The sequence below is a fragment of the Lissotriton vulgaris genome, chromosome 2_1 (assembly GCF_964263255.1).
Source record: "Lissotriton vulgaris chromosome 2_1, aLisVul1.2, whole genome shotgun sequence".
In the NCBI taxonomy this organism is placed as follows: Eukaryota; Metazoa; Chordata; class Amphibia; order Caudata; family Salamandridae; genus Lissotriton; species Lissotriton vulgaris.
In genome coordinates, this window is record NC_141687.1 from 1,579,509,415 (window position 1) to 1,579,653,593 (window position 144,179).

A 144,179-nucleotide genomic window follows, 5' to 3' on the forward strand; every position below is an offset into this window, starting at 1 on the left:
AAGCTGGGCATGTGTCTATCAGGATGGGATTATCAAAGACTATGGATTTATTGCCACTAATGCTAGCGCACCCACTGAGGCATCACTTAAACGTGCACTACGGATCCCACAAGGCCACAGTGAAGGCCACGCCTACCAGGGTGGGATTAAGATAGGAAGTGCAACGTTTCAGCGCCTGCATTGTGCTTATGACCATGCCGCTGAGGAAGGGATTTTGCATCCTGAAACGCGTCCGGCTGTTATATGGTGAATGAGCTACCCTGACTAAGACTTTATGCAAGCAAGCTGCCATAATGCAAAATAAAGAGACTATTTCCATCTTCTGTGGTCTCCTTCAAAGTGTGGTTCCTGTAGCGATGGATATATATATATATATATATATATTTTGTTTTATCTGTAGTGTTTTTATCTGGGAACCTGAATCAATATTACCATTTTATGCCCTTACACGGCTATAATCAATAAATACCCCTATAATGGCATAAGAAACAGATCCATATTTCAGTAAATCACCCTTGCAGCCCAAGGCATGGCAAAAGCTACTTCCTTAGATTTCTATAAAGCACAACGAGTTGTTTCAACACACCAAGGGCCAGATGTAGGTAGGCATTTACCGGTCGGTAACGGCCGAATTCGGCCGTTACCGACCGGTAAATGCAATTTAAGATGTAGGGCCCTGTATTTTACAGAATCGGTAAATTTACCGATCGGTAAATTTACCGATTCTGTAAAATACCGAATCGGTATTTTTTCCGATTCGGTAAAATTGATATGTAGGTGGGACTCTTCTGAGTCCCACAAGCATTACAGAATCGGTATTTTAGCATCAAATATTATTTGATGGTAAAATACCGATTCTGGTGTGCATGCACATGTGTGCATGCACACCTGTGCCATATGACAGGCAGACCTGCCCTTAGGGCAGGTATGCCTGCCACATGGCCCCCGAAAAATTTTTGGGGGTGCTAGAGGGTGTCAAAGTGACACCCCCTGCACCCTTGTAAGAATCGGTATTTACCGATTCGGTAAATACCGACCGGTAATGCCCCATTCATTCCTATGGGCTTCAAAGCCCATAGGAATGAATGGGGCATTACCGGTCGGTATTTACCGAATCGGTAAATACCGAATTTTACCGATTCGGTAAAAGGGAACATCTGGATTCCCTACATACCAACCCCTCACATTTACCGAATCTTAATTACCGAATTGGTAAAATTCGGTAATTTTCAGTAATTAAGATTCGGTAAATGTTACTTACCTACATCTGGCCCTAAACCTCCAGCAACCTGGGAAATTCCCGCTTGCTTTGTTTTGATTTGTAATAGAACTCCTGCGAGCACTGCAAGAACGGCCAGTTCTTAGTGACATCTTTATTGACGTCTTATGTCCAAACCTTACGTCAAACTCGGCACTTTTCAGGTATAAATATACCAACGCTGCCTTAAGCAAACACACGGTGGTGGTTCTGGAGCAGAGCAGCTAATCTACTTGCAGAGAGCCCAGCAGACGCAGAGAGCCCACGGATGCTGCCCCTCCTCTTGGACACGCTGAGAAAGACGCTGTCTTTTCTCCTGCCGAGAAAATCCAGCTCCGGCGTTTCCAGCCTACCCTCGAGTCCTGTGAGAGAGATACCAGACCTTCTACATTCTATTCCCAAGTTACAGTGCTGACTAAACCCTTAGAGAGAATCCTTGAGTCAGATTCTTGGCAAAACTTACTTAACTCAAACTGCTACTTACTTACTCCTTCCCACGTACTAGGCTTAGGTCAGGTACACCGGGGTAGGCGTATTTTAGAAGCACCAGTTGAGCACGTTAGCCTATGTATATAGGTATATATATTTTATCCATTTTAAAGTGTCTTATGGATAAGAAACCATATCAATGCTTTTACAGTATTATTTCATAATACTCCTTTTACTGTACGTACTTTACTTTACATTAAGTTTTGCAATTGTGGCAATTCATTTCTCTTGCATGAGAAGGAAGACTGCTCAATAAATAATACCTTTTATTGAAAAAGCCCGTCTCTCTATTCTCTGCACTCTGGTGAAACTAAGTATGCACATCTGACTGAGTGAAATAACTGTCTATTGTTTCACACGACTCTAGAGATTGACTCTTATTCTGAGGGAGCAAAGTTGTCATGTTTATGCGGTTGTGGGAAGCTGAATCCCTTCTTGTCTGAGCCACGGAAGCTGATCACTTCCTATTCAGTCAAGAAAGTTTCCAGTGACCTCTGAGCTATCTGGGGCAAACCTAAATTAAGTCTAACATAGTCAGTAGAGACCTAGATGACCTCAGTCCTACGTCTACACTACTGTTAATGTTATTCCAATGCGCAGGGCCTATAGGGAAAATAGGAACTACACTACAATCGTGATACAGTGAAATAGTTTATTTAATATTATTTGAAGCATTTTGTAAGTAAATCTTACTGTCTTGAGAATATAAGAACTGTTTTATTCTATTTTTCCACAGTTTGTGTTTCAGGTAAAGGTTTGTTTTGCATTATTACTGCACTATGGCTACTAGTAGTAGTAGTAATGTAATGCAACCTCTTCCATTTCTTGAATTGCCTGGTAAACCTGTGAAGCATTGGCATGAATGGTTCAGGATTTTTGAAAACTATTTGGAAGCAATTGATGCTAGTAATATGGCTGAGATACCCGCCACCCCCTCTCAACACAATCCCCAAGGATGGGAAGACGGAAACGGTTCTGAACTTTTGGAAGGCGGGAGGGAGTTACCCTCCCGGCCGTATTTATTAAAATATGAAACAAAATTAAAACGTTAAAATAACAGTTTCATATCATGTACAATTTCATTTACACATTACGATGTTCTTGGCTGACCTTAACACATCTCTAATACAAAGGTTCTCCTAGCCGATACTAAACATCCTGCAAATGCATTACTCAAAATTAAAATTGTACATCCTAACATTACGGGCCAACGGCAAGGTCGTAACCGGTATCAGATCCCCAATACCAGAACTCCCCCCTCACTTGTGAGGGGCGGTCGCACAGAGGACTGTACCTCTGTGCTAACTTCCAATTTCCCTTGTCTTAGCGGGGGCCCCCTGTTAACTCGACGCCATCTCAGTGGTCGTCCGAGGACTCGTGTGAGGTGTCTAGAAGGTAGTGTAGACCCCCCTCCCACCCCACACAACTTACCACATCTGCCGTCGCAGATGTCCTGGCCCCGGGAAATTCCCAGGAGGGGCCCTAGCCCCTCCTCCCCAGGGAGGGGCCTATGGCCGCCTTCCCTTTCGGCGTCCCCATCCTTAGAGGGGACCGCCTCCCCATTTGAGGGGCCAATGGCCGCCTCCCCCCGGGCGCTCCCATCCATAATGGGTGACGCCCCACCTCTAGGGATCTTCTAATTCCTGCTCACCGATCATGACCTTACCGCCACAGGCCGGATAGTTGACCGGCTATCCGGACCCCCCACAAAAACTCCTACTTAAAGGTCATGGCTGCAAACTCTTTAACCAAGATACGAGGTCTCCTATGAGTAAAGTATTCCCCACCCGGGACAAATGGACTCCATCCTCTAGATACATATGGTCCCCCCTGATACATCCATGCGGAATAGAATGCAATGTACTTGTACGGAACAATCTACCAAGTTTGTTATTCACCTTCTTCACTGAATGATTTACAGCAGACACGGAATTAGCCCCCCGCCACACCTTCCGTGGAATCATATGGGACCATGCAATCGTGCACCCCGGAACCCTTCTCGCCAACCAACTCACTGTGGATAGTATCAACTCGAGAAGTACTCGTCGACCAGTGGTCACCAAATCATTGCCCCCAAGATGCACTATGATTACAGATGGCGGTGACCTTGTCCGCCCTAACAAACCCTCCATAAAACTTTGGAACTGGTCAATACAGAGCCCGCCCCTTCCGTAGAAGGTCACCCTGTACCCGTATTCCCCAGCCATGTGAATCATGTCACCTGCTTTGAATACGTCTGCGGCACGCCTCACATATGAGTGGCCCACGACCCACACCACTCTTTCCTCAGCCGGTGATCTTTGACCGCTGGTTCCCAGGTGTCGGGTCGACTGCACAGTCCGCCCCGCCTCGTAAGCTCGCGACACTGTAAACCAAACAAAACAAGAAGCGTGAGTGCATGACATAGGCTTCACAACATGTGCAACCGCACATACCTTTTATAACAATTCGAGGACCAACGCCCCAACTGTTTCACTTTTTCCACACTCAGACCCCTGGCTGTAGCCTCTGTAGCAGCCCCTATCCGGAAGGAATGGGTCCCAAACTCGCACGGGTTCAAGCCCGCCGCTGCGATTGCCATCGTTAGCACCCGCTGGAACTGAAACCTAGTCAGTGGGGTGGCGTCGGCGTGCCTCAGCAAGCTTCCCCCTCATGATGCCGCCCTCTGCGCCAAATACTCCTCAACGCATGCTACCGGGCACATGGGAGATCCCGGAATCCGCTGAACCACTACGCTGTCCCCGATCGCTTTCTGATCGGTCTTGGACCTGGCAAATGAGACTACCATTGTCTCCCCCTTAATTTGAATGTGCTCCCGGCACAGACCTCCCCCCGTATCCTGCTTGTTCCTCGCTACCAGCTCGCTTACCCGCATAGCCCCATGGAACGCTAATGCAAAAGCGGTCCGGAATAGCACTGTCTCTGATTGAGATGAACATGTCGCAGGGAGTACGGACAGTAACAGGGCCAACCTTTCCAGACCTATCGGGTGCCTTTCATCCACTCTGCAACCCTCACGGCGTTGCCACCCACGCAGAGCCTTCTGTACCAAGAAAGACGCCGTGGGGTCCTGTATGCCATGGGCCCGTGCCATGAAAGAAATGGCGGCCCGGTGCCTATTGGCCGTAGCCACTGATTTGCCTGCCTGATGTAATGATAACAAAAAGTTCAGGACATACTCCTCTTGGCCCCAAAGCTCCCCCCTAGCTGAACCCAAAAAGGACAAATAAGAACGGAACGCCCCTTCATAAGCCTTCCTTGTCCTGGGTGCTAGACTCTCTCCCACGAGGTCTTGTAGTCCGGGGCACCGAGAGACCAGAGAGCTTCGGGAAATGGTGCCGCCACCGGGTCCGCTGAGGGCAGAAAACCCCAGAAGGCCTGCATACGGGAACGAGAAAGCGCATCAGCTGCCTGATTTAACACCCCTGGCACATGTCTCGCCCTAAAGTGGACGTTTAGTCTCATACACAGCAGGACAATTTCCTTCAACAGTCTCAAGATCCATTTGCAGCGTGCTGCCTGACTATTGATACACTCAACCACGGTCATATTGTCAGACCAGAACACCACAGAGCGATCACGAAACTCCTCAGGCCATGTTTTTAAGGCCACCAGAATAGGGAACAGTTCGAGAAACCCAATGTTACCTGTCAGCCCACTCTCGTGCCACCATACCGGCCAGGTTCGTGCTGACCAATGATTACCCAAGATGGCGCCAAAGCCCACACTCCCTGCCGAGTCAGTCCACAACCCCAGCTCCACGGAGGAGACCGCTGGTTTGTTCCACACGACACGACCGTTGAAATCCGCCAGGAATGCCAACCATATGCGCATGTCCTGGCGGACCTCTGCCGAGAGCCTTGTGCGGTGGTGCCCTTCCTTAAGGCCGACCATGGCTTGAGCAATAGAGCGGGAAAAGGGGCGAGCCATCGGTATCACTCTAAGGGCAAAATTCAGCTGACCCACAGCCTGCTGCAACTGATGCAAATTTACCTTCGTCTCGCTAATACATGTTTCAAGCGATGCCTTAACTTTAGTTACCTTTTCCTTAGGCAAACGGAAGCACCCCTCTTCGGAGTCAAGCTCTATTCCAAGAAACTCGAGCGAAGTTGCCGGGCCCACTGTCTTACCTGGTGCCAATGGCACGCCAAAGCGAGTCATGAGATCACAAAACTCATTCAAAGCCTGTGCACGTTCTATGTCCCCGGCTGCCCCAGAAATAGAAAGTCATCAAGATAATGCATAACATGTGTAAACCCTGTTGTTCTTGTGAACGCCCATTGCAAAAAACTACTGAATTTCTCAAAATACGCACAAGAGATGGAGCAACCCATTGGCATACATTTATCCATGTAATAGCGTCCCTGAAACATGAAACCAAGGAGACGCTGATCATCTGGGTGTACCGGGAGCAACCGGAACGCCGACTCAATGTCTGATTTGGCCATCAGCGCTCCGGGCCCCAGGCGATTCAACATGGCGACAGCCTCATCAAAAGATGCGTACCACACCGAACAAACTCCCGGATCAATCGCATCGTTCACCGAAAGACCCCTTGGAGCTGACAAATTGTGTATCAACCTGAATTCCCCTGGGTCCTTTTTGGGGACCACTCCCAGAGGCGAACAAACAAAATTAGCAACTGGCGGCATGTCATATGGTCCGGCAACCCGACCTCGGGTCACCTCCTTCCCAATCTTTGCTTGTACCACCGCCGTATTCTGCAGAACCGACAGTTGGTTCCTACATTGTGCTTTACCCTGAAAATCCCCCGCCGGGATGCGGAAACCATATGAAAAACCATCTCGCAACACCCCAGCGGAGATATGATCCGGATATTCGTTCAGCCAAGGAATCAGTGCCATGATATCAATCGGGGTAGGGAGAGGCGCCCCTCGGACTATTTCAGACCTGTTTGGCGCCCCCTCTACTTCCCGTATCACCAGTTTTGGCTCTGCACATGGTTTCGGGATGCGAGGACTGCCCGCACCCTGCACATTCATGCCTAAACCTGCAAGATCCCTGCGGCCTAGTACATTTGCCTCTGTTAAAGCTCCAGCAGACCCCTTTTTTACCTGAGTTGCCATTATTCCTTGTGTGCTGATCCTTGCTTGATACCGCCCGAAAGGGCGCCCCAGACGAATGGCGGGAAGACTCAACCATGTTTCCCCCTAAAGATGGCGGCTTCGCCGTGCCTGACTTCTCCATTTTCTGCCAGGAAATGGTTTCGAAACAATCCCACGTCAGGGATGAGTCGTGCTCCTTGGACTTACGAAATATGCTATCATAACAAAACCATTGATTGCCACCATACGTTTCATAAAATTCCATGATACGTGTCTGATACACGGCTAATTCCACCAATAATTCAGGCCTACGTTCCCCCATAATTGCAGTGAACATTCCAAATGCTCTGACCCAATTGCTTATCGATTCATCAACTCTGAAACCGGCCATCTTGGCGCGCCATACACTAGGATGCAGAAACTCTTTTTGATTTTTTACATGCTCAATCTCATAGTGATCGGTCAACAAGGAAAACATGTTCACATATTTATCAGCCCATATCCTTTCTTTTACCTCAATCGGGATATGCTGAACAACTTTTTCCCTCCTTGAAGGTACCGATCCCTCCCCCGCAATCGGCAATGACTGCTTACCTGAACCGGCCACTGTGACCGTAGTTCCTGCCGAACCAACGCCCGATACTGGTTGTTCCACGGGAGTCTGCGGGGAAACAAAAGGACACGGTGCCTTCGCAGCATCTTTCGATTGCCGCAACTGCTTCATTATCGCCCTGGCTTCATCAGCCGTGGCCCCCTCGTTCTCTTTGCCTAACCATGCCGCCAACTGGGCAGCCAGCTCAGGAGGCATATCCTCCCCGTTCACAGGAGTGACTACCACAGGGATCGGTTGAACCACGTTCGGGACCGGAGTCGGGGCCTCGATCGGGGTGACCGGGTGCGTAGGGGGTGCTTCGGGAACCGGGGCCTCCCCACCCGACGCTCCCCTCTTGGCCCTTCTACCTCTCCCGTTAGGGACCACTCCCGGCAATGCTGGTCCGATGACTCTCTTAGGTCCCCCCGCACCATTCATTACCGTCATCTGCTTTTTCATATCTGCCATGTCCTTCATCAGCATACGAAGCATCTGATCGGTCCCGACCCTCTTTCCGACCTTCTTGCTAGGCATCGTCCACGTATACTCCTCAAGGTCCTAGGCCAGGAAGCTCCGAACTCACTGAAAGAAGAAACACAAGATTAAATTCTCAAAAATGGCTCTTCGTTCCGTCTCGAGCTCACGTGCAACGGGGAGGTGCAGCTTCAGAGCACAGGAACAAGAGGATGCTTCCTTGGCTTGTCGCTCCTTTTATCCTTCTTCGGGCGGGCGTGGACCCACCTCCAATCCGCCTCCAGGGCGTGGCTAGCGGTGTTGGTGTCTAGGACAACCCCCTCTTGGGCGGGAAAAGGCGCGCCCCGGCTACGCCGCTTCGGGCATACCAGCCGAGACTCGCCTCCCGCCCAAAATGGCTTCCCGGGGGGATCGGGGTACTCCACCATACGTTCGGGGGGACCGAGTGGTCGCCCCTTTCCAATATTCAGCTTCTCGAAAAAAAGCATTATTGTTTAATCATCTTGGTAGCGCAGGGCAAGAAGTATTTGATAACTTACCCACAGTTCCTGCCCCTGCTGAAGATGAAACTTGGGATGTATTGAAAGAGGCTCTTGCACGAATTAGTAAGCAATATGTCGATGAGCCTTCTGTAATGGTAGAAAGACACAAATTTACGTGTGTTAGCTTCGAAGTGTGTGTTTGGTAATTATCTAGATACAACATTACGAGACCAATTAGTTTTTAATTGTTTTAATAAAAAAGTTCAGGAGCGCATTTTAACCTGTAAAAATCCGTCTCTAGATAAGGTTATGGATATTGCTCTAAGTATTGAGCGCTCAGTGGTCTCTTCAAAAATTGTAGCTGAGAATTCAAACAGTTTTACTAATGATATTTCTAAAATTGCTCTTGTTGATATGAATTCAACGAGTAATGAAGCAAATGTCAATCTAGTCTCACATAAGTATGCAGGCAAGTAAAACACTGATCGTAGAAATAGTGGAAGTTGTTACAGATGTTGATCAAAATTTCATTTAGGAAATGATCCAAATTGCCCTGCCCAAGGCAAGAGATGCAACAATTGTAAAAAAAAATAGGATTTTTTTTTAATGTTTGTCATGCACATAAAACTAAGTTCAGGGTTAGCCAGCTTGATATAGAAAACAACATTTTATCTGAGGCTATCAGCAATGTTGCAATATCCTCTGTTGAAGGTAATGTTTTAGGTAAATTTGAGAAACGTTGTACAGGACCAATGTGTGAAACAAAAATTGGAACTATAGATATAAATGTAATGGCAGACTCTGATCCCCTATTACAATTATTGCTGAGAACACTTTTAACAAGTTTTGGTCTCACAAATTGTTAAAACCTACTAATATTAACCCTAACGCTTTTGGGGATTATGATATTATTATGAAAGGGTACTTTGATGACAGTGTATTGTTTAAAGGTAGAAGAAACATTTACACTAAATCATATGTTGCTGTCAATGGAAGAGATATTTTAGGATGGCAGGGTCAAGCCAAACTGGGGATTATTTTGAGACAAGGACATGTAGAACCTGTTGCACTTGGTGATATGCCACTTTTATCTGCTAGGGATACTCTTGAATGTGATGAGTTTACTAAGAAACTATATGATAAGTTTCCCAATGTCTTTTCTGACAAAATTGGTGTAATCAAAAATTTTGAACACACTATCAAACTAAAAGTAATGCTGTTCCAGTGAAGCAGAAAGTAAGACCTTTACCTCTTTCTGCACAAAAGGATCTCAAGAAGTTACTGAATGAGATCAGATGTGTCACCAGGGAATAATCGAACAGGTAGATTCATCTGAGTGAGTTTCGGCAGCGGTAGTCACACCTAAGAGCTCAGGCGACATACGCTTATCTTCAAATTCGAGGGTCCTAAATGGAAACATATTAGTAGATTGTCATCCCCTACCTAGAATCTAGGAGATGTTGGCCAAAGTGGGTGGAAGTATGTATTTTTCCACGATTGATGTATGCTCTGCGTATCATCAAATACCCCTGCATAAAAGTTTGCAAAATCTCATCACTTTTGTAACACCATTTGGTGTATACATGTATAAACGAATACCATTCGGATTGGCGTCAGCAACTAGCGTTTTTCAACGTTTGATGGATAAAATCTTTGGGGATCAGAGAGGGATACAAGCTTTCCACGACGACATTTTAATACATACTGAGAGTTTAGAGCAACATCTTGTCTTGTTAGAAGAAGTATTAAAGAAATTAGGATCAAATGGCATGACAGTTAATATAAGTAAATGTAAGTTTTTGACTCAAGAAGTTAATTATTTAGGACACAATATTTTATCGGATGGAATAAGGCCTAAAGCAACAATGCTACTGGACCTCATGTACCTAATGATAAAGATTCACCTAGGGCTTTCTTAGGATTGAGTGAATATTATGCACGTTTTGTGCAAGGGTATGCCGTCATTGTCCAGCCCTTGAGAGATTTTTTAAAGAAAAATGCAAAATATGTATGGTCTGAAGAATGGCAGAGAGTCTTTGAAGCTGTAAAGAAACCTATTATCACAGCACCAGCCATTAAACCTTTTACACATGGAGCTAAATGCATTATCACAGTTGATGCAAGTGCAAAAGGTTTAGGAGCAGTTCTCACTCAGATGGAGGATGGCAGAGAATCTACCATAGCTTTTGCGTCACGAACTTTGAGTGTTAGTGAAAACAATTACAGCACTATTGAGCGCGAGGCATTAGCGTGTTCTTAGGTGTCCGAAAAGTTCAGGATGTATATTTGGGGCACTAGCTATGAACTATACACTGACCACAAACCTTTGATTTTTATGTTAGGGAACAGTTGTTCTAACAAAGCGTTATCTAGACTTATACAGATTTTGTCTAAGCTACAGGAGTTTAATTTTGAAATTAAATACATTCCCGGTGGGAAAAATTTAAGAGCTAACTATTTATCTAGGTTGCCGGTCACATCAGAAGATTCAAGTGAGTGTGTTACAACAAAGGAAGATTTGGAGTATGTGTTTACTATTCAAGATATAAATGAACAGTTTAAAATTACAGAAAAAGAGTGGTCACAAGGGTATGATTGCTTGGCTTTGGTGAAAAAGTATTTAGTTACTGGTTGGCCCAATGACAGGGGTATGCCTATCGATATAAGATGCTTTGCTCAGGTTTCGCCAGAGTTATCTTTGGTGAATAATATATTGATGAGGCAAGATTTGCTTATTCCTCCTATAAGTCTTAGTTCAAAAAATATTTCTTTGGCACATGAGGGACACCTAGGAATTTCTGCCACTGTTAAAAGAATAAGACATACTTACTGGTGGCCAGGGATTGATGGTCAAGTAAAGAGCCATGTGAAGACAAGTTCTGAGTGTTTACGTTCAGACAAGCACTGGAAAACGTCAACCAGTCCTCTTATTCCGGTCAAGTGGCCGAATAATGCTTGGGAGATGATTGGTTTAGATTTTACGGGTCCTTTAAGTGTTGTTGGTAATGACAAGTGATTTTTAATTGTGGCAATCGATTATTATTCTAAATGGTTTTATTGCTCATTTGTGTCCAATGCTGATTCAATTTCAGCTGTCTCTTTTCTGAAACGTTTGTTTAATATTGAAGGTAGAGTGAAAGAAATGGTCACTGATAATGGATCTCATTTTGTCTCTGAAGTTTTTACTGATTTTCTCGATAAGCATGAAGTCAAACACATCTGAGTACCATTATATAGTCCTTCCTCTAATGGCTTGGTGGAATGGGCTAATAGATTGATCAAGGAGGCGATTCAAACTGTTGTTGCTAACAATTTGAATGTATTGGATTTTCTACAGTTTAAAGTGTGGAAATATAACATCATGCCTCAAAGCTCCACTGACGTAGCCCCATTTATCTTGTTGAGAGGTAGAAAGCCCATTTCATCGATTACACCAACCTGGCTGGTATGTAAGATTGAGCTTTATCGGAATATTGATTTCCAGAAAGTCAGAGAACATGTTAAAGAGAAACAGGAGACCTATAAAGAGAGTTATGATAGGAAAATGCATTTTAAAGTGGGAACATTGTGTAGCGGTGATTGGGTTTTGATCAAAAAACCTAATAAAATTGCTAAAGGACAGTCAACATTTTCTGAACCCGTTAAAGTTATGAAAACTAACAAAACTGCTGTTTTATTGCAAGGGAAGGGGTGGTGGAATAGCAATGCTTTAGTCAAGGTAACTTCTGAACAAGCAAACATTATTTTACGGAATATTTCTTCTACAAAAGTGTCGGAGAGACAAGATTCGTTTGATCTAGATGGTTTGAAAATGTCTAGTTATAATGATACTTTAGTGGTTCAAGAGCATGACAAAACTTTTGATAGAGGTGATTCATTTGACAGTTTCCCTTCCAGTGCTAGCATAATTCCTGCATCAGAATCTTCATGCATCATTTCTAATGATTGTGGAGTTAATGTCAACAGGTGTAGCACACGAGTAAGGTCAGCCCCTATTTGTTTCAGGGATTATGTGTATTATTGATTTTACTTTTGATTTTATTTGTACATGTGTTTTCTGTTCATTTAAATGATTATATATATATATATATATATATATATATATATATATATATATATATATATATAAGAATTGTTATAAGGGTGATGTGTAATATGCATATAGGTAAGCTATTTAATTGTGTTGGTTTCTTTAAGGAATGTACAAGAACCTTCTTAGCTTTGATGTTCTGTATTAAGAATGTTTTTTCAATAGAATGTAATGTGCATCATTTGAACCCTGGCAGAGCTTGTTAATGGAACTGGTCATGGGTCCTCTGATGAATAAATCTCACTCATCAATTTATTACTTGTACCTGGATTTCTTTTGGATCCCTTACTACAGTATTAAGTCCTGCTTATTTGGATTATCAGGGTTTCTAGATCTTTTCTTGGGCGGCTGCAGGTCACTTTCTGAATCAGAACATTCAATATGATCGGAAATGTTAACCACACAATTATTTTTAGCTTTGGAACTAACTGTACCATTCATATTAACCACTTCAGCAACAGTAGTCGTTTCAGTATCAATGCTGATAATAGCAGGTACTGTAGGCCCCTCAACGCTGTTTGATTTATCTGAAATCATAACCTCTTCCACGTTAGATATTTGCTTTCCAATGGCACCCATTGCACCAGTAGGATAATTCTTTAGTGATAAAGATGGCCCTTCCCCAGTTTTTCCTTGCTTCTTTTTGGGTGGGACACTTACAGTTTTCCGTTTCCCCATAATAGCTTGATTATACAGGGACAGAGTATATCACTATAACAACTAACAACTAGCGCTTAAACCAATAAAGAGATCGCAGTTCATCACGAGTGAGGGAGTCAGCCTTCAAAGGATTTCCCCTTTCAGGCAGCAAACACAGTACCTTCAAGTGAGTATCCAACCGAAGCAACAAAGAGCCATGGCCCAGCCCAGCCTAAGTTCAGGAATCCAAAACAAAATAGCAGCAAAGGAGATCATTGTGTGCAAACTGCAAATATTTTAAAGTGCCTCGTAATTATCAGTATATAAGTTTTGCCGCTACCACAATACCTATCAGTGCCCAAGTCCAAAGTGCAAAGTGCTAAGTTCTGGGTCTAAAGCAGAATAGCAGCAAAGAAGATCGTTGTGTGCAAACTGCAAATATTTTAAAGTGCCTCTGTAAGTATCAAAATACAAGTTTGGCCACTGCCACAGTACCTTTCAATTCCCTGGTCAGGAGTGTCAAAGGGGTGGCCCGGCCTGGTCTCTTCCAGCCTCTGACGGCCCTTGGCCTGTGTCGCGTCCCGTGCTGCGGGAGGCGCACAGCTGTTTTAAGTGCATCTGGGCGCTTTACGATGATGTGGGCGGTACGCGCCACTCGAGGGTGCTGGTAGTTGTGGTCCCCGGGGCCCTGGAACAGCCATCTTGCACAGCGAAGAAAGCCCCGAGAGAGTCCGCCCCGTAGACTTTGCAGCAAGAAGGTCGGCTTCCCGATGAGAACAGGCATTGGCAGAGGTAAAAAAGAGTAGCACTCCTTTTTCCTGGAAGAGTATCCACAGGTCCAGAAGTGTACTGAAGAGGTGGTGTCTAATGTCCTTCTTGTGTACACAGTTATACCTTTAAAGTGGGCTGAAGCTTATAGAGGCATGTCTTTGAAGTGCACTCTCGCCCTTCTGCCCTGACACTGGTTCCAGCCTTTTCAGGGGAAAACAAGTCATAGCCTATTCAGGTGTAAGTGTGGATGAGCCCAGCTCCTCCGTTCCACCCTATCAGTGATGGCCCATCCAGTCACAACTTAGCTCTCATTGTGTGTGGCTGTATAGAAGAAATACACAATGCCCAACTGCCAACTAGACCCAGTCATGAGACAGGCTGCAGGCACCAAATGGCTAGTGGAAAGAAATACAAAGTTTAAAAAAAAATTCTGAATTGTAGTTTAAAATCTGACTTCACCATAAGTTAGGTTTTTAAATTAGGATCCTAGAGACACCAAACATGAACGAGTTATCTCTTCCCACTTGGAAATTAGACTTATAAAATCTAATAAGGAACTCCATTTTATTCTACGGGAGAGATCTGCCTTGCTGAAGTGAAAAACGAATGTAAGAGGTTTTCACTACCAGGATATGGAAAACTTAAAAATACATGTCCAGCTTTTTAAATAGATTGCAACATTCGCGCTGGGCTGTATAGGGCATACCCCAGTGTTGGAGTATATGTATTAAAAAGGAAGGTATGGGCCTGGCAAAGGGCTTATTTTTCCAGGTGGAAGTGACAGTTTAAACTGCACACACAGGCTTTGCAATATCAGGCCTGACACCTGTTTAAAGGGTTACTTAAGTCAGTAGCACAGTTACTGTGCAGGCCTACTAATAACATTTAATTTAAAGGCCTAGGCATAGGAATTGCCACTATACCTGGAATGTATAAGTAGATTAATATGCCAATTTGTTAAAAGCTAATGTTACTACTTTTTAGGGAAGGAGAACAAGCACTTTAGAAGTGGTTAGCAGTGGTTATGTGTGCAAAGTCTTACAGCCAGCAAACATTAATTTAGCAAAAACAGGAGGTCTAAAGCAAAGAAATCAGGAGGAAACCATGCCAAGGATCCCAGGCCCAATAAGGGCCTTCTCAGGAAGCAAAGGGGAAGGCACAGAAACAAGCAGAGCAGTTTCATGAGGAAGAAAAGGCATTTAAGCAATCTTGGGCAAAACCACTGGGTCAGAACAAAGCACCATCTCATCATCAAGAAAAAAAGATATGCAAAAAAGTGTTGGATTAAAAGCCTTTCTCTTGAGCCTATAGGACTAAAGTAATATATTAAGGTATAGAAAGGGGATGAACAAAGGATAAAGATAAAGGATAAAGCTACATGCGAATCATCCCTCCCCAGGCAATTACAAAGATCCCTGAAGCCTTAATAACTATCACATCCTTTATTCCATTGTCCCCATGTTATGATACACCCAGCCTCATAGTCCTTAGAACTAGGAGTATAGCTATCCATGGTGAAGTTGGTTCAAGGATTATTATAGCACAAGATGTGCAGAACCCCAGCATGCCTCGTACTACCTGTAGTTTATTCAAAAGGCCAACTTGGCACCAACATCTCTAGTTAATCTCTAGGAATAGAGAGCACAGCAGGGACTCTCTGGTGTGGGCAATGTGATCGAGCAATTTGTCAGTGTAGAAGAAAAAAATGAAAGAAAGACAATAGAAAAAGAAGGGATTGGAGAGGAAGTAAGAGAAAAAGCAGGAAGAACAAAACATTGTAGGAATTAAAAAGGATGGTAAAGAAAGGGAACACAGAACAGAAAGAGAGAGCAGGAGGGCAGATTCAGTACTGAGATAAAAAGCAGGAGGAAAATGTAGAATGCTAAAGAATAGAAAGCAGCATGCGCTAGAAAGGTGAATGAAAGAGGGAAGAAGAAGGCAGAAAAGGAAAGGGAGTGGGAGGAATACACAATAGTGTGAAAGGTACTAGGGAGAGTAAAAAGGGAAAGACATAAGCCCCAGAGAAACATAGGATATGGGAACAAGTAAAAAGACATATGGATACAAAAAAGGGGATATAAGTAAGACTGGCAAAGAGAAGGAAAGCAAGATGAGCAATAGAGTGAGCGATACGCAAAGAAAAGAAATGGATGTGAAAGCAAAGAGAGACACAGGAGGACGGGAAAATTAGACAGAAGATGGGTAGAAAGAAGGGTAAGACATAGATAGAAGAGATGCGGAGGAAGAGAGAGGAAATGCAGAAAAGTAGATGGGAAAGGAGGGTAAGAGAGTAGAATAGATGACAAAGAAAGGAAGGAAATAAGTATGTGTAGAAAAAGAGAGTGTACAGAGAAACATAGAACTTGCAGGTATATTGTGTGGCTAGGAATTTTTTTTCTCAATGTGTGTATACTCATTCACAGATCCTGCTATTATGGGTTAAACCAGGCAGAAACCACCACTCTAGTCAGGCCAAGGGAGTTACATGCTGAAAATAACCCCTGCTCACCCCCATGGTAGCTTGGCAGGAGCAGTCAGGCTTATCTTAGAGGTGATGTGTAAAGCGTTTGTGCAACACACACACACACAGCAGCAACACACTAGGCACAATACAAAAGAAACTCCACACAAGGTGGAAAATAGCCTTTGTATTACTCATAAACACATGAGATCATAATCACAATTATACACTGTGGCAACTGGCACTAGGCAGTAGTTTACAGGGGATTATATACACGACAGGGCCAATTGAGCCACTGTCAGAACACTTAGAAAGCACAAATAATAGAACAACCAGTAACTACTGGTAAAGGCACCTAGGCCTAAATCGCTTTAGGCATTCCACATTATGCAACAACCTACTAATCAGGGTACAACAGTAATACTCCTGTGGTGTACACCCTACAGAACCACAAAATGATCCCAGGTCCTCTGGCCAACCTTGGGGGCCTGTATGGGCTGTCCCAAATGCCCTTGTCTAAAGTTAGGGCTTGCTAATCACAGGGCCTTCCACTGGTCCTCTGGCTGCCAATGCAACCACAACAAATGCGCATGAATCATAAGGGGGTGGGGGGTGCATCTCACCCCTTCCTCGTCATAAAAATAAGAATGCCCCCATCGTTACAGCTGCCCGCTCTTTCGTGGTGCATTGGCGTCCACAGTGCCTTGAGAGCCCCCCTTTACCGGAGTTCCTCATGCTCAAATCTCAACCCCACTCACTGGGGCTGTTCTCCTTGGTCCTGTACGGAGAGCTCTGCCGATCTGTGCCGAGAGCCCACGAGGCTCTAGTTGAGCCCCTCCTCTCGCTGGGGTGCTACTGTGCACTTAGCACCCACAGCACGCCTCAAGGAGCCCCACTCACCGGGACTCTTCTCACTTTGCCTGTGATGCACGACTTAAGTGGGGATCTTGCGAGGCTCCGGTCCATCTCCTGTGAGCCTGCGAGGCTCAAACTTGAAGCTTACCAATGCAGGGTAGGCTCCCGCCCACCACCAAGCACAACTCTGCCTGATTTCCGCATCGCGCTGTCTCTCCTTCAGCCAGTCGTCAGCTTCCTTTCCCTGGCCCCGCCCACAGTCAGGCAACAGGCACGTGGCTTCTGGGTCACTTGTGGTGGCGGCTCTTATGTGCACCATAATGTGGGGTAGGCTCCTGCTCCACTGCTAGGCAGAAAGGGGGAATTCCCATGCGGGATCCCTCAGAACAACAGGCGTCAAGACCCCTGGGGTACTTCTCATGTGTCGGGGCAGTGTGAGCCAACGCTGCGGGGCACCGGTGCTCCTCTTGCTTCCTGGCACCAGGCAGGCAATCCTGAAGCACTCAAGAGGCACTAAGTCTCAAAGTCCGAGGGGCAGAGCTGGGCGCAGGCAGGCCAGCATGTAGGGACCCTCAGGAAGTAGCAGCTGGGTCCCACAGTGGTTCCTCCTGACCCAGCAGTCCTTCCAGCCCCCAACAGGCACAAGCAAGCACCCAAAACAGCACCCTGAAATGGGGTCAAAGCCCCAATATTTATCCTATGTTTGTCTTTGTTCTACCCTTGCACGGGGCTTGAGGAACCAGTCCCAGCTGGTTCTGGGGGTACTGAAGCACTTTGTTTATAGGCTTCCACCTTCCTTTGTCAGGTTGGGCTCTGTCCTCAGACACAACACAGGGGGGTGGAGTCGGCATTGAGCCAGGCAGGCACAGACTCATTCAGGGTCAGGGGCTACTCTTCCCACTATGCTAAATGTAGATCTGCCTATTCAGCCTTGCACTGACTCACCCTGCTCCTCTGTAGCCACACACCTCACCAGACCCTGTCACTCCAGAGCCAGACATTCAATACACATCAGGCAGGCAAAGACACTTAGCACACAGAAATGCCAACTCCCCGGAAGCTTGTTTCCTTCCCAGTATAAGAATTGGCTTGGTAGTTTGGTTTGCCCTGTTTCCATCATGCACTGGGACAGGAACAGACTAATTTGCATGTAGCCAGGTTCTGAGCTGGGATGGTGCAGTGAGCTAAAAAACGGTGAAGGATCAAGCCCTGATCTTTGGACTGGGTAAGAGTGGTCTGCTTAATTCAGACACTCTGTTCATCACCACCCCCTTTTCTGAATCATTTTGTCCACCATAAGCGTGGAAGGGTATACTCAGATGTGAGTCCCTTGCTCATTGCACCATCAGGATTCAAGCAAGCCGGGCCGACGGCGGCTGAAATGCCAGAAACCGGTCCCCGGAAGCTTGTTTCCTTCCCAGTATAAGAATTGGCTTGGTAGTTTGGTTTGCCCTGTTCCCATCATGCACTGGGACAGGAACAGACTAATTTGCATGTAGCCAGTTTCTGAGCTGGGATGGTGCAGTGAGCTAAAAAAAAGGTGATGGATCAAGCCCTGATCTTTGGACTGGGTAAGAGTGGTCTGCTTAATTCAGACACTCTGTTCATCACCACCCCCTTTTCTGAATAACTTCTAAAAGTGACATATAAAATAGTAATCATAAATCTGCACACACCATTATGCAGCACTTATTATCACTATTCCAAACATTCCAAACTTGACCACACTGCTCCTCTCATATCAGGAATTACTACTGAAACACTTATCAGTGAATCCCCAATGCATTCCAATGAGAGGGCAGCCTCACAGAAGTGAGAAACCAAAATTGCTGTTTGCCACTACCAGGACATGTCACACACTTAAGGTACATGTCCTACCTTATACCTACAATGCATCCTGCCCATATGGCTAGCTAGGGCCTACCTTAGGGGTGACTGACATGCAGTAAAAGGGGGTCGCAGATGTGGGAACCACTTTGCCTGCCACATCACTGTGACAGTAAACTGCAAACATAGGCCCTGCAATGGCAGGGGCCTGAGACAGGTTTGAAAGGCTACTTTGGTGAGTGGCGCAAGCAGCGCAGCAAGCCCACCAGTAGCATTTGATATACTGGCCCTGGGTATCTGAGATACCACTTTACAAGCGACTGACAGGTAAATTAAATATGCCAAACAGGTGTAGACCAATCTTACCATGTTTACCATAGCAGAGCACAAACACTTTACAGTGCCCAGAGTCCTAAACCACCAACACCAGGTCAGAAAAAAGACTAGGAGGAAAGCAAAAAGTTCAGTCCAAGACAGCCTACCATAGTAAATGTTTGCTGTGTGGTGTCTAATGGAGGTAGAGGAAAATTAGACCAATCAGAGCCTGCACTGCTCCGAAGATGCAAGGGAAGCAGGCAAAAAACATGGAAGTCCACTAGGTCCCCTCCGCTCCCCTGGCGAGAGAGTGATACTCCTCTGTGTCAAGCCAAAGCCCATTCTTTTTAAAAAAAATCGTAATAATGTGCCTTGCAGAGAGCTGTGCTAACATAGTATCAGGCCTTAAACTCTCTAATTTGACCTTACAGAACATGATTTTTACATCAAGCACAGGGAGTTGGTATCTTTGATCTTGGATATTGCAGAGTAGCTCTATGAAGGCCACAGCATCATGTTAACACTGGAGTAAGAATACGCAGTGCCATTATTTTGTCTTATAATCGTGCTGCTGAAGGACCAGAAATTCTCCCTTACAATTACAGAAAAAATGGCCAAAAAACATAAATGCCTTTTTCAGATAGTAGCATTTTAACATAAAACGTTGCACTCTCAATCCTTGATTCTACACCGCCTGTATATTTTATGCACCTAACTGCACTCACAACCAGGGGCACAACTACTACTCACCTTTGGGTCATGGGAGCATTTACAGGGGCTAACACTTGGAGCAAGTCAAGCAATGGAGCCAGATCTACCTTTATAGACATAGCCCCTGCACAGTTTAATCATCAATGTTACCTATACCAGGAAAATACAGAGGGACACATTTACAAATAATCGGTTTAGGGCAGCACTGCAAGTAATTTTGCTGTGCTGCCTACTTCAATTCAAAAGGGCAGGAATGCACTGTATTAACAAGATACTGCGCATTCCTGTCTATTCAGCCAGAGTCGCTGCACAATTAGAAGCCATGGGAAGCATGGTGCAAGAGTGTGTATGTTGGTGGCAAGATTGTTTTTGTGCAGGAAGGGATACCTTCCTTCACCAAAACAATCATTGGAGATGTTTTCCTCTTTCTATGTGCGCTGCAGAATGCAGCACACACGGAAAGAGGAAAAACAAGATGAAATAAATGTATTTCACCTTGTTATACCACCCCTAGGGAGGTGTAGAGTTTTAACGCATTTCCAGATATATGCCATGTTGTAAGTCTGGAAATGTATCAAAACCTTTAGGCGTTGTGGGGGAACACTGTTATAGCCCGATTTTTGCCAATAATCAGGTCATGCAAGCACATTCCCCCCTTGGGACCCAAAAAATACTATATTCTACAATATTTACCCAAGGTCGGAAAACATTTTACATGTATACTTTGTCACTTGCTGAGAGGACTTATACAATAACAATTTTCCTGACGACAAGTGCTGGCATGAGGAAATTAGCTGATCCTCTCTGCCACAGAATACTCACCTAAGAAAAACCACATACAACAGGCACAGTACTTCTCACCACAAGGAAAAGAAACAATTGGTAAAGTCTGGGGTGAATTTTATTAGTAATATATGATACACGGTAGGCCAATCTGTACCACTTCTAGCCAACAACTAACTAGCAATTAGGCGATTACTAAACGCAATCAGGAAAACATATGTAGTAATATATGTATATAAATGTATGGAACCAGAAAATAATGTTATAGTAAGCAAGAACAGTAGGAAAATTAGAAATTAGTGGAATACCTCACCAACTGTCTGTTCATCCCGCTCCACTTCGCCAAAGGGGAGTCCGGTTGTTCGGCCGAACTAGGAGACAGTAGTGACACTATACTCCTCGCCACCACAGCTGCACGTCTGCCCTGTGCTGAATTTCCACCAAACAGAACCCGGACACCTCCTTTAGTAGCAGTGGAAACGTAAGACGAAGATCCTGGTGAGCCTTTTCCCATCAGAATCCGCACCGCACCAAGGCCGTAGCTTCAGCTGGCCAGGCATCTGTTATGGCTTCGGAGCAGAGCGAGCACATTCCTCTGACAAGAACCTGTTCTCTCTAGTCAGTAGAGTGTGAAAAACAAGTGAAAAGGAAAACATAACCTCCTCACCTAGTGAAGCTCAGAAAATGGTGACAGCTCAGAAAATGGAGTCACTCGAGCATAAGCCACTATTCACGCAAAAGAACAAAATTAGTATGTGAAGTTATCCGGTAGCCAGAATTAATATGAAGAAGTAGTTTATTTCCAAGAAACAGCTTATATATCCACAGTGCAAGGAAGCATCTCTTCCACTGCCCAACTCCCACATACAGAATGGTAAAAGACATAGAAAACATAACAATTCTGAAAGAGTATTCTAACTGAGAATACTACACACCTTCCACCGTAATAAATAAATAAATAAAAGACAAATTAATTAACAAAATCCCGCAATTTCACAGAAGTATGTTTGATACGAGAACTTTTCCTCAAATTAACCACATTGCTAGGTTCTGCAACAACATTACCCATACTTTATCATTGTCACAAGGTATACAAGGAAAATAATCTTGATCATTGCTTGCACTCATAGAACCAGACACCACAGTATCAGAAGTTGGTAAATCACAACCAAAGGTGTCTAACATGGCAGAATAGTTTTCATAATTATCACAAGACTTGGATGGACAAGATTGAGAAATCACGTTAGAATTTCCCGTTCTGCATACAGAAATACGTCTAAAATTCCAAAACTTACCACCCTCTACTCTTACCGCCTTGCTAAAAACTTCCAACACTTTGCATGGATCAGACCATTTGGCCCACTTAATGCCATAAAAACCACCAAACTTGACACGTACAAAATCTCCCACCTTAACCTTTGAACTATGAGTAGAGATTTGCAGCGAGTTACCTCTCATCTTTTCCTGATACTTCAAAACTTTATCTCTAACCTGAGAAGAATCAAATGAAGAATCACAAGGAATTTTAATTTTCATCCACCAAGTGAAAAGTTTTGATCCAGGTTTTCTACCACGCAACATCTCAAAAGGAGATAAACCAGTAACAGAATTAGGAGGGGTACGGTATGACAACAGAGTCGCACGTAACGCTTTTTCCCACTCCAAACCACTTCTAACTGCTAGTTGAATAGACTCTTTAATAACTCTGTTAAAGCGTTCTATTTGACCATTGGCCTGAGGGTTATAATTGGACACTCTTTTATGTACTATCCCACATCTTTCTAGAAACAAATCAAACTCTCTGCTGATAAACTGAGGACCATTGTCCAAAACTATTTCTGCAGGAATACCCTCCCTACAAAAAACCTCATCTAAAAATTCAATCACTTGTGTTGAACCAATCGTATCAACCACCTTCAACTCAGGCAGACAAATTAAGCGGACCAATAATATCGATCCCAAGTTTTTTCCAAGGACTCATAACAAATTCAATAGGAGAAACATCAACAGCCATAGGTTTGACAGATTTATCACTCTTGGCACAACGATGACATAACCTAACCCATTTGTCAACCATTCCATCAACTCCTGGCCACCAATAGAACTCTCTAATACGTCTTTTAGTGCTGGACATCCCCATATGACATTCATGAGCCATGGAAATAATTTTCTCTCTTAACTTTAATGGGGGAACTATTTTATCACCTCTAGTTACAAAACCATGAAAAAACATAAGTTCATCTTTTATTTTACAAAAAGATGAAAGATCACCAGATAATTTACGTTCTTCAGGCCAACCCAGTTGCATGAATTCTACAATATCAGACAAGTTACTTTCTTCACACATAGATGCCTTCCCCTCAGTTTCGGAAATAACATCAGATAAGACCATGAAATTCTCCCCATTGACATCTTCAATAGAAAACGCTACATCACAATCAAATCCAATATTGGCGATATCAAGGGTGTCCGATAACGGTAATCGAGACATACAGACGGCATGTACATTAAGACAACCATGGACATATTCAACCACACACTGATATTCTTGTAAGTTTGCAGGCAAACGTGCCAAACGAGCAGTCAAGATTCTACCACCACCAACTGCCAGCATATTAATTAATGGCTTGTGATCAGTTCGCAAACGAAATTTGGTACCCCACAAAAATTGTCGAAAGTGTTGCACAGCCAAAGTAAACGCTAACAATTCATTTTCAATGATAGAATAATTATATTCAGCACCCCGAAGAGTTCTCGATGCATATGAAACCACATATTCTTCACCCATGTTCCTTTGCATTAATACAGAGCCTAGACCAACATTGCTAGCATCCACAGACACAATACAATCTTTACCAATTTCAAAAGGTCTTAGGAAAGGAACATTCACAATTTCTTTCTTGAGGAATTCAAAAGCACACTGTTGTTCTTTGTTCAATACAAATTTTAAATTGTTCTTTAGCAAAGATCTAAATGGATGAACTTTGGAGGAATAATCTTGTACAAATTTACTATAAAATTCTGTAAGTCCTAAAAATGAAACAAGTTGTTCCTTTGTTGATGCAGCAGGAGCATTAGAGATACTTTGAGAAGAAATTTCATGACCAAGATATTCCACTTTGCAAGGTCAATGATTTTCCCTGTACACATTGTAACACTCCAAGGGGCATATTACAAAGGGTGTTGATAATGAATTATCGCTCGCTTAGCGGCGATAATTCTATCGCTTTATTAGCAAGCTGTCGCTAACTGATGTTAGCGACAGTTATAGGCGATAGCAAGCGGTTTGGGGCCCGCTTTGCATGTCAGCAATATTTATCGCTAATGACATGCAAAGTGGGCGTTCCCAACCTGTAACCTCGCTATCTCCTATTACCAACACAGGCGTAGCAATGGAAATATTCCCGCTATCGCCAAAATCTAACACCTGCTCTGACCAGTTCTTAGCCATGTTATCCAATGGGAGGTGGATAACATGGCTAAGAGCATTTGGCCGCTAATGAATGAATATCGCTGATTTTTCAGCGATATTCATGCATTTCGCATGATTTTTATCGCTTTTGAGATAAACCTTTATAATAGCAAGGTATCTCAGCGATAAAAATCGTCAGAGCGCGTCGATAAAATTATTGCCGCTAACCCTGCTTAGCGATAATTATCGCTATTTCTTGGTAATATGCCCCCAAATTCTTATCATGGTCTTCATAGTCCTTTCCAAAAATTAGAATGTCATCCTGGAAAGCAATTGCACCAACATACCCGTCCAGGACTTCCTTCATAAATCTTTGGAAGACAGACGCCGCGCTGGCTAAGCCAAATGGCATGCGGCAATACTGAAACATACCTTCAGGTGTGATAAAGGTTGTTAAAAATGTTGATTCCTCATGTAGGACCACTTGGTGATAGGCACTAGCTAGATCTATAGCGGAGAAAACACAAGCACCAGAAAGTGTGGAAATTAGCTCCTGAATATGGGGTAAAGGGTGCCTGTCAATCCACATTTCCTCATTCAAACTGCAAAGGTCCACACACAGACGAAGCTCACCATTACTTTTGAGCGTTAAAAACACTGGCGAAACCCAGGGAGAAGATTCTATGCGTTCAATAATTTTCTTAGATACTAAATCAGACAAAATCTATTTCAATTTCTCACGATTTGCCAATGGTACATTTCTAACTTTATGTCGGATAGGAATTGCACCCTCCTTGAGAATAATTTTTTTTTTAAAAGTTAACAAACTCTCCTAAATTATCCGTAAATATTGAAGGAAACATATTTCTTATTTTCCTCAGGAGGTACAACATAGACAGGTGGAGATGCATTAGGATCAAGCTTAATACCCATTTCTTGCTGATGAGGCCAATCAAGAATGGATACTCCTTTGGTTGCAACGTAAACCTTCCCTCTGGTTGTTCTGTTTTGAACTTTTTTTTTTTGTCCTCATTTCCACCATGGTATAAGAAAGCCATATATAACAAACCATGAGTCAGCTGTCTCAGTATTATAACTGGAAGGGATCTAACGTGAAAGGCGGACCAAGCATCCCTCAGCTGTCTCTGGTTGGTCGCAATCTTGGCTACCATTGGGGGGGTCTACAGCGAGGCCCGGGCCGGGTTATGACCGGATATCTGTGCAAAAAAGATTAGGCACCATAGTAGTGTAATCATTGGACCCGGGGGAAAAAAAAATGAATTTTTATTGTGCCCAAACAAGCATGTGCCAAAAAGCTCTTTTACTTAGATTTCCCGGTCTAGCAAGGTCAATTTGTGCCGTCTGCAGACAAGAGGCCAGCCAGTCTCCATGGGAAGGGGTAAGGGGTCCTTCCACCTCCTACATATCTCCCTCCTTGCTAAAAGGACCGTATAAAACACTAACCTTCTGGCTGCATTCTGCAATCCTATCAAGATCCCAAAAATCACTAACGATACATCAAAAGTGACAGGGTAGCCCAATGACACTGTAAGAGTATTACCTATGGCTTCCCAAAATTTAGCAACCCGAGGACATTCAAAAAACATATGAATGTCTGATGCTGCCTGCAGCCCACACCGTGCACATGCCACTGAATTACCTGTAACAAATTTAGATAGTCTCTGGGGAGAGTAATACGCCCTATGGAGGGTATAGAGATGGTTCCTTCGAAGCTATGAAGGCTATACTATACTTTTTGCGAGCTCACATGAGGTGGACCAAAGCTGTTGCACATCCTGGTCAGTTATTAATGCACCCCACAACTGAGCAGGTAACTTGAACTCCCCATCCGATTCCTCAACTAAAAGTTTATACCATTGTGAGATCTCGCTTTTAGTCGGGCCGATGTTCACTAAATTGGTAATTAATTGACTATACCCTCCAAGGGGGAACCTATTTCTTTTGGATGGTGTACTTTTATAGGTCTGCGTCCAGCTACTTATTTGTAGGTATTTAAACCTTGAAATAGTTGGACCTATCCTATTCTGGAGGTGCTCCCATGAAAACAGGTCCCCTTCATAAAAGAGATCTCCCCATACTTCAAGGCCTGCCTCTTTTAAAGGCATGGCTAGGATATCTTCTAGCCAGGCTGGGCTTTCAGGTAACCCCCAAAGCGGTGTTTTATCGCAAAAGTACCCCTGCTTGATTGAGTTTGTTACCTCACACCACATTTTAGCTAGTCCATAGAGGACCTTCAGTTTAACTTTTTTTTTAAATTTCGGGTTGCCAAATGTAAATAGATAACCCGACTGGCCGAGACCTTCCCCCTCCAACATGGCTGAAAACATTACGCCTACCCCATAGTCTGTAGGCCTTTTTATTAGCATTCGAGTATGAGACAGCTGAAACGCCCAGGCATATATTTTTAAGACTGGGGCAGCTAAGCCCCCCTTCTCCAAACACCTCCTCAGCTTCTTCCAAGCTATTCTAGGTAATTGTTTGTTCCAAATAAAGGAAGTGATTTCTGACTGTAATTTGGATATATGTGTCTGGTCAAAATAAAGGGGAATAGTGTTAAAAAGAAATGAAATTTTAGGCAAGATCAACATTTTAATCAAGTTTACTCTCCCTATCAAAGACAATTGAAGGTGGAACCATGACTGCATTAATCTCCTACATTCTTTAGCGACTGCTGTGAAGTTTACTGTAGCAAGTTTATTAAGATCCTTTATTATATTCAGGCCCAGATAGCGCATTGATTCACCCGCCTGTACTTTCAATGCACTCACATCATCGTTCCAGACCAACATCTCTGTCTTTGATGTGTTAATCTGGTAACCTGATATCCGACCAAACCCCCGGGCCACTTCGAATATTACAGGGAGAGCAGTAGTTACGTCTGATGTGAGGATGAGGAGGTCATCGGCATAAAGGGCCACCTTCCTCTCCCACCCTCTGTGACAAAAAGGTCTGATGGAAATTTATCTCCTCAGTTGTTGCGCAAGAGGTTCGATATAAAAGTCAAACAACAGGGGGGAGAGCGGGCACCCCTGCCGGGTCCCTCTAGTTATTGAAAAGGGGTCTGATAGCTCCCCATTTATCAACAGGCTCGCCACTGGGCTACCATACAGCAGCCGAACCGCCCGGCAAAATTCCTCACCCACACCAAACTTGGCCAAGGCCCCCGACAGGTATACCCAATTGACCCTGTCGAAGGCCTTAGTTGCGTCTAACGTGAGAGCAGTCAAGGGCAAGTTTTGTGCCACTGCTATATCAATTGTGCCTATTAAGTCATACGTCAATTTGTATAACTGTCGCCCCTTTACAAACCCTTTTTGATCTGCATGAAGGACCGATGGAGCTACCAGAGCCAACCTAGAGGCCAATACTGTGGAAAAGATCTTATAGTCCACATTTAGAATTGATATTGGCCTATAGGATTCACAGGCAATCTTAGGTTTCCCAGGTTTCAGAATGAGCGTTATTGATGCACTATCCGATGATGAAGGAGGGGTATATCCTTCCAAGAGAATCTGATTAAAAAGCTTGGTGAGAAAGGGGACTATCTCAGCCTCTAAGCTTCTATAGATTTCTGCAGGTAGCCCATCGGGCCCTGCAGCCTTCCCCTTCTTGCATTTTTTTAGAGCAGCCCTAACCTCTTCTTCAGTGATGGTACTATCCAAGAATCGGGACTGTTCATACGCAAGACAGGGTAGATCCACTTGCCTTAACCACTCCTCGACCTCCTCTGGCCGAGTGCCAATGTCCTCCTTATAGATGGATTCAAAAAACTGCCTGAAGGCCTTCCTGATTTCAACATCTGATGAGGAGTTATTACCCACAGTGATAAGGTCTATGTTGTTCCGGACCTGACCAACTTTGGTTTTCCAGGCAAGTAGTTTGCCTGCACCCTCGCTATACTCAAAATGAGCCAACTTGCTTGCCTCCCATCTCTGCTGTAATCTGAGATTCAGTACTGAACCTAAACTGGCTTTCAAAGTCGCCATTTCCTTTCGTTGACTGTCTATGATGGACTTATCCACCCCAGTACTAGAATCGATGAGACTTTGGAGATTGATAATCCCTTTTTCAATGGTAGAGATTTGCTCCTTATACTGCTTCCATTTATAGGATACTTTCCCTGTTATAAGACCTCTCAGAAATGCTTTAAACAAGTCCCAGATGATCCGCGTGGTCACTGAATCGTTGTTAATTAGGAAAAAGTTATGTGTCTATAAATTGAGGTAAGCCGTATCATCTGGAGAAGAGAGAATTGATCGGTCAAAGGACCATCTAGCGAGCAATCTCTTCGTACCTTGAGCAAGTTCCATTACTACTGCTGAATGATCGGAAAACATAAAATGGTAGATATTCAATAGATCTAACATGCTCAACCAGCCTCAGACTAATTAAAATAAAGTCAATCCTTGATTGGTGCTTATATTTATAGTTCCGGAAAGACACCCCTTGCTGACGACCCGACCTTTCTCTCCATATATCCAGGTAGCCGTATGTTTTCATTGGAGAATGTAGCACGGACCTAGATTTAGATGAAACTAAAGATCGACTATTAGGAGATTTGTCCAACCCAGGGTCCAACACGATGTTAAAGTCGCCAGCAATGATGGTTGGCTCTGGAAAGGAAAGCAGATGAGAAAACATAGCCTCCAATGTAGCCGGATCATCCTGATTAGGGCCGTAGTAGCCCAAGATTGTAATTTGAGAACCTGCTATTACCACAGATGCGATGGACCATCTGCTACCTGGGTCCACCACTTGAGATTTCAGCCTGGCTTTAGCCCCTTTTTAGAAGATTATAGAGACACCTCTGGTGTTAGTGGTCTGGGTAGTAGAAACTGCGAAGTCTATCCATCTATTTCTTTTAATCAAGTCAAGCATTTCTATTTGCGTTAAGTGAGTCTCCTGGAGTATAATGACCTGCGCCTCCGTGTCTCGCAAATATTGCATAATTTTATTTACCCTAGGTTTTGTGCGCAGGCCATTAACATTCTAGGAGAAGTATTTTATATCACCCATCTTTATCATTGAAAACCCACTGAGGAGAGGAACAAACAAATAAGGCTAATCCAATCAATTGTTGCCCAAATTTCTTTCCAAAAAACTTCAAATTCCCTTTCTTTCTAACATATCTTGGTTTACTGAGGACTTTTTTCCTTTTTTCCCACCCCCCACCGCCTGTCCTACCTAAGTGACCCCCCCAAACCCTCCACCCAGCCCCTGGAAAACCCTTGCGATATCTAACCGGAACGATGTCCAGTTGATAGCGCCCCTCCGTGAACTCCCGGAGAAATATGCCCACCATTAAACGTGAAAAAAGATTAAATCAAATAGTAATATTGAATCATTATATTTCCCTTCCTAAACGTTTTGCAATAACAGTACTCTAGCTACAAATATCACCAGAGAAAGAGAGAAGGCCACGACATTTTAGGGCAACTATCGCTACACCTTAGTATTTGAAAGAGTTAAGTAACTCTCTAATCAGCTGTTTAAGCTAGACTTCATATTTTTTTTATTTTTATTTTTACTGCCCATCTGCAACAAGAGTTCATCTGCTGCCTGTACTGACCTGATGTTAGTCATCTTGTTGTTAAACATAATTTTCATGGCAGCTGGGAACGTTAGTTGGGCTGTAGCCCCCAACGCCCTGAAGGCCTCCAGAGGCCTCCCAAATTCCCATTGTTTCTCTAAGGTTATTCTGGAGAGGTCCGACCTTATTAAGAAAGTAAACCCCTTCCCAGCAAGAGATTTCTGCTTAAGCGCCATATTGAGAATTTGCTCTTTCAAAACATATGTGTGAAAGTTAACTAGTATTTTGAGAGGCTTTGATCTCTGGGGGCTGCGTTTAAAGGGATCCCTATGTACTCTTTGGATATCCAATGCTAGATCTTCCAATGACAGCTCAAGCCTCAAGGACTCCTTCAACAAGACTGTAATAAATTGCTTTATGTCAGAGCCCTCTGAACCTTCTGGTCTGTTCAAAATGCGCAGATTCCCCCTCCTTGCATTGTTTTCTAATGTTTCCATTCTTTCACTCAATGCTTGATCCTCTCTAGAGAGCTTCTGGATGTCAACTTTCGCCTGGTCCAAATAAATAGATAGTGATGCTGTTGTCTTTTCGAGGACCCCAGTTCTAATGGTAAGCCCCTCGATTTTATTATCGAGGGACTCACAGTATGCTCTTATTTCGGCTTGATTTGCTTAAGACTCTGCAAAACCCCTTCTTATTTCCACTGTCAGAGCAGAAAACATGGCCATTATAGAAGCTGGAGTTATGTCATCCTTGGCCTCGGATTCGGTCTGATCCGTGGGACTTTCAGTGGGCCCCTCGACTTGGCCCGCAAGACCCCGTCCATCAGTAGATTCTCCTCCTATAGTGCCACTAGCTGCCGTGACAGTCAAATCCATTACCACTAGATCTCCTGAAGGGGTGGCTGGTATCGTTCCCAGCTCTAACTCCACCCGAGCCGAAGAAGACAATGATCCCAGATGCTTTTCCTGGCTCGGCAGACTCTCTTGTGTAGGCTGGGCATCCCCCCCCAACCTCCGAGAGCTAACATACAGGCCTCATGCTCTATAACCTTTACTTCTGCTCCTTCTTGCCCAACAACACCATGCCCAGATAGAGAAGAGACTATGTCTAATGCCTCTGCTGGGGGGGAGGCCTCCACAGATGCCATATCTTGATCCTCTGTAAGATGTAGTATCCTGGGAACAACTTTGAAATACGAGCGTAAGGAGGGAGTAATTTTAGAACCTTTCGCTGATGCAGTAATGGATGTTTTTGATTTTGACTTAATTTTTGAAATGTGTTTAGTGCCTCTGCATTTAACCTCTGTATTTAAATAGGAAGAGGATTTTTTTTCTTCCGTCCTCTCTTGCCGTACCCCTTACTAAGGGTGGTTGGCCCCTTTCCAGATGTGTCAGGGGCAACTACCGTCTCTGATACCCCTACTTGCCCTGACAGTATAACAGAGAGAGGGTCTAATGTATCCAGAACCGCCTTACCTCTCTTTCCTGGAGATTACCCCTCCACTATATCCGCCTCCGATGTTAATAAGTTGGAGTGATCTTGCCTTACCTGAGGGCTTGCATCCCCTGGGGTGCCGCGCAAATTTATATCCGAGGAACCAACGCGGAAAGGCTGCCCCAGGCTCCGCAATACCCTCCCTCTCCTCAGCTCCAGCGCTGCTAACCAGAAACGTAGCTGCAGTGTTTTCCTCTTCTTTCCTGCTGGGTCCTGTGAAGATCTCTGTTGGTTACCGTTTTTGAACTTAATGTCAGCCCACATCAAAGCATCGAGGTCAATTTTATGACCAGAATAGCCACCCGGCAGGACATCAGGTTGTAGTAATTTTGTAGTACTCCCGAATTTGTTAAAAACATTTCTGCCTATAATACTGTGCCAAGCGCACAAATCAATTAGCATAGAAATTTCTTTCCCATTTATCAAAATGTTATCACTGGGAAAACTTTTTCACTTAGTATCACCAACACATAATAGACTGTTAATTTCTGAAACTTTTTCTGAATCCTCACTTTCTTCAAATGACACTATATTTACTTTTTGTGAATATCTGCACATTTTGCTAAAATGACCAGGTTTCTTACATTTAGTACATATTTTATTCCATGCGGGACATCCTTTGTAGCTTCCTACATGGTCAGTACCACTACACCTGTAACAAACCACTTGAGCATTTTTCCCCAAAACTTGTTGTCTTTTCCAAAATTCTCTTTCTTAGTAGGAACAAAGGGAGATTTTCTAGGAATAGAATGGTCTCTTACTATTGCTACTTCAGGAATTATTTCCTTACTTTTAACTACTTGTCCCATGATTTCACTGACCAATATTTCTGATTGTTCAATTCCTTTAGGGAGATGTAGTACAGCCCTTAGAGAAGATTCCATGCCCATCCAAAAACGCTCTTGAATTTTCTTACTTTTAGTCTTCATCATAATCTGATCTCTCAACACTTGTTCAAAATTAAGCGTTTCAAAAGCACACAATCCAGCTAAAGTGCGTAATGCAGCTACATATTCTTCGATAGATTCATCCTCTCTCTGAGCCCAGGAATAAAATGTAAACCTCTCCATGACAGTATTGATCTTCCTGCCAAATCTAATGCTCATTTGTTTAACAGTAACCTCAAAAACATTAATGTCACCAGAACTCTTTATAGGAGGTAGATTTGCTAATTCCTTCAACCCTGCTCCTCCCAGACAATTTCTCAAAAGCGCAAGCTTTCTCTTAGGAGAACAACCATCTTCCTCTAACACATCCACATACGCTAAGAACATTGGGTACCATAGGTCCCATTCCATTTTTGGTTCACCTGCTACTGAAAATGTGGAGGAGTAATAATATTGGACATATTGAATGATACAAATAGAAAGTGACCTTAAATAAATAAATTGCTAAACATTAGTGATGCACTATTAAATAGTCTAGACTTAAATCTAATGTGATACATCTAAATAATACAAAGTAAGATGTTAAAATAACAATTTAAAATAAAAAATGTAGTCACCGATGTCCACGATGTTGAAGTCAGGGTTACTATCCGAAATGTTGATGCACAGTTCGAGTCACAGTTCGAGTCGGCAGATAATACTTGAAACAACTCCAAAATGATGGCTATATAATCCTCTCACCTGATGTTAAAGTTGAGAAGAAAAAAAAAAAAACAAATGTGAATAAAGGAGAAAGCTTCCGACGTGCTTAGGCTGATGTACTGTTATCATACAAAAGAAAGTAAACAGAAAAATCAAATGACCGCTGGACATTTTACGTCACTCGTAATGCGACGTCGTGGTGCAATGTGCTCCTTCGATGATTAAGACGTCATCAGCAGAGAAAGATGAAGAAGAAATGCATTCCAAGCACGCTCTGGAATACAGGTACCAGCTTCAAAAAATGCATGTAACGAAGATACAGAATTATAACTTGATATTGGCCAGTCGATGTTAAATCCTTTAACTGCGGCAGATAATGGTAAAAAAATAAAAAATTAAAGCCGCATACAGTATTTTATCCAGTAATACCGTAGTCCAATTTAATAGCGCTTCAGTCAGAACCAAACACTTGTTATCGCTTTAATCAAAACTAAGCACATGACCGTGACAACCAGGCAAAATCCAATAAATTCGAAGATAAAACATATGGTTGTAAATAATCACCCACTGGTGCAATCAAAGCACAGGCTCATTAAACTGCAGCAGGTGAAATCAACACACAATATCCAATAAAATACCTTAGAGAGAGGAGAACGCTGTCTGGAAAAAAAAACAATCTTCTTATGAGGTTCTTCTTCGGGAATCCCATCCTCGTCGCCAAATTGTGAAGTAATCCGGTAGCCAGAATTAATATGAAGAAGTAGTTTATTTCCAAGAAACAGCTTATACATCTACAGTGCAATGATGCATCGCTACCACTGCCCAACTCCCACATACAGAATGTTAATAGACATAGGAAACATAACAATTCTGATAGAGTATTCTAACTGAGAATACTACAGTATGCAAGGTAGCATACGATCATGCCAAAGCCAATTGCAAGCGCTGTTGTTAAGCAAGATAAAGTCAGAAACAGAAAGGGACATAATCAAACCCTACTTCATAGCTCGTTCTTACTAGGCAGGCCTACACATCACTACATTATGCTAAAATATGCTAAATAAGACTGAGATGGTGATGGGCGACAGTCATTATCAGGCCATCCATCCACATAAATGGCACATTCATTACAAACACCCACTGAAATGTGAAGGGCATACCCTCCCAACACAGTTTGAGCCTACTCAGTGACTTGCAGAATTGCCTCATTTCATGAATACAAAGCAAGGAAAGGTATGCAGGGAGGCTTTCCGTGGACTTGCAAGTATGGCTATGCCCTGGGCGCCACCAGAACTTCACAAAAAGTGACGTTCCGGTGGTGTACAGGGATTGTAAATTAGCCTAAAGTCAGTAATGAATTAATCTAGACACATATAATGTCTCAACAGAAGACTTAAATTGCACCTAGAAATTACTATTAAAGGGACTACACTCTCTTGTGAGATTTAAAAACACTGCAATGAAATCAGTTCTGTTGACAGGAAATTGAGGCAAAGTACTGAAATAGTACATTATAAATACACCTAATAAAAATGGTTTCTGAACAATAACAATATATCAAGGATAACTAAGCATGGGCGAATTTTGCGAATTTGTAATTTGCGAATTTGCGAATTCCCGATCCGCAAAATCAGCGGATTTTTGGATTCGCGGATTTTGCGGATTGTGTGGGTAAAGGCGGGGTGGGAAAACGGTGCACATTGCTAGTGTGAGGGGCAGGGTCAAACGGGCGAGGCTTATATGCGAGTTCATATGCCTCTTGTATGTATAAAAGGACAGGCACGGATCAGAGAAGCTCGTGGTCACAGGAACTGCACAGGGATTGAGCTCGTGAAAGTCAATAATGCAAAGGCCTCCATCAGGCATCATAGCTATTTTTCGACGATAGATATGGGGAGAACGCACACCTGCCCAGCCTTGAAAAACTCACATTTTTGGGGGGGCTGATTAACTTTGCCATCACATCGAAGAGCACCGGGGTCCCTCGAGTGAGCTGTACTTCATAGTGGGTAAAGGCTGGAAAACGGTGCACATCGCTAGTGTGAGGGGCAGGTCCAAACGGCTGAGCCTTATATGCGAGTTAACATGCCTCTTGTGTGCATAAAAGGACAGGCTCGGATCAGAGAAGCTCGTGGTCACAGGAACTGCACAGGGATTGAGCTCGTGAAAGTCAATAATGCAAAGGCCTCCATCAAGCATCATAGCTAATTTTCGACGATAGACATGGGGAGAACGCACACCTGCCCAACCTCGACAAAACTCACATTTTTGTCCTGTAACTACTTTAGGATGGCGCCGGCAAGCTGCCAGCACCATCCTAAAATAGCTTCATCAGGAAGCACAAATAGATAAAATAAAGCAGGTGCTCGAGCACCTGCTTTATTTTATCTATTAGTGCTTCCTGTTGAAGCTAACTTAGTAACTATTTTAGGATGGTGCTGGCAGCTTGCCGGCGCCATCCTAAAATAGTTACAAGTTCAACAGGCTTGAACTTCTGCCCCCTAAATCCGCCGCTCGCGGATTTCGCGGATTTTCAGTAAATTCGCGGGAGTTCGCGGATCGCGGATTTACCGAAAATCTGCGAAATCCGCGAGCGGAACGGATTTTGCGCACATCCTTAAGGATAACCCATGTTTGTAAGAAATTAATTTAAAAAAAAATTATGAGCATTTGTGCATTCAACTTTTAAAGCATTACTACGAAAAATCCTCATAGCAGTTGCTTGAATATACTAAACGAGGAGGAAGGCACTTGTAAGCACGCTATTTAAACAGACTTGTCCTTGGAAATTGAAGAGTAAGGGGCCCATTAGCATGTCGGGCAGATCTTGATCCGCACGACATTTGTGCCTGCCCGCATGCCAATTCCCCCCGCCATAATACTATGGCGTGGTAAGCCCAGCGGACGGAAAGACCATCTGCCGATTTACCCCCAGTAGGCAATCCGCCCGATTGCCTACCAGGCGGAATAGCTGTTAATATGGTGGGGTGTCTGGTAGACACCACCATACATATTAGTATGCATGGGGGGACATGCCTTTCCGTGGTGGCAACGCCGCCACGGAAGGGCAAGAGGTCTTTGACATTGGGGGCCCAGAGCAGGCCCTCAGGGATTCTGGGGGTAGGGGGTGCACATGGGGGTACCTATGGTACACCCTTGCATTTCAATGTACAATGTGGCAGACACCATGTGGTGCCTGTCACGTTGTGCATTGAAAGGCACAACTTGGATTTGTGGCATTGCGGCGGGGAGTGCTTTCAGCACCACACGCCGCAATGTTACAAATGCGGGATGTACCCGGTGCTGATTTCAGCTACCATGCGCTATGCACACCTTAGCACTAGGGTGTGTGCATAAGTGTAGCATAGGTTTTGTACAGGAAGGGTACCCTTCCTGTACAAAATACTATGCAAGGCATGATGCAAAGCTTTTCTCACTTTGCATACATGCTGAACAGTTAAGCACGCATGGAAAGCCGGACAAGCATGGAGAAACTATGGCATTTCTTCTGTTAGCGCGTCCTTTAAAGTGGCTTTAACTTTTGGAGCAAACCCATGTTTGCAAATATTTTTAAATATGGTTTTGCGTCAAAAGGCATTGGTGGTTGCTTGGGAACCTCCATGTACCATCCAAGTAAAGCCCCCTGGGCGCAAATTAACTCAAAGCAGTGATTCACTCTGCTTTGCGCTACCTAAAGGTTGCTTTCCAGCGCAAAGAAAGCAAATAGCAAAAACAACATTTGCGCTGGTTAGCATCACTTTCGTGGCGCTAAACCAGCACAAAAGTTTTAAAATCCCCCCCAAAGTGAGCAATGGAAGTGCTAGGACCAGGCCCGGACTGGCCGTTGAGGGCACCGGGCAATCCCCCGGTGGGCCGCATGGTTGGGGGCCGGTTTTGGGCCCCTGGGGCCGTTTTTGTTACAGGGCCGTTATGCTGCAAAAACGGCCCTGTAACAAAAACGGCCAAAAACCGGCCCTGGCACAGAGCGCGGTCGCACCTCTCCCCCCTCCCCTCTTCCCCCAAAGGGGGGGAGGGGGGCCGGCCGAGCACTTTGCCAAGGCCGGTTCTGGTTCCCAAGCCGGCCCTGGCTAGGACACAGGGGTAGATTCTCAAACATTTTGCACTGGATGAGCGTCACAACCAGCACAAACAGTTTTTTAATCAATTTACTTTCCAGTGTAAAATTTATTTTGCATTGAAAGGTACCCTATAAGTAACGCAAAGCAGTGCAAAGCATTGCTTTGCATTACTTAGCACCAAGAGGGCGATGCATGGGTGTTCCCATGCAACTTCCCATTCCTTTTGACAAAAAAACTATCTCCAAACAATTGAAGAAACGGTTTAGTGCCAAAAGTTAACACCATCTGAAAGGAGGTATTAAGAGGAGAAATATTTTCATTTCTCCTTTCTTTTCCTACTTTGCATGTGTGCTGCACTGTACAGCACACTTAGAAAGTGGGGAAAGTATTTGAAGTTGTCTAGACATAATATCTTGCTCAGAAAATATACTCTTCCTGTACTCAGGCACGCACCTTAGCGCTGTGTGTGTGTCTGGCGCACGGATGCTGAAATCAGCACCAGGGAAAAGGGAGGAGAGAGCCATAACTCTCTGTAGATATGGCGCTCTCCCGCTCCCTTCCTGTCATGGCGTTGAAAGCCTTTTAAAAACATCTGGCCGAGAGTGATGTGTGTTTCCCTCGGTGGTGCTGGAAACAGTTGATTGGTGCTGATCTGTACTTCTCCCCGCAGCCCCTGTCCCACAACGGCCAAAGTTTTACAGGGTGGGCATCAGCATCTCACAAAACTGGGTCTGGTGTTTTCGAGTCTGATCATTTCGGGTCTGGTAGCACAGGACGACTCTGACTACGGCAGGCAGGTATCCCCAGATAATTATACCCCACCACTTGTTATGAGGGCCTTGGGTTTTATTTTTTTATATTTGCTTTATTTCTGTGACATAATTAAAAGAATACTTTCTTTAAAAAGGGAAATATGTAGATTTCTCATATCATTCGAGGGAATAGTAGCATAATGGATTCAAAGTAGTCTAAGCTGGTATTTTAATGATGTCATTAGGAATTTGAATTGAGCTGTCCTCTACATATGATGTTAGCTGCCTGCTAAGTGGTGCCTTCCGTTATATATATGCTAAATGTAAAAGGCCTGAATGGTTGGCCCAAGGCACTTTGAAAGAATTTGATATTTGACTTTGCTAACAAGTCGGGTGTGTACGCGGATAGTTAGATTTTGCTTTACACAGGGTCTCTTGCCATTGGGCAGCTGTGCTTGGTGTGGAAAACCATAGCACAGTTTAAAAAGAAAAGTATAAGCTTGCAAGACACACCCTTGAGCAAACGTGACAGCAGTCTTAATCACAAAAGTAAACTTAAAAATAGCAGTAAATTGCACATACGACTGCCTCAATATGAATGGGCCTAACTTTCCATAGATTGAAAGTTACACACATTCACATGAAATAGACAAACCACTCCTAACTTTTTTAAATCACTACTTTGCATTATGGGATTTATAGTTTACAGATTCAATGTGGATTTGTAAAAGACATCATAGAAACAGATGTTGGCTAAAAAAACGGTACTCCTTTCGAGTGACACTTATTAAGTAGACATATTAACTGTATTTTGAGGCTGGCGCAATCTTTGGAGTCAAAGTAAGTGAACAAACTTGTGGAGATCCTTGATGGCTATGTGTGTGTAATTTTGGAGAACACACGGTAAATTTGCCTCTGTGGTCAAAGCATGAGGCACATTCTTTGTCTGTGTCATGTGGGTGTTATGAGAATCAATCAATCAATCAATCATCACATTTATAAAGCGCACTACTCACCCGGAAGGGTCTCAAGGCGCTGGGGGAGAGGGGTCCGCTGCTGCTCGAAAAGCCAGGTCTTGAGTAGCTTCCTGAAGGTGAGATGGTCCTGGGTTAGCCGAAGGTGGATGGGGAGGGAGTTCCATGTCTTGGCTGCCAGGTAAGAGAAGGATCTTCCTCCGACGGTAGCTCTGCGGATGCGAGGAACGGCGGCGAGTGCAAAGGCTGGTCGACCTTAGCTGCGGGTGGGCGTGTAGAAGGTCAGGCGGTTGTTGAGGTACTTGGGGCCTTGGTCGTGGAGAGCCTTGTGTGCGTGGGTGAGGAGTCTGAACGGGATCCTCTTGCTGACGGAGAGCCAGTGCAGGTCTCTCAGGTGGCCGGAGATGTGGCTGTGTCAGGGGATGTCCAGGATGAGTCGTGCTGAGGCGTTCTGGATGCGTTGGAGTCTTTTCTGGAGTTTGGCTGTGGTTCCGGCGTAGAGGGAGTTTCCATAGTCCAGTCGGCTGGTGAAGAGTGCCTGGGTGACCGTCTTCCTGGTTTCGGTGGGGATCCATCGGAAGTTATTTTGGAGCGTGCGCAGGGTGTTGAAGCACGATGATGAGACGGCGTTGACTTGTCTGGTCATCGAGAGGGAGGAGTCCAGGATGAAGCCCAGGTTATGTGCATGGGCCGTTGGCTTGGGTGGGGTGCCCAGGGCCGGAAGCCACCAGGAGTTGTCCCAGGCGGAGGGCGATGACCCCAGGATGAAGACTTCCGTCTTGTCTGAGTTCAGTTTCAGGCGGCTGTTCGTCATCCACTCGGCGACGTCTCTCATACCTTTGTGAAGGCTGGTTCTGGCGGTGGCTGGGTCGTTGGTGAGGGAGAGGATCAGCTGGGTGTCATCGGCGTAGGACATGATGTTGAGGTTGTGTTGGCGTGCGATGGCTGCGGGGGGCTCATGTAGACATTGAAGAGGGTGGGGCTGAGTGATGATCCCTGTGGTACGCCGCAGATGACTTCTGTGGCCTCAGATATGAACGGGGGGAGGCAGACTCTCTGGGGTCTTCCGGCGAGGAACGAGATGATCCTCTCCAGTGCCTTCCCTTAGATTCCGATGTTGCTGAGGCGTTGCACTAGGGTGCGGTGGCAGACAGTGTCGAACGCTGCGGAGAGGTCCAGCAGGATGAGGGCCGCTGTTTCCCCGTTGTCGAGCAGGGACCTGATGTCGTCAGTGGCTGCGATGAGGGCGGTCTCGGTGCTGTGGTTGGCTCAGAGGCCGGACTGTGAGTGGTCGAGGGATCCATTTGTCTCGAGGAAGGAGTCCAGATGTCTGTTGACGGTCTTCTCGATGACTTTGGCCGGAAAAGGGAGGAGCGAGATGGGCCGGAAGTTCTTTAGGTCGGTGGGGTCCGCTGTTGGTTTTTTCAGGAGGGCGCTGAGCTCGGCGTGCTTCCAGCTTTCCGGGAAGGTGGCGGTGTTGAAGGAGGCGTTGATGACATCCCGGAGTTGGGGTGCGATGATGGAGTCGGCCTTGTTGAAGACGTGGTAGGGGCAGGAGTCGGCTGGGGATCCGGAGTGGGTGGTGTTCATCGTGCAGGTGGTGTCTTCGGTGCTGACCGGAGTCCAGGTGCAGAAGGTGGTGGTGGGGGGCGTTGGTTCGGTGGTTGAGTGCGTGGTTGGTGCGCCGAAGCTGTTGTGTATTTTGGCGATCTTGCGGTGGAAGAACGAGGCGAGTGAGTCGCAGAGGTCTTGCGAGGGAGCGATGTCGTTGTTTCCGGCGCTGGGGTTGGAGAGCTCTTTGACGATGCTGAAGAGTTCCTTGCTGTTGTGGACGTTGTTGTCCAGTCATTCTTTGAATGCTGTCTTCTTGGTGGTGCGGATCAGCTGGTGGTGTTTGCAGGTGGTGTGCTTCAGGGCAGTCATGTTGTCTGTGGTCTGGCCGCTGTGCCAGGCTTTCTCGAGGGTGCAGCAGTTCTTCTTGGAGTCCTTAAGTTTGTCGGTGAACCAAGAGGCTTTATTGCTGCAGTGTCCGCTGGGAGGGGTCTTCAGTGGTGCGAAGTCGTCTGCGCAGTTGGTGATCCACTGTGTGAGGTTGTTGGCTGCTTCTTTGGGGTCTGTTGTGCTGGCGGGCGGGTTCTGGCTGAGGGAGGTGGTGAGCTGGTCGGCGGTGATCTTGTTACAGTTCCTGTGAGGAATCTGTTGCGGGTGGTGGTGGGCCGTGGTTCTTCTGAAGCTGAAGTGGACGCAGCTGTGGTCAGTTCAATGAAGTCCAGTGGAATGGCTGAAGGAGATGTACTTGCTGGAGGAGAAGACTAGGTCAAGCGTGTGGCTGGTGTAGTGGGTGGGGTTGTTCACCAGTTACTTGAGTCCGAGGGTGGCAAGGTTGTCCAGCAGGGTGGTGGTGTTGTTGTCCTTGTTGTTCTCCAGGTGGAAGTTAAGGTCCCCTAGGAGGATGTAGTCAACGGAGGGGAGGGCCTGCGGGCTGACGAAGTCTGTGATGTCTTCGCTGAATTGTGTGCGTGGTCCCGGGGGTCTGTAGATGAGGGTGCCTCTGAGGGTGGTCTTGGGGTCGGTGTGTATCTGGAAGTGGAGGTGTTCGGTGGCGGTGAAAGTGTCGTCTGAGCTGGTCGTGATGCAGATGGTGTTCTTCTGTATGATGGCGATGCCTCCTCCCGTCTGGTTGACGCAGTCCCTCTGGGTGATCTTGTATCCGTCTGGGATGACGACGGCGATGTCGGGCGCTGAGGAGGCGTTCATCCAGATTTCAGTGAGGAAGGCGACGTTTGGTGATGTTGTGTCGAGCAGGTTCCAGAGCTCGATGCCGTGTCTGTGGACGGAGCGGGTGTTGAGCAGGATGCACTTGAGGTAGTTGCTGCTGGTGCTTGGCTTGGCGGGTGCGGTGCAAGTCCGGAGGCAGGTGAACTTGCAGGCTTGGCAGGTGAAGGGTCCGTGTGTGTGTTTCGGGGTGGCTCGGTAGCAGGCAGGGTTCCGTCCGGCATAGAGAGCGTGGAGGGTTGCGGCGTCGTAGGTTTGACGGGTGCGCTGGCATCAGCAAGGACCAGGGGTTCTGGCGCTGGGCGCGGTCCAGGCGCAAACGGGCGCAGATGGGCTTGCCTTTGTCGCGCCTTCGGCACACAATCGGCGCACCCGCTGCGCGTGACCACTGCGCATTACCGCAGTCTCCATTTAAGGCGAAGTGGGAGGGAGGAGAAGCTGGGAGGCGGGAGCGGGGAGGACACAGAAAGAAAACAAAGCACACAATCAGAGGCACAGGAGGGAAAAAAATGGAGATACAGACCAAAACCAAAGCACACAATCAGAGGCACAGGAGGGCAAAAACTGAGTCACGAGCAGCAACGAGGGGGCACAGATCGCCTACAGCAGGAGGGCCGTGCGGCGTGGGGGTGTCCTGAGGTCAGGTCACACTCACCTGCGCCCCGCGGTCTCCATTTAAGGCCAAGTGGGAGGGAGGAGCAGCTGGGAGACGAGAGCGGGAAGGACACAGAAAGAAAAGGGGGCGGGCCGCGATGTCACGGTGGCGGAAAGCGGGGAGTGCAGGGGGGGTCACACCAGGGGAGCAACGTGCAAGAGAATCAGAGATACAGTCTAAAAGCAAAGCACACAATCAGAGGCACAGGAAGGAAAAAAACGGAGATACAGTCCAAAACCAAAGCACACAATCAGAGGCACAGGAGGGCAAAAACGGAGTCACGAGCAGCAACGAGGGGGCACAGATCGCCTACAGCAGGAGGGCAGTGCGGTGTGGGGGTGTCCTGAGGTCAGGCCACCTGCAAAATATGTTGAATGACTTCCTTGTTGAACACTGATCTCTGTTCATTTTTCTAATTTAAAAGAGTTGCCCTTGCCTTAAATCAGCTTGTCATCTGCACATGTTTCCTTCTGAGGTTTTGCATTAGTATGCACCTCTGGTAGAACCACATTTGCATAAGTTTGATGACGACTTGGAGACTTTTAACTTCACCATACTCACCATGCATGTGTTCTTTTGTGGTCGCAAATCTGTCATGCACATCCTTCTGTGTATTGAAAGTGATATTTTACACAAAGAGAGGGACAAGGGGCCAGTTTTGAGAGGTCCAGCGTATAGGCCCAAGAGGCAGTTTCACAAGACAAGGTTACGAAGTTCTCTAGTAGAGTGAGATTAATGCAAACAATGGTGTGATGCTGAAGGGTCCACAGGGTGTGAAATAAGGAGAAGGAGTTCTCCTTTTTGCAACTAGGGCTCTCACACACCCAGCAAGCTAGGTGTGATGCTTCATCATTTGAGCCTGCCTCTCGTCAGGTCGGCGCTGCAATACCTGACGGGCACCCGGAACCGGGCTCTTTTCGGGGATCTTTTGTTCCTGCCGGTCGGTGCATTGGAGGTGAGAGGCCAAGTGTGTGTAGTAGAAGGAGAGGTAGTGAAAATTTAAATAGGGCAGTTAGTCCTCACTGAACTTTTATTATGAAGGTAAACTGCCTAGTTAAAATAATAACAAAGAGAGGACCCTAACCTAGTCGTTAGGTGTCTAATGGTAGGGGTTCTACTCTCTGGTGATCAACATGTTCCGTGTCATCGTCGTCATTAAAGATCAGGACACTTCATCAGGATCAGAGTTAAGCTATCTACACTAGGTAGTATGTGTGTAGCTACATGCCCTTGTACTGCAGTGGCCGGCGGGTTATTTACCCGGGTTGGTTCATTGAAAGTGATATCCTGCATGTCTGATTTTGGCAGATGTATGTTCCTTTGATTTATGCTCATCCCTACTTATCTGGACATTGTGAGAAATCAGGAGCTGGTAGCAGAGTCCCACCCACGTTTTGTCCCCAATTTTGACTACTGTTTACTGGTTATCTAACTCTGATTGTGCCCTGAGCTACGCTAAGCAGACCCAGGGCCTGTGCTCTGTTTAAAAGTACATGGTTAGGTATATTTACAATTGCCAATGGCAGGCCTCTTTAAGTCACCAGTATATATAAGGCGGGCGGGATTCAATCTACCTATAAGTCCCTAGTATAGAATAGGGGAGGGAGATTTAGAGGCCCAGTAGATTTCCTGCACTAGAGTGTGCACTGCTGATTTGCCTGCTGTCATTTTAAAAGCCAGCCCTGCATTGCAGGCTCCTTTTAAATTGTAATTATTAGCAAATTTGACTTTGGAATTAAAGGTGGTTACATTGTCTCAAATTATCTTTTTTTACATATATATCACCCCTAAGGACTCCCCTAGGTGCCCTTGGGGTATCGTGCCCTGTAACGATGTTAGTAGGGACATTATAACATATGTTTTATTAGCTGTCGTGAGGCTAACTGTTAATTCTGTTTTACCCATTGTAGTATACAGCTCTATAGGCTAACATTGAGATATTTTATTTAAGAATACATATTGACAGGAGCCACCAAAAATATACATCAAGGTATCTAATTAACAGTTAAGATACATCCAACAAGTTGCCCCTGTTAGATTTGTAGTAACTATTGCAGAAAATAAGTTATTAAACATTATTTTCTGCGAACCAAAATCCAGCTTCCCAGCTGCCTTTCCCTGATTAGCCAGTCTTTCTCAGGCTGAGACAGAGCTGCTTAATGAGGTGTAAAGTGTTCTGTCAGAGTAGACAATGGATTTCCTTTGGGTAGAGAACTTTAGCTGCAGAAGCAGGAGGCAGGAAGAGGGTGGGGGATCAAACTGGTCAACAAATGACAGTTTGGGACCAGCACAGGCTGACCCCAACATCCTGCACCCCCAGCCACACAGGGGCCTCAGTAGTTTGATTAGTCAGGGGGTTGGAAGGGGTATGTTAGTGCATTTAAGCCACAGCAATAATTCCCTTAACCAGATCTAGCCACAAAGGAGAGGCTTTCTCCATGTTGGATTTCGAGAGAATAGTGCTTTCAGGGACAAGAACATGCCACGCTTTGGAGGAAGTCCGCATACATCTGGATGGCACCCTTCAACCCATTGGTCAGGGGTGGCCCCCTCCATGACACCCAAAATTGTAAATAAATATGGCAGAGATGAATTGTAACTCAAATCTCCTGCCTGAAACAACAAGGAGAAGAAGGACTGCCCTGCTGGAACCCTGGCCTGCACACCAAAGGACTGCACCTGCTGTACAATTGGAACTACAGCACTAAGGACATTGCCTTGCTTCAAGTAGGATCAAGGAGTGGACTCTCTGTGAGCTACAGGTTAACTGAGCCCAACTGTATCATCTCCACCAAGACAGTAGACTTTTAAGGATTTTGCAAGGTGTACTGTGGGAATGGTAGTCTCAACATCCCTAAGATCATCTCAGAGATTCTAAGCCCCTGGATTGCTGTTGTGGATACTTTGAACCCTCAAGGAGACCTTCTGGAAGAAGATCCAGAAGTTTCGAGAAGTTTGGTGAACTTATTGAAAAAAGCTCCGTAAGGTGACCAACTAAATGCAGGGAGCCAAGCCAGCTACCTTCAACCGCATTCCAGCCTGGACTTCCAAGATTTAAAGCCCACTACGTCAACGTGACTCCTCCCTGAAGAGGAGCCTCGCTCGACATCAAGAGAAAAAGATCCAGAAAAATGAGCAAAGGCATAAATTTGGCTGGGGTCTTCCGCTTAGTGTATCCGTGGACAGCTCCATTGCCGTCGGCCTCGCAGTCAGCCTCAAACTTTGATGTTGTCCCAGTCAAGCACGACTAGATGTCCCAATTTGGCGCATTAGGTTTTTAAACACTAGAAAGTGTGTATTCTTTAGAAATTCATATCTCCAGTTCCCTACATGGTATTTTGTTTATTTTGGTGTCATTTTAATCATAAAAATATTTCCTATTTTTATAATAATGGCATTTGATTCATATTGTGTCTTACTTATTTGATATATTGGTGTTGTTAAATCATTTACATGTCTGTCTCCTAAGTTAAGCCTGCCTGCTGATTGCCAGCTACCAAGTGTTGAGCAAGGGAATAATTTAGTGAGACCGTAACTGAACGTTTTATTGTGTTTGCAGCCTTATTACTAGTAGCAGGTCCTTACTAATCACTACTAATGAACCACTTTCTAACAGTATTCAAGTAACCTAAAGACATTAATTTCAGAAAACAAACAAGGGAGATTGGCAATCAAATGAAGAAGGCCTTTGAAATATACTTAAAAATATATAGTGCAGATACCAACTAAAGCTTTTTTATTCCAAAATAACAAAATTCTTCAATGTCATGGACATCTCTACCAATTTCAAAGTCTCACAAATCTCCCATCGTTGTTGCAATTTGCTTTCACCACTCTGCTATACACACAAGGTAACATTGGCCACCAAAGAAAATGTATGGATTCAGATGCAGCTACTCACCTTAGCTCCATCACTCACTCACTGCGGATATAAAAGATACATTTAATGCCTCCCTTAGATCTTGAGTCAGCTAAATGTAAATGTTTTTGTACTTGTATAGCGCACAGCTACCTGCAGTGGGTTTCCTGGTGCTTGTACAAATACCACAAGGGAACCCTTCCTGGCTTTCCCAGTGAAGTGTCCACTCCTGGGGACCCCCATGGTGCAGACCAGGCATCCCTCATGTTGTGGAGACTAAACAAGCTATTGCCCAGAGTTGCAGCGTGGGACCCATGATCAGAATAGGCACTGGGACCCATGATCAGAATAGGCACTGAGGAGAGAATATCCGGTCAGGGGAATTAATGAGCCCGAGACCCACCGAGGCAGGAATTGAACCCTGGTCCTGGGCCAGAGCTCTGCATCGAGGTCTGCCTGTTCTAACCATTGAGCCACACTTCTCCAGCTATACTGCTCTTCTGAAAAAGACATTAGCATATTCACAGTTCCTGGCAAATTGCATTGAAAACCTCTCCACTATAGTAATATAAAGGAAACAGATGTTGTAATACAGTTATGGGGAGAGGAGTTGGCCCCACGGCTAGGGCTTTCAAACTCAAATCTGGAGAGCTGGGTTTGAGTCTGTGCAAGGACACGCATCATCTTGTGATTCTGGGCAAATCACTTAATCTCCCCGTTCCTAACAAAAATGAATGTGACCTTAGGTAACTCAACTGATGCTTGTGTAAAGTCCTCAGATACCATCGGTCAAGTTTGCCTATATAAAATTCTATAAAATGGATAATGTCACTCTGTATAAGCCTGACTATACTGTGACAATATCTTACAAGAAAATGTTATATTGTTTATTTTCCTGTTTGGCTAAGTGTCACTTTTACGAAATTAGGAGCCAGCATGGTTAGAGTAGAAAGACTGCTTGAATTTACTTGCTACTTTTTTTTGGTGCTCATGAGGTTCCTCTTCTAATTTCTCTTGTGTAGCCTGGAGCATTATGTCATGAAAGTTCAAATCAGCAGTTAAGCAAATTTGCGTTTATGTTTGTGTCTTTGTACAATGTCCAAACATGTTTCAAACCATATTTAAAGTCAATGTCATGTAGATGCAATAAAGATATTGTGCTATTGCCACCTTTTTCCTATGCAAGACAAACAATAAGTATTAACTAGACACAGTATAGTCTGTTCTCCCTTGAGTAGTTGGCTTATGTCAAGCTTTGGATCTATATCGAACTTCGCTTGCAGCTTGAGTAAAAAAAGTTGCTTGGTATGCATTTATTAATGATGTTTTTGGACAGAATAACAACGTTTTTAAAACAGAATGTCAGGAGTTTTCTTTTCATCCCTGCAGGAGATCCTATTCAGCATTCTGACTGTTCCATTCCCTATGGGAGAATGTCAGGTTAATTTAAATGTGTCCTGAATCTCAAAGCAGAATCTAAGAAAGCTTTTTATGTAGGATATCCATAGTTTGCATTGTGCAAGATTTCATTTTTATCCTCCTTTAAGGAAGCAGATCACTGTGTGGCTTGAATCCCTAAAAACGGTTTAATATACAGAAACATCACACTTTCAATAAACTAAAAAAGAGATTACAGAATTTTTGACAGCGCAATATCTACAGTCAAAATAATTCTTTAGATTTCATTGCAATAGTTGGGAGAAGACTGGAAAGGCATGTCCAGCAAGTATGCTGTTACACTAATATCGAATGCCTTATATTTTCTTTTTATCTTGCTTTGTGATTTACTGTTTTCAGATAATGTCGCAGCATTTGTGCAGATTGTGAGAAATTAGGCTGTTGATTTAGGGGGTGGGGGTGAAACGCAGCTCAGGCAATAGCAAGATCCTTGTTAGGGTGAACCACAAAAAGTCACTAAAGTAACTTGTGCTTTATCCTCTAGTATCTTGGCACAAAAGCAGTTAGGTTTATTTTAGAGACAACCTGTAAAACGATTTATTTAGTACTTAAACAGTAATAAAGTGAGAACACAAAACCGAGAAAAATCCCTGTTGGACTTCGGCCTTTCTGCAAGATCATCCCCAAACATTTTGGCTTAACCCTTATCTTTTCTGAATCAATTTTGCTGGTTTGTAGTACTTTGCTCACTTTACCACTGCTAACCAGAGCTAATGTGCGTTTGATCTCTCCTAAAATCATGGTAGAATTGGGTTTAAATCCAATTGGCATATTTGATTTACTTGAAATTCCCTAATAAGGCGGCTCTACCCGTGCCCAGGGCCTGGAAATTAAATATTACTAGTGGGCCTACAGCACTGATTGTACCACCTGTTTAAGTTACCCTTTAAACATTTTTCAGACCTATCATTGCAGCCTGCGTGGACAGTTTTTAAATTTGCTCATGTGGAACTGGCAAAATAAATCTTTTTGACAGGCCCAAACTTTCCTTTTCAATACATACAAGTCACCCCTAGGGTAGGCCCTGGACTGGTCAGGAGGCAGGGTACAGTGGAGTTAAAAAGCTGAACATATCCTTTTAGGTTTTACATGTCCTGGTAGTGAAACACTGCAGAGCCTACCTCTCCTATAGGATAATATTGAAGTTCCCTTATTATATTTAATAAGCTGTAATTTCCAAATGGGAGCAGGTTACAAGTTCATGATTGGTGTCTTTGGAATTGGCAAAGTTTGTGCAACAATGATTCTTCCTTTTGTCCACATAGTCTGCAGTCAGTGGTCGACCATGTTTGCTTCCATACTGGTGTATGTTCTTTTAAGGTGGAGGTGCCCAGCCGTAGATTTAGAAGAGTCTTTTGGGCGGCCATGGATATATGGTTGACTAAATAAGGTTTAGGCTCCATTTTCCCATACGTGGCCAGCACCATCCACCCGTGATTTTTGTTCGCTATTGCTGCTTTATCTAATAGCCATGATCTTTGCTTAGCGGCTCCGTTGGTCACTTTTTTAAAAGCCGCGAAGGTTTGGTTTGTATTCCATGCCTTTTCCAGATTGAGTTCTGACAGGGCGTTCGCGCATACTGTGTTCCAGTCATTTTTTGAATTTCTCTGGTGCTTCATCTCCGTCCAACACAAACCCATGAGCGTGTCTTCTTGCGCTGCTCTTAGTTTCCAACATATTTTTAAAATAGCCGCTTGTCTGACTTGGTGTTGATTTGTTAGGCCGAATTCCAGGCGGATCTGCGATTGAGATACGAACCTCGGGATGTGAAAAATATGTTTGAACAGCTCTGACTGTTGCGTGTTCAAGAGGTTTGCATCCTTGCACCTGTACAATTCCGACCCGTAAGTTAGAGATGGTAGAAACTTGGCGGCTATTACCTTCAACAAGTGCGAGTTGGAGGGGCAATTCAATTGTGTTTTCAGTAGGTTTAGTGCAAAACGTAATTTGTTTGCCTGAGCCTTTCTGTACAATTGGTGGTCATGCAGAGTCCATCTGGAGTCGACCACTATGCCCAGATATTTGTACGAGGCAGATTACTCTATGGTGTTGCCCGCAAGGTGCCATTTGAAGCGTTTCTTCCCTGATCGCAGGGCAAAACAGACGAGGCCCTGTACGCAGATGTAATCGTGTAGCTTTGTGATGGAGCGTTGGAGGCCCATCGGGGTCTGACTACACAGTACGATGTCATCTGCATACTGTATGCTCCTGATTTTATGCTGGGCTAGCTTTGGTGGGTCGCTTTCTGTCTCTGCGATGCTCGTGTCCAGGTCCGCTGTGAAGATGTTAAACAGCTTTGGTGCCAGTACACAACCTTGCTTGAGGCCAACATGGGTGGGTATTTTTCTGGTTATTCTTCCTCCGTTCCCTAATTTTATTCTCTTTATAATAGAGAGTTTGTGGTGCCTGGAATGGCCATCACTGGCAGAATCGGGGTGGGCGGAGCTGAGCACAGCCCTACTTACTCTTAAATGGGATATGTCCTGCATTTCCTCTGTAATTAGTCACAAGCTAGGAGAGGGAAGGCCTGATGCCAGAAGACTTAAACGTGAATTAGTAGAAGCTTCTCCCTCCTTCCGGAGAACATGCCCAGGCTCTAATTCCCTGACTCACAGAGGAAGGGCTCCAGGTATAAATATTGAATGCCAGACCTCAGCTTTTCATTGCACTTCTAGATCTATGGATCCTCTGTCAGGAAGAAGGACTGCTTTGCCCGCTGAAAGGACTGCCACTCTGCTGAATCATTGCTCTGAAGGACTGCTACTCTGCTGTGCTGCTTGCGGCCTGCTGCCCTCTTGCCTGGCTGACACACACTGGAACTGTATCTGTTGAACCCAGAACCACAGAGTAACTTCAATGGTTGTTGGCTGGCTTCCTGAGTTGAGGCTCAGGGACAGAAAGTTGCAACAGCCTCCACCCCTACACCTGGACTCTGCCATCAGTGAGTCTACCCTGCCAAGTGGTGTCAACGCAGACCTAGACCCTTGGAAGTGAGCCTCTGTTAATTAGCCTCTGTGAATACAGTGAAACTGACGCAAGACCTCGGCTGCGCGGCACAACCCCAAGCAGAACTGACACCTCGCTGCTGCCATGTGGGTGTCTACTATTGCAAAAAAACACATCTTATCACATCGCATTCCACCGCCTCATCAGAGCCACCACTGAATGACAAATCCTCAGCACTGGCCTCCCATAACTGACAATAATGCTGTAGTCTGTTTTGCAGCCTCACAGCTCCTCAGAAAATACATATTACAGCAACTGCCAATAGCAACCTTGACGCCAGCTTTTTTTAATTTAATTTTAATTTAATTTTTTCATTTTCAATGTAGCTTAAAAAACATTTTATATTACTTCTTTAGAAATTTACATAAAAGGCATATAGAGATCGAAATACAAACCATACATCAAAATATAGGCATGATAAATCCTTAAAATGTGCTCACAAATATTACATTAATGACAGATCTTGTATCTAAATGTGCCTTATCAGTGTCCTCACCTACCTCTAAAAAAGATTTTTTCTAATCTTTCCATATTCTATTCAATCTAATTACAGAGTCCACCCTTCTTGCGTATAGAGTTTCCTGCTTAAAGGTTGTATGCATTTTGTTTAACCTCTGGGAGATTATTGGTATTATAAGTAATTGCTTCCCCATGAAAAAATGTCTTGATAGCACCCCAAACTTCAAAAAACCTAGTGTTCACCTACCCTCCTTGAACCCTTCCTCTCTACACCCATGGATCCCCTCAATTTTGGAGCCACCCCTGTATAGGGCCCCCCGAGTGGCCCCTCCCTCCGCCCAGGTGACCCTGATGCCCTCCCTCCTGCCCCAAGTGACCCCACCCTCCTTCCTACATTGGGGTGCTGTGATATGGAACCCAATGTGGTGATCTGATGGCTGGCGATCTAAGAAAAGAGGGGAAAAAAGAAAGAAGAGAGAGCAAAACGGGAGAAGAGGGGAGAACATAACCCTGTGCCTCTTCAGCTGATTGGAATATGTGAACTCTCCCCTTATGAAAGACCTTCAATTTAGACATGTCTGAAAATATTTTAAACTAGAAATTGTCACTTGTTTGATACCCTTGATCACGTATTGCGCATGCTAGAATATTTTCCTTTATTCTAAAATCCCCAAAGTTAACAATGATCGCTCTCAGATATTTAATGTTTGGCTATTGTACTTCTGGGACGCAATGCGCATGTATGAACGTACAATTAGTCCCCTGGGCAGTACCTTACGGGCAAACATACTTGGTAACCAGATCTGTGATAACTTACTCCATTGATTGCCCCTTCTCGTAGCCTTCCAGAATCACTGCAATTCGTAAGTTACATCTTCGGGCTCAATTTTCTGCATTATCTACCTTAAATTGAAGACTTGCTACCTCAGTTTGTAATTTAATTACTTGATCCGCTTGTCGGGTGGCGCTATCTTCCAGATCATATATGCATTGTTTAAGTTCCGAGACTCGAGATGTAAGCTGCTGAACATGAGATTGTATTGAGTTCAGTTGCCATTCCGTCCTTTTTTGAGCTTCTTCTTGGGAGAGTTTCATATTTTTTAACTCTGTTAAAAACCGGTAAAGAAGAGTTTGTGTAGAATCTTCTGTTGTAGTTAAGTTCCTTGAATTTAGTGGCGTTGAGGCTGATTGCTGAGTGACTGGATCCTGAGACAAAGTCTTGTCTGGAGTTACGGTTACAGCTTCTATTGCTGAGGTCAATAAGGAAGCGAAACAAAAGGGGATGATGGACAGAGTGTTTGAGGAAATCAAACACTCACCCCCAGTCAACTGATCTGGGTTTAATCCGTCACCATTCTTTAGCTCACTCAGCCACCCCAGTTCAGACATGGCCATATGCAAATCAGTCTGACCCTGTGCCTCATGGGAACAGTCCAGCCCGAACTGCCAAGCCATGTTTTCCCTGGACCGGAAACAAGCATCCTGGGACCGCTTTCGGATTCATAATCCTCATCAGCCAGGCTATCTTGAATCCAGTGACCAAGTGAGCAAGGGACTCACGTCTGAGCATACCCTGCCAACTTAGGGCGAACAAAGCGAAACAAAAGGGGATGATGGACGAGTGTGAGTGTTTGATTGGTTCAGATGCTCCGTCCGTCACCACCCTCTTTTGTACCACTTTATTCGCCATAAGTTTGGCAGGGTATGCTCAGACGTGAGTCCCTTGCTCACTTTGCCACTGGATTCAAGCAAGCCTGGCAGAAGACGGCTGTAATGCCAGAAACTGGTCCTAGGAAGCTTGAATCTGGTCCAGGGAAGGCATGGCTTGGCAGTTCGGGCTGGACTGTTCCCATGAGGCACAAGGTCAGACTGATTTGCATATGGCCATGTCTGAACTGGGGTGGCAGAGTGGGCTAAAGAATGGTGATGGATCAAACCCAGATCTGTTGCCTGGGTATGAGTGTTTGATTGGTTCAGATGCTCCGTCCGTCACCACCCCCTTTTGTACCGAGGTAAAAAAGGAAGAGTCCAAGAATCGGGCACTACCCACATGCTGTATAGCGGGAATCGGGCACTACCCACATGCTGTATAGCGAGGGTTTTAATGGGTTTAGATAAAATAAAGCTTTTTTAGAATAGTCTGTGCCTTTGCATTTGAACCCAAAGAAAGCTGGCAGGGTATATGCTGTTTGTCCACTAAGAGTCCCTCTGTTGATAACACAGGTGTTACCAGTGAGGGTGTATCTTGGCATTATAGAGAAACTGGATTTGCTGGGCTAAGGAGAGTCTTATCAGTATTATTGAGATCTTCTTATGGCTGTGTTGTTAATGGGGGCCACATTGCGAATTGATCTTCTGTACCCCTGAAGTACATTAATACTTTGCTGAATATCGAGCTTCTGTTGAGTACCCATACCTTCTAGGCTTAACAGACCTACAGGCTTATTGGATGAGTCTTTTCTAGAGCTTCTGCTGAACAGCCAGTCTTCAGAGGTGGAAGAGGTGGGCTATTACTCTTACGATATGTTCTCGTGACCTTTACAGAGTTTGCCATCAGACGAGGTTTTACAGTAGGATCTCAAGAGATTAATTATTCCTTTAATCTTATGTCTGTTTCCTTGTGACCGAGCCAGGTATAGAAAAGTTTATAAGCAACGCACGAGCCACACCCAACCCAGTTAGGCCACTTTTGCACCCTATCCCTTGCCAAAAATATCTGTCTCTGATGGGGAGTCTTAATGCTCCTTTCATTCTCAGTCCATATCAGCCCCATATGAATGTTATTGAAGCCTTAATATGAATATATCATAGTTTTTCAGAAAATACAGCAAATTAAAAATAACGTATGGGCCCATGACCTATTCTGTGATTCTGTAATTCAGTTCACGTTTCAATAGTCTCACTTGGAGCCCTTGTCACCCTGCGCAGATTGCTCCTTGTCTCACCTCTTGGCTGCAGCTTCAATAGGAAAAGGGACCAAGAGCTGCATCCTGTTCTCCCTTTATGATCATCCCAGCGGAAAGCATTGTAGCTATCATGAGTCCGCTGCCAACGTATAAAATGAGTCTCCAGTAAAGGCTCCTTTAGCTTATAATATGAGCCCTTCATGTATCTCCTCCCGAGCATACTCTCCACAGCTTCAGCCTCCAACACCCAGTGTTGACTTTCCACTGCAGGGGAAAATTACCATCAGGAGAGAAAATGCGATGGACGCTCAAGTCTCATCTTTATGACTATACGGGTGTCCCGCTGCAGGCATCCTGACCCCTGAATGCCCAAAATTGCTTGGGGTTACGACACCCAGACTCCACTTCCTCTCCAAACCAAATGATGCCGCCAGCTCCTCAGCCCCGGCCACCTTCAGTAACTCAGCATGACAGGAGCTCCCGGGCCCCTCCCCCCTCGATGCCAGCTTGACATAGCAATCCATTATTGACAGGATCCTCGATAACAACACATGACCTCGCATTGCAACTTCAACTGCACAACACATCTTTGACACTGACCCTCGCAATCTTCTGCAAACCAGGATTTAAGGTACACTTGTTCAGCAGGCCTACCAGCCTACCTGGTCCTTGTAGTTGGCCCACACTCCATCGTGGTAAGCCAGAACTTGATAATTTGATGCGGTCCAGCACAATCAGATATCCACAGTTGGTGATTTGCACATTTAGGCACTATTGTTATGGAAAACTTTAAATTGCATATCTCTGGTTCTACTGATTCGATTTTTGTCATTTTGGTCTTGTTTCATTTAAAAATAACTGCACAATTTGTCTAACCTGGGATTCTTTTTGTATGGTGTTTTTCACTTTATTGCTATGTAGAAATGATGCACAAATTCTGTACACCTTGCCTCTAAGTTAGGCCGACTGCTCCACGCCAAGCTATCTGAGGGTTGATCACAGGTTAATTTAGGGTTAGCTTGTGCCTCACTCTCACAAGGATTGCGGTTGCTGCTTCAGTAGAGTTTCATGCCAGTCAAACTGTAACCCTATTTCTCACAATCCCACACTAAATTAGAAAAATGTTGTAAATTTCAATAAACAATAAACATTAAATCAGTAGAATTGGAGATATGCTATATTAAATGTTATTAGGTAAGTATAGTGTTTAAAAGCACCACATTGGTTATCTGATTGTGCTAGACTGGAGGAAGTTACAAATTCAGGCATTTGGACCATGGGGTAGTTACAGGGACCAGGTTAGTCCCCTGAAAAAGCTATCTTCTCAAAGTCCAATGAGAGGAGACCAGTTTGAGGTGCAGGAGGCAGCAGAAGCAGGAAGAGCATCACAGACGGTTGTTGCTGTGGCATAATAAACAGGCTGGTGGTCGAGGACTGTTGACGTTGTAGCATGAAGATCCTGTCGAGAGGGTACTAAAGAGTGGGTATGATGGTCCTAATTTTATATCTGGGCCACCTTTGAAGTGGAAGAATCTCCTGTAGTTTCCTCATCCTCCTCCACTCCCTTGAAATGTCTGGAATTTCCAGCCTCCCTGACCTTGTCCATGGATGCCTGACATCACAATAGGCCAGTGCTAAGTTCTTTGTGTATAAGTTGAGGCAGCGTCTTTGATGTGCAAAGGGGGCTGTGCACAGCTCTGCCCTTCACATCAGGGCAAGATCGTGCCCAAACCTAGTCCATCTTTTGTGTGGTTGTATGGGAGGATGTAGAATTTTTGAATGAAGAATCATATACAAGTTGAAGAAAATAGTTTATTCTGTTTAAATGCATGTCTACATAGATCAGCTGTAAGCAGGAAAACTGACCAACTGCAGAGACACTACATTCCATTACAACAGCCAAATAGAATATACAATCACAACATATTCAAAAGGTTACAAGGCATTAAAGGAATACATAGCATTACAAGAAAACACACTTACCAGAAGTAAAATAAATTATAGAGCATACTACACATCTTCCCCTTTAACAAGAGGAAAAACAACTAAATTGACTAATAAAAACTAATAAAATATAAAATCATAAAACTTTACAGGGCTCTTAACTGACCTACCAAAAGAAGATTTTTTACCAGGAGGAAAAACATTGTTATCCAAAATTTCAGTATCATTGTTGACAATGTCACTATCAATAACACAGTCATTATCAGTAGCATTTGAAGGTAAATCATGAAGAGATTTATCACTTCCTTCATTGTCAAACTACCCAAAATGACTACGAGATTTTGAAACTGGAACAAAATCAAAATCATTGAACATATGCATATCGCTTGGATGTGCTGACGCTAAATGACTCATGTGCTATTTTCCCCCATTATATAATGTTACAGAATTATGATGAATTTTTGCAATTCTTTTTGGAGCGCTAAATTTGCTATGACCCTTTGGAATTTTCTTAGCACTTTTAATACAAACCCATTGAGCAAACTTCAAACTAACAGGTTTCAAACCATGTTTGATATCATGATAGACTTTATTCTTGATTTGTGAAGAAGTAAGATTTGATCTAATTTCACTCATATCACAAAAGGACATTGTATTTCTTTTCATCCAACTAGAATTAGTCTTAGATAATGGAATTCTAAATCTCATAAGAGAAAATGGGCCTATTCCTAAAAAAGGATGAAGCGTTACTCTATAAGTAGGCATGGGCGGAAAATCCGTTCCGCTCGCGGATTTTGCGGATTTTCGGGAAATCCGCAATCCGCGAGATTTGCGAATCTCCCGCAAAATCCGCAAATCCGCGAGCAGGGGATTTTGCTCGCACTGCTCGCACTGTTCGCGTGAGTTCGCGTGAGTTCGCGCCCCGCGAATAAGTGCAAAATTGCAGATATACGATCTTAGCAAAACTGAAAGTAACTACTTACCAGGTTCAAAAGTTCAGGCTCATCATTTGTAGCCATTTCCTGTAGTGCTTCCTAAGGGGCCCCTCCAGAGTTCAGTTGCCAGTTGAAACTATTATGTGACCCTGCTCTGAACCTCAGAATAGTTACACATATGCCACAAAGTACCTGAATTACAGCTAAGGGAGACAAGCAGGAGCCAGGCTGGAAGTTAAAATCCATTAATCAGCCCCTAATTCATTATTGTCAGTTGGGGCAGGGCAGGTGTTGTAACTAATTTTGCAACAATGAAAGCACTTAGCAAGTGCAAAAGATCACTAATCAGGGCGCACTAAGGAAGCAGGTGCCAGCTAAAAAAATATTCTGTGACACATTAATCAGCCCCAAATTAATTCAGGTCACTTGAGGCAGGGAAGGTGTGCTTTGCTTTGCCGAAAATAATGTACACTGGACAACCAGAGGGTGTGGTGATGAAACAGAGGGTGGCATGGGTGGGCCAGAGGGTGGCATGAGTAGTCAGAGAGTGGCAGTGGTGACAGAGAGTGGCAGTGATGAAGAAGAGTGTCCCAAACAGGCTGGACACGTAGAAACAACAAGTTCGCGAAACTTGCGACCCGACAGGTAAGTTCGCAATTTGCGAAAGTGTACAAAACCCTCGCGAACTGGCAGAAACACGGGCGAACACAAAAAAAAAAATCCGCAAATTCGCGGGAATTCGCGGATTTTGCGGATTGCGAATCCGCAAATCCGCAAAATTCGCGAACGCGAGATCCGCAAAATTCGCTCATGCTTATCTATAAGCCCACAACATTTTTTTGAATTCACTTTCCCAAGAAAGTTTAGATTTGACACATAATAGTAAAATATTTTTGATGCTCTATTAAGCCTTTCCATAGTACCATTGCATGAAGGATGATAAAGTGGCGTCAACTTATGTTTGATACCATTAGAAGTAAGAAAGGTTTGCATTTCTTTAGACTCAAACTGTACACCATTGTCTGTTAAAATGGATGATGGACACCCTCCTTGTATAAAATTGTGTCCAAAAAATCTATTACATTAGTGGTGTTTACTTTGTTAACAATTTTCAATTCAAACCATTTAGAAAATAAATCAACAAGGACAATGATCTACTTTAAAATATTGTCAAACCAGTTAACAGAACCCATGTCAATAGCTAAGTCTTCCCAGGTAAGATTCGGAGAAATAACTTCACCTAACGGTGGATTGAAAGTTTTTTTTTTGATTTGTCAGATAGCTCACAATTTATTCAAGATCTGGCAACTTTTTCAATGTTATTATTCATTCCTGGCCATCTATATTGATCCCTAACTCTAGATTTGGAGCGAGAAATGCCAGGATGACCTTCATGGGATAAATGTATAATTTGATTTCTCAAGGTCACAGAAGGAAATATTTTGTCTCCTCTAATGAGAAAATGATCAGAAATTGGTTCATCTCTGACCTCCCAAAAACCTCTCAATTCATCATTAAGGTGTTTTTTTACAAATATTACTACAGCCATTTATCACTTTAGACTTTACATCACACAAAACATTGTCCTTAAAATCAGCTTTTAACCATTGTTCCTGAGAAATACTATTAATAAATGTGTCATTAGAAATAACATTCGCAACGGAAAAATCATTCCAAGAACTTCGATCAAATTCTATAATAGGTAAGGAAAACCTACTCAAAAAAATATGCGATCACATTTTTAGCTCCTGGAACATAACGGATTTCAAAGAAGAAATCTTACAAGCGCATGGATAGTCTTGGGTTCCTGGTAGTAGCTTTATTAGGACCGTCTGTAGTGAGTAATTTAGTAAGCGAGGAGTTCAGTACTATGGCCCTTGGTATCTTGAACAGGTCTCCGCTTGACCCGTTTTCCTTAAAAATTTGGAAAGAGTTTGAGGAAGAGCTTTTTCCCACACTCCGTCTGGTTTGCAAAGAGCCAGTTTCTACATGAGTGGTTCCACATCAGTGGAAACAAGCTGTGGTGACTCCACTGTTAAAAAAGCCCTCTCTCGACCCTGAGTGCTTGAAGAATTTTAGCTCTTCTGCCCTATTCAGCCAAAATCGTTTAGCGGTTGGTTGCTGGCACACTCTCCAGGCATTTAGAACAGCATAAACTCCTGGAGGAAGTTCAGTTTGGCTTCCGGCCAGCCCACGGAACCGAAACGGCCTTGGTGACTGTGTTGGATGAGCTTCGTTGGCGGGCAGACAGGGGTCAGGCAGGTGTGTTGATCCTGCTTGACCTGTCTGCCGTCTTCGACACGGTGAACCATGGGACCCTGCTGAGTAGGCTGAGAGAGGTGGGAGTTACAGATAGTGCCTTTAGGTGGTTTCAGTCCTTTTTTCAGGGCAGGCAGCAAGCTGTGTCCCTCCCTCCTTACCAATCCGCCTTTTTCTATCATCTCTCACGGGGTTCCTCAGGGCTCGGCAATTAGTCCGATTTTATTTAACATCTACATGACGCCCCTGATTACGGTCATCAAAGAATGTAACATTGAGGTCGTTAATTATGCTGATGACACGCAGCTGATTCTCTCTTTGGAGGGAGATTAATCAACTTCTCTGGAAGCATTTCACAACTGCCTACGAGATACGGCATGCTGGTTGAAGGCTAATTCCCTGCAATTTAATGCAGGTAAAACGGAGGTGCTATACTGAGCAAGGGTCAGGGTTTAATCTGGCCTACCCAGCAACTTCTGGCCTTCTGACTTCTTTCCATCGGTTCAGCTAGTAAAGGCGGTTCGGAACCTGGGCATCATGTTTAACAGCAATCTCACCTTGGAAGCGCAGGTTTCGAAAATAGTGGCAGGTTGCCTGGCCCTTATTAGATTGCTCAGGAAAATTCTTCCTCTGCTGCCTTCGGTAGTTCGGGCTGAAATGGTGCTTTGCACCGTGCTCAGAAGGCTGGACTATTGCAATTCTTTGTTGCTGGAGTCCCCAAATTATCTTATGGACAGACTTCAAAGAATCCAGTTGACCACGGCCAACTTAGCCCTGGGTTGGCCTAGAAGGTCTTCCTCCTCTAAGGCTTTGGCTCAGCTGCACTGGCTCCCTTTGAGACAGAGGGTCCAGTTTAAGTCTCTCTGTCTGGTGTTCAAAGCCCTCCAAGGGTTGGGACCTGCTCTTTTGCAAAGGAAGTTTGCGTGGCATGTGCCGGCTCGTAACCTTTGTTCCTCCTCGGCCAGACTGGTGAGGATACCAAGGTTTAAGAAAGCCACTGCAGGTGGCAGATCATTTAGGGTGGCTGCGGCGAAACTGTGGAATGCTCTCCCGCTCGAGTTCAGACAAACCACTGACCTCTTATCGTTTAGGAGGACATTAAAAACCTGGCTATTCCAAAAGTCGTAGATTGTTATCAGTCTTGATCCACCCTCTGCCATGAGTCTGACAGCGCCAGGATGCCTGCTAGGTGATAGTGCGCTTTAGAAGTCAAATAAATTAATAACATTAATAAATAAGCAGTTTGTGATCAGTTCTTACACAAAAAGTTTTACCCCAGATGAACTTTCTAAAATGCTCCAATCCCCAAACTACAGCTAAGTGATTATTGTCTGAAATTTGAGATAAAACAGCTCCAAGACCCTTGGAACTTGCATCAGTAGTAACCAATGTTTGAGCACACGGATCAAAACCATGGAGATTAGGTGCATGACAAATAGCCTTTTTAATCATGAGAAAATCTTGCTGACACTCTTCTGCCCAAATGAAAGGAACTTTATTTTTCAAAAGATTCCTCATGGAATGAGTCTTTTCTGAAAAATGATGTACGAATTTTGAATATAATTCAGCTAAACCCCAAAATGTTCTTAAGTCATCTTTGGATTTGGGAGCAGGAGCATCTAAGATAGCTCTTACTAATTTAGTCTTGGGTCTTTTCAGCAGTAAGACATTTGTCATTTAGGATACTTAAAACTTTCCTTAATCTAGAATCATGTTGATGCAAAATTTTTCCCATAATAAGTATTGCTTTTATTATCTTTATATGTAATTCTTTCCTTGTTAAGCGCTCTGATACCCACGGGTCTTGTCCGCGCTATACAAAACACTATAAATAAATAAATAAATAAATAAATAAATAAATAAATAAATAAATAAGAATATCATCTTGGAAGAAAATTATTCCTTGCATATCTCCAAAAACTTGTGACATAAGACGTTGTAATACTGCAGCTGCAGATGCCAATCCAAATGGCATGCGGCGAAAACAAAAACAACCAAAAGGAGTGCAAAAAGCCATCAGATCACAACTAGAATAATGTAAGGAGATCTGGTGATACGCTGAAGATAAATCCAGTGTTGAAAAATACTTGGCATCCCGAGTTAATGACAACATTTAGTTGATTCTTGGTAGGGGATATTGATCAACAATTATATTGTCATTGAGGCTTCTTAAATCAACACACAAGCACATTTTTTCCATTGGTTCGCCTAGCTACAACCAATGGAGAAATCTACTTAGCAGCTCAAATTGGTTCAATGAAGCCATTTTCTTGTAATTTTAACAATTCACACTTAACTTCATTTTTAACAATGACTGGTTTGTTGTGCACCTTATGTATTTTCGGAATAGCATTACTTTTTAATCAAATACGACAAGAGGAACCTTTCAAATTACCAATCTTACCCTAGAATACACCTGGAAATTCTTTAAGGGCCCAATTTTTTGTGTCCTCACCTTCACAAGCAACAGGAACTTGTTCCGGACTATTGGTATCCAAGATAATATGCAAAGATCTTTGATCTTCCCACCCCAATACAGAGGGACCATCTGAAGCAACATACAATTTGCATACAGCAGTGGGGTTTTTGAATTCAAACACTAATGAGCAATAACCTAACATATCAATTTTGTCACCTGTAAAACTTTCTGGGAGTACATCAGTAGGCTCTAAGTGTGGTCCCAAATCAGTAATCAATTCTTTTTCCCATACACTTTTAGTTATAATAGTGGAAGGAGAGCCCAAATCTGCTGCAACCTGTAAAGGAATCCCACCAAACTTTACAATACACAAAGGTTTACTCTTTTCATTTTCATCAATATTTAAAACAATATTGCATTGCTTAGTTTCTTTACGGTCAGAATTAGAATTGTGCGAGTCAGAGTCGTAGTCCGATGAATCTGTATCAGTAATATACAATTGTGGACGCGGAAGACTTCTTTTTGCAGACTTTAAGTCTATCCTGAATAGTTTTATTTTTTGTACAAACAACAACTTGGCCCTTAATAAGTTCATCATGTAAAGCTCCAAACTTGCAATGAACTGCAAGTAATTTCAATTGTGAAACATATTTCTCCACAGATTCATGTTGAGGTTGCTTCCCTTTAAAAAAGGCACGTCTTGTAACTCCTATACATACTGTAGGTGAATAATGTTCAGTTAAGTCTAAAATAGCTGCTTTAAAAATGTCAAAATCACCTGACCTCTCAGGTTTTTGCATTTGATTATATACTCTTCAACCTTCAGGGCCAAGACTGTGTAGTAGCATCCTTTTTTTTCAGGAGATAAAATACCAACATTGTCTTCTAAAGTAGCAATATAATTTAAAAAATATTCTTTCCTCTCAGCCCATTTGATGATTGGTCCACCAGGCACAGTCAAATACTCTTTGGGAGTACTAAAATTACAATTAATACAGGACGATGCATTTGACATGTTTGAAGAAGTAGAGGCTGAAGTATCAGTAGTGGAGGTGTTGGTTGTAGAAGTATTAGTATTCATGGTAAACTTCAAACTATTGATAAGAAATACTGTGTAAAATAAATATGAACTTACTTGAAATGTAATTGCAATTGTTGCTGTAGTAGAAGAATAAAACAAACTGTTACTAAAATCTATATGTGCTCGGTAATTGAACAATAAAGAGTGGCAGATGAAGAGAAAAAATCCAAGATGGCGGCACGTTTTCCGCGTAAGGTTACGTTGCATGACGTAAGAGATCACGATCGTCAAGTAGAAATCTGCACGAACGTGTAAGACATGTCTGAACACATCTGTTACTAGGGAAACGATGCTATGCGCCAGAAATGTTCCGCTTGCAATAATGGCAACGTCTGTAACTAAGGATGCGTTGCTATGTACAAAAGAGTATTGCGCGTGCAGTACTCGAGGAAACTGCAGTCAGCAACGGGAGAGAGTTAAAAAACAAACATCGACAGTGAGTAAAAACAGATAATAAAAATGATCTTACTCATACGATTCCGATGTAAATTTCAACGTTGAGTCCTGTACAAATTTTGCCAGGTCTGTAACGCTCAGATAGCGGTATTTTGTAATCTCTGTAATGCTCACATATGCAGTATTTTGTCAGCTCTGTTACTCTCAGATAAGCGGTAGTGAAAAGAGAGTCGGGTATAGGTTAACCACTCAATCCCAACACCTTCCGCTTAATGTTGATGTCAATTGCCAGGATGAACTTGAAGAAAGTGGCACTTCAAATTAGTTCAAACTCCTGAACGATGACGAAAACAAATTCCCGTAGTGAAGAAACAACCCACATTTTTTTTGAAAAATGAGTAAAAAAAAATCCCAATCTTGAATAAAGAATCATATTCAGGTTAAAGAAAATAGTTTATTCCTTTTAAATGCAGGTGTAGATAGATCAGCTGTCAGCAGGAAAATTGACCAACTGCAGAGACACTACATTCCATTACAACAACCAAATAGAATATAAAATCACAACATATTCAAAAGGTTACAAGGCATTAAAGGAATACATAGCATTAAAATAAAATACACTTACCAGATATAAAATAAATTATAGAGTATACTACAGAGGAATAGAAAAAGGCAAACAGCCAACTACACCTAGTCATGTGACCCAGGAAACCCAGGATTTTAAATTACAATCCCTTAGACACTAAACTGGACATTTCTATCCATAATAAGGAAGCCCAATGTTATCCTGTGAGAGAAGTATGCCTCAAAGTAGTGAAGAATTAATTTGCGAGCTTTTCACTACCAGGACATGTAAAACTTAATAGTACATGTCGATCTTTTGAAATACAATTCACCCTGCCCTAACGGCTCTTCATAGCCTAAATTAGAGGTGGTTTATAAGCAATTATGGTAATTTTTAGTCCTGGCAAGGGTTGTTTTTACAAGGTCGAATTGGCATTTTACAACTGCAACAAAAGGGTTACTTAAGTGGGTAGCACAATAAGGCTGCAAGACCATTAGCAGCATTTCATTTACCAGCCCTGGATATACAATTTACCACTTTAATCTGGATTTATAAGTAAATTGATATGCCAATCTGGAGTACATTTTTTTTTAAATAGCATGTTGGAGGGACTGAGCACAAGCACTTTAGCACTGGTTAACACAGAGTCATCAGGTCAACAACAAAAATAAGTCAGAAAAACAGGAGGAGAAAAGGCAAAATGTCCACCCTAAGGCTGACAAGTCTAACACAGATTGTTTCTTGTGCATTATGCTTCAAGGAAGAGTAAGACGATATGCTTGTTAAGTGTGAGCACAGCAGACACTCGAGTGGCTCTTCTGTGCAACACTTGCTAATAGTCTTTCCTAAGAAAAGTGAAAGTGGTTGCAGATCTGCATCATTAACTTGTTAATCCATATCTTTCATATGGTCTTCTTGGACTGAAACCACTGTCAACACAATCGAAAACTGGGTTCTCAACATTAAAACCTGTTGTAAGTTTCAGGCTTTGAGAGCACGCAGAAGGTAAAGAAAGATTATTAATATGGAAGCTCAGTATCATGATTTTGAATCCCAACAAAAAAAACTATCTGGTACCGGCCACATGTGGTGGGTCTCTACACACTAAGAATGGGCATCAACAGACACTGATGGATGAGCTGAAGTTGATGTGGCTTGCAACTCAGAGACAAATCTATCAATTTATTTAGTTTTTATTTATTTATTTGTATTCTATAGAGCACTCTATAAGCTGGAGAGCTTTCTAGCGCTATTGACTTTAACCAGGGAAAATCAACTGCATTTATTTAACTGCATCTACACCGAGAATGGAAAAAGCCATGTTTTGGGCTGTGTCTGAAATATATGGGGAAACAAAGCAAATAAGTCATTACACCTCTTGTGACCAAATGTTTCTAGACGAGATCCTATTGTACAATTGGCTGACAACAGTGGTTCGGTGACTAGGGGAGACTGAGATATAGCGCAGACGTTGGTGTCGTACTTTTCTGACAGCAGAGCTGACCGTGGATTCACAAGCCGGTTTCATTGTGGATTTCCCAATGAGGAGCCTGATACAGAGTAAGAGTTCCATAATGGGAAGATCGCTGAAAGAGGAGCTGACAGAAGTCTTGTGCCAACTACAATCCATCAAACTCCAGACTGCAGTTAGCCCAAAGTAGAATTCTTTAAACACATCATGCATCAAAACTGTAGACCCATTCCCAGAAGTGGTGATGGAATTCTATGCTATGGCAGGCTACCAACTGACTAGCTATCAGCTGAGACAATTTTTATTCATAAAGCAGGCCTCCTCCCTGACTATTGCTCATCTTATTGCCTAAAATCCATTCTCAATATTGAATTTAAAATGGTAGTAAAAGCCCTGGCCAATCATTTATCCAAAGTGATCTACTCCCTATTCTGACTGGATTAATCTGGATTTATGCTACAGCATGCCACAAAACATATTGGGCACTTTATTATGCCCTTTTGTCTGGTGAATGGATTAAAAGCAGCAGCCTGGGATGTCTGGATAGCTTAAAGAATAGTGGTGAGTTTGCTGGATGGGGAGATGGACTTGTCTCCCTCGGGGGGACCAGGCAGCCCGCTGGCGGGTCTAGTAGTTCATTGATCTATGAGGGTTTGTGATGTGGCGGAGCAGGTGGGCCTACCTTTACTCATCTCAGGTCATCCAGCCCCCACAACTGTCGGGCTGCTTGCCACAAGATTATAGGAGCAGGAGCAACCGGCTCATGAGAGGTGGCATTTGTTCTTCTTGGTAGATAAGGGGTGTAGACAGAGAGTAGGTTAGTAGCAAGCTATTGCTGAAGGGCATGCTACATAAGTGCCAGGAGCCTACAGTGCAAGGCAGATCACAGGAGCGTGGACCTCAAAAGTCACCTAGGGATGGGGACAAGCTGCAGGATAAGGTAACAATCAGGGCAGAGGTAAGTGGACCTAGTCAGGTCGGTAGGGTACTATGGTGGTTGCAGAAATGGCTGAGAAGGGAGAACCAAGATACCCACACCTTGTGAGGTAAGAACTCAGTACATCGCACATAGCAGGATTATGGAGTAAAAACCCTTACTAAGCAGTGCAGCCAGGTGTGAGATAAGCCACTCAAGGTCCAGAGATCCTCAGGAGCTAGGAATACATAACTGTGCAGGTCCCAGTCTTTGCGTCATCCCCGGTCACTTCTCCCATCAGGGCTGGGGACAGGAGAGCAGCCCTCAGGAAAGACACAGCAATGGCAGGGTCGGGGGGCCAGTTAAATGGTGAAGCTCAGTCAGGTGCAGCGGAGCCATGTTCCCCCAATTTGCCCACACTCAGCATCAGTGGAGGCAAGCGATTGAAGCAGACAATCAGGGTGAGGTGGTTCAACCCCTGTCTGGGTGCAAGGCGCCACCGTCAGAGGGTGGGAGCAACAGGGATTCAGAAACAGCAGATGGCCAAAGCCCCCAATCACCACCAGACAAGAGGATAGCCCTGCAAGCGGTGCCTGGAGGGCGCTATGTAGTGCTGTAGATTTAGGCAGGTGAGTCCTCAAGAACTATGGGCCAACCACTCCCCACTGATCATCCTTGATTGTAGGCCGCAGGACCGGCAGGATGCCCACAAGCAGTGTCCTCTATGGGACAAGTTCGGGACACAACAGCAGGTGACCACAACCGGGCCTGAGCAGCAACACCGGGTCTGGGTAGGTCAGCGGCCATGAAACCAGTGGTTAGGCTGTTGCCCAGATACATAAGGAGTAAAGCTGTGGCCTTCCATCAACAGCCGTTGTAACAGGCCCTGTTTCCCCGGCAGGCACCAGGTTGACTTTCAGGGGACTCTTGTGGACAGGTATGTTCCCATCCCATTACACAAGTCAGGGAGTCACCTTGCATTGCTTGATGGTGGTTAAGATTGTGGATATCCCATGGATTAGAGGGGTTCAGACTGGAGCCGAGCTAAGAAGCAGCCACCATGATGGGCTTCCAAGTCAGAACCTTGTGAGACCCTATTTAGCGAGCAGCTAACCATTAGTCATGGTCTGCTGCATTTAGCGATATTTCTTAGCACAAAATGTATCCTCTCATCCATTTCCGATGCATGGGTACATTTAGCGGTAAGAAAATAGTGTTAAATTCAGGGAGCAATTTGGGCGAAAATCTTACTCAAAGAGAACATTTAGTGAGCACAAGGCTATATGTGTTCTGATGCATTTTACTCTATTTCTTAAGATGCAACCTTCATCTCATTTTGGATGTGAGAGGGCATATTTGCGCTAATAAATAGCACTAAAATCAGAATTACTCATCTCACATAATTCTCATACCCTCACAAAATTCCTAGGGAATCCAACATGATTAAACTACACGTAAATATGTGCGTTACAACCACCTGTATATAAATTCACCTCTGAGGGTGGGGTGGCAGCTGCTGAAATCAGGTCTTTTTATGAAGCCATCCATTTAAGGGTTCTCAATGAATGGTAATATGATACACAGGATGGCCAGGCCCTTGTATATGAAAAGTAGGTAATGCAGGGTGTGCACATATTACATTCATTCTTTGGCGGGCGATTAATCCTTCCCTTCCCGAGGCCAACCAATGGTTATTCAATATCCAGAGGTACATAAGCAGAGAGAAGGGCTGGGCACAGAGGTTAACGACAGAAACATCATAGCTAGTCAGAAAACTGAGCTATGTTGCAGAACTGAGGGTATTCAAACAGTGTGCTTCTATAGGAATCTCCTGTGAGAGGAATGTGAGGTAGGGTTCAGTAAGGAAACAATTTGGTAACCTACAAGAAGAATCTTATCCCTAATGGAGTCAATTTGTCTGCTACCCTCAGCTCCACAATGGGCTGGAAGAAATCCCTGACTTCAGGCCACTGGGGCTAAACTATTCATATATGAGCTGAAGTATCATAAAATAACAATTATCTATTGGTCCCTAGCTAGTAAAAACCCAGGCTCCTTTGATCGACTATGTCAGGCCTGGGAACTAGAGTCTAGAGTGAGGAGCAGGCAACCCCACAACAACCTACCACTCCATCACAGCATCAGTTAATCCAAATAAAATACCTACATAATAACTTAGCTGTCATGGTACAGGTTGTAGAAGTCTGGCATGAAAACCTTACTGATGTGAGAGGCAGTTCACATACTGGAGACCTCATGCACACATTATGGAGTTACAAAGTAATTACTTTCTGGGAGGAGATACCTTTCTCTTTAAGCACGGTGATAAGCTGGAAACTGCCTGTTGACCCCAAAATGACCATTTTATATATGAAAGTACACTTGGACTCAAATAGATACAAGATGGACTTCCTATGTCTTCTCAGTGCGAAAGGAGACATCGATCAGCTGTGGAGGAAGGCAAAAGCTCCTACACAGAAAGATGGAAAAAATGACTTAACAAATACATGAGCCTTAAGAAACCTATTTACTTAGCTAAAGGGTGCCCACAAAACCATAATAAACCTTGGAAGCATTGGAAACAATTTAAGGAGATTACTTCAGATCCAAGTGGGTCTCGGTCATGGTGGGCTGATGCGGATGTCTGTATATGCAACAATACAAAGTAGAAAAATCATAAATGTAGTTGTGTTTGCTGATGTACAGGGCTTCTGGATTTCATACTGATCACTGTCAGAGGTGCTATCATGGTGTAATGCTCTCAGTTTTTTGGGGGTTGTCTCTCATTTTCATTTTTGCTATACAATCAAATCAAACTAAAAAAAGTGTGTGTAAGGAGTCTTTTTGAAAGATTTTGGTGCTGAGAAGCAAAAAGGTTTCTGGAACTAGGGGCCATTTCTCCATGTTACACCTCCCCTGGGAGGCTTACGGTTTTGGCTCTTTCCCAGGTTTACGTGATTGAGTAAAACTGGGGTAGCCTCAAAACCAATGGATGTTGTATGGCAAACCCCACCACCATGCCCATGGAATACTTCTCTGGCACAGAGTAAGGCAAGGCAGCGACCTGCAATTCCTTGCAAAGTGGCTTTGTGAGGCCTCATAGATATGGGTGAGGGGTCTGCGCTGCTGGTGCGTCAGAAAAGGTGACGCTCTGGCGGCGCAAGTCTCTAATAAATAAGCCCCCCGAACTTCCGATCCTCCAGATGTGAATGTTTGAATCTAAAGGGTCCTGTGAACATAAAGGTAATCTCGCTGCATGGGAAAACATGCGTTGCTGGAAAGAACAGAGCAGCCCTCTGTTGCTCTTTTGAGCTTCAATAACTATGCCAAGAGTGCTGACTGCTGTGGATTTCCCGCTAAGGTGCCTGAAGAGTGTGAGCACATTCTTAGGGCCTCATTTATGAGGCCGTGAGTCACTTTTACGCCACCGATGCGTCACTTTATGTGACGCACCAGCAGCGTAAAAAATGTGCCTTGTTGCACCATATTTACAAAGTGACGCATCTAGGTAGATGCGTCACTTTGTAAACCCCTGCGCTACATTATACCTACGCCAGGTATAAATTTATGCAGGGGGGCGTTCTTACGCAAGAAAGGGTCATAGAAGTGATGCAGTGAAATGTATAAAATTTCACTGCGCCACTTCTAGGACACAAATGGGTAAATGTGTTACCCCTGCCTCGCAGCAGGCGTAAGACTGATGCAAGCCCATTCACATGGGGCTTGTCCCATGTAAAAGGACACATTGCTTGAGTTGTGTCACTTTTCTGACATACTCCAGCAATGCGTCACTTTTGCGCCATACAGTTACATCAAAAATACTGACGTATCTGCAACTCCTTGCGCCATGATGCGTCATACTGTGAATATGAAGCATCATTGGTGTAGCAAGGAGGGCGCATTGAAAAGTGATGCATCGCTGTTTTCATGCAGCGATGCCTCACTTTTCATGAATTAGGCCCTTAATATTTTGGAGCTTTCTAAAAATAGCCCCATCCCATGAGCAGTGTGCATTACGTCCAGGGTACTCACTGGGTTCTCGCAATTCAGGTCTATTGAAGCATCGCAGTATTTTGCTGCTAACCACCTGATAAGTACTTACATAAAATGCTCTTCTGTATTTTGTATTTTGGACAAAATGTTGTTTTGCTTCCGCTTTATTGCTATCCATTTTTATTACCTACTTATTTTGGTCAAATACTTTTGTTTCCTATAGATTTTAAAGCATTGAGACTCTGCATTGAATTTTCTGTTTTGTAAAATGATCTTCACTTTCTTTAATTCTTAGCTGTACCCTAGCTTGTGCTGTTATGCTTAAGAAAGCACACATTTTCTCTAAGGTTGAAGGTCTCAGAGTAGGAGGCAAGGACTTTTGCTCAAATATGCAGCAGAGCATAGTACATCTGTTAGAATCTCAAATGCCTTCAAAACTGTTAAATATGAATGATGGAAAGAAAATGTTTATTATCATTCATTTTAAGGTTTAACCAGAAAAAAATGAAAACTATGAGGAATGTTGGGAAGAGCAATCTGAATGTGTTTACGTCTGATGGTGGCTGGACTGTTTCTAATGTTTAATTAAAGCAACAAGAGGTGATGGGCGGAATGCTTGTATATGTCTCATCAAATTCCTCCCATTGCCAATGTTGTGACAGATGTCTCTTCATTTTTGGTGGCTCTGCATACATTTTGAACTCAGCATCTTCTTGAATTTGGCAGGAAAAGCAGCATGTTGAAAGAGGAGCATCTTGAAGACGAGATTGTGATTTATAAGCTACTTTCTGACAATGGCAATTCGTTTCCCTTTTTGACCAAAAATAGTACTATTTCAAAACAGCTGCTGGAAGAGTTCGACATCTGGCAGTATGCTGCTGCGAAGCTGTCGTGGTAGTTTCTTCGTCAGCACTTAAGCAGCTGACTTAAACTTATGTGACAAATTCACAGCAGCCATAAGCCCATTTCAATCAATAACGCCAATTCATCACTGATTACAATTAAGAATGTGCTTTTTTAGCTTACAGGATGTTAATTTGATTTGGGAACTAACAGGGGAAGATGCACAGTGCCGACTAAATAAGACATCAGCTGAGACGTGTAACCTAAATGAGCTCTGACACTGAAGAAACAGATTTACCAAATTTATTGTAGCATTATCTCATTGCATATCACATGGCACTAGGCGCCAGTTAAGGATACAAAAATAGAAGCACATTAAATAATATAGCACTATGTAAATAAACTAAGTGGCTCCTCAAGTTTAGCATTCTCAATTCTCAACAACACAGAAGAAAATGCTTAGCATACTACTTGGAAAAAGTGCCTGCATTCATCGGATACTTCATTGAAGTTTTGCGAAGTTACCAGACCATGTCACACACTGCAATAAAATGTTTTGAGTTATTTTCAACCCAATATAAGTAATTAACCTCTAAGACCCCATTCCAAACAGGTACACCTTTGACTTTGGCCTCGATAAAAGTGGCCCGTTAAATTGCAATTACATGTGCTGCAGTATTTATCACACTGTTAGAAATTGGGGGTCTCTAGTTGGCAGTGGTATGCACCCTGCCCAAGTAGAGACACTTCTTTCCTTATAGTCAGGGTAAGGGATTACACAGCTAAAATAACCATTGTTCATCCGCTTGGAAGCTTGGCGTGAGCAGTCAGGCTTATCTCAGAGGCATTGTGTAAAGCATTTTTGCATAAACACACAGTAACGCAGTGAAAATACTACAAATAGACGCCACACCAGTTTTGGAAAACAACCAATCTTTATCTATATAAAACAAGACCAAAATAATAAAAACCCAACCTACATAGAAAAGATATCCCTTTTATAAGGTTCAAGATAGTTTGAAAACTATGGATGCATTACTTTTGGCACAAAGTGCCTGGGATGCATAAAAATCAAAGACGAAAACAGGCACAGGGGAGGTGAGGTGAGGTGCCGGAAAAGCAAAGCAATGCATCGGTTCCTTACTCACAGGGAAGGTGATGCATAGGTTCCTTGCTCCGGGGAAGGTGATGCGTTGTTTCCTTACTGCTAGGCAGGGGAGGTGATGCATTGGTTCCAAACTGTGAGAGGAGGCGATTTGTTGTTGTTTTTACTGCGAGAGGAGGTGATGCGTCACTTTCTTACTGCATGGCGAGGTGATGCGTTGTTTCTCCAGACACATGGCCTCAGTTCCTTACTGAAGCTCAGCATCAATGTACACTTGGCGCACAGGTGAATTGCATGAAGACTCCAGGCACACTGGGGTCGATGCGGCTGCGGCAAATCAGGCAGTGGATAGAGTAGATGAGGGTCTGCATAGGAGTTGGAGCGGGTGTCTACGATGTTGGAGACATTGTGCTCGGGACTTGGGCTGCTGCGGTCTTGGAGTCTAGGGAAGGAGCTGTGCAGATTCTTCTGCTGCACGGTGGCAATGCATTGTTTTACAACCAAACAGCAAGCTAGCAACGGCAAAAACAGGCACAGAAGACCAGTGCATGGATTTTCTTTCTTTCTTGCAGCAGAAGGCACCTCAAGGGCCCAGAACTGGAATTGACACGATCTGACAGGTCAGAACTCCCAGTCGAGGTTTGGGCCTGTCAAATCAATACACTTGTCAGGTTGACATGGCAGTTTAAAAACTGCTCTTACAGACACTGAAGAGGCAGGCTAAAGACATAGTTTCAGGGCTACCCATGTGGGTCTGACAATCAGTCCTGTAGGCCCATTAGTAGCATTTTATTTACGGGCGCTGGCATACACAGTGCACTTTACTAGGGCCTTACCTGTAAAGCAAATATGCCAATCATGGATAATCAATCATAATCACAATTTATACAGGGAGCACTTGCACTTTAGCACTGATCAGCAGTGATGAAGTGCCCAGAGATTTTAAAAAACAGCGAAAATGAAGTCCAGCATTTATTTCGTCAAAAGTACAGGAGGGAGAAGAAAAAAGACCGGGGAAACAATGCCAAGGATGCCAGTGTCTAACATGTGCTCCCTACAGCTAAAAGTAAGGAGAATTACTCAACCTCCTGGGAGTACTCATCATAAAGGTAGAAAACCTAGACATGCCATCAGCATTAACGTGTTCGGTACCAGGGCGGTGATCCGCTATAAAGTCAATACCATGTAGGAAGATGGACCACCTCAACAGTTTTGGGTTCTCACCCCTCCTCGTATCAGCGATCTGAGGATCCTGCTGTCTGTCTGAACCTGGAACTGATTCCCAAGCAAGTAAGGTTTTCGCTTCTTCAGTGCCCAGACCACAGAAAAACCTTCCCTTTCAATTGCACTTCACCTCTGTTCCTGGGAAAGTAGCCTCGTGCTAATGAAGGCTACAGGTTCGTCCAGGCCCTCCTCATTTAGCTTCAAGAGTACCACCCCTGCACTATGCTCTGAAGCATCTGTCTGCATGACTAATTCCTTAGAGTAGTCTGCTTCCTTGAGTATGGTAGCAGTGCTCAGAGCTGTCTTCAGGGCATTAAACGTGGTCTAGCAAGCATCAGTCCAGATCACTTTCCTGGTTTCCTGGATGTCAGCTTGGTCAAGGGGGACAAATGATGCCATAGCCCTTGACAAATGTCCTGTAGTACTTGTGAGACCTAAAAAGGCTCTCAACTCTGTCTGAGTATTGGGGACCCCAAGGCAGAATGGTGTCGATCTTAGGAGCCTTACATTTCCCTCCACACTTGCAACTTGCCTGGGTTGCAGGGGCCCCACCTGGCCGCTTCCTACAAGGTGCTCCAAGTACACCACAGAGCCTTGCCCCTATCTGGCCCTTAGTGGCCTTGATAGTGAGGACTGCCTTCTGCAGGGCCTTCAAACCTTTCGAGAAGTGATGCAAGTGATCCTCCTAGCTGGATATGAATACTGCAGTGTCATCCAGATAGACAACACTGAAATCCTCCTGTTCAGCCAAGACCTGGTAGTCCAAGCTCTGAAAAGTGGAAGGGGTGTCCTTCAACCTGAAAGGCATAACTCAGAGCTGGAAGTGCCCTCCCAGCATTGAGAACCCTGACCTCTCTTTGGCCCCTGCCAGTAACCAGACGTTAAGTCCAATGTACTGAGGAACTTGGCAACTCCCAGCCGATCTATGAGCTGATAAGCCCTCTAGATGGGGTGCACATAAGTCTTGGTGACGGGATTGTGCCCACAGTAGTCCACACAGAGCCATGATTCAGGAGTGGCACCGGGCGCAGCAGCCTTTAGCACTAAGACCCCTAGGCTGGCCCAAGGACTGCTGAAGAGCTCTGCCACCCCTGATGCTAGGATCTTTGAAACCTCTTCATTGATGTTGGCTGTGATCTTGTCAGTTTACCAGTAGATTTTGTGTTTGACAGGTAGAATATCCCCACCATCCACATTGTCGGTACTCCAATGGGTGACTCCTGGCTCAAGGAAAACAGAGAGGCAACCTGTCCCAGCACCTGGCGACAGCCATTCTGTTGTGCAAGGATCAGTGTAGGGGAGAGATTCATGCCCACTATAGACCCACAGTACAGAAACCGCCCTCCTCGCCGCAACAGACGTCATCCGCACCTTACTGGACAAAGGAGAAACAGTAGCCCTCATCCTCCTCGACCTATCAGCGGCGTTCGACACAGTCTCCCACCGCACCCTAATACGCAGACTCTACGATGCAGGAATCCAGGACAAGGCCCTCGACTGGATCTGCTCCTTCCTCTCCGGCAGGACGCAGCGGGTCAGACTCCCCCCTTTCCTCTCGGACCCCACACCGATCACCTGCGGAGTCCCCCAGGGCTCCTCCCTCAGCCCGACGCTCTTCAACGTCTACATGGTTCCACTTGCCCCCATCGTCAGAACCTACGGACTCAACATCGTGTCATATGCAGACGACACCCAGCTCATCCTCTCCCTATCCAACGAGCCCAACACCGCCAGACGCAACTTTCGAGAAGGCATGGAAGCCGTCGCCAAATGGATGAAAAACAGCTGCCTTCAACTAAACACCAACAAAACAGAAGTACTCAATATGGGCCCAAACCCCGACGCCTGGAGCGACACCTGGTGGCTCACCGCCCTCGGAAACCCGCCAACCCCCACAGACCACGCATGCAACCTGGGAATCATCCTGGACTCCGAGCTCAAAATGGACCGCCAGATCAACTCTGTCTCATATTCCTGCTTCCATACCCTCCGCCTCCTTCGTAAGACCTTCAAATGGATCCACCTTCGAACACCGAAAGACAGTCACTCACGCCCTGGTCACCAGCAGACTCGACTACGGCAATGCACTCTACGCCGGAATAAACAAAAACCTCATCCGCAAGCTACAGAACATCCAGAACGCCGCTGCAAGACTGGTCCTCAACCTGCCAAAACACTGCCACATCTCCCAGCACCTGCGCACACTCCACTGGCTCCCCGTCGAGGCGAGAATCACCTTTAAGATGCTCACCCACGCACACAAGGCCCTCCACGGCACCGGACCAGCATACCTGAACAGCCGACTCAAATTCCACGCACCCCAAAGGACCCTACGATCAGCCCAGCTTTCCTACGCCGTGGTCCCCCGCACCAGAAAGACCAGATCGGGAGGCCGCTCCTTCTCCTTCCTCGAGGCCAAAGCATGGAATGCCCTTCCGCTCCACCTCAGACAGACAACATCGCTCCCCATATTTGCAAGAAACCTCAAAACCTGGCTCTTCGACAGACCCCTCCTTGATGGAATGGAACCTGCACCCCCCCATCCTCCCGCCCCCCTACCCCTAGCGCCTTGAGACCCTTACGGGTGAGTAGTCGCGCTTTAACAAACTCCTGATTGATTGATTGACCCATCCTGCTCCCTGGCAAACAAGAGGTCAGGAAGAGTTTTTCTCTCTTCTTCCATCTTATCATCTGTAGCCAAGAGCATGTGGTCTGTTTTCTGAAGGCCAGCATGTGGCTTAACATGTCTTTTGGGGACTTCCTTGCAGCCTTCTCCCAGCCTTCCTTCACCAGACTAAGAGTACCATTCACATGGTGCCTGTGCAGCAACTCAAAGGGGCTAAAGCCAAACCCCTTTTACGGTACCTCCCTGTAAGCAAAGAAAAGGCATGGACAAAGGACATCCCACTTACGCCTCATGGAGTCTGACAGACCCCCAATCATGCCCTTCAGAATAAGGTGGAACCTTTTAACCAACCCATTACCTTGATGGTGGCAAGGAGTGGTGAATTTGAAGTTCACCCCACAATCCTCCCACGTGGTCTTCATGTATGTGGACAGGAAGTTCATCCTCCGGTCAGATACCACCTCCTTTGGAAAACCAACTCAGGTTAACATCCCCAACAATGCCCAGCCCACAACAGGCGCTGTCCTTTTCCTCAGAAGGAAAGCTTCCGGGTACAGGGTGGTATGGGCTACCAGGACCAGGATGTACCTGTTGTCCATGGCTGACTTGGGGGCCAGAGGCCCCACAATGTTGATGCCCACATGCTCAAAGGGGTGCTCAAGACAGGGAAAGAATGGAGGGAGTCTTACATCTCCCTCCACTCTTGCAACTTGCCTGGCAAGTTTGGCAAGACGTATAATGCGCATCAGAGTGTATTCACATTTGGGACCAAAATAAGAGGTTGGTAACCCTTTCAAAGGGCTTGTCCTGCCCCTAATGTCCTTCAAAAGTCACATCATGAGACATACCCAGAATGAAGACTTAGATGCACTGGGGTGCAACCAGCACAAGGGCTGCGCCAGGCTCAGTAACTTTAGGCTCACTATACAAGAGACCATTCTCCCAGTAGTCCAATGTGATCCACACTCCTTGCCAGCAGCCTGCAGCTGCAAACCCTCAAGTGTAGAGCATGTTTTTTGCTCCACACAGATCTCGTCACTGGAAGGACCCACTTCTTGCTGCCAATGAGTCAGCTCAGGCAAGTCTCTCAGTTCTGCCTGATGCTCCCCTGTAGGTTCCGGGGGGTCCACTTAAAGATCAGCCGTCTCCTGTGCTGTGGAAACGTCTGGGCGGGTTTCCTGTGCTCCCTAACCCCCTCTTGGTGGCAGGCACCTGGGCCTCTCTTTCAGTATCCAGGTTCTTCTGATCACCCTTGTCCGGTTGCCATGGTTCGAGTGGTCATGTATGCCCACTCAGGCAGTCCCACTATCTCCAAGTGTGACCTATGTTCCACCTCATCCAAGGGGAATTCTCCAGGTCATTACCTACCAGACAATCACAGTCAGGGATGTACTCACAGCTACCCCCAAGGAACCTGGGACCCACCCATTGTTGTCCACTGCAACTACTTGGTGAAACACATTAGGGACCACCTGCTCTCCAGACACCAGGTGACACCTGATAGTAGTCTCGCTGGCTCTTGTGTCTCTCAGAGCCTATACCCTCTGTGCATTGATGGTCTCCCACTGGTTGTACCTCTTAGTGTTCTCAGGCACAACAATTGTTTAGACCATCTCACTGTCCCCTAGTGAGACATGGGTCATCTCAGCTGGCTCCTACCCTTCTCATGGAACCAACTCCTTCCCAAGTGCTACATTGGCTAACACCCTTGACTGCTCACCGGAGGGTGGCTTGGTCCACTTGAGGCACTTGGGATCCCCTTTCATGTGACCCACCAGGATCACACGTATAACACCTTCGGGGTCCCCTCTCTGCCATCTTCCATTTAGAGATCCATGGTTTCTTATCACCTGGGGGGCCAGAATCCTTACCCTGGGAACTACATTGGGGCCCTTTAGAGAACTCCCTTTGTTTACCCTTGCAACCCTACTCTTCTGCTGGGGACCCTGTCCACCATTGGCAGAGTTTCCCTCATACTTCTTGTGTACCCCAGTGCTCATTCAGCAATCTACTTCCTGAGCAAGTTTCCTAAGGTCAGGCAGCTAGCTATCACTCAGGTCCTGGTGCAGCTGTGGAAAACAAAGACTATACAAGTTCTCTCATGCAATTAAATTGTAGAGCCTGCATATTCTGTTACCTTACTGCATGCACCCAACTATCCAGTGCTCCGCAAAAAGAATTACACATTCACGCCAAGTTTGGTAATCAGACTTCTTTTATGTCCTAAACTTTACCTTGTACTGCTGTGGGGTGACACCATATCTAGTGAACAGTGCATCCATCATGGTAGAGAAGGCGAGACTCTGGACTGGCCCTGAGGCTGTCTAAGTATCACTCCCCTCTACCATACAGTGCTTTCAAAGACCCACTCTCCAGTGTATGTCAGGGACCTGGTCCATGTGGGGAACTAACTCATGCCCCAGAAACCACCTGTGTATATCATCCTCCCTTCTGTAATCCTTCAAGAAATCTTTGGTAATGTGCTCCATATCCTCAGACTGCACAGGATATGCATTGTGACCATTTGAGCTGGAATCTATATGCTTGGCCTTGATGTCCAGTTCCTTCAAATTTAGCTCATGATCCAAAATCCTGCTTTCATTTTCCAATCTGAGCTTCTAAAGCTCCAGCACATGCTCTCAGCCCTTTGTCAGTCTTACAGCTCCCCTGGAGACAAACCCTTTGAAAAGATTCTGCCGCCTGCCCTCCAGGGCACCTCCCCTCTAGGCAAGTCCAAAGCCAACAATACATCCTGCTGTAGATTTGGCTCCACAGCCTCTACCATCCGATCCTCTGAATGCCCACTGGAATTCCTATCTGCTTCGCATACCCTCAGTGCCTTTTGCAGCTCTTCTTTCCTGGTTAGGCCTTTCATTGAGATTTTACAATTCTGTAGATGATTTTCAATTGCTGCACACTGTAGGTTATCAACATATCTTCCTCAAAAACCACCTCCAAGAAAACAATTGAAGATGCTCCAGACCTAGGCATGATTATGTGGAAAGTTCAAAGAGTTACAGAAAAAACACAAAAAGGTAGAAGACTAAAAGAAAAACAGTATTGGGTCACATAGTGGTCTGCAATATGGTAGTAGTGTACATCAATCACTGTATGTCAGGCATAAATGCAAGTTCCATCCTTACCACTGACCACAATCTTAGAAATGGGGTCTCTAGTTGGCCGTGGCTTGCACCCGGCCCAAGTAGGAACCCTTCCTCTTAGTCAGGATAAGGGGATTATACCGCTGAAATAACCGCTGCTCATCCCCTTGGTAGCTTGGCACGAGCAGTCAGGCTTATCTCAGAGGTAGGCCCACAGAATGGGCAAAGCAGGAAAATGCCCACTTCAAACTGGCAACTTGAAACAACCAATTTGAAAACTAACTTCACAAAAATATGCATTTTTATATTCTGAGTTCAGGGAAGCCAAACTCCACATCTCTAGATCTTTCCAATTGAAAATACACTTGTAAAGGGTTACAAGGCAGCTCCAATTATAAACTATGGTAGACAGTCCTTGCAAAAGTGAAATGGAAATGTGCTGCATTTCAATATCAGGACTTTTAAAACACACTTGTACACATCCTACCTTTCACATACACTGCACCTTACCCATCGGGCTACCTTAGGCTTACCTTCCCTAGTTTAAAAACTGCACTTACAAGCACTGCAGTGGCAGGCCTAGGACGCATTTGTTGGGCTACACCTGGGTGGCACAATTATTACTGCAGGCCCACCTGTAGCATTTGATTTATGGGCGCTAGAAGGTTGGCTTTGGTTGACCTGAGTTATCGGTTAGGCTTATATCTCTTGAAAGCCGACCTGAGGAAATCATGTCCTGAGTTATGCAGTCCTTTGTGGGCCAGGCATAGGGCCTTAAACTTAGCCCGGCTGCTCATGGTAAGGCAGTGCAGCTTGCAAAGTCCCTTACTATGTTATGCTATGTTAATTTGGTATTTATAAAACGTGCAGCTACTCCCAGGAGTGTCCCGGCGCTTAGCAATAAATACCACATAACAGAAACAAAAAGTCTCCCAAGGCAGAGACAATGAAAACCGAATTATAGTTGAAAGAGCCATGTTTTCAAATTTTTCCCAAAGGTGAAAAGGTCTTGGATCTGTCTAAGAGACAGGGGAAGGCAATTCCACAGGTGATAGGCCAGCACTTGAAAAGATCTGCCTCCAACCTGGGAGAGTGAACATTTAGGAACAGGAAACAGAAGCAGAGCCTAGGATCTTAAAGTATGTTGGGGAATGTAGTGGGGAAATCTTTGTCCAAGATAAGGAGCTCCAATCTGATGAAAAGCTTTAAACACCAAAATCATAGCTTTAAAATGGATTCTCTTCTGGACCAGAAGTCAGTGCAAAGAAGACAGGAGAGGAGACATATGAGTCCTGGGACCTACCAGAAAAATGGCCCTTGCAGCCATATTCTAGATCACCTGCAATCGAGCAAGTAGATAGCCAGGTAGTCCAAGGTACAGAGAATGGTACTAATGGAATTCTTGCTGCAGCATTTCGGACTAGTTGTAATGGACTCATATGTTTTTCTAAATCAGTTAGATAAAGAATATTACAATAGTCCAGCCTAGGAAGTACAAGCAGGGTTATTAAAGTTTTTCTGTGTCTGTCAGAATAAAAGGAAGATTTTTTTTATCATTTTAATGATATAATAAGCTGCAAAAGTGACTGATGATATTTGCGCTTATTTTCAGTTTGTCATCAATGATGATTTCCAAATTCTTAACTTTAGTCACAGGGCGAGGTGGTTGTGGCAAATTATCAGGCCACCAATTGGTGGACCAGGCTGGGGAGGGATTGCGAAACACTATAATCTCTGTTTTCCCTGCATTAAGCTTAAGGTAGTGCCTCATCCAGCCACTGATTGCCTTGATGCAGTTATAGCATTTTAAAGGGCCTGATGAGTTATTGTGAGCAGCAGCAATTATTAGCTGGGTATTGTCTGCATAAGAGGTTACCTCCAAATTAAAGCTTCTTATAAGTGGTGCCAATTTTGCTATGTAATTATTAAGAAGCGTGGGACTAAGGGACGACCCCTGTGGAACTCCACAAGGCAATTTGTTGGGTAGGGAGTTAACATTCCCTAATGCTACTGCTTGAGATATGTCACTGAGAAAGGAGGAATGAAACTCCAGGGCGACCTCCTTGACTCCCTTTTCCTTTGGGCAATCAGTGAGAGTGGTATGATCAACAGTATTGAAGGCAGCCAATAAATCAGGTAAAATCATCACTGCTGAGCCTCCACTATCGACTGCCTTTCTTACTTCCTCCGTTGCCTTGACCAGGGCGGTTTCTGTGCTGTGCTGTGCCCTGGTCGGAAGCCGTACTGGGAGGATTCCAGGAGCTGATTGTCGAAGATGTATTTAGACAGTTACAGATTCATTATTTTGTCACAACTTTTAGCAGGGAGATGTAATCGAGCGATGGGACGATAGTTAGCCATGTCGTCTACTTTTAGGTTGGACTTTTTTAAGGGAGAAAGGATGGAAGCTTGTTTCCACGCTGAAGGGAATGTCCTGGATGCGAACATTGTATTAAAGATCTGAGATAGATTCCTATGCAGATGATCTATTAAAATTAGAAGAGTGTCAACTTCTTCTGGTAGCCAATATATATGACCCCACCAGGGATGAAACACTATTTACCTAATAAATCCAGGTCCAATGGAGGCAATGGAGGCCAAGTGATTGTGGTAGGCGACTTTTTGGGGTCCCTGTGACAGTTGATCATGTTGGGCAATTCCTTAATCTAAATTATGAAAGCCATCTTAGTCCGTGCATAGGACTTGGGAGTAGCAGACTTCTGGCATAAAGCAGCTCTTGTTTAAACAAGAAAAGAGTGTCCGAAAAAACACAGCTAAGGTACAATAGGAGCAGGAAAAACATGAGTATATGACCCCTCTTGGATCACTATAGAAAGCCCTCACTCACCACCCTGGCTGTAGACATGCTTCATCATAGTGCCCCACTGGAGAGGCCGAGTGCCTCCCCAGTGTGCTTCGACGCCAGATCTACTGCGGAGCAGGTTTTGTGAAATAGACGTGACGTGATTGATTTAAGGAGGTGATAGTGATGGTTAAAAAATGTCTTCAGTGTCTCAAAAAATATCTTTTATTACTTGATCACTTGGACAGGTTAAAATGGTGTAGGAAAATGGTCCAAATAAATTGTTTGGTTATTTCCAGTATTTTAATAATCAGTCAACATGTTTCTGCCTTGAAACAGTGTGAATTTACCAGGCATTCATCAGGACAAAAGTGAACTAAACCCTGGCGGTATGAGCACTCTAAGGCCCACCCTAATCTAGGGACGTGAAAGTGAAAATCGCATGTAAAAATTGCATGAAGAAGGAGGGAACTCCTCCTAGGGTCTTCCCAATTAGGAGACCTCACAGTTGGTGTATATGCACCTGTAAGGAAAAAAGAGGAAAGAGACATACACATAGGAGACAGAACAAACAGTTACAATTTGCTATGCTCATAGGTATTGCAACACTGCTCCAGTTGTAGTGAGAGGATAGTGGATGGCGATATAACTGTATTGTTAACACCATACTATGTCCCAGTATGCACTATACTTAGGGGTTCCGTGGACTACAGGTGGTTCTGAGAATTATAGTAGCCCCTGCTTGGATGCCAGCATGTGTAAAATATAGGATCAATAGACCTCAATGGCTAGTGACCCCACCTGTAAAAAACACATAGAAGTCAGGGATAAAATGTCTCACTTGAATGGTGAGTCAATTGCACACCATGGATCTCAGGAGGGGGGTGGTAGCGTAATTGGCACACCCTAAGGGAAGAAAGCAACATATTCCAAAGAATTAAATACAAAGAAGTTTGGGCGCTCTACTTAGCTCAATCACGTAAGCTCAGGAGGAGCTGTGGATGCAGATGCACAACTTACGCCCTTTTTGAAAAAGAACAAAGATGGGTTTACAGACTGTTGTCTGGCATAAAGGGTAAAACACTGTTACAAATTAAAAAAGTCAAGATGCATCATGTTAAACAATGGGACACTTTCACTGGTTAGGATTTGGGATTATATGTAGACTTTTTTCGGTCACAACCCAGTATGCACTATAGTGGTCTATGTAATGGTATGTAAGAGCTATTGTTAAAAAGTGGTACAGTCTCGCTGACACCCATTGCCTATCTCTGTCCTTTCAGGCACAGTTTTTTTTGCTTTTCTCTGCATATTTTCAGGAAGCATTTCTTCGCTGACACGCTCATCACAATTCACTACACTGTTACAGAGTGTTATCACAGGGGATGGTGGGCCATTTAGTCTTGAATTAACAATACCTAGACGTGTTACTTTCTTTCTCAACGCATTGGAACACTTTTCCTGTTGTGTTCAGGTTGCCCAGACACTGATGTACAATTCATCCCCCCAAATTACATTTTTGGGACTACCACTCGGAGCATCCAGATTTTACTTCCTGTTTCATTAGCCAGTGCATATTTTGGTTTGTGTCAGCACTACACCACTGTGTCAATATGTATGGCCGACCAGCACAAATTTGCTTACCTACCTTACATAGTGCAACGTATCTCTGAGAAAAGGGCTTGGGGTCAACCTAGTATCATGTAAGCGCATTGCTATTTATGTATTAAGTTTGCTGTTAGTATTTAACTCAGCTTCAATTCTAGTGTTTAGTCAAATGCAAACTGTATGTTCTTCTCCTCATTTTCGAGAAACACCAGGTGATCCACCAGTAGCCTGGAAACAAGGGTATGAAGCATTTGAAACATATATAGGTGCCACTGCAGCTCAACGCTTTCAGCAATAAAGTTAAATATATCCTTTTCTGCACTTGCAAGGCTTTGAGGGGAGGGTTATTTTGAAACATTTACCTGATGTTGAAGTAGTAGTAGTAGTAGTGAAAATATAGCTAGTCACAAATGTATTCAGAACATCAAAAAGAAACCTTCTGGTCCTAAACAACTGTACACAAACTATTTATGTAGTTCTTCTTTAATCATTAGACAGAATCGGTTTGAATGAAAGTGTCAGATAGGTTACGATTCATTCTGGGCCTTAATCTACAGTGCATTGCCATATTTGAGCAACGTCATATAATATTATCTAATGATATTGCAGAACCAATTGAGCGTCTAAAAACGTAAATACCTGTAAAGCACGAGTAGTAGATGATCTCGAAGCTAAACTCTCCAAAATTATGCCACAGCAAATATTTTCCCCATTAGCAGCACCTGATGTTTTTGTGCCTGATCTTCTCCTAAATCTTGACAAGAAGCATCTATTGTTCGGCCATATAATATAGTGCAAGGACAATCCTCTACTTTTGACTACAGCCCAGTATTTCTCTTTAATACTGACAGTAAATTTAGCAGGGTGTCCGTGAGGAAATATAAATTTTATGGTCAAGTTGTGTTCCCTAGCGAGTACCCCACCGTCTCCATGTACGAGTTAAAGTGCATGTAACTTCCCTCCTGTGTCAGCTATGAAGACGCAAATACATTTGCGTCCAACGTTAACATGTCCTCTTTCAGACCCACCATGAATGGGTTGAGTGGTCCGTTCCTAAGTATGCTATGCCAACGTCTTTTTGTAGTGTACTCCTACGTTTTTCAGCTCTGGCTGAAGTAGGCCCTGAATCTCTGCCACCGAACCTCTTTTCTGGCTTCTGACTCCGAGAATCTCTGCCCAGGCAGCCCCTGTACTCGTGAACTCTGACTTACTTTCAGCGCGGCCCCTCGCGCTCGGCTCAGCCTGCTGCCTGCCAAGATTGACTATAACCTTCGAGTTATCTGTTTCCCTCCCCGAAAATACATTCCTGCCTGCTAGCTCCAGTAAACATCCTTCCTCAGCTGCAGGGCCAAAGGGCCGACCTGTCTCTATGCAACTAATTCAAGTAATTCATAGCTTCTGTTGCCATGCTCCCCTGGAAGGCCCCGTGCCCCACGCTTCTCATACAGACATTCAGGCGCTTATACATGCACTCACAGTCAGTATAGAATAGCTTCTGCCCCAGAGACCTTTCCGCCCAGATAGCTTAGTTCCTAAACATCAGATATCAGATATGATAGAAGCACAAGTTGATCTGACATGCCAGACTTCTGTCTCTTTCCGTCAGTGCAAATGTCAAGTCCCCAGCACCCTCCGACTCCATGTCATGCACACGTCATGCAGCTGCGCGCGCATCCAAGTTTCCGATTTCTGCTGACATTGCAACATTTTCTGTTAGTGCCACCCCTATGGTGACAACTACCTGTGACGTTTCTAGAACACACCTCTAGTTCACGCCTCTTGATTACGCACATGTACCACGTGTATACTGTTATCTTGTCTTCTCTCTGCTGTTACGCCTTCTATACTGTTTCCAATGATGCAAAATAAGTATATAAGCTATGTACTGTTAATAAAATGTAGCGCGCTCTATCCCTTCTGACACCCTGTGTGGTGTTCGGAACATGATAATTTGGTCTTGACCATTCCTTTTTAAGGAATAAAACCCCTAAGAACTCTAACACCACGGACTCTGTTTTCTTTCATTTCCGATTGAGTTATTATTGATTAAGTACTTACCTGCATAGAAATTAAGAGTAAATTATTTATTTACATCATTTTGGCGCCCGAATAGGGACCCCTCCCCCACCTCACGCGCCGGTTGGTGCGTTGCAACCTATGTCCCCTGCCGTCAGTTAGCCGGAACATACGCGTATCGGCAGGATTTCCTGCATCTCCCTCTGACCCACGGAGGTGACGAAGACTGCGATCAGTACCCAGACGAGGCGGTGAGGAGTGCGGAGGATCCCGACCAGAGCCTAGCCGAAAGAAGCAAGGTCCGAGGTGTCAAGAGGCCCACCAGGTTTCCGAAGTTTTCCGAAGTTTTCCGAAGTTTTCCGAAGTATCGAGTCGAGTCCAGTCGAGTTTTCCGAGGCCTTCTGTTTCCGTGCTTCCCGGTGAGTACCGTTGCTGGGTCGTATCTAGAAGGGTTTGGGTACACAAGTCCGGTCTGCACTGTTTTTAGGCAGTGTATCTGTACTGTTTAGCAGTATATCTAGTATTCCGAATCTCTGAATTTTTGCACTGTTATACCAGTGTATCTGTACTGTTGAGCAGTACATCCAGTATAGTGGGGTAGTCATCTATGTCTTAAATGTTTTTTTTTTGTGATTAATGTCGTGGTATGAATGTGATTGTTTTTTTCTTGTGCATTATTGTGTTTTCTTGTATAACTAGTTACATTCAGAATTAAGTATCAAGGATTGCGCATTTCAGTATCAAGTAAGCAGAATGCCGTTTTTCAACAAGTTAAAGCAGATAGGAACTAGGAAAGGGATGCTAGAGGAAGAAATTCCTATCCCTCCTAGGGACACTCCAGGCAATTTTATGTATAATAAGCATGGCATAGATGCCATATTGTATCTAGAATTATGGACCGATTATACAAAACACCTAGACGAGAGACACAGATGGCCAGTTAATGGAACATGGGATGCCGAGTGCATCATGAAGGTAGAAGAGGCATTACGGAAAAAGAAAGCCAGACAGTCTCAGAAAGATGCCATAGAATTTTGGCGTAAGGAATCACATAAACGTGCTGAAAGAGCACTTCGTAGAGAAGACAGACTTAGAGAATCAGAAAAAGCTCGAGAAAACGAACTAGTTATTGAAGGAATCCGAGTAAAATCAGAACAAATAGATCGCATCCGAAATAGCCAAGTAAACGGCATGTATCTTATGGCCGAGGGTACACCTGACGCCATTTCAGAAATACCGAAAAATTTGCCGTCGCCATTAGTTCCAACTAAAGTAATGCATAAGACTACTAAAGACATATTCCTAAATTCCTACCTAGAAGATGTAGCTCCAGCTTACACCAATCTGCCTGTTCGTGCCCTGCCTACCGACAGGAACGGGGGCGGCACCCCGCCCCCAGATCATGCCTCGCCAGTACCACAACAGACTTCTCCTGTCCCGCCAGCCCCGCCGCTTCCCGTACTCAAAACTGACCTACCGAAACCACGTTTGCCTGATCCACCTAAACGACAAGTTCAAGTTCAGATACAGACTCCACAGGGAGGTAATGCACAAGCTTCCGCTTCAGGAGGTGCGACCGCGGGTCCTCAGACCCCGCCACCAACTCACAGATTCAATCTCAGAGGTATGCAGAGTCCTCTTACGTACAGGTCTCCCCACTCCTCTAATTCATCCCGCCTTGACGCATTAAAAGAAAACATGTCAGTTTGCAGATATGATCCAGTACCCGGAAAAGACGATTTAATGATATTGGCATCATTACGGTTAAGATCTGCTACTGATAACTTGCTATGCTATGTAGGAATGAAGGAGCGTCTACATAGAATATATGAGTTTGTTCAGACAGGGAAAGACCCCGACAGTATTAAGGATGCCATGGAGAAACAGAAAGTTGACATGCAAGCACTGATACTACGATTTTTCATAAATTGTCTGATAAGAGAACGAGACAGGCCCGGAACAGATCAGAGTGAATTAGATGCATTGAACAAGTGGGGTCAAAATATAGCTGAAGGAAAACACGACAAGGGGACTTGCATAGCCTCTATGTACAGGAAGATTAGGAAAGCAGTGATAGCAGTACACGAGAAAGAGAAAGAAGAGGCTTCCTCCGAGGAGGAAGAAGAACAGGAAGAATCCGAAAGAAATGTAGGCACCATAGCATATGTAGGTAAGGGAACTTACCTTAGGAAGAGTATCCGTCCAGAGAGCAAGAGAGTTTTCTTCTCTGCCTTGACAAATCCGAATTCTGCTGAGCATCAGTTTCAGGAAACTGATAAAAGGCTTCGAGATCGAGTTGGGTACCATGTACTCAATTCTATGGATGAACAAGAACTAGCCCGATCAGCTGTATCATGGGCCGAAAATGCAGACATATATAATGATGACACAGTGGCACAGACATTTCTGAACCTCTCCCCCGACGAACAGAAATTAGCAGGTGTATACATGATTCAGCACCTTCTTATCAAATACAGAAAACATTACTCTGATCCCGGTCCCTTACATGAAACACTAGAAGCACTACTGATGGATAGATGGAGAGGCTTAAGTACCAAATTAATTCAAATAATTCTAGAACAACGACATAGATATGATACCTTTGTAAGTTCTGAATATGTTCCTGTCCCACCTCTAGAAAGGAAAATGTACCACATGCAATGCGGGGGTAGTATTGAAAGTCAGAACCCCTTACGAGAAGTACACCCTGTTATGGGTGAGGATAAAACCTTGAAACGCGTGTATGTACACACGCCTCTGACTAAATTAGAACTGTTAGAAATGAAGAAACTAGTACCATGTCATGATAAAGACCCTGCAGGTTTTCATAGAGAGCTTAAAGACATGTTACTAATGGGGGATTACACGTATGATGATATCATGAAGATGTTAAAGGTACTATTACCCACGGGTATTTTCGAGAAATTAAAGGAAAAGGAATGGGAGGTGGGAGACACAAAGATTGCCTGGGCAGAAATAGAGGACGAAGAAAAGAAACGGGTCCCAGGGTTAGGCCTCGGGGACAAAACTAAAGCGTTACCAGGTTTGATAGTACAGGTCCTGCCCAGATTATTGACAACTAGAAAGGAGGATTGGGATGCCATCTCGTCCTGTAAACAGAAACATGATGAAGATACTAGTGACTTCTATTCAAGATTTGAGAAATGTTTCATTATTAATAGTGGCCTCCAGCCAAGTAGCGAGTCGTACCCGCATCTTTTTGTATCAAAGTTAGTCGAGAATTCCCTACCGTTAGTTAAAAACCGTGTATACAAGGTTGAGAGTACATGGCAAGCAAATACGCCATCACAGATGTTACAAATGTTACAATATCATCAGAACAGAATCAGAGAAGAACAAGATCAGGAACAAAAACGCATGAAAGACACAAAGATGAAAATGTTAGTAGCCCAGACGGTCCCATCCGACGGTCACAGAAAGGGTACGACCCAGACCAGTCACACTGCAGCTCCCGTTAAAGGGACATGCAATTATTGCAAGCAGCCAGGTCACTACGTACACGAATGCCCAGTCCTGAAACATAACATAGCGACAGGTAAAACTAAGGAAAGACCGCATCCGCCTAGACAAGACCATAACCAGCATCAGTCTTCACAGAATACACAGAGTACACAGCCTATGCATGCTTCCTCGACTCCAGCACAGACCGTAGCAGTACCACAGCCACAGCCCATTGCTGCAACTCAGCAAGTTTCACAGCAGATGTACCAGTATGCCCAGTCCGCTTACCCCGAATATTCACGATATACATGAAACAGCCTAGAGAGGGAAGGTGGCTTGCCTCTTATTGAGATTCCTGTAGATCAAGAAGGTCCTTATGTACACAGTCAAGTATTGGGAAAAGACAGAAAGTTTTTAATTGACACAGGGGCAAGTCGCACTACAATCAGTCATGATGAAGTTCCAGGGGCACCCCTCTCAGGCTCACAGAATGTTTCCCTGGGTTTTTCAGGACAGCCTATTGTAAATGAGGTATCAGAACCAGTTCCCCTGGCTGTGGGTCCATTATCACGTGTTACAGACCTGTTACTGACGAAATCATGTCCGGAAAATCTGTTAGGAATTAAAACATTGAAGGCTCTAGGAGCTATAATATGCTGTTCCCCGGAGGGGGTTAGACTCTTTCTGCGGGATTTCAAGGGTCATTATGTTTTGCGAGAATTCGATGTCAGATTGAACAATGTACCAAATTACTTGTGGGCAAAAGGCCCAACTGATGTAGGCTGCATGCATATCACACCATACCGTGTTACACTCAAAACAGGTGTTGTATTACCCCGAATCAGACAATACAAGTTACCACCCGATGCTGTAGTGGCTTTACTGAAAATCATTGACGAGCTCATTGCCCAAGGAGTGGTCGTCGAGACCGACTCCAATATCTGTAATTCACCCATCATTCCGATTCTTAAACGTACAGATCCCAATGCACCGCCAGTATATCGGCTGGTGATTGATCTTCGAGAATTAAATAAATGCATTATTCCACAGTATCCTGTGGTCCCCGATATCTCATCCCTATTGACTGCCATTGATTCAGAAGCAACGTTCTTTACTGTAATTGATCTCAAGAACGCCTTCTTCAGTGTGCCTATTGATCCAGAGAGCCAATATCTCTTCGGATTCAGTTTAAATGGACGCAGTTTCAAATTTTCGCGCGCACCTCAAGGATTCACAGAAAGCCCCAGCATCTATAGTCAAGCACTGAAAAGACAACTAGATTGCATTCAAATGCCAGTTAACACCGCTTTACTGCAATACGTCGATGATCTGCTGATCACCGCACGAAGTGAGCCCGAATGTGAAGAAGCATCATTGACAGTTTTACATTTCCTGGCCGACAAGGGGCACAAGGTGTCTCCTTCGAAGCTACAATTCTGTGTTCAGCAAGTTGTGTACTTGGGTCACTTGCTGTCCAAAGTGGGGAGACAGCTCACTCCCGATCGCATTCAGTTAATTGTAAATATGCCGCAACCCCAGACACAAAAGGAAGTGCGGGCCTTCATAGGCCTCACCTCGTACTGCAGACAATGGATTCCCCAGTATGCATTTCTAGCTAAACCACTCATTCAGTTAACGACACAGGAGGCAGCAACTTCGACTGCCCTCCCTTGGACTCAGGAACACACACAAGCTTTTGAAGAATTAAAGAAAGCCTTATGTCAAGCACCAGTTTTAGCGACACCATGTTACAGCAAACCGTTTACACTTTTCGTTACAGAACGTGATGGTACAGCGTTGTCTGTCCTCACCCAAGATCAAGCAGGTTCACATAAGCCTTGCGCTTATTTTTCAAGTACATTGGATTCAGTAGCCCAGGCATTCCCTGCGTGCTTAAAGTCTGTAGCAGCAACAGCGTTAGCAATCCGACAGAGTGATTCAATTGTTTTAGGTCATCAGTTAACAGTCCAAGTACCACATTCTGTAGAGGTTTTGTTAAACAGAACCCAGACTCAACACTTGACTATAGCACGACTAACAGGTTATGAATTAACACTATTCCAGCCACACATAGAAATCAGACGCTGCAGCATCCTGAACCCCGCAACACTGTTACCAACAGTTATGACGGATCCAGCCCCACATGATTGTATAGAAATCATTAATGCAGTAACAAAGCCTAGACGAGATTTAACAGATGTTCCATTGACAAATCCAGACCTGACACTTTATGTGGACGGTTCATGCATGAGAACAAGTACAGGAGAATTAGTGGCCGCGTATGCCGTGACCACTGAAACTGAAGTTAAAGAAACACATCGTATTGACACACTGTCTGCTCAAGCAGCAGAGCTCATCGCTCTGACCCGAGCTTGTATTCTAGCCAAAAACAGAAATGTTAACATATACACAGATTCACGTTATGCATTCGGAGTTGTACACGACTTCGGAGTCCTCTGGCAAGAACGAGGTTTTCTGACCTCTCATGGGGCCAAGATTCAACACGGTCCCCTCATTCAAGCACTGTTAGAAGCAATACATTTGCCTTCGGGCATATCAGTCATGAAGTGTAAAGCACATACTAAAGTTACAGATTCTGTGTCCCAGGGTAACGACCTGGCAGACCAGACAGCAAAACATACAGCACTGACTCACACCCAGATTACTGATGTGACAAAGACAATAGTACCGACAAAGTGTATGACAGTTAGAGATCCCGCCCTAGACGTAATTGATATCCAGACACATGCTACTCCAGATGAAATAAAGAAATGGACTGAACTAGGAGGGATTCAGACAGATCAAGGTTGGATAACGAAGGAAAAATCTATATGGTTTCTCCCTGACTCAATGGTTCAAGTCATGATTAATACAGCACATAGCCCGGCACATCTAGGAGAGAAAGCGATGTTAGACAGTCTACAGAATCTCTGGTACAACAAACACTTACGAGCAGCAGCAAAACAGAAAGTGCGTACTTGCATGATCTGTTGTCAGTTCAATCCAGGTAAAAGCGTCCCTGTAGAGCAAGGTGGATTTCATCCTCCCGATCACCCTTTTGAAGTCCTCCAGATGGATTATATCCAGATGGACCGCTGTCGAGGTTTTAAAATATGTTCTCGTAGTTGTCTGTGCTCTGTCCCGCTGGACCGAAGCATACCCAGTATCAGATTACACTGCTCCGACCACTGCCAAGCAGCTGGTTCGTGAATTCTTCCCACGATACGGCTTGCCTCGTGTCGTATACTCAGATAACGGTCAGCCATTCTCATCTGCATTAATGAAAGAAGTTTCCCTACTGCTAGGATACCAGTGGAAGTTCCATTGTGTCCGACATCCCGAAGCAGCAGGCCTTGTAGAAAGGCATAATCAGACACTAAAATTACGTCTTGCAAAGATTTGTCAGGAGAAAGGGGTCGACTGGATAGTCGCCCTGCCCGTGGCACTATTCTACATGAGAATGGTCGCCCACTTGAGATCAGGGCTATCCCCGTACGAAGTGGTCTTTGGCAGACCACCGAATATGTGGGGGACGCCCATTCCGAAGAAAATCACTGATGTTGATTGCAATATGTTGACAGATTACCTTGCCTCCTTGATGTCTGCACTCCAATCATGTCGTTCACAGGTTGCCGCAGCTTTCCCTGACAACACTGATGTAAAGCCGCACAAGGTCCGTCCTGGGGATCTGGTACTCGTCCGGAATTTCGACCGGAAAAGTCAGCTGGAGCCCCGCTGGAAGTCCCCGAAGACCGTTCTTCTCACCACGAGGACCGCCGTGAAGATAGAGGGGAGAAAGGGGTGGGTCCACACGAGTCACATCAAGCTTTGCAATGAACTAAAAAACAAACTAAAACAGGACTCTGACTCGTCCACCCCCACTAAAGACTGTATAAAGCAAAGTGACTTTACCGTTACCGAACGAGAAAAGACTCCCCAAGAACAATATCGTATGAAACTCCGATCTAGCAAGTCAGACAGTTTAATTGTTTAAGTCCTCCCCTAGGTGAATCGGTTAAATAGTTTCTGACATGTATCCCCTAGATCGAGATAGAGAGAGAGAGAGAGAAGCAAAGAAACGTACATACTGCAAATCACTGCGTAGTCACTGTATAGTGACGTTGTTAATAATGTTTTTCTTAAGTGTTCTAATTATTATTGCCAGCATTCTGCTACCCATGTATTGGCCTATTTTCAGGCGTGAACAATCTGCTTACAATGTCTCTGCTGAACACACTTTTAGTGAATTACCTGCACATGAACTCTCTTACAGACTTGCGCTGCGCAATAACACATTCATTAGTATGTTACACCACTCCCATCAGACAAATAATGCTACAGACTGCTGGATATGTGGCCGACTCCCTCCCTACCAGAATTACAAGGGAGCTCTGCCCCTCTTTCCGTACCCGTTCACTCACAATGGCTCCTGTGGTGCATGGTTTAAAATAATTAATTCCTTAGATCCTGATATTGCTGTTTTCGATGGAGGCTGGGTTTGGGGAAACTTGAACTCAGTTCTGTTAGATGTCTGTTACCCTGACAAGGAGGGACTCCCTACTCGAATAGGAACTGATCTAGAAAATGAAGTATATGGATTAGGTAACTACACAATTAGTCTCATGATCCTTACTGTTGAATCCGAAGCCGCTCCAGTTCTGCCCCATATGTTAGTATTACCAGTCACAGGTGAATTGTGTGTCCGAAAGAAAGGTTCAGTACACGTAGGTCATAGTAAATGCACTACTGTGGTCGAATTCAATGATCAGGGTAAATCGTCTTTCAAAGCTATCAGTCACTCTTATTTTGTTTGTGGTCATACCGCATACATACGTTTGCCCCCAGACTGGGATGGTACCTGTTATATTGCATTCCTTTTGCCACCTGTTTTTCTAGCTCCCCCTGATTACCATAGAAATACGAATCTAGACAAGAATAGATCCAGAAGAGATATCCCACTTGTCGACTACACAGAAACGGCATGGGAACAGTACACTGATTTCAATAAAGGATTCTTTTTCTTTCTAGGACCTGTCCAAAACAGTAAATTAATACGTAGATTAACTAGAACACTTGAAGCAGTAGTACATGAAACTGCCTCCGCCTTAGGTAACTTAACAGAGGAGCAATCTGCTATGCGGGTTGTTGTCCTTCAAAATCGTCTTGTTATTGACGTCATCTTGGCAGATAGAGGTGGAGCCTGTAAGGTCATCGGGTCAAGTTGCTGCGTTTTCATCCCACAAAATGCACCATCTGTCTATCAAGCTATTACCCGTCTGCATAAAATTGCAAATCAAATACATCAGAATCCAGGCACCTGGACTTGGTCTGGTTGGTTCTGGACAACGTTAACAGCTTGGGGATGGAAGATCCTATCCTTCCTAGGCATTGGCCTAGTCATAGTATTCAGTTTCTGCCTGTGTCTACAATGTGGACCGGCAATATGTGGACTGTGTGCCACTTCCTGCATTGAACATTCCAGTTGTCTCTCAAATCATCAAAGAAAAAAAGATGAACATATAATGTTACAAGAACAAACTGATCGATTCATGAGGATCGATATATCATGAAGGGTCCGTAGGGAACAAGGAGGGAATGAGGAAATATAAATTTTATGGTCAAGTTGTGTTCCCTAGCGAGTACCCCACCGTCTCCATGTACGAGTTAAAGTGCATGTAACTTCCCTCCTGTGTCAGCTATGAAGACGCAAATACATTTGCGTCCAACGTTAACATGTCCTCTTTCAGACCCACCATGAATGGGTTGAGTGGTCCGTTCCTAAGTATGCTATGCCAACGTCTTTTTGTAGTGTACTCCTACGTTTTTCAGCTCTGGCTGAAGTAGGCCCTGAATCTCTGCCACCGAACCTCTTTTCTGGCTTCTGACTCCGAGAATCTCTGCCCAGGCAGCCCCTGTACTCGTGAACTCTGACTTACTTTCAGCGCGGCCCCTCGCGCTCGGCTCAGCCTGCTGCCTGCCAAGATTGACTATAACCTTCGAGTTATCTGTTTCCCTCCCCGAAAATACATTCCTGCCTGCTAGCTCCAGTAAACATCCTTCCTCAGCTGCAGGGCCAAAGGGCCGACCTGTCTCTATGCAACTAATTCAAGTAATTCATAGCTTCTGTTGCCATGCTCCCCTGGAAGGCCCCGTGCCCCACGCTTCTCATACAGACATTCAGGCGCTTATACATGCACTCACAGTCAGTATAGAATAGCTTCTGCCCCAGAGACCTTTCCGCCCAGATAGCTTAGTTCCTAAACATCAGATATCAGATATGATAGAAGCACAAGTTGATCTGACATGCCAGACTTCTGTCTCTTTCCGTCAGTGCAAATGTCAAGTCCCCAGCACCCTCCGACTCCATGTCATGCACACGTCATGCAGCTGCGCGCGCATCCAAGTTTCCGATTTCTGCTGACATTGCAACATTTTCTGTTAGTGCCACCCCTATGGTGACAACTACCTGTGACGTTTCTAGAACACACCTCTAGTTCACGCCTCTTGATTACGCACATGTACCACGTGTATACTGTTATCTTGTCTTCTCTCTGCTGTTACGCCTTCTATACTGTTTCCAATGATGCAAAATAAGTACATAAGCTATGTACTGTTAATAAAATGTAGCGCGCTCTATCCCTTCTGACACCCTGTGTGGTGTTCGGAACATGATAATTTGGTCTTGACCATTCCTTTTTAAGGAATAAAACCCCTAAGAACTCTAACACCACGGACTCTGTTTTCTTTCATTTCCGATTGAGTTATTATTGATTAAGTACTTACCTGCATAGAAATTAAGAGTAAATTATTTATTTACATCAATATATTAACTCGTATTGTAAATCAGACAACTGTGCACTGACAAAAAAGCATTTTTAATGGGTTCATAGATATGCTGTGTGACTGTCACAACCCACATATCATTAGGCCTTGTTGCTGTAATGCCATTTTTGAAGAGCACATGGATCAAATAAAGCACTAGAGTGCTAATAGATCTCAGAAAATGTGCCTGGGATGGGACATAGGGTTCTGGACAAGGCAGCTTTAGCAATGTTTATTTCATGTGCATGAAGTATAATAAGCACATAAAAATGTTTTTATTTGTGCTCCTTGAAGTTCTAGAAATGAACCCTTGAAATATTCTTTATCTTTTCATTGGTGTAGTCCTAGTCTGTAAAAACTAGCTTTAAATGTGTGATTCATGCAGTACAATTTTTATTGTGTTTTGAAAAAGTTTATTCATTACTGAGATACTTACGTAAGGGAATAAGTAGTGTTTCAAAAAACTAGCATTGTTGATGTTTCTATTGTTTCCTTCCATTGTACTATTCTACTGACAATACACTTTTTTTTAAATAAGCACACTTTAATATAACTTTCTGCCCCTTAAAACTTCTGGACAAAAACCCTTTGTTGTACATATATTTATTTTAAAGTGAAGGAGTCCGAAATTACATGGATTGAGCGAGGAAATATATGTGGAATGTAAATTTTTGGGGATCTCACCCTATAACTATTTAACCTTTGTAAAAATATAAATCGTCACATAAGAGTACAAAATAATTTACACCCTCACATTTTTTAAAGAAATATTTTAATTTCAGCATTCAAAATAAACAATGAGGCAAAACATTTTTTGGGCTCATTTGCAAGTCTCTTGCACCGCCTGTGCATCACTTTGTTCATTAATGACAGCTTTCTCCACAGAAAATGCTTTCAGTTAAACTACTCCTTTCCAGGCAGTATGGCATTTAAGTATGCCTCACTTTTCTATGAATATAGTCTGTTAGCACATTAGCAGTTCAGTAAAAACTATTGCCGAACCTACAGTAGAAGCCTGGTCATCAACTGAAAAACTGTAGCTAAAAGTGTATTTTTTCTCACATAGATGAAGAAGGAACTTGCACATTTACTGAAAATGTGTCCTCATTTGAACTTTTTAGAACACTAATCATACGTTTCACAAGGAAACAATAAAAAAAACTCATGATTCGTTTCAAAGATGCCTGATCAAATCCCACCTTTGGATTAATATTTTTCACATTGTTAGAAATGGAGGTCTCTAGTTGGCAAATGTATACACCTTTGTCCAAATAGGGACTCTTGCTTATACGTCAGGATAAGGGGATTACACTCCCAGATAACCCCTGCTCACCCCCTTGGTAGCTTGGCACGAGCAAACAGGCTTATCTCAGAGGCAGTGTGTTAAGCATTTGTGAATACACACAGCAATACAGTGAAAACACTACAGATGGACACAGACAGATTTTATAAAATAAGTATTCTTTATATAGACCACAAATGACAAAAATCCACAATACTGTACTCAAAATTGACTTAAAGATGGTAGAAGTTACTTAGTTCAAGTTGGTGATAAATGCGACACAGTTCTCACAAAAGTGCCTGGATGCTTAACGCAAAACAAACAAAAGGCTCGCAGAGTGGGAGATGTGTTGGTTCCTTGCTTCGGTGGAGATGATGCGTCACGCCTCAATGCTTGCGCAGAGTAGAGGATGCCTCTTGATCCTTACCGGAGCGGAGGTGATGCCTACATTCTCGGCCTGCTGCCCGGTTGTGATGCGCAAGATGGCGCCTCGATGCAATGCGACAATCCCGGTGCGATGCGATAAGATGGCGCCCTTGATGCGACGATGCAAAGATGATGTGTACATGCCCTGGCAGCCTTGCGATGACTCTGTACTTTGGAGCCACAACAGGCCCTGCGACACGCTTCTCTGGTGATGCGACGGAAGATAGCTGTGACGAAGACACGCTTCTGGGGAGATGCGGGGGTGGCATGCTTCTCCGGCAATGCGACGATTACAGCTGCGGTGGCGACACGTTTCTTCTCATTGCGTCGCACTTACAGCTCCCAGTGACATGCAGGCTTCTGCAGATAGAATTCCCAGCAAGGAAATTCAGTGGGGAGCTGGAGGTGAAGTCTTTTGTCCCTGAGACTTCAGCAGGAGGCAAGCACAAGTTCAAGCCCTTGGAGAAATATTCTGCAAGATGATTAAAGTTCTTTGAATGTTCCTTCTCCTTTCCTTGGCAATAAAGAAACCACTGCAGGCCAACCCAGCAACACAGCACACTGGCAGGGGGGCAGTTCAAACTCCTGCAGCTTCCTTGGTTCTTCTCCTTGGCAAAGGGTTCGTCTTGTTCCCAGAAGTGATCTAAAGTTTTGGGGTCTGGGTCCCCATATTTATACTACTTTTCTCTTTGTTTTCTGAAGGCAGAAGAGGGACCTTTGCCGTGTCCAAACTTGTTCTGGTCAGTCCAAGAGCACTCTGTTTACATGACTCCTTCTTTCCTTTCACAGTGCAGGGCAGAGAAATCAGTTGCACAGCAGGATGTGGAGCCAGCTTTGTGCAGGGAAGGTACAGCCCTATTCAGGTCCCAGGTGCAACTCATCCCTCCCATCAAGATGCAGATCTCTCTATTCACCACTGGGCTGACTTACCCTGTCTCCTGGAATCCCCCAGGCCCTGTCACTCACAGAACCAGACACACAATACACAACCTAGCAGAGACAGGCTTGGATATTTAGGCGAGAAAATACCAACTTCCTAAAAGTGGTTAAAACCAACTTCACTAAAAGATGTATTTTATCATTCTGAGTTCAGGCATACTAAACTCGATTTCCTACCATGTTTCCTGAGTCAGCTGTAATAATCAAACTGCCCATTCTGGCCTATGGCGAACAGGTAGCCTTACAATAGTGAAAAACGAAAATGGCTGTAATTCACTATTAGGACATGCCACACACACCAGGGCATGTCCTACCTTATACTTACAATGCACCCTGCCCTTGTGCCTACCGCAGGGGTGTCTGATATGAAGAAAAGGGAAGGTTTAGGGACTGGCAAGTGGGTGCACTGGCCAAGTCGACATGGCAGTACTGGACTGCCCAAAGGCTCTGCAATGGCAGCCCTGAGACACAATTTACAAGCTGCTTCTGTGGGTGGCACAACCAGTGCTGCAAGCCCACCAACAGCATTTGATTTACAAGCCCTGGGCACACATGGTGCACTCTACTAGGGATTGACAGGTAAATCAAATAACACAATAATGGAGTCACTAATCAATACATCAATTTAACATAGGGAGAGCATATGCACTTTAGCACTGATCAGCAGTGGTAAAGTGCCCAGAGTCATAACACCAACAAAAACAGTTCAGAAAAAATACAGGAGGAAGGCAAAAAGTTCAGGGTTGACCCTGTAAAAAGGGCCAAGTCCAACACACATGATGGAATCACCTCACCAGAGTTCAACAGTCTTTTGGTGAAGTTTGCATTACAGAAATACTATATGCATACATACATAAACCACCACAGTAGGCAGCACCAACTAATAATTTAAACAATGACAGAAATGTGTTATCACCCCTATGATACAAATTTTCCTTTTCTGTCCACCAAAAGGACATTAACTTCTATGCATTTAAATTTTAAAAACACCATAAACAATGCAGCAGTTATGCTTCAAATAACTAACCACCTATATTAGATTACTAAGAAAGACACAAAACCTAGCAAATATTGTTGTGTAGTACACTACAAAATTTTAAGGGTCTGATTTGTGATAACAATATCCTTCAAGCGAGACAGCACTCCCGCTCTCCTGTTCTTCCGCTTGGAGAATCCCCTGCTGACTGCTGCCTGATCAAAAACTACCTTGAGAGTGTCCCTCGTGAGATGATACTGCTTAAAAGATTGTCTAGAAGATTAATGAAATTGGGTCTGGTTACAGGTACGTAAACACAGTGCAGAAATTTTGGCCTGGATTGACACTGGTCATACTTTTTCTTTTTCTCTTCTTCTCATCTCCTTGAAGAAATATTAAATGATTTAAACATAATAGTAAATGTGGGGCTTGAGTTAGCATTTGACAGATTGAACTCCATCCATCAGAATAGAGGACAACATTACCATCGCCCTTAACGAGACCATCCCCTTATCTATGGATAGCAAAGACTTGGCCATATTAACTGAAAACATCCACTATGGTAGACAACCTTCTGATCTTGATGTCATTCAATACCACTCCCAAACTAGATTTGATTGATCCAAATATGTTTCCTACAACTTCACCAGCACTCAGTCCATATTTTTCCCTGCTGTTTGATTTGCTTTTCAAACCCTCCAAATTCTTCCACATCGTATATCTTTGTAAACACGACTGCCACATAACAAGTACCAGACCATTTGCAAGGAAGCCGAACATATGGATTCTTTCCACACACAAAATATACTCCTGGGACCATTAAAACTGACTCTTGCAGAAACGTTTTCCAAGGACCATTGACTTGGAAGATATTATCACAAACGCTCTGTCCCACAAATACAGTATCATAACAGCTCTGAACTTGACATATGCAAAGCTTGCCTCATTGCTCCCAATCTAAACCTATCAGACCAGAACTACCCTTAGCCTTGTGAGCTAACTCCTCCTTGGTCCACTCAGAATTCTTGTCCTTGTTATTGGTCTTAACAACCAATCCCCTATGTCTATCCTTTACTTGAACTGTGAATTTATTTTCTATGTCTGTTAATATGCAAGTTAAGCTACGTCGATGTGCGAAATGTTTTTCCATTCTCTCTATTTGCTTATAATTAAGGCTCCCTGTTTTTCGTTTTTACAGATAAATACAGACAGAAAAATACTTGTTTCTTGCCCGTATTTATTTTTAAATATGGATAACAATCTGGTTGATATTTTTGAGTGATTCTTAATATTATCTGCCATGACTGCCAGGCAAATAGCTGTGTGCATTGATAGGTAAGGGGCCTAAAAAAAGAAAAAAAAAAGAAAAGCATTTTAGCAGAAAGGTTTAAACAGCAGTAGATATGTACAAGGTTGATTGTGAAATCTGCAAATGTTCATATAAGGGTCTTGATTTAACTTCTGCGCGTGTTCATGTCATTGAAATCTGGCAGGTGTTCAAGCATGAGTGCATATTTATCAGTTAAATAAATGTGAAAATATACTAAATGTAGCTTTATTTTTTCACAAAACCCAAAATAAATATGGATGAATACAGTTAAAAGTAACAAAAAATAAATATGGCTAAATACTAACCATGGGCAAAGCACTACGCTACGGTCGCGTAGTTTGCGAAGTTTGCGCTACTTCGCACTACGCAAATTGCACGTAGCACAGTGCAAACCAGCATAGCGTAGCGGTAATTTTTTGCTTGCTTGCGGTTCTCAACGTCAAGTTGGTGACCGCGAGCAAGCAAAATGATATCCCGGCGATCAGCAACATCAAGTTGCCTATCGCGAGCATGGAAAATAAACCTCCCAGCGAGATTCTCATTGCAGGGAGGTCAGGTTTCTCATTGCGAGTGGTCATGTATGCTTGTGACCCCGCAGGATGAGAAACTACCAGTCCACGTTAAGAAAGCTGCCGCTCGAGTAGAAATCTACTCGAGTGGTAGAAAATGACCGCTTTCACTGTGCAGCATGCAGTTTGCACTGATTGCACAGTGCGGACAAGCATGCGGCACTGTGCAATCAGTGTGAGCAGCATTTTGCACAGTGCACTACGCAGTTCGCGTAGCTATGCGCAGCTCGCGTAGTGCGAAGTGCACTTCGCGTAGCCACGCGTAGCGCTACTTCGCAAACTACACCCATGGCTACTAAATACAGATGGAAATGTCTACAAAAATTAATTCCATAAAACTGGGAGCCCTACTTATGATATAATCATATTGTTCAGCTGTTTATAAACTGATATTTCTAAGAGTACCACATCATAATTCGAGAAGTAGTACTCTCAGTGGCCTTTTCCATAGAACATACTAAGGATTAAACTACAACTAATACCATATGACAAGGGTAGGTGGTGATAGATAATTTACTTCTCAACTGAAGCAGGTAATTGCATGCACACATAACAATCTCTCACTTCCATAATGTCAACAAGCTCATACAACAGTTTATCATAAGCATTCGGTGTGTAATCCCCCTTGGACAAATCTACATGGAGAAAGCAACTAGTTTGCTTAAGTAAGCCTTTTTCAGATCCTTATGTACCGTCTTTTCAGGCATCAGTGGTAGGTGTGGATGGCCCATGTACCCCCGCTCAATGTTCCTCACCCTTGTGTGCACTCTGTAATGACTACATCTATTACTATAATTACTCCTACAATTAGTGTAGCTATAATACATTTGTGCCCATGATTCAAATTTCCAGACTCCATATTTTACCAGTTCAGGTTACAGCTTGTAAGAAGATCAACAGACCGGGCCAAATGTATCAAGGATTCTGTGAATCAGCCCGTTTGCGAACGGGAAAAATCCTTTTGGGATGTATCATCCCAAAAGGCCTCCGCAAAATAAGAAATCACAAAATTTGCGATTCCATATTTTGCAAATGCATTTAAGGAATCGCAATTTGCAATTCCTTAAATGAATTGCACGAAGCAAAAAATATTTGCAACCTGGCTTTAAGGAATCTCAGATAACCACCAACTTCAAGTTGGTGGCAATATGCGAATTCCATTACAAATGCACTTTTTTGCATTTTTCAAGGTGCTATGTAGCGTACATATCTGCACTTAGGGCATGTATGTGCGCCACATGTGCACACATTCATATTTCAAGGGTGCAACAGGGTGTCCATTTGGCATCCTTGCACCCTTGAAACTGTATGCGAAATTAGTTAGTACCTATTGGGTACTCGCAAATTGCACATGCAATTCCCATTCATTCCTATGTGCATCCAGGCCCCTAGGAATGAATGGGAAGCCATTCCTTATTCGCAAGTCGCAATTTGCGAGTCGCAAATAAGAAATATTTAGGAACCGCAAATTTTTCAGCAAAACCTACCTACATTGCATTTTGCAATTCTGTAACAGCAAATCATTAAAATTCGCTATTATAGAATCGCAAAAGCAATTCTTGATACATCGGGCCCACAGTCTCTTTTCTCTGCCTTTTATTCACATGTAACAAAGTCCTTGAGCAACTTCTCTTTGAAATTTTGCACAGTATTTACTCAGCTGGGAAGGCTTCCCTAGCCTTCTTTCTTCTTCTAGATGAAAATCCTAAATTGTAATATACTTCCTCTCAGGCCTAGGTTATCTTCTTTCAAGCAACTTAGTTCAAACTTCAGTTTACATCCTTTATGAGATCAGAGCCAAACTACTCAATGACTTGTTGTAACAATTCAGCTCTCATTGCTTCAATCTCTGTAGGAAACTGTGAAGCTCCGAAGCTGGGGAATTCTCTATTTTTCAATATCTGTAAGCCACTCAACCTTGGTGGCAATGACGGTCTGTGGTGGAGGAGCATCAACCCCCTGCCAGAAGTTTAAATGAAAATCAAACGATAATAAAACAAATTTATTGTTTTATTTTGCTTGTGCAAGAGCTTGGGGCAAGGCCAGGGTTATGATAAATGCAAAAAGCACAATTGATGGACAGAATGCAGAAGAATGTCTACCATTTACCCCAGTACAGATATCTGGCTTAAATCCATAATTTTTTTGCTCACCATGCCATTCCAGTTTGGACCTAAGCCTTATGCAAATCAGTCTTAACCCTGCATCCAAAGGGAACAGTCCAGCCCGAACTGCCAGGCCAGGTCCTCCCTGGACTGGAAACAAGCATCCTAGGACCGGTTTTGGACGTTCAGCCATCATCAGCCAGGATAGCTTGACTCTAGTGGCATGGAGAGTACTGGACCCACATCTGAGCATACCCGTCCCAGTTGGAGTGATAAATGCAAAAAGAGCAATTGATGGACAGAATGCATAACAATGTCATACATTCACCCCAGTACAGAGATCTAGGCCTAAATCCATTGTTTTTTGCTCACCATGCCATTCCAGTTTGGACACAGCCATGTGCAAATCAGTCTTAACCGTGCGCCCAATGGGAACAGTCCTGCCCAAACTGCCGGGCCAGGTCCTCCCTGGACTGGAACCAAGCATCCTAGGACCGGTTTCGGGCTTTCAGCCCTCATCAGCCAGGATAGCTTGACTCCAGCGGCATGGAGAGCACAGGACCCACATCTGAGCATACCCGTCCCACTTGGGGTGATAAATGCAAAAGGAACAATTGATGGACTGAATGCAGAACAATGTCATACATTCACCCCAGTACAGAGATCAAGGCCTAAATCCATTGTTCTTTTGCTCACCATGTCATTCCAGTTTGGACCCAGCCATATGCAAATCAGTCTTAACCCTGCATCCAATGGGAACAGTCCAGCCCAAACTGCCAGGCCAGGTCCTCCCTAGCCTGGAAACAAGCATCCTAGGACCGGTTTCGGGCATTCAACCCACATCAGCCAGGATAGCTTGACTCCAGCGGCATGTAGAGCACGGGACCCACGTCTAAGCATACCCGTCCCACTTGGAGTGACAAATGCAAAAAGAACAATTGATGGACAGAATGCATAACAATGTCATACATTCACCCCAGTACAGAGATCTAGGCATAAATCCATTGTTTTTTTGCTCACCATGCCATTCCAGTTTGGACACAGCCATATGTAAATCAGTCATAACCGTGCGCCCAATGGGAACAGTCCAGCCCAAACTGCCTGGCCAGGTCCACCCTGAACTGGAAACAAGCATCCTAGGACCGGTTTCGGGCTTTCAGCCCTCATCAGCCAGGATAGCTTGTCTCCAGCGGCATGGAGAGCACAGGACCCACATCTGAGCATACCCGTACCACTTGGGGTGACAAATACAAAAGGAACAATTGATGGACTGAATGCAGAACAATGTCATACATTCACCCCAGTACAGAGATCTAGGCCTAAATCCATTGTTTTTTTGCTCACCATGCCATTCCAGTTTGGACCCAGCCAAATGCAAATCAGTCCTAACCCTGCACCCAATGGGAACAGTCCAGCCCAAACTGCCAGGCCAGGTTCTCCCTGGAATGGAAACAAGCATCCTAGGACCGGTTTTGGGCTTTCAGCCATCATCAGCCAGGATAGGGCTGGGTCAAAACTGGGGTGGTGTGGTGAGCAAAAAAATGATGGATTAAACCCAGATCCTTGTGACTGGAGGTGAATGTTTGCATTGTCCAGCATTCCGTCCATCAATTGTTTTTTTTGCATATGTCGCCCTAAGTGGGAAGGGTGTGTCCAGACGTGGGTCCTGTGCTCACTACACTACTGGATTCAAGCTAGCCTGGCTGATGAAGGGTGATGCCCAGAAAGCGGTCCCAGGGTGCTTGTCTCCTGCTCAGGGAGGACCTGGTTTGGTAGTTTGGGCTGGACTGTTCCCACAAGGAACAGGGTCAAGACTGGTTTGCATATGGCTGGGTCCAAACCGGGGTGGTGATGTGAGCAAAAGAATGATGGATTAAACCAAGATCCTTGTGACTGGGGGTGAATGTGTGCATTGTCCAGCATTCCCTCCATAAATTGTTTCTTTTGCACAGGGTTATGATAGGCTGGAGAGGGAGTGGTGGGCTCTACCTACACTGCATATTTGTTTTATGGCCGGTGGTCTCAGGCTGGCTGAAAACCACATGCGCAGTGACCCCTCTCCAACCCCAGTTGTATTGCTGGGGCTGGAGAGAGCAGCCTAAGACTCCCAGTCTGTTCTGGAGCACACATTATCGGCACATAGGCCAATACTGAAGGTGCTCTCATGTGAGATAAGATTCAGGATTGGCTGCAGGGAAGGCTGGGAGCCTGTGCCTGCCTGCAGCAGCTGAGAGGAGTTGAAGAGCATGACACAATTTGGCAGCAGGTAAGTTTAATTTTGAATTTATTTTAATTGTTCTCCCCAGTTCCCCCCTCCTCCCTTTGTAAATATTTTTTGAATCTCTGTTGTCCCCATCCATCCTCTGATCCCTCCCCCACCCTGCCTCTTTTAGCAAATACAAGCTGCTCCTGCTTATTGGGAAAGGTACAGCCAATGACAGAAGTGCATTAGCTTGAATTGCAGGAACTCTCAGCAAAATTTCGACAACCTGTTTTGAAATCTCAGACCTCGCTCTCACCTGCATTTGTAACCAGATAAGTCCACTCTGGAGAGGAACATCTCAGACACAGCACTGAACTCTCCTGGACATTCTTGCACCTTCTGTGATTAGCTCAGTTTTAGCAAGTTCCAACTCTGAAGATGCATCTATTGTTGCAAGTTCTCTTTGAGATTTTAGTCTCAAATTCCTTCTCCTCTACCTCACAGTCTACGTTTCACCTGCAGCATCCCTCTTCTTTAACTGTGCACAACCATTTGTCACACCAGTCTCCTCCGCTGAGGCAGACTCTATACCACTTGCAGCGTTACCACCTCCTCAGAGTCTATACCAGGGCCTTGTGTAGCTTGACCCTTCTAAGATCGATCTGGTGTGTATATAGCCTCTTCAGATACCTCCGCAGCTTGTCTTGCCCCCTCTGGTAATCCCTCAATCATGGTTGGAAATACCTCTGGGAGAGAAACTGTTTCATCAGAGGGACCTGTGATTCATCGGGCCTAAGAAACATGGACCCAGTTTGGAACTCCTCCACAATTCATAGCAGTGTTAGTCACCAGTATCACTTCATATGGTCCATGCCACCAAGATTTAAGACAGTTTTTCCTTACATGTTTTCTGATGAGAATCCAATCTCCTGAGCTCATGTTGTGGCAGAGGTCTTTTCAAGACCGTGCAGTTGCTGCTTCAGCCTGATGAGACACAGAACGAACCACATCAGCCAATTCTTTATACTAGTCAAGGACCAAATCTGTAATGTTCACTAATGCAATCGCAGGCACAGTATCCAAATACATTGCTCTTCTCATCTGTTACTCTTAAGGCGACAACCTACTTCTCCTGTGAGGAATGCTGCACAAACTCAATACCACTAAATGGAATGCATCAGCTAACTTCAGAGATGTCGCGGCACATGATTTCGCCAACCACACTTTCAAAATACCGTTGACCTGCTCCACCATTCCTGATGCTTCCGGCCTGTAACTACAATGCAGTCTCCAATCCACACTCAATGCAATGCACAGCAACTACATGACTTCATTATGGAAGAGTGTACCTCCATCTGATTCCAATATAGCTAGAAATCCAAATCTAAGAATAAGTTCCCTCAACAACCACTTTGCTACTGCGAGTCTATCACACCTTCTAGCTGGATAAGCTTCAACCCATCGAGGCAAGATGCACACAAAAACCAGGATGTATCTGAACCCATTATGCACAGGCATCTCAACAAAATCGATTTGGATCTGATTAAAGAGACATCCTGATCTGCCAATGAGACTCAAAGGAATAGCAGTCTTCTTCCCAGCATTCATTGGTTTGCATGTCACACACCAATGACACACAGCTACTCAATCACTCGAAACCTTGGATTGAACCAAGTCTGCCTGAACAATCCCACCATTGCATCCCTTCCTATGTGAGCTGCTCTATGAATTTTCCTTGCCATTGGATGCAACAAACAATCTGATAGTATCGTCCTGCCATCAACTGACACCCAAATGTAATTTTCCCTTTTCTCACAACCTGCTTTGATCCAACTTGCTTGTTCCTTGTCTGTGGCTTCCATTTGCAAACCTCTCACTTCATTCCATGTGTCAACAACAGCTAGCATCATGCTAAGTTTGTTCTTCTCTGTACTCTCGCAAGTATATTCCCCTTTGAAAATACTAAGGGTGGGCGCTTTGGAGTGCAAAGTTAAGCCCAAACTTAACTACGCCAGTGGAGCGGAATTAATTAACCAGAAGCACCAAGTATTGGCCTAATTTTGCTGGTGCTATTGGTTTACACACCCGTCAGAATTCTGTGTGGCAGAGTGGGATTGACTGGGGTGCCCTAACTCTCTAATCCTTGATCACCTTACACATTGCACTGACTTTCCCCAGAAGAATACACACAGTGGGATTGGTCACTTCGGTGCGACCTGGAAGTCTTTTTAAATTACGGCAAAATGGCACTAACTGGGACTACGGACATAGCTGTAAATTATTGTGATAAATCCACGGTGGTCAGCTACTGAGACTTGTGTGGTGGGTGATAGATTCACTACCTCGCTGCCACAGGTAAGCTGTATATGGCCGACGAGTGGGGGGTTCATTTCTGACACTGATGACAGATCTAAGGGTCAGGACAGGAGAGGGAGGGGACTCATTCAAATGAAAAGTACAATTCAGGATAAATAAACTGGCACCACAAAGCAGAATATCCACTCAAACACGCTGGTGTTTTCGTTTTTCACTTGTATATTTGTTTTTCACATTGTAGCATTGGATGTATTTTGTGGGCACGATCTCCACCTATTGACAAATGATTGCAAAGGCAGGTATATCTGTTACATTTTTCTTTGTTTTTTTTGCGTCAATTAAGCCTGAAGTGACTACTCTGCCTGACAGCGAAACTCCACGTAGCGCGGCAGAGATTTTTTGCCGCTTCACGGAGTTCAGCGTAGTACTGCTACGCGAATTCCGCCTGGGCTTGGAAAACACATGCATGAATAGCACAGAAACGTGCAACCTAATCTGTTTACCTATATCTGATGGTAACAAAATCATCTACCCTCCCATGGGCTGCGCACTTAACGACAGCCACTTCTCTTAGCAATTATGAAGCTTCCAGAAGCTGCACATGTCCACCAAATTCCTGACTGGAGAACCTAATGACGTTGTGAACCCTCTCTGTGCCCACAGCTCTCCAAAGTCATAAACCACACCAAAACTGTATTGGCTATCAATATAGATGGTGACTCGGATCTATTCAGAAACTCGACATGCATGGGTCAAGGCAATGATTTCAGCCACTTCTGTGGAGTATACTCTCTTTAAGCAAGCAGCTTCCACCACCCCGGAAATGGTACAGACAGCAAATTCTGCTCTCAAATTCCCTTCATTGTCTCTAGAAAAAGAGCCATCAAGAAGAAGAACTTCATCAGGCTCGTCAGCAATGTCAGGTCTTGATTTTGTGCAAACGTTGCTGATATCCAAACAGTCATTGTCTTCACATTCTTCCCTATCTGCATTTGGGCCAGGCAAGAAAGTAGCAGGATTTAAGACAGAACACCGCTTCAGGTTGACATTCTCTGCAGTGAGTAACACTTGCTCATACCTTGTCAGCCCATTATTTGTCAAATGCTGTGTTCTGGTTCTCATCATCAGTAGCTCAACTGAATGTGGTACATATACTGTAAGAGGATCAGCCATCATAATGCTCTCACATCATTCAATACTGACACCTGTTACAGCAACGGATTTGAGACATCCGGGTAACAATGAAACTACATGATCTAAGGTAGCTGAGAAATAGGCTGCTGGTCTACCGGGCACCTCCATGTGTCTTGGTGAGCACAGACAGAGCTCAACCTTTTAGTTCATGGCAGAATAATAAGAATGTCTTGTTGTAATCAGGCATTCCTAAAGCTGGAACGTGACACAGTCCCTCTTTTAACTCCAGGAAGGCAAGCAGACAGTCATTATGCCAAGTTACCGGATCACAAACATCTTTGTGGGTCAGTATCTGTTGTGGCTTCACCATCAAGGAGAAGTTAGGAATCCACTGTCCACAGTAGCCAGCCATTCCCAAAAACATCCTGACTTCCATCTGGTCACTTGGCGGATTCATTTTCTTGATTGGCTCTTCCTGGTGACACCTTCAAATTGCCTTTTCGTTTTGATTACCCAAATACTGTACTTCATTTAGACAGTACTGAAGCTTACTCAGAGCCACTTTCTCTCCATTATTAGCCATATGGTTCAGTAAGGCAATCGTATCGTCCCTACATGTCTCCTGTGTTTCAAATGCATTGAGGAGGTCATCAATGTACTGGACTAACACTGAGCTTCTGGGCAGAATTTAGCTCTCAAGGTTTTTTTTCAAGACCTGATTGAATATGGATGGACTTTCAGTATACCCTTGAGGGATACAACACCACGTTAAGATACAATTCTCCAGACAGAACACAAATAAAAGTTGTGTCTCCTCATGCAATGGGAAGGAGAACAATGTTTGGCAGAGGTCAATCACTGCAAACTATGCAGCTTCACAAGGAATATGAAACAGAATCACAGATGGATTCTGTACCTCAGGACAATATGGAATAACTATGTTATTAACCTTTCTAAAATCCTGGACAAAGCAGTATACCTGAATCTCCTTATTTAACCGTGTCATAGGGCCGGTTATTAAAATTAATTAATAAAAGGGACCCTACAGATAGTTTTAACATCACATTCACTGCACCCAATTGCACAAAAAAAAACCTCCGCTGTAGTTCAGGCGTCACAGCACACCATAGGTGCACTCAGCACCTTGGGTGGGACCCGAAAATGAAGCATGACACCAACTAGGTTGGTGGGTGAGGGTTTTCTTAAGAAACCTACTGGTTTCTCACAAACATAACCTTGAGGCTTCGACCTGTGCGCCAGTTCTTCTTGATTACATTAAAGGTAAATTCCCATTGATAATTTTGTCTACCTCAGCCTTCATCCTCACCACATCCACTAGCTTGGCCTTCATTGCAGCTCTGATCGTACCCTCACTCGACGTGCTACCCGGACTCTCGTTACTGTTAATGTGGTCCCTCAACCAGGACTCTAAGTCTGCAACATCTAGGACATGCTGATTTACAGAGGCTCTCTGACTTGAAACTGAAAATCTCCTACAACACCCTAAAACATTGCATGATTCTAAATTACAATTTACTTTCCCCCAAAATGCAACAAAGCAATCTTTTTCAGCCACAAACTTCTTGATGACCACTAACCAATCCCAGTGTGGCGTTACACCATCCGACCTATCACAGCGTGACACAGTCTGACGTCACTCTCACTCCTTGCAAAGGTTCACTCCCCTTCACAGTTTCTTTTTGTGCATTCACTCGCACAGTCATCTTAAATCCATAATTGTCTGCCATCTAAAAGGATTGATAGAACTCAAACACTCAAGAACATTCACATGTGATGACCCTCAACCAATGTGGATCACCCAAATCAGTACAGTTAACCCCTGTGCACAAGGTCCACTAGATGATTCCCATACATCCCATTCACACAAAGTTACCTGTATTAGGTAAAACTGCTGATGGTGTCCCACAACAAATCCTCAGTTCCTCGGTCAGACAATCACAATCTTGGTGTCCTTTACACCTTTGAATATCCAGGGATCTTAGGCCACTTCAGGACCTGCAACTCTCAATCCTTGGACCATGTCTGGCTTGAAACCACATTCACTCGACTCTCACTCCCAACTCTATAAGACATTACATAATTAAATAATTCCCACAATCTAACATGCTGCCTACACCCTCTTGATACTCACTCCTCCTTCCACCACTGATTTTGCCGCACCATCGAACTCCGTCTGTGAACCAGATTACATCACCTTTCATTCTTGATCAATTAGCTCTAGTTTGGGGCTTCAGAGATATGGGTTCCATCTATTTTAGACTGCTTCGAAATTTTACCCTCAATTTATGTGCAAACCAACCTTTGCTACCAAATGAAAGAGCCGGGCCGATAAGTTCTGGACCTTGTCAAAAGTCACCCACTGGTGGTTCTTTTTCTGAGCATGAAAGTGTGAAGGGTAGAAAGGTTGTTAGAAAGCAATCTATTAGCCAATACTGTTCTTGGATGCATAATAACTCACAGACAATGACTTATGGTTAGTTTGTTTATTGCAAAGCCAAACATGAGTGAACATAGAGACAACTCAATACGAGGGTATAGAAATACAAAGGCATTAGCATGAAGCCAAATCTGTGCATCCAATTTAGTTGGTGCAGCATAAACAACACAATTAGTTCAAGAAGTAAGATACAGAAAATCAAGAAGCATGAGTCCATGTTTACCTGCATTGTCGGTTAGTGAGCAAAAAGCACTAAGTGACATCCCTATTTAAGCATTTCGGAAAGAATAAAAGGTGCCAGCCAATAAAATCTCCCTATGAAGTCTCTCCACGATCAATGGGTAAGGTAGCATAAAGGTACCAAGATAGAGCTTATTCTAAGATGCTTTCTCTCTGAAGGCAAGAAAGGAGTGGACGCTATCCCTACTTCCAACTGTCAGTTATCCACAGGTAGCACTCCCATTGTGCATTTCGAATCACACCGTCCACCCTGTGTATAGTCCTGAAGGTATTTTTCCACTATGTTGACACTGTACAATTTGTCCTTGGTTCTCAGGCCTTCTGTGTGAAATGCAACAACCTTCCTTTATCGATTCCAGCCACACGATTGTAACTTCTTCTCTTCTTGCCTAACTAGTAAAACAAAGACATTATTCTGTCAAAATGAGTGCTTCTGCACCTGCAACACAACACATGAGAAAGAATAAATTCCAAAGCAGACATGAAATTCAAACTGTTAATTCTTTAATGCGAGGATTTTCAGGGACTTGCATTTGTGGCCCACAAATTTCAGCTAACATTAAATTCATTCATAGAAGCTTACGAATTCTAATAACTTTCAAGCATTTTCAACTAATACATTTACCTATGCATAAAATGACATAATTAATAAGCACATTTAATACATGAGCAATTGTCAGTTGCACTAAACAAATTCTTCATTTAAACGTTTCTGCTTGTTGCATTCATTTTCTATGTTACTTCTTCATGCTACTTGTCAATGGCCTAAATACATCACTTATTCCAATTCAATCTTTATTTCGATCTAATAGATCATAAAAGATATACAGACAATCAAAGTCATTATAATTTAAACAGACCAATAAAACATTAGTTATAAAAGTTGGACTACAACATATGAGTCAATTCATCCTCTAGAAAGCTTAAAATCATTAGTAGGCTGAAATTATTAAAAATCCACCTCCGCCTTCAAAAGGCGGGTGCGAGCGAGCCACATTGCTGTTAAATACTTTGCCACTGCAAACACAATTGGGGGTGACACATCAGTCTTTAGGGTTCTGTACGCAGGGAGGAACTGTCTGAAGCCCAGATTTTTAAGAAGGGGGACAAGCCAGTGTTTCCTGATTTTTGGTAGGCTTTACAGAAGAGTACCACATGTAAGTCATTTTCTTGGAAATGCGCACATGCCGGGCAGTGCTCTGTGGTCGGAGGCAAAGACCAAGAACTGGTGAATGACCTGAGGGGTAGTGTGCCATATCTCCACTGCAGAAATAACTTTCTGGTTAGCACAGGGTTCATGCCATCCAGAACACATTCCAGGGAGTAAAAGTCTTTGCATTGCATTGCTATCCAAAGCAATAGTAAGTTTTAGGTCGTAGTAAGCTTTTGACAGTGCTTTGCGTGGAATCCTGCTACTTGCGTTTGCCGGATCAGTCCAAAGTTCTGATAGGCCTAGGCTCTCGCATGACCTTTTTATGTAGATTAACCATGGAATGTGGGTGGCATTTGGTAAGGTTAAAAACTCCTGGAGCTCGGTCCTATAATTAATGAGTTCTTGGCTGTTCCATAATCGTCGCCAGAAAGTTCATTGTTTGAGTCCCAATTCTTCTGCAATTGGCCTAATACCCAAGTCCAATCTCAGAGGGAGTAATGGCGTGCTTGGTGGAAGAGCTACCAGCTGCCTGATGAATTTGTTTTCCGTAATCATCAGGTTTTGGGCAGAAGTGTGGCCCCACAATTCGCCCCCATAGGTGACTGCCCCCCGTGCCTGAGATTTATAAATTTGAATGACAGGGCCAAGTGGACGATATGTTGATTTGTTCACCATCCTGGAGATTCCACCCGCTATCTGCACCAGTTTCATATTAGCCTTAGTCTGGTGTGTCCCCCATGACATATTCTCATTTAGGGTTACCCCTAAATACTCAAATGTAGAGACCCTCTCTAGTCGCACTGAGCAAAGCAAGGGATTAGGGTGTGTTGAGGGAGTGGGGTTTAGGGTCATGTATTTTGTTTTAGAGGCATTGATCTCAAGGCCCCTCTCCGTACAAAATTTTAAAAACCCATCCAGTACCCGTTGTATTCCCATGGGGGATGTCGACAACAGCAGGGTGTCATCCGCAAACATGATAGCGGGCACCCTGCTGCCATTCAATTTGGGAGCATCAATGTCGCCAATCCTAGTCAGGTGGGCGATTACCCCATTGACAAAGAGGCAGAACAGGGTCGGTGCGAGCACACAGCCCTGTCTCACCCCTCTGTCAACGGGGAATCTTTCCGTTAGGTTCCCATTTCTGCCACACCTGACACGCGCAAAATTATTCTGATGTATTTTCATCAGAATGGAAAGAATGTCTACCGGGACGCCTAAGTCAGCAAGCACACTCCATAATTTGGATCTTGGCACCAAATTGAAGGTGGCTCGCAGTCAGCGAACGCCGTGTACAAGCTGCCCCCCTCGATTAGTGCGGTCCTCCAATAAATGAGGTTTAGGCGGAATATCTGGTCGGTTGTAGACACCCCCCTTCTAAATCCCGCCTGATATGGGCTCAGAGTGGCAGTTTCCTCGAGCCAGTTCTGGAGGCGATCTAATATAAGCCTACCAAAAAGCTTCTGGGACACATTTATAAGGCTGATGGGCCTGTAATTCGCTGGGAGCAGAGGCGAACCCTTCCTAAATGTAGGAACAACCTCTGCGCCCAGCCAAGTACAGGGCACCTCCATGCCCTTCAGGACAGCATTAAATATTGTCAATAAATAGGGAGCCCATACATCAGGCTCTTGTTTAAAAAAGTCACCTAGGAGGCCATCCAGCCCAGGCGCTTTGCCTGATGACAGGGCCGCAATAGCAGCTCGCACCTCCTTTTCTGTAAAGGGGTCCCCCTCTAGATGGCTGGATGTGGTTGGGGGTGAGTAGCATGTGGCCCCAACTTCCACTGTGTAGAGGGACTGAAAGTGCTCTTGCCATACCCTTGGTGCGGTGTTCGGTTCTTTTGCCGATGCTAAATCCTTGGATCCCGTGTTGACAATTCGCCAGAACTTACGGGAATCCCTGGTAGCTAGAGAACTAGAGAGTTCCTCCCATTTGTCTTGATCCCATTCAATCTTGGCGTGGGTGACCAATTTCTTATATTCCCGTCTTCTGGCCTGTATCTCCAGTCTGCTTTTGCCCTCCTTGATGCAGGACAAGAGATCTCCCTTCGCCTTGCGACATGCGGCATTATACCATGTGTTGCGGTAAGACCCGCCACCTCTGCTGTGCCCCTTAGAAAAAAAGGTCTGCCGCCAAGGTCCTAATGAGTTCCTCATGTACCAGGCACAGTGGTTTGTGAGTTTCCTGGGTGCTGGATTCCTCACTTAGGATACCCACTTTTTCCAATATTGGAATGAGTCTAGTATAAAGACTGGGGAGCTTCTCTCTACTAGTGACTAGTTTTTCCCACCGTACTCTCCTTCTGTTATTTTCAAGGAGAAGCCCTGGATTTGCCACCGCCGTGACATGGTCCCTACCCTCCTGGCCAGGGAGAGCATAGTCCAATTCTAGGGCGTTGTGGTCGCTATCTACTCTATCTATCACCCTAAAATCGATGATATGCGACCACGAGGACAGTTGGACTAGAACATAATCGAGTCTTGACTCCCTGCCCACTCTATTAAAGGTGTGTTTACTGGGAATATCGGATTTGGTGCGCCCATTGCAAGCCCTGACACCGTGTTTGAGGGTTAGGGCAGTAATCAGTAGTGCAAGTGGGGTCCAAGCTCTGGGCGGAGGAGCCACCGTGGAGGGTACTGACCACCTTGCGTCCTCTTCTAAGGAGGACCCATCCAAGAGGCCTGCAAGGGGCTGGAAATGTGAATTCAGGTCCCCACCCACCACAAATGAGATCCCCTTGGGAATTTCGCTGAGGAAAGCTGACAGTTCCTCAAGGGTAGGTGATTCCCGTGATATGTTTACCGGTCTTGAGTATACATTTATCACGGCAAGTCTACGGGAGTTTGACAATTCCAGCAACACAACTAATATGTCCTCTGAAGCCAAGGGGAGACGTGCAGCCTGACATCCCAGGTGGGTTGTCACCCAGGTTGAGAGGCCTCCAGAAGGGCGGCCCCTGCCCCCCCATTTCGCAGGAATGGAGAATGCTGCGAAGCCTTGGCGAGAGTACTCATCCCGTGCCCAGGTTTCTTGAAACAGGCATATATCTTTGGAGTCGATAAAAGAAGTCCATTCCTGTTGTTCCAGCTTGTTACCCAGGCTAGCCACGTTCCATGATATTATCTTCAGAGATGGTGGCCTTAGGTTCGAAGCTGGGGTGAGGGAGGGGACGTTATCATTTGGACTACCCAGGGGCCTTATTTTTGGGGCCAAATCTCCTAGTGCTTCCCTTAGTTCCCTGATACTGCGAGGCGGTTCAACAGTGGTTTGGTTGACCTCCTTGCTATATGATGGAACATCAGGCTGCCCAGTCTCTACCATTAGATCAGTTGTAAATCTAGGGGGTATGATGTTTGCCTCCATGCCCTCCCTGGGACAACAGTAATGCTCGCTACCATTATGCATAAACTGTCAATCCACCATGTCTAAGTGGCTATACCTATTAAATGTTGGAAAATATATAGGCTGGTGGACTCTGGGGCGGCGGTAGTCTCCTCTCTCTCTTTCCCTCCAAACACCTCCCCTCCCGTGCAAATTTCCCAACCCTCCTCCTCAGTATTTGTTGTTAAGTACGCTTGGTGTTGACTTCTAGGATAGTGGAAATCTCCTCTCCCTCTGGCATCCCACCCACCCACCCTCTCCGGGAGGCTGCCCCATCTCTCCTCCTCACATGCATAAGTCAGCGGGGGGTAAAAGAAAGAAAGGGGTAGGGACTGAATATTACTCCCCTGGTCATCGGAGAACCATCAACAAATGTGGGAGACGGTCCTGGGATCTCTAAAACTGGTCAGGACAGTGTCCGTTGATGGATTTTCTTGAACTACCCACCCATGGGACCCTTCTTACCATAAGGACATCGCTCGTTATGCCTTGCGGGAGAGGTCTGTATATAGATAACCAGCTTACCACCTTATTCTTTAAAGAGGCGGTAGATTCTTTAAAAGTGGTTTTTAACTCTGGAACCCCCGCTAAAATTACTGTATAGGGACTCGCCTCCGGCGGCAAGTTCACTGCTCTGAACTTGTTAGTATTGCCTAATGCCTCATCTGTTGGTACTGCTACTTTCTGAGGCTGGTTAGGAACGGAAGTATTATCCTTAGGCTGATTAGACATGGTTTGGGAAGGGGATGGTTGTGCATGTCGCACTGTGGGTTGATTGGGAATAGCAGCATTAACCTTGGACTGCATGGTCGTACTTTGGGAGGGTGTTGGTTTGGCCTGTCGGGCTAAGGGTGCTGCACTATTGTCCGTCTTGGTGATAGCTGGGACACCCCTCTTATTCTTTATCTCTGCTCCCCCTCTACCGCCCTTGCTATCTGCTTTGAAGCTATTGGCTAGTTGCACCATCGATTTCTCTATGGTCACTAGCCTGGCTTCCATCTTGATTAGCTGAGCTTCTAGGGGACTTAATAAGGACCTCAGAAGAGCGCCTATATCGGCAAGAGTAATATCCTCGCCGGAGGTCTCAAAGGGGTTCGTATTAGTGTGTCATGTTGTCTCTGCAAACGGGATCTCGATAGGTATAGCCTCGGCTCTATCAGTAGGCAAGTTCCCCGTTGTGCTCAATCCAGGGCTATTAACCTCCGGAGTAGGGTTGAGCTTTGGAGTTTTTGCCTTCCTTCCCCCTTTGATTTGAACCCCTCTTTTCCTTTTGGGGATAGCTCCTTCCCTTACCCCCTGCAATGGGTTACTATCTCTGCCATTGGTGTTATCAACATCGGGAGCATGGTCAGGAGTGGGGAGTGGGATAGGGTGGGGTTGGACCGGTGGCAAATTTAGCAAACTCAGGTCGACAAAATCGCTGAGGTCTTTCGCACTAATGTGAGAGGTGGAGTTTGTTAAATCTGGATTCACAGAAGACTCGCTAACACCAGTTACCCCATTGTTAGACTCAATATGCTCAGTATGCTCGGGTCTGTTGTCTGGGGTCTTAGCCTGTGCCAAGGGGCCCATTGAAGATCTCCTCACCCAGTCTATTTCTTGTGAGATACGCCTGTCCAAGACCGTGATTTCATCAATCAGTAGTGACCCTGCTTTGACAAAGTAATTATCCAATGTACCTTTGGCAGCTCCCGTTGCTGCCAGCGTTCTTTTGCTCCTTGTTTTCCTCGTGGTCATCGTCGAGCACAGTTGATTTCGATGTTTACAAGAGAAGGATCTGAGGAGAAAGCAGACCAGGGGGGAAGGCCCAGTCCCGGTCTCGACCATTCTCGAACGGCCTCAAACGGCCTGCTCTTTGCTCGGGCTCCGTCCCGCGCGCGTCCCGCGTGCACGTGCAAGAGGAGGGTTAAATAGGAAACAGCGAAGGTGGAGGCGAGAAGAGGACCAGCTGCGGCAGATCAAGCCGCACTTCCTGCTGGTCCTCGCAGTCCCGCTCTGTGCCTGGGCGTCGGTGTTGAAAGAGCAAAGTGCTCCGCTGGACAGTAGGATCTGCAGTTCTCAGCTCTCCCCCACAGTGATGATGGTGGCGAGCGGCTCCCGAGTAGCGGGGGCCGCAAGAAGTGGGTTTAAAAGCACCAAAGTTTTTCCCGGTAAAATGCACCAGCGTTAATCTCCTTGCAGCAGGACCAGGGTTTCTTCAGCTCTCCCTCTCACAAAGGCACAACACATGAGAAAGAATAGATTCCAAAGCACACATGAAATTCAAACTGTTAATTCTAAAGCGAGGATTTGAAGGGACTTGCATTTGTGGCCCACAAATTTCAGCTAACATAAAAATCCATTATAGAAGCTTACGAATTCTAATAACTTTCAAGCATTTTCAACTAATACATTTACCTATGCATAAAATGACATAATTAATAAGCACATTTAATACATGAGCCATTGTCAGTTGCACTAAACAAATTCTTTATGTTAACGTTTCTGCTCGTTGCATTCGTTTTCTATGTTACTTCTTCATGCTACTTGTCAATAGCCTAAATACATCACTTATTGTTGTTAATACAATTCACAATTCTACCACTTCACGTTATTACAGTAAATCATGATATGCAGGGCGCGCTCTACACATGATTATAATGTACCCCTACAAATGAAATTACATTTCTACTCCATCCCATCCAATATATAATTTTATAGTCAAAGTCAACTAGAATTACCTCATACATGTTACAAAAGGAACTGGACAATGGTTGCATGTTAACCTCATGCTATTTCCTATGTAAATGATCCCAGTAATGTCTTCTTTGTGGGTCAGTTGGGTAGCTGTCGACAAAGAACAAATTGATATGCCTCTGATTAGTTGATTCTTTCGGATCCTCTTTGGCTTTGCAAATATGGAGACTGTGATCTTATATGGATCATGTGAAAATACGAAATAGACATTTTAAAAGTGTAGGACATGACATGGTGCTTACAGTCAGAAATTCCATTTTTTATACCTGTAGCGGTCAAGCATGTAAGATTCAATGTCCCTGATAATCTAGTGATATTATTTGCTCTACATTCTGTAAACAAATGGTCAGAAATAAAAGCTCTTTCTGAACATAATACTAATTTGCCCATTTTTGTGGTCGCAAGTGGACAATTAAGATGATGGCTTTGCTTACTTTATTTGTTTTAGCATTTGAATATTCATGCTACTGTTTTTCTTTCAAATTTAGGGCCACTAATTCGTTCATTTATCTGAAAAAATAAAAGTCTAATTATTTTTGGAGTCAATTCATCCATAGGGCTGCAGAAGCAGACTTAATTCACTCAGATTCTGAAAGCAAAATATTGGGTAGCATGCCTATAGTAAGTTCAATTCCTATTAGCACCTGATAGATGCTCAATTCACAGTTCTGATTCTTGCCAGGTGTTATTAATTCTGAAACTGAAACTGTAAATATTAATAGCTTTCTACTTAAATTCATTGCCCCAAAATACATCAATGAAATATTACTGAAGGTAATTTGTGACACAACAAACATACAGGTTACAGTCTGAAATAGTATGGAAATTTTCAACATTTACTCAATGCTCTCTAATTTTGGGTAACTCTGATTTCCCCATTTTAAAGTTTAAAAATGAAATTTGACTTCTAAGATGCATAATTATGTCCATGAGCTGTAGGATCATTGGGGTAAGCTCAGTTTTCCAGAGCTTCGACTAAGGGCCTGAATCGGATGTGGTTAAGAAGGCATCCTAACGCCATTTGCTCCATCCAAATCAGATCGGGAACATGTCTTTCCAACCGAGGGCCCGATTACAATGCGGTTAGGAAAGTATTCCCACCTAGGGCCCGATAATGATGCAGATAAGAACATAGGCTCCCATTGAAGTCAATGGGAGTCCAACCAATTTGGATGTGGAAGCATCCGGATGCATTGTACACGGTCGGTTGGACCCTCCTGATCCGATTCTGTTGGAAACCATTCCCAAACTCATTTGTTCAGGAAGCTTTCCAAACTGCATCAGAAAGCCCTAGGATATTAAATGGTTTGATCCTTTGCTATATTTGCATCCTACAATACATGAAACATTCGCTGGACCACCTCAGTTTGATGAACAAGGAAATGTACACTGTTCATGAGGTCCCTCAATTTAAACAACAACTAGGGCAGATTCAGAAAAGTTTCAGCAGGTCACTGTTAATAAAGATGCTTAGAAGAGTCAGAGCAGCATATGGTCCTAAACAATCTCCCTGGGTGTGAGGTCCGCTGGGTCCCAAGATGGCCATGACTTTACGGAGCTCTGAGTTGGACCTGATGTTGAATGACTGGCTTGCAGATACTGAGGTGCTAGGAGGCCACCTCACCCTTATTAGAGTGGTCCTCAAAGATCAGAGGCTGCATGGGGTCCTCCCAGTGAGGCAAACTGGTGCCGATAATGGACGGAGGCTGCCAGAACTTTGACATGGGTGCAGTTCAGATTCATGCTATATTTTTCCCCTGATAATCCTGTTTGGCGCAGCCTCTTGGAGCCTCCACTGTGAGTGAGGACTGGAAGTAGGCTGGGAAAGCATTGTGGAAGTTGTGGGGAGCAGCAGTACTGAGGGAAGCAGGTGGAAATTGGATAGGCAGTGAGATATTTTCGATCAGGATAAATGTGAGCCTGCATTCTGATCATTGAGGATTGGGTGGCCCAGTTTTCTCTGTCCTGTTGAGGGACACTCTCCTGCCTGCAATGCTCCTAATATACATCCCAGGATCTTGCAGGTTGACCTAGAAAACCATGACAATTGGATACACCATTATGGCTGCAAGAATAAAGGAGGAGAAGATTTTGTTCGATCTGAAAGTGTTATCATCAAGTACATCTAGGAAGGATGCCTAAGGCAGATACGCCACGAGAAATCCAGTTGTCTGAAGGTGAGCTAGCCTTTCTCCATTCAACACAGGCCCTGCATAAAGACTTGTTTGATAAAACAGCTAGAGTGGGCTTTCATCTGTGCAATATAAAGGAAACAAATTGAAATCTCAGATGGGCAGGATGCAAGGGAGGAGTGCAAACTCAAATCAACAGAAGACAGAGTCAAAGGAGTGAAGGAATATAAAGAGAAGACGGAGACATAGGCTCCGGCAGTGTGGTCATTCAGGAATAATGCAATGACAGCCACGACACAAGAGGCAAAGATGAAAACATTAAATAACCCACTAAGATGTACCCATATAAGAGTTCTGGGTGTCCCTGCTGAGATACCTAATGATGAATCACAGAATAACCTGAGTAATATGTTGGCAGGCTTGCGTGACAGTTTTCCTGAACAGGTTCCAGCAGTGGTGTGGAAAACCTACTGGTATATGCAATAAAAATAAACATGTAAAAAGACCTTGAAGAACTGAAACAGTGGAGAGGTTGATAGTATGAAAAGCTGTCAAATGCAAAACACTGACTTTTGAGACCCAGAGACTGCTTTTTTCTGCATCTTCACTCTTGTACACTAGTGAGGAAGAAAACCTTATTGAGAGTTAAGCATGAACTACAAGTGAAGAGCCTTCTTAAATTATTGGGGCACTCTTTGAAGTTGTTGGTTGATAACAGGGGAATATTTCATCTCACAAGTAGACTGCAACCATTCTTCGATAACCTGAACCCTGTAGGGGATGAAGAGTGCCTCTTGAAGTTAGGCAACATTGGAGAGGTTTGGAGGGACGAAGTGCATGATTAACCTCCCGAGAAGTGAGGGCCTGAAGGTAACTTCTCTGGGGAGAACAGACAGAAGTGTGACAATGCCTGATTATGGTTTTTTGCCTTCCTTTAATGTAGTCTGTTCCTCCTTTTCTTACAATGCTGTCTTTGTTATCTCTTCCTTGCAACTCTCGCCTTTTGTCAATAATATGTCAGCTACCATACATCTAAGAAAAAAGCCCTGCCTACTGGTCTCCTGAACTTACCAAAAGGTACATGTAGTTGAGCATTTGCACACCACAATTATTTATTCGATGTTTTACATTTACTGTGTGCAGTTGGTATCTCTGTCACTCTCTTTGAGATATGTCATTACCTCCTTCCTCACCACATGATTAACGAAGTGAGCTTCAGCTCCACACCAGAATCCTCCAAAGCAAAAGATAGCCTCCCTTGCCACCCATCCCTTCCCACATGGCCGACCACTATCATCCCTGACCTCTAAAGAGGAGGGCCGGCCCAAACCTCAGCTTGTTTTTTTGGTTCGGCATGATTACTTTCCAGATGCGCCATCAGGTGAGGTGTTCCTGCTGTAGCAGGAACATGGGTCCATGCTTGGTGGTCCTGCTCTAGCGGTCCCTGGGGGTCTAGGACCCCATTCCTTCCTCCGGTTTCCCTTCAGGGCCGGTTAGGCTCTGCCTTAGCGAGCCAAGGGTTTACAGGGGGGGCGGCCGGGGTGGTCTGGTGCTCTGCCTTACACCCCCTTCTGACCCCGTCCGTGTAGGCAATGTATTTAGGACACATTCTGTGCCTGGGCTTCCTGTCGGTCCTCCATGGTTCTGAGATGTGTTTCTAATCATTAGGAGATAGGAGCAGGCGGCTTTCCCTTAGTCTCCAGTTCCTTTAGTGGGGGGGGGGGGGGGCAGGTTGACCCCCTGCGGCAGATGGGCTTTTGGCATGCACATTGGGCATGGAGGCCAGCGGACCGTTCTACAATCCGCGTCCGCACCCCCATTTGTTTAATTGCCAGTTTTTAGCCCCAGACTTGCATGTCGTAGCCCGCAGGGGCCTCACTACTGCTGACGCTTTCTGTCCCAAGGGGCTGGCGTTTGGTGCTCAGCAGCAGGCTTCTCTTCTTGTTTGTTTTGTCCGAGTGCCAAGGAGCTCAAGGGGCTTACCTGCTTGACACCGGGGCGGGTGCAGTTCCCGGCACATGCTTGGTCCTCTCGATCATTTCCTGGGCAGTCTGGCCTAGGAAAGGCTCTGGATGCATTGGCCTCCCCTGTGGGAATTTAACACAGGTCTTCTATGGAGCACGGGGCACTGGATGCCGTGTTTCTCACCTAAAAGAGGGGCGGGACGGACTCGCCTGGCTTCCTGTGCAGCTGAAGTCTCACCGGTGTGGCTGGTTCATGAACAGCTCACCTGTTCCTCTGGCCGCCGGCGTGCTGCAGGTGCATTGTATGTGTCCTTTGTGTGGTGCCAGTCCCTGGTGGGTTTCTTTCTGAATCTTTTCAGTACATTGTGTGTTGTTGTAGTGTCTCCTTCAGGCACATAGCTTTCGTTGTATCCCATTTGTTGAAGGTGTCTGACACACATGTGAGTGCACCTCATTGTCCTCCCGAAGGCGTAACTGTGACCCAGTGGTAATGGACAAGTGGTGTTGGGAGCTCTCAAATCTGCTCAGCTGTTCTGCTGCTGCCATGTTTCAGACTCTACCGAATTGTTGTTTTTGGGTCATGGTGACCCAGTGCTGTAATGCGGGTGCGTTGTTCTCTGGGTGAGTGTTGTGTATCTGTATGTGTATATATTTTATGACCTCCTGGAGGGGTTTCAGACACCAGTTACAGCAGTATGTCTGTGTTTGACTTGCTTCTTTCGTTGGAGATTTGTGGTACCTTTTTCTTCTCTGTGTTCATTGGTTTCCCCCTTATACCTAGTGTTCACCGACCTGCTTCAAATTGCAGTGAATAACTAGGAAGGAGAGGGAATTTAGCCTTAAGGCTAGAGCGGTCAACCCAAATGCTGGGGTAGTCGAGTCTCGGCATAACACTCGACATCCTGTGATTCTGGACAACTCGCTGTCATATTATGAATTTGTGCTTTATGTGAGTTGGTCCTCAGCGTTCCACGTTTCTTGCAGCGTTTCTTTGTATTTATTACTTGCTGGTCATTTCTGTCTAATTTTGTGGTGCGGATTAGGGATTGTTTTTGCTGCAACATTGAGGTGCCATACGTTCCCAGTCACGTGCACTGCTTGTCTCGGCGTTGGGCCCTTTCAGGTGTTTTCTATATCATTCGCTATTCTAGGGTAGAGAAGGGTTACATTGGGTAGTAATACGCTTTTAATATAGTGCCATATGTTTTGCCATTATTGTACGTCATGGTGGAAACATATTATTTGACCATTTGCCCAAATCATTGATCTAGCAAATCCAGTAATGATAATAACAGCCTGTCGAGATAGGGAAGCTTACTTCAGAAAGTAACATACGTAAACTTTTACATTCAGTACATTATGAGACTCAGCAAATCACTATTACCCTAGAGGCTGAGCCTGTCGATTCCAGCTGGCCTCTTACCCCACTCCCATGCTGGGAACTATCCCTCCATCCCTTGATGGGGGCCCAGATACTCAGTCCCAGCTCCCTCATCTTCCTACCTCTCCTTATATATATGGAGGATTCTATGCCTGATGCCCGAAAGAATATTATAGATTTGTAAAAATGTAAAGCCTTGATTTGCCTGATTACCAAATTTCTGCTGTATGGTACTGAATCCCAACATTTGATCCCCTTCAAAAATATCGCCTATTTTCCAAATTCTTGTTGCTCCAATATTCTACCCATCCTATCATAAACCACTTGCGGAAATATGGTTGACTTCCATAGAGGTTTATAGTAGTTTATTTTGGGGATTGCCAACGTTCTCTGAATAACCTTCCAAACCTCCCAGGCACTACCTTATACCGCATTTTTTTTATGTACCACCTATCTGTTTTATGGAGCAAAAGCCCTATTGCTTCTCTGCCCAGCATCAATTTGTATATAGTTGGAAGAGTATAGCTACTTAGTATCCTAACCTTTCGGCTTCTTGCAGAGTCAAGTAATATTGCCATCTGACTCAGCAGGCAGGCCCAGTGATAAAATCTGACTTTCGGGATCGCCAGCCAAGTATTTCAGAGACAAGTATTTCATAGCGCATCTGACTTTCTCATACTGCCATATGCAATTCATATATATTGACTCTATTGACTTCTTTGTTACTTCATTGATCATGAATGGGATAGATCGGAACAGATAAAATATTTTGGGGAGCATAGTCATTTTTAATACATTGCCCCTCCCTATTATAGACAGGTGCAAGGCCTCTATATTTTTTTTAGGTCTGTTGCGATTGACTTCATCAGCGGATCAAAATTACCCTCATTATTGTATCCGTTGCAGGCCTTATTCTGACCCCAAGATAGATTGCGCTTTCTGTGCATCTTAAATCATTCATTTACATATAATTAGTGTAAACTATCTGTGTCTTACTTTCATTCAGCAGATAGCCAGACCTCTGCACAAATTCGCTTGCAATCTGAGTGATTGCTCTCATGGCCCTAACTCGATCCGGAGTCACTATGGCCAGGTCATCCGCATAGGCAAACAGCTTGGTCTCAATTCCATTGGGAACTATTGGCTTGATGTCATAACAGCTTAATATTTTTTCTATCAACGGATCAATATATAGGGCGAAAAGTATTGGTGAACAGGGACAACCCTGTCATGTCCCTCTAGAAATGAATATCTTATCCAAGCTGCCCCCCATTAGTTGGATTCTAGCCTTTGGCTCCAAATACATTGCCCTAATGGCCTTAGTTATTCTGTGGCCAAACCCCCTTAATTCCAATATCCCCACAAATAACTCCACGTGACACGATGTGAAGAAGTGACCCTTACCTCCCCGGGGCGGGGACCCAGTGTGGACTCCCTGGCCTCCGGAACCATGCATGCCGCAACTCAGCCAACCCGGGCTACTCCTCTCTCTTTCTCCCTACAGGCACCGGCAGCAACAGCGGTACGCAGCGGACCAGAAGCGACCTCTCGTGACCCCGGAAGTGTGGCGATTCAGGAAAGACCGGAAGTGATCGCACCCGACCCCAGGAGTCATCCCCCAGGTTCCCGTCCGGAGGATAGAAAAACCGACAAGCAGGAAGACGAGGGGTTCCCAGCAGCGGACTCGTGGCAAGAGCTACCAGCAAGCGAAGAACCAGCAGCGGAGAGCGGAGGAGAAAGGAAGACCCGAGACAAGGAAGAGGAGGAGGACTTTTGGTGCGAGGATTGGTGGCGACCTCAGGAGGTGGCTGGAGAGCGGCCGTAACTCGGAAGAGAGTTAGGGCGGGGCACGTGAGTACCTTGTCACCTTTCTCCGTGTTTCCCCTTGTAGTTAGAGTAAATACTGTATATAGAGGCACGATCAGCACCCACTGTAAAATAGACGCACCCCTGGCACTGTATAGTACCGGACACCACTTCCCCACAAGCAACACCCTCTCGCCGTTACCCGTCTTTACTTCCCCTCTTCACCTACCCTACCGTCCCTCCCTCACGCTCGCTTTAACCCCCTCACTCCCCGGTGCAGGTGGAAGTACTCCTAAGTCCGTTTTGCTCAGGACTAATCGCCCTGTACTTTTTCTCTTCCTCGTATACCTCCGAGGGACACACCGTTACCTCTACCTCGACAAGACAACCTCAGCCCAGCAGCGGACATCCTACAGACGACCCCCTCTCCGGACTCACACCACAACAACCCCAGCCTGCATCTCCTACCTGGACTCAACACCTGGCACATGTACTCCAAAGACCTTGTTTCCATACACTCAATAAATTCTCGCTGATTATAGCGCACTTCATCCAGCCTCCGTGCCTGTTTTTCCGGCCCGCCCTAACCCCCACTCCACACACGATCAAAGGCTTCAAGAAAAATCATGGCCATCTGTCCCCCAGTGGCCGCCTGTATGTCAAAAAGTGTGATGGTCCGCCTTATATAATCCATTGTTCCACGCGCTGGAATAAACCCATGCTGCCACAGGGAAACCAAACCGCCAATGACTCCTCCCAACCTCTTCGCCAGCACCTTTGAATAGACTTCGGTATTTGCATTGATGAGGGATATTGGACGATAAGACGCTGGGTTATTTTTTGTGGAACACTACAATATTGGTCTCCTTCCAGGATTCTGGAATTTCACCAGTGTACAATATGCCATTGAATAAGTCCAACAATATGGGAGCAATCTCTCATTTATAAACCTCTAGAGGAATACTGTCAGGGCCAGCTGCCTTTCCTGATAACATTTCTTGTAGGGCTTCCGTGATTTCCTCGATCGAAAAGTCCTTCTCTAGCTCTTCCTTTGACTGACTGTCCACCTGGCGACCCCCTCCCGCATCTTTCATATTATAGGCTTCCGTACTAGTCTCTTCTTCATATTATTTTTGATAAAAGTCCTTAAAGACTTTGAGTATATCATCAGTACACCTGATCCCCTTCCCGAATATCTGTTATTATATTCCTAGTACTTTCCTGCCTAATACGGAGTGCTAAGAGTTCACCCGCCTGTTCTCCTGTCTCGTATACCTTACCCCTGTGTGATTGGTACTCATCTGCAGCTTTCTAAGCTAACCATTTATGCAACTCGGATTTAATGGTAAGGATCCTATGCTGAATCTAAGAGGCCTCTTTTCCCTGACCTATATCTTCAGTATGCTGTTCTTCAGCAATCAATAGCTCTCTCAACAATCTATCATTTTTGATCCGTGCCTCTTTCCTTAACCAAGCAGTAAAACAAATTGTTTCCCCTCTAAGGGAGGCTTTGAATGAGTCCCAGACTGTATTATGGAACGCGCTATACCGATTCATATCAAAATAGTCTTGGGCCCACTTCTTCATATATTCTACATATTTCAAGTTAACCAATATTTTCCTGTCAAAGGTCCATTTTGAGTAGCTATTATTTAGGGAGTCAGTTTCAAGCTGTAAAAATAATGGATTATGATAAGATATTGCTTTTAGCAATATCTTGATCCTTGCTTTTTTTTATTTCTGTTGCTGATATTAAAAAATAGTCCAGCTTTTTTATGTGGGCAGGAAAAATACTTAAATCCTGTCTTGTTGGGTTCTTTGTTCCTCCAAACATCCACCAGCCCATGAGAGGTGATCAAAGAGCTCAAGGCACGATATACCCTGGGTTTACGCTCCACATAAACCTTATTATTATTAACAAGATCAACAGAAATGTTAAAGTCATGGCATAATATTATCGGCCTCGTCCAGGTCGTCAACTCTACTTCAAGTTGATCAGAGATCTCAGAGTCGTCTTGGTTAGACCCATATATTGTGCACAGAGTGATTACTATTCCGAGTCCCCCCACAACCCACCTCTCAAGGGTATCTATTATTTTGCGTTTTACCCCACCAAGGGCACCCTTACCTAATATTGATACACCCCTGATGGTAGATGTTTAGGAGGAACAAGCCAGTAGATCATATCCTCTGATATTCAATAAATTCCTTTTTTGCCCAGGGTATATGGGTCTCCTGCAAGCCAACCACATCTATATTATTTGACCTTACAAATTCCCCCAGCCGTTGCCTCTTCCTCCAGTTTTTTAAATCCCCACATTAACTGCCCATTTTTTAAAAAACGTTTTATAGAGCGCGAACAAGACCCAAATGGGTATCAGAGTGCTGTCCAGAGTAGTCTTCAGCCATTATACAAGACAAAAAAAGGAGGTAAGTTAGAGTACAAACTGTGGGAGAACATTCAAGAGTAACGAGTAGGGTGTATCAGACACGCCATGTATCACTCAGAGTAAAACATCATGCAATAGAAGGAACCTTGATGTGCGATCGAGGAATATTAACAAAAGGGGATCAAGCAAAAATCAACAAAAGATGCAGTTAAATGAAATACATGTAGAACATCAGTGAGAGAACGTCAAGAATTTGGTTATTAACAAAAACACCCAAAAATGATCAGTGCGATTGAAGTTCGTTAAATAGGGGTCTTTTGACCAGTTTTTTAAAGGAAGTAGTAGAAGGATTTGATCTGATCTTGGATGGCAAGGAGTTCCAGATTCTACCTTAAACTTCCCTATTTTCATTTACAGAACTGTGCCATCCCTTATTACTCACATATTTCAACTGTTTTATGTTCAAGAATTTCGACCAATTTACAAAATAATGCCGAGTATTTTTTTTACTAGCCCATGACCTTCCCCAACACCCCATCCTTGCCCCCTGAGCCCCTCCCTCCCCCCTGCTCCTCCCTCCTTTCCAACATGCTCTCACGCCACCCCTCTGAAGCGCTCAGACCTTGGTCTGTGCATTGGATGTTCACAGCCTTAGCGACATGGCTACTCTTAATCCATAATTAACTTAAGTTACCCCACTAATCCTATCATTTCATAGGTCTAGTTCCACTCGTTCATGACAATATTCTTTTTCTTTATTTGTCCATAGCATCCAAATACTCCTTTGCTTTTATTTTTGATGAGAAATAGCGGGTCTGCCCCTCATGGATCACTTTGAGCTGCACTGGATTTATCAAATAAATCTGGATTTTTTCTCCTGAAATGGTTTTATAAGCTGCCTTTCTACCGTAGAATGGCAGAAATCTGGGCGCACGAAGAACGAAATCCCCCCACTTGATCTCTTAGATTCAGGTTTTGCCTTGTCAGATATTGCCTGGCGGAGGAGAAAATTGCCAAAGAACACAAGTATCGCACGCTTGTAACCTTCTCCTGCTTGTATCCATGGCTTAAAGAGGGTACGATGTGCTCTTTTGCTGCCCAATTCCAGACTGACAGCTCGGGAAAAGAGGACTTAAATAGCTCGATTATTTATGCCCTGGTGTTGGACCTTTCCAGCCCCTCCGGAATCCCCAGCACTGTGAGGTTATTCCTCCTTTGTCTATTCTCAAACCTTCGAGCTTCCATTGGATATCTTTCATTTGAGAGCCTTGGGCTTCCACCTGGGTTGATGCACTTGCTCCCTCTGATTTTGTCGAGACAATTCTCGCATCAAGATTAGTCACCCTTTCTCCTATGTTAACACAAGCTTTGGAAAGCTTTCTGACAACGCCTTGCATTTTCCTCATAGCGGTCTGCGCTTTCCGGCTGTCTTGGCATGTTTCTACCCTGTGGGATAATATAGCCTGATGTATTACTTCCGGGGAGGGGAAGCCGTGCTAGCCTCTGTCGGGTTTGTAGCAGATAAAGAACCAGACAGCTGAGTTGCGGATGAATAATCCCACTTCAAATCCTTTCTTTTCCGCCTTTGTGCACTAGGGCGATGGTTAGTTTTCTTTGCTGTTATAGGAAGTTCTAAGTCACTATCCTCAGGATCTGTGTCCAATTTACTTGCCCCCGATGATGTGCTTAACCCGTCCTCTGACCACTCTGCCCCTTCTGAGACTGAAAAAAAGTCACTTGGCTCTTTATTCATTTCTCCTTTGGAGTGTCCCTAGTCTCCTCCCGACTCACTCCCTGACTTGGTTTCTGCTTGCCCTTCTCCCCGGTGACTGCTCCTGCCTGTGTCTCCTACGGCCGCTGCTGGAGCCCAGCCACTGATGGGCCAGTCGGCGGTTCTTTCCTGTTAATCTGCCTCTTCCTCTCTTCACTGCTGGTGGATCATGCTTCTGGGACTGCTGCAGGCATTCCGGTATTTGCTCCGGCGAGTTGAGCTCCGCTTGGTTTTCTCCTCGCATCTTGCGCCCCCCCCATCAATTTAGAGGCAGCGGGATTTGTGGCTACTTTCAGAGCCATTTCAGTGTCGTTCCCCGGCCAACGGTACCCCTGCTGATGCAGGTACTTCACTGCGGCACACCTTAGGATCCGTAGGCCGACTTTGATTCAGGCCCCCCAGACTCTATCGCAGGAACGCCGTGGTCTCCACATAGGGGGGACTTCAATCGGGTGAGCAAGTGGTTTTCTATATTCTATTTTTCTTAAGGGGTTTATCTACTCAAAGCCGCCATGACTCGCTAGTGCTGCTGTTGGCCTCCTAAGCGGCCACCATCTTGCTTCCACTTCTGTGGTCTCCAAGTGGGCTTTTGCTTCTGTTTCTGCTGCTCCTGGAGGGCTTTCCCTATCCTGTCCTGGGCTGCTGCCGTGGTGCCCCTTTCTCATCCTGCTTCTTGCCTCTGCTGGTGGCTGCTGCACCTCTTGTATGGGTCATGCTTCTCCTCGCCTCCTGGCCTTTGGGGATCTGTTAGGGGCTGTCTGTTGTCTCTCCTTACATCCTGGGTGGCCTATGTAGTGGTTCTGTGAGTCTTGTCTAGTGCCGCACTGCCCCGTTGGCGGTCTTGGCAGTCTCCCAGGTTCTTCTTGGGAAGGGCCTGTTTGGGTGGGGTCTAGGGGCTCTTCTGGTTCCTGGTGGTCCTCCTTAGTTTTTCCTCTGCCCTCCTGGTTTTCGGTTGGGGTCCTCCACGGGTTGTGTGTCGATTGTTCTTGTGCCTTGTTGGTGGGTGGTGCTTTGCATTGTCCTCCTTTCGGGGGCTCGTCCCTTCCGGTGGGTCTCGAGTGCTAGTGGGCCATCCTAGATTCTGGTTAATACTCATCTTCACATGTTCCCGTGAGTGTACTTTCTCTTATCCCGCCCTCAGTTCCGTTATGCCGGTGGTTGTGCTCCACGGGTTCCAGTCTGGGTTGATGTTGTCCATTCTCTTCCCCTTCCTCTTAGTGACGGGTCGGGCATGCGGTGGCCCTTTCCGCCCTGTCTGCAGGTGCGGCCTGTGGTCTTCTTTTTCTGGTGTCCCCTTCCCGGGTGATTGCGTTCCTTTCGGGCCTGTGGGGCTGGAGCGCGTGCTTGGGTTCCCGGTCGGTGCTGGGTCGGTAGGCCCCCCCTGCTGGCGGTTTTCTCATCTGGCGTCTGTTGCCCATTCCTTTGGCTTGTCTGGGGTTCTGGTTTCTGGTCTGGGCAGTTTTTCGCCTGCCTCATTTAGCCTGGGGGGTTGCTAGGTTTGTTCCCTTTAGTTTTTTGGCTTGTTTGTTCTGTCCGTGGCTGGGGTCCAGGGGTTGTCACTCAGGACAGTTTCTCTTCCAAGAGTATTCTGCCTGTTGTTTCTCTGGTGCTGGTTTTTTCCTCCTGTGGCTTCAGTCTTCCTATGGGCAGCCGGGCTCCTTTGTTATGGGATCGGGTTGGGTCCCTGGTGGTGGCTCTTGTGCTTCCTCGTCGGGCTTCTGACTTGGCACTTTCGTATGTTCCCTTTGCTTAGGCAGTTCCTGGGCTTGTTTGGCCAGGGCGGGGCGTTTGGCCTGTTGGTGGTGCTCCCCTGGATTCCTCTCCCTTGGTTTCCATGAATGTGGGTGTTGGTTGTCTAGGGGTGCTGTTTTTTTTCCGTTTCTTCCTTCCCCTTTGGGGGGGCCCTTCGCTTCCTGTGAGGATTTTGCGTCCTCTTCTTCTTTATCCCTGGCTCTGGAGTACTGGTGCCTGCTGGCTCGGGTTTGCTCCCCGGAGGTGTTGGCATGGCTTTGGGCTTGTTTTGCCCGGGCTCTTCTGTTCTTCTCACCATTGGTGTGTTTCTGCCTGTGGCCTTTCCTCAATGTACGCTCCTTTCCTTGTCGGCTCTCAGTTGTTTTGCGGGGTCGGGCCTGGTTAGCGGCTGGCTGGGTGGCCTCTTGGGTGCTCTCTCGGGTGGCTTGTGTACTACTGGTGGATTGTATAGGGACAGTTTGCTTGGCCGGGTGCGTGGGGATGTTGCGCTCTTTCATGCAGAGTTCTCCTTGCTGCTGGGTGCTCTCTGCTTCCTTGTGCATGGTAGCCTGGTGTTGGGCCTTTGCTTTCCTTTCTGGTGGCTTGGCCTTGGGCCTGGTCGCTTCTGATTTTTGGGCTCCTTGGGCGGCCTTGCGGGCTTTCCGCTGTTTGCCGCTTTGGTTCCATTGGTTGCTGGGTTGCTTCGGGTGTTCTTCCTGTGGCTTCTGGGGGCTGGTTTCTTGTGCCTTCCTGGAATATTTTGCTCCCTTCCGGGGGACCTTTGGCCCCCTGGGGTCCGTGGCCCTCCTGTTTTTCACAGTGTTGGTGGTGTTTTGTTGGCCTTCATTTCTGCAGGTTGGATGGGGTCCTGGGTTCCTTTCTTTGCTCTGCTCCATTCTTGCGGCTCCTGCCAGTACACTTTGGTTGTGTCTGGTTTCTCTGCTTCTGCCCTCAGTTCCCTCGGTTGTCCGCCGGGCCTGGTGGGGTTTGTTTCCTTCTATCTCTCCGGTCATTGGATTTGGGGTGGTTTTTGTTCTCTCAGTGTTGGTGGTCTGACTTGCAGTGTTGCTGTGTTTGGGTCGGACTGCATCTTTTGGCTGCTGTGGCATCTTGTTGTCTCTGTGGTGGTGTTACCCTCTTTTCCTTCAGTTCCGGAGTCTGGGGCTTCCGCTTCCCTCTCACTTTTGGCTGTCCGTCGAGCACTCTTGGTGTGTTTGGGCCAGCCTGCCTCTTCCTGGTGTGGTGTCAGTTTGTTTGTTGCATTTGGCTCTCTCCGGTTTGGTTCCGTGCCTTCTCTATCCTTCCTAGGTCGTTGGTTCGGATACGTTACTTGTGGCCCTATCGGTCTCAGGGGTCCAGGTTTTTGGCCCTGAGGGGGTCTCTCTGTCCCGGGCTGGTTCTTCCTGCTCGTGGTTGCCTTTCTCTTGGGTGGGTTCTTCCCCTCTTCTGTGGTTGTTGGGTTTGCCAAGCTTCTTTGGCATCACCTTCTGGTCCATTGGTTTCTTGTGAGTTTTCCATGAAGCCGCTTGGCTTTGGTATGTGCTCACTTCATTAATCATGTGGCGAGGAAGACTTATGAGGAGGTAATGCCCCGGTTACTTACCGGGAATCTCTATTACTCCTAGCACTCTGCGTTCCCTTCCCTCCCTCCCTATGTTGCTGTCCGCTTCATGTTTCTGCTTGGTAGTACTGAGGCTGATGGTTGGGCCGGGTCTCCTCTTATAGAGGTCAGGGGTGATAGGGGTCGGCCATGTTGGGAAGGGATGGGAGGCTAACTTTTGCTTTGGAGGGTTCTGGTGTGGAGCTGAAGCTCACTTCGATAATCATGTGGCGAGGAGGACTATACTCAGAGTAATGAAGCTTACCGGTAAGTAACCGAGGCATTGTCTCTTCACTTTCTTCTCACATTGCTTCTGGTTTTACCACTTCTCTAGCTCTTGCACCTTGGCCTGCGGTCCCTTTATGGTTCATATGATTATACTCATTTTCCAAAAACATATTCATCAATTAGCAGAACTTTAACAAGAATTGCACCTTTAATGGATTTTTTGCAAACAGTGCTTCACTTGTCCCCTTCATTAAAAGTTGTGGTCAAAAGTCAACAAAATGCTGCCTTGACATGAAAACAGCCCTGAGCGAAGAAATACACTCCAAGCCCCATATCTACATTACCCAGTCCTTTTAGGCATACCTTAACATGATGAGCTCATTTGTGGGCAGACACCGTGAAGCATCCACAAAACAATTTCTCACAAGCTAACACAACATTGGCTTATCTACGTTGAAGCTCAACTTATAGCTTCAAACTTGATATATAGATCTCTTAAAACTATTCAGTCAGAAGAAAATCTAAAACAGCTATTTTTATTAGTCACCAGGAGATATACTAATGTGACGGCCTGCTTTTATTTCAATGGAATAATGCGGGTGCATGACACTAATTTCAGTAACCACCCAAAATGACGATTTTGGCAATGCAAATAACTTTATATTTTGGAGACCTATTACTCTGTGGTATGTGAAGCCACAGAAAAAGACCTTTACCTATGTGCTCTCACCCCTCTGCGCAAACAACTTTGACTTACCCCGAATCAAGGTATATGGGTCTTGTGAGGATCTGGGCATTGTTGCTGGCTGAGTATTATAGCCCGTGCTGTCTCGAAAGACCGAGACACAATTCACATCATCCACATTCTCTGCATTTATAGTATCATTAAACATTGCATTACAGCATGTCTATAAACCATGTTCATGTATACACAGAGACTGGTAGAATGGGAACAGCACAAACACACCAAGCCGGATTAACATAAGGAGCCAGACCTGGCTTGGTGTAAAAACACTAACACAAAATGAAAACAGATAATAATATTGGGCTAAATGGAGAATCATAAGTTGCATCATATGTGTAATTTCAATGGACGTGTTACGCAATTTGCCCATGGGCAGTTACTTGCACTTAAAGTACACATTTTATGCAAGACACTGCTCACTTGCCCAAGCGCTGTGAAATGGGTTGTTTTTGTGTGGAAAGGTGTCCATTTACACACAAAAACAACCTGAGTTTAGCACAGCACCTGTGCAACATGATGCAAGGGTGCTTGTGTAGGCTCGTGGCAGCCATTTGTGCAACAGCGCTATGAAAGAAGACAGAATTGTACCGTATTTTATACATACATTGCTTTCCTTACCTTTTCTTTTGACATAACACAGTGCCGCAAGAAGGCTAGCAGCGTTGCGCAACACCAAAAGATTGTGAATGAGGGCCTATCTTTTTGCCGGGTACCTGTCTTGTCAGTCTTATATGTTTGATAACGGCACAAACCGCTCAGAGTAAGAGAAGTAAATAGAGGGTCCCATTGGACACGTACATGGAAGGAACTGGCAGGCTTCCCAAGATCAGCTTCAGGGAGCGGGGGCTTGTGGGAACCACACCAGCCCAGATTTGGGCCCCAAGACTACCCTCTGTGTTATCATTCTTTAAAAATTGTGCAATAGTTAGAGTGTACTGCACCATAAGCAGTACTTAATTTGAGCTGGTGGCCTCCGGTGCCTGGCACAGGCACTTAACTGCACGCACTAGCATTTAATTGCCAGACCCTGCACTTATGACAGCTGCAACTGGTGTGGCTGTTTGTTTAATTAAAAAATGAGTAGAAAAACAGTTGTTTGTTAATTCAATATATATTAAAAACAACTAAGACATGCCACCCAAGCCATTGTTAATGCATTGTCGACCTCCAGCAGTCTGAATCGTCACACTTGTAGCAGTATGATTTTTAGCAGTTGTGTAAGTAGAGTGGCAATGTGTGGTGTAAACTGCAGTGTTATCCTGAGGAGGGCACATGCACTTATGTTTTTTAAAAATGAAGGACTGACCACAAGGTAGGAATCATGCGGAGTAAACAGTTCTTTTTACAATTATCTGAGCAACTATGAGATTTACTAGATGCATTGGTGTTATAAGGTCTTGAGTAACTCTGCAGTCCTGGTGTTATTCAGTCGGGACCACATCACCTGGATACAATTCCTGAGTAAAGCTCTGAGAGAAACGAGGAACACCAGTTGACTGGGACCCTTAAGTATCAATTACTGTGATCACAGATTTTTATGGGGATTATAATGGACCAATTATAAACCCTTTTATCTTTGGCCACCTGAAATTACTGTTATCTCATACATCTGGAACTCCATTTTTAGGTCTGGACTTTAAGACAACAGCTGTCAAATGATTTATTGCTAAAAAGCAAATGAAGCGGGTTTTGTCCCACCCCTATGAAGCCTGCCTTCTTTTGGTCAGTCTAAGTTAGCCATCAGCTTTAAATCTGCGCCAATCGTGTCTTGACTCAGCCCAGTGGGGTGTTCATCTCTTGCCTATTTGCGTAGATTGCTTGAGTGTATCCTTGTACCTCCACTGAAATGCTTGTATTGAAGAGCAAGTGGGCTGACTAATTTACAACTACATCCCTCTCTGTCCCTCATGCTGGCTTCCTCCAGTGTGTGACTCTTAACACCATTAAAGCACAAATAAAAATACAATAACAACGGTCCTTTCAACAGCATACCAAGTTACAAGGACAAAAGTGCATAACCACAAATAGTTTACTGGGCGTACCGTAAAAATAAAAAGTTATTTGGATAGCACAGTTTATCACCACTCTAAGAGTTCCAAGTACTCTAACTTGAGAGCCAGAAAGTACAAAGTGCATTATTCCATGAAAAGTGTATGTAACGCACCTAATTCATCGCAAATAAACCTAAGCCTAATGGCAGATGATTTTAGAAAATTAAGGACATAAAAAATAGTGCTACCCGTGAGCATTTGTAGAAAGATAAATACGGGTCACACTTGCCTAAAATAGACCTTTTTCAGAACAGTAATTAAAAAGCACTTCCTCTGGGTATCGTAAACACGACAGAACATCATAGAATGAACCATGTCATGTGGGAATTTTGCATCACAGCCACAGGACTGTAGTATATGACCCTTACTCTGTCCCCTGGGGTGAGCAAGAAGGAGATGAAAAAGGTCAAACCTGAACCTGGTCAATAAAAATCTGGCTTATGAATATATGAAATCCCGTAATTACGGCTCCTCCATCTGAGTTGTTCTTAACATAATAAAACGATGAACACTGGGCTTCAAAAGATCCTTCTCTTTCCTGGCTGCAATCTGCTGCCCGAAGAAGGCTGCCTTTATGGTATTTAGGTCTGTCTTAATCACCGGGTCTGAGTTAGTAAAAAGATCTTCTCTCCTTATACTTGTTAAGCTCCCTTCAATGTATTTAAGCCATGGTACATGAGAGGCATGGTCTAGTGCCAAGCAATGTTTTCGGTTCCCTATGTTTAACATGGTCCCCTTGCCAGCCCAAATTTTTAACCATATGGCCACCAGACGAAATGCTATCAGGTCAATGATATAGGGCATACCAAACTCCTTGTGGATTATGAAGGAGGGGGTACCCTGATGGACGGATAGAAGTCGTCTCAAGAATTTGTTTTCTGCAATTGGGAGATCATCTGGATTAATATACCCCCAGATTTCACTGCCATTATGTGCTTTGAAAATGCACTTGGCTTTAGTAGAACCCCTACCAGTCTTTTCCCCAATCTAGAGGCAAAATTGAATATGGATGGTGAATCCCGGGCCTGGTCAATTTTCTCGCGAGTAAGTTGGCGCTACCATTTCATTTTGGCATCTATCAAACCCCCAAGAAGGAAAAAACACTGGACTTTGGGATCAGGGTCAAACCTACCTTAAAAGGTGTAAGATATGATGGTATGCGCCCCCACTTGCATGATGTAGGATTTGGGGTTATTGACCTTCAAATCCTGCTCCCCCTTAAATTGGACAAAAGAGTTTAAAAGAGTTTGCAGGCCTTGTTCAGTCCTGGCCATTAAAATGGCGTTGTCTGCGTACAGCAGAAGGGGGAGATCTCCCTGTTCCACCTGGGGGAAATCCACCTTGATCCCCACCTTGTTCTCCAGGGTATGAATGTAAATGTTAAATAAAAAAGGGGCCAGAATGCAGCCCTGGCGAACCCCACTCCGTATGGGGAAAGTATGTTAGACCTTCAGATCACCTGAATATTGCACAGCCACATTAAGGTCCCTGTGTGTTTCTTGTGAAAAGAGAATTATTTCTCTATCCACCCCCAGAGAGACCAGAATCTGCCACAGCTTGCATCTATTCATGCAATCGAATGTGGAAGAGAGGTCCATAAAGGCCACGAAGATGGTACCAGAGCGCACAACTGTATATTTGTTCATTATCATAATGGGGTTCAGGCATTGGTCTAACGTTGAATGACCGGAGCGCAAGCCATATTGTGCATCTGACAAAATGGTATTCTCTGCTGCCCATGTGGGCAGCCTGTTTAACAGGATTTGTCCAACACCTTTAACCACCGAATCCAATAGGGAAATTGGCCTGCAACAATGTATACTATCTCTATTCCCATTTTTGAACACTGGAACAATAATTGAGGTGACCCATGAGGCCTTGGGGCTGGACCTAATGGCTGCATTTATAACTGGGATAAGCACTGATACCCAGAAGTCTATATGGGACTTGTAGAGATCAGGAGGGATTCCATCCGGGCCAGGAGGCTTATTGCGGGGTTTTACCAAGTATTTCCCTGCCTCACTTCACCCTCTGAGACTGTCTGGGCTGAGTTTCCATTACTTACCCCAGACAGTGTTCATTGAACAGTGGGACCCCCAAACATACCCTCAAAATGGCTGACCCAGTCATTCTCTGTAATGTGGGTGTTCAAAGAATTAGCTAAATCCCCCCAGAAGAGGACTATAAACAATACTACAAAATGTGGTGCTGCTCTTGATAGTACTGGCTTCCATGAGCTTACTCCAAACATCCTCCATCAGGGCTTACTTACGATTTTGAATGGCCACTTTATACTGTTTTCTGTATATTCTAATTAAGGCATTATTTCTACTAATGGCATGTAGTGCACCTTTAAGCATCCTGGCTGCTAATGAACATCCTGAGTCAGACCACCTAGATGCTCTGACATGTTGGCTTTTGGTCGATGGGGCCAACAATTGGTCAGCAATGGTGCAGGAGATAGTTTCAAAAGATTTAGCAATTATCTCATCCGGCTGTGACTGTACAGCTAGGCAGATCTGGATCTCATTCTGACATTTGACTCGGAAGGATGCATGAAAAGAGCCTGGAGTGGTTTGTGCCTATTTAAGCCTTCTTTCCCTATCTGTTGTCTGAAGTGCAGCACCACCAAAACACTCCCCTTCTTGAGGCTCAATAGAGGCCAACTGGCTTTAAGAAATAGTGGGTTGTGGTCGCTAAAAATACTTGTGTTGAAATTAAAGTCAGCTTTCAGATAAAACAGAGGGGTGGAGACAAGGATATAGTTAATAACGGAATCTCCAACTTGCCCTTTAAAGGTCGGAGCAATGACCCTCTGTTCATAGTCCAATTTACCCATTGCTGATAGGAGGTCAAAATCAATAATAATAATAAGCATTTATTAAGCGCCTGGCTGCACAAAACTGTGTGTCCCCGCGCTGACTGCAAATGCTAACCATCAAGAAGACCAAGGGTCAGGCGAACGGAATTAAGTTTTGGGAAATAAATGAGTTTTAAGTCTAGCTCTGAACCTTGTTTCAGATGGCTCCATCCGCAACTGGATTGGCAAGGCATTCCAGAGCTTGGTGGCCAAATAGCGGAAGGATTTTCCTCCCATTTTAGCTTTAGTGATGCGGGGGATTTTAAATAGCATCGTGCCTGCTGATCTAAGATCTTTAATCGGCCTATGGATGGTGATGAGGCCTCTCAGATAGCTAGGGCCTTTATTTTGGGCAATGCGATGTGCGTAGCAGAGAGTTTTAAATATAATTCTCTCTTTTACAGGGAGCCAGTGAAGCTTGGCAAGCGCATTTTTCGTGGATGCTCTCCGAGGGAGACCGAGCACCAGTCGTGCTGCAGAGTTCTGCATGCATTGTAACTGATGCAGACTCTTTTGATTAAGGCTAAGTAGGAGAGCATTACCATAGTCCAGGTGGGGAGATATTAGGGCATGGACTATGGTCTTTCTTGCTTCTGTCGGAAGAAGGTCTAAAACTTTACGCAGTATTTTTAGGGTGCTATAGCATTTGCTTGTCACTTTGTTTACCTGGGCTCTACCTGAGAGATCGGCGTCAAGCATGACTCCGAGGTTCTTCACCTTCTCTACAGGCACAGGTAGTTCACCCAACTCACTAGGCCACCATGCATGTGACCAGACAGAAGTATCCTTCCCCACTATCAGAACCTCTGTTTTATCTCCGTTTAAACGGAGGCAGTTGGCATTCATCCACGTCGCTATGCTTAGCATACAGTTGGAGATGTTGGAGGCTAGGTCTCTACTGTCTGGCGTTATTTTGAACACCAACTGGGTGTCGTCAGCATAGCTGACAATGCCCACCCCAAATTCCTCCACAATGTGTGCCAGGGGTTCCATGTAGATGTTGAATAAAGTAGGGCTCAAACTAGAGCCCTGTGGAACCCCATGGCTAACACTGCGAGGAGATGACTTAAAGGGTGGGCAATGAAGTTGGAAAGTTCTGTCAGTGAGGTATGACTGAAACCAGGTGAGAGCAGAGTCTTTTACTCCCATGTCTGAGAGTCGAGACAGCAGCGTAGAGTGCAGCACGGTATCAAATGCTGCACTTAGGTCCAATAGGACCAGTGCTGCTGTCTCTCCCTCATCCACCATTTTCCGTATCTGTTCGGTGGAATACAGAACGGCTGATTCCGTAGAGTGGCCTGATCTAAACCCTGATTGGGAAGGGTGGAGGAGTGATTCTTTCTCCAGAAACTCCATGAGTTGGAGATTGGCCACCTTTTCTATGATCTTAGCACAGAAAGGGAGAAGAGAGATTGGCCGCAGATTACTAAGGTATTTAAAGTTCTCCCTGACCACTATGTTCAAAGTGTGCTGAAGAATAACAAGAACAATAAGAGCCCCCCATACCTTGCGATCTAGGGTCGCGGCACAGATGAATATTAAAATCTCCCAACAAAACGATGTTTGAGGTGTGGCGAGTAGAGCTATTAAAATGTGTCCGAAAGGTGCCCATATGCATTATATTACACACTTCAGGCAGAGATGAGGTAGCAATATAAGAGTTCAAAAGCAATAAGCTACTAGGCCCAAAAGAAATTAACAAGGCCTACAGGCAGGAGATATCTGTGTTCAGTTCAACAATGTCACCTTTTAACTTTAGTGAAACCTAAACGGTGAGGTCCCGCTTGGCTTCGCTGTAGAGGTCATGGTTACAGGTCCGTCAAGTCAATCACAGTTATCAAGATGCCCAAGGGGTGCAAGGAAGGTGAAAACTTGGACCAGTGCTGGAGCATGGAGCCACTCCTGTGGAGCTGTACGTGATGATTTCATGGAGAGCCATGGATTTGGAGTTAAAGCCAGAGGATCTATAAAATAAAGCCCTGGGGAAGGGTCATGATGGAGGAAACAGAGCCCATTGTGGAACAATCACTCGCCGAATCAAGAATTTTCTCTGCCAAGTGCGGCTCGTTCAGGTTGATTATTACACAGTCTCCACTGCTGCTCTTTTTTGACCCTCCTATCCAGGCCACCCACCGGGCTACAATGATGTGGTTCTCCACATGTGTTTTTGTCCAACCAATGCAAGGTTTTATTTTTTTAACTGGTAAAAGTTTTCAGTGGAACCAGGCTTTAGCACCTGTGCGTTACCCAGGACCACAACATAGAGTGTTGCTTTTGGTGGTAGGTGAATAATATTTGAGCCCTGGGACTGCAAGCCTCAGTTCCTGATTAAGGCTGAGGTAACTCCACCTACTCCATGATCTCTCCTAGAGGGCAAGATGCTACTTTGATGGCCCTCAATCCTAACAGTCTCAATAGAGAGCGCCCTGCATGAGATCCTTCATTTAATGGCAGAGATGGGATAGACCAAAGCAGGGGGAGGGCAAGAGGGATAATGCTCTTCAGTGGTTGAGGGTGGGTCGTGTGTACCCCACCTAGCACAGGTACAAGAACAAATTGATCTAGGCCCTTGTGCCTCCCATTGGCCCAATTGCATGATGTAGGATTTGGGGTTATCGAACTTTAAATCCTGCTCCCCCATAAATTGGACAAAAGAGTTTAAAAGAGTTTGCAGGCCTTGTTCAGTCCTGGCCATTAAAACGGCGCTGTCTGCATACAGCAGAAGGGGGAGACCTCGCTGTCCCACCTGGGGGAAATCCACCTTGATCTCCGCCTTGTTCTCAAGGGTATTAATGGAGGCTACGTTGCTGGTCCTCTTGTTGTGTTGGAGCCAGTAGGAGAAATCCCTTTCAATTTCAGTCAGGCATTGCTTAATTGGATCCAATTTGAAGTCTAGCTCTTCAAGAATAGAACCTACACAAGCATCCAGCTCAGTTGCCATTTTGTCTTTCGTAGGTGGTGCTGCTCCTAAGCTGGTAGAAATAAAAAATATACACTCTAGACCGTTTAGCCTTGGCCCCCATCAAGGTGCACTTGCGCTTAGTCCCAGGTCATGGCCCCCTACTGGGCACCCCATCTTTAACAACCTGAAGGGGTACAGACGAATTAATGACAGGTGTACCATGAGCTGGTGTGATCGCTAGTGCAGAAGGAGCCGTACATACACCCCAATACTCTTAGGTTTGTTGCACCTATTATGCTCCAGGTCCAGACTGGAGGGGAGTATAGAAGGGGGTACATAGGGATATGTTAGCTCCACCAATTCAGGGGTACACGGTATGGAGGCCTGTCCAGTTTCCAGGTCAGAAATACAAATATCCAAACGATTAGCGGGGGATCGCGACAGTCTATTGGTCACCAGCTCAATCTCCTTATCGAGGACCCCCACAGCTCTCAGCAGAAACCAGTCCATGGTCATAATTGCCTGTGCCGCACTGCTGCTGTCTCACATTTCTGCTTGGGGTCAAGCTGTGTACAGGGAGCCCTTTAGTGGAAACAGTGTGGCTCTATGCTACAAATAGAGTCCTTGTAGCAAGATGACACAATGACCGGACTTCACCCCACACAAAGTGTAACAAGAGTGAATAGGTTCATCATGTACACACAAACTAGTTAAGTGGTTAGATTCCACAGGTGCACAGAGCCCAAGGTAGATAGAAATATCAAGTACTGTCCTTAAATAACTAAAATCTCACTTCTCAGTTGGATGGCTGATCAAGGGTGTGTTAAGGAGGGTCATTGGTCTCTCACAGCACAAAGCCAAGAGGGGGTGCCCAGCCTCCTCCGGGCTCTGACAGGCGCAGGATGGGCCCACCCTTGGCCTGGGCTGCGTCCAGGCACAGTGAATATCCGCTGCTGCTCTAAGGCACTCCTGCTATGGAAATGATGATGCTGCGGCCCTCCTGTGACCAGGCGCTGGCTGGGAGCAGTAGTCTTTCTTCCCTGCTATGGTGCAAAAGAAACTGGGTCAACCTGGCTTTAACATGCGATAAGGTTGAATTTGTTGAGCATTTTAAAAAAATACATAGTGCACTGCTTGGGACATTTGACCTTCACACCTAACATGCCAAAATGCAGGAGTAGATAGAACCAAAGAGCATAGCCGCCCGCTAATTATCAGTCGATAAACTGCTTCTGAACCAAGCATCTCTTTTCAACCTTTACTAATTTAAAAAACCTGCTAAAACACTAAAAAATATATTATCTATTATGTGATATGTTGATCACCAGAGTTTATGCTTAACTGAAAATTTTAAAATGAAGAAAGATGCTACAATTAAATATTTTAGAGAGGACTTTTAACGTAATATTCACGTCACATGTTCACGGCAAATTGGACATTTACTGTGCTCTATAAACCTTTAGATCCGTTGTTTTTTGTGAAAGCATGTAGTTTCATTTTGGTCTCAGCACAGATGTATTTCAAATAAAAACTGTAAAGTGTCCTTCATTAAAAGATGAAAATTAGCAATGCCATTTACCGGTGGCTTTTTATCATTAAACTTTTCTAGAAATGCCTTGAAGCACGCATTTCCAGGCACTAATAATATAAATTACTTTATTCTGTCTCTTTTAATTTTGGGAATTCAAAAGTTCAGAACTGAGATCAAAGAGATAAAACATATGGTGAATACAATGCAATTAATTTACTGTGAGATTAACATTTAATAAAAACCATCCATTCATTTAAAATGGCCTCCAATTTTGAATCACAGCTTATGGCTAAAAGACAGAGTTGAAAAGGAAATTAGAGAACATTAGCATAAACCGTTTTTTTGTAACCGCCTCTCCGCCTTGTTATCCTGCAGCTCAGAGAGATCAGATACTTTCTGACAAAGGAAAATGTGTGCAACTTCCTTTTCATCTTAACTTGTATAGCAACAATTGAAACCATATTT